At 38.4% G+C, this 144,179-nt stretch overlaps 1 pseudogene; it reads right to left on the bottom strand.

Annotated features, from left to right (window-relative positions):
• Positions 1-12,615: 12,615 nt before the first annotated feature.
• Positions 12,616-105,169, bottom strand: LOC132495488 (coiled-coil domain-containing protein 150-like; annotated as a pseudogene).
• Positions 105,170-144,179: the final 39,010 nt, after the last annotated feature.

Consider the following 144,179-nt stretch of genomic DNA (forward strand, 5'->3'; position numbering starts at 1 on the left):
CAGTATATTCAGATTTTCTATTTTTCATGATTCAGTCTCAAGGGTTGTATATTTCTAAGAATTTATTTCTTCTAGGTTGTCAAATTGGTTGGTGTGTAATTCTTCATAGTAGTCTGTTATGATCTTTTGTATTTCTGTGGTATCTCTCTTTTTTTCTTGGTGGGTCTAGCTTAAAATTTGTCAGTGTTGTTTATCTTTTCAAAGAACCATCTCTTAGTTTCATTAATCTTTTATGCTGTCTTTTTAGTCTCTATTTCATTCATTTCTGCTCTATTCTTTATTTCTTTCCTTCTACTAACTTGGGCTTCATTTTTTTCTTTTCCTAATTTCTTGAGGTGTAGTGTTAGGTTGTTTGTTTGTGATTTTTCTCATGTCTTGAGGTAGGTGTTTATTGCTATAAACTTCCTTCTTAGAACTGCTTTTGCTGTATTCCATAAATTTTGGTGTGTTTTATTCCCATTTTCATTTGTCTTAGGTATTTTTTATTTCTCTTGTGATTCCTTCTTTGACCCACTGGTTGTTCCATAGCATGTTGTTTATTCTCCACATATATGTGAGCTTTCCAGTTTTCTTCTTGTAATTAATTTCTACTTTTATACCATTGTTGTTAGAAAAGATGCGTGATATGATTTCAGTCTTCTTAAATTTATTAAGACTTGTTTTTGGCCTAACATATGATCTATCCTAGAGAGTATTCCAAGCGCACTTGAGAAGAATGTGTATTCTGCTGCTTTTGGATGGAATGTTTTGTGTGTATCTGTTAAGTCTGTTTGATCTAATGTGTCATTTAAGGTCTATGTTTCCTTATTGATTTTTTGTCTGGATGATCTATACATTGATGTAAGTGAAGTATTGTAGTCCCCTACTATTATTGTATTGCTGTCTATTTCTCCTTCTTTTTAGCCTGTTAATATTTGCTGTATATATTTAGGTGGCTGTTATGTTGGGAACGTAAATATTTACACCTGGTATATCCTTTTGCTGGACTGACCCCTTTATCATTATCTCCTTCTTTGTCTCTTATTACAGTCTTTGTTTTAAAGACTATAATATTTTGTCTGATAAGTATAGGTAACTCAGCTTTCTTTTCGTTTCTGTTGCATGGAATATCTTTTTTTATCCCTTCACTTTCAGTCTGTGTTCTTACAGATGGAGTGTCTTGTGAACAGCATAGATGGGTCTTAGTTTTTATGTGTGTTTTTTAATGCATTTAGCCACTCTTTGTCTTTTGATTGGAAAATTTAGTTCATTTACATTTAAAGTAATTATTGATAGGTATGTATTTATTGCCATTTTGTTAATTGTTTTCTGGCTGTTTTGTACTTCTTCTCTGTTCCTTTCTTCTCTTGATCTCTTCCTTTGTGGATTGGTGACTTCCTTTAGTGGTATACTTAGATTCCTTTCTCATTATCTTTTGTGTATCTACCATAGGTTTTTGCTTTGTGGCTACCATGAGGCTTATATATAACAACTTATAACAGTCAATAAGTTGATAATAAGTTTGAACATATTTTGAAGTTCTACCTTTTTATGCACCCCCAACATTTTATATTTTTGATGTCACATTTTACATCTTTTAATCTTATGTATCCCTTAACTAATTATTATAGTTATTTTTACTACTTTTTTCTTTTTAGTTTTATAAGTGAATGATCCACTATATTTACCAGTGAGATTTATACTTTCATATGTTTTTCTGTTACTAATTAGTGCCCTTCCTTTTCAGCTTAAAGAAATCCCTTTAACATTTCTTTTAAGGCTGGCTTCATGGTAATGTTTCCCTTTAGTTTTTGCTTGCTTGGAAAACTCTTCATCTCTCCTTCAATTCTGAATAATAATTTTTCCAGGTAGAGTATTCTTGGTTGGAACATTTTTTTTCTTTTAGCACTTTAAATATATTGTGTCACTACCTTCTAGCCTGTGAAGTTCCTGCTGAAAAATCTGTTCAGAGTCTTATGGGAGGGTTCCCTTGTATGTAACAAACTATTTTTCTCTTGCTGTTTTTAAGATTTTTTCATTGTCTTTCAGTTTTGAAATTTTAATTGTAATGTGTTTCAGTGTGGATCTCTTTGGGTTCATCTTTTTTGGAACTCCCTAGACTTTCTGGATCTGGATGTCTATTTCCTTTCCCATGTTAGGGAAGTTTTAAGCCATTATTTCTGCAAATAAGTTTCCTGCCCTTTTCTCTCTCTCTTCTCCTTCTGGGACCCCTTTAATGTGAATGTTAATATGCTTGATGTCCCATAGTCACTTAGGGCATCTTAACTTTTTTCATTCTTTTTCTTTTTGCTGCTCTGATTGGGTGAGTTCCACTGCCTGGCCTTTGAGTTGATTGATCCTTTCTTCTGCTTCATCTACTCTGCTGTTGAAACCCTTTAGTATATTTTTCATTTCTGTTACTGTGTTCTTCAGTTCTGTGACTTCTATTTGGTACTTTCTTATATTTTTCATCTCTTTATTAAAGTTCTCACTAGGTTCATCCATTGTTCTCCCCAGTTTGGTGAGCATTTTTATGACCATTATTGAACTCTTTATCAGCTAAATTACTTATCTCTGTTTCATAGGTTTTATCTTCTTCCTTTATTTGGAACATATTCCTCAATTTCTTCATTTTACATGACTCTTTGTTGGTTTCTATATAGTAGACGAAACAACTACCTCTCTGTCTTGAAGGAGTGACCTTGTGTAGGAGATGAACCTTATCATTCAGCCCTGCCCCAGCTCTTCGTTGTCTCTCAATCCTTTGTGACTGTCCACACGGCCTATTTTATTTTTAATAGTTCCCAGTAGTTGAGGGTGTGCCAAGACCTGTCAGTGTTCCACAGAGGGGTATTTCAGTCAGCACCTTGATTCAGGCAGATTTAGAAGCCAGACCTTCAGGCAGCAGCTTTTAAAGCATGCAAATATATACAGTCCTATGGAACTGCAGGCATAAGTCCTGCTGGCCCCTAGAGCCAGGTGATCTGGAGGTGTTCCCTGGGCAACAGCTGCAAAAATCAAGGCTCCAGAGGAGTGTATAAGTTGCTTTTCTGGGAGTAAGGCAGAGGGAGAGAGTGTAGATGGTGTCCTCTTGCCCATATTTCTTGAGAGCACCTCCACATGCCTCTAAATGCATGCTATACCTGAATCCTGTCCCTTAGGCCAAAGCTCCAGGATAAGTAAATACCTCTTTCACAGAAAGACCAAAGGTGTGTTTCAGGCTTCTGTCTGTGCAGTGCCCTGGGGGTGGCAGTCTGCCAAGAATTCTCTCTTCTATTGTTACAGTCCTGTGGAACCCAGGAAGGTGAGCCCCTGTGGCTACCAGAGCCAGGTGATAAAGGGATGTTTCCTGGGTGGCAGCCACAGAAACCAGGGCACCAGAGGTAAAAACTGGGGCGCTAGACATGTGTAAGAGCTCCCGCCCAAGCAATACTGGCATTCTGGAGTGCCAGTACCTGCTCTGGAGGGAGAGCATGAAGGCTGTGCCTGCCCTCTGCAGTCTCTAGAAAGGTTTACAGTCAGCCCTTGGTGTGTTTTTAATTAGAAGCCTTGCCCCTATGCTGCATCAGTGATGCTAAACTTTTAGGCCTCTTTCATAAGAAGACTGAGCTCCTGGCTCTCCTGAGCTCCTTGCCTCTTGCTGTGCCCTAAGGGTGGTAGCTGTTTAAGAATTCTTTCTCCTGGCTATAGTTCTGTGGGACCCATAGTGTAAGCCACCAGAGCCAGAAAATGTAGAGGTGTTCCCTGGTGGCAGCTGCAAAAATTGGGGCACCAAACAAGTATATAAGCTCCTTTCTGGAATATACCAGCAAGCTGGAGTGAAGCAGGGGGAGAGCACAAAGATTGTGCCCACCAGCCTCTCTTACCCAAGATCACCTCCTAGAAGCGTGCCAGACCAGTAAAGCCTGCCGCTCAGGTCAGAGCTCCTGGACGAGCAAATAGGCCTCTTTCTCAGAAACTCTGTGATACGTATGTTTTAGTAGGCTATCTTTGCAGTGCCCTGGGGGTAGTAGTCTGCCAAGAACTGTCTCTGATTGTGACAGTCCTCTGGCACCCAGGAATGTAAGCCCCCAGGCCTCCAGAGCCAAGTGATCAAGGGGCATCCTGTGGCCGGCACCCACAAAAACCAGGCACCAGATGCATATAAAACCTCCCCTCTGGGAGATGCTGACACTCTGGAGCACAGTAGAGAGAGAGCACAAAGATGGAGCCCACCCCAAGCAGAGAAAACAAAGGTCTAGAGTGGGGAAAAGAGATGGCAACTCTAGGTTTAGCAAAATTAAAGTTTTAGTGAGGATGGCACTCCCTGGTTGGAGGGTGGAGATGACACCTGCCAAGGGGTGAGAATAAAAGGCACCCACTGGCTTTAGCAATGCAGAGGGAGAGTGTGAAAATGGTGCCCACCATCCTCCGTCCCTGGAGAGTATTGCAGCGCATCCCACCCTTCTGGTGGATGCTTTAAGATTAGCAGTTGAATCTCTTTCTTGTAAAGTCGAAGTGCTTTTCTAATGGCTGCTTCTGTGCTGGGCCCCATGGTGAGTTCATGCAAGCCCTTCAAGGGCCATTTCTCAGATTGCTGCAGCCCTTTGGGTCTCATGGACATGAGCCCTGTTGGATTTCAAAGCCAGATGTTTTGGAGGCTTGTCTCTCATGTGCAAATCTTAAAAGTTGGGGTGCCTTTTTTGGGGTACAAACCCTTCACTCCTCAGGGAGCAGCTCTGTGTTTATGTTTCCTCCTGATTGTGGGTTGCCATGCCAGGGATGGGGTTTGTGATGAAATTGGATCTCAGCCTCTCCTACCACTTTGATGTGGCCTTTTGCTCATTTTCCCCATGTAGAGATGCTCAGCTAGTTTTCAGAGGAAATTGTCCCATATATAGCTGTAGATTCAGTGTGTCCGTAGGAGGAGGTGGGTCCAGAATCTTCCTACATCATCGTCTTGAACTGCCTCCCTTGCTTGTACTTTTTAAAAAGCTGTTAGTCCAGTTTCCTTATTTAACCTTTGGCTATCTGGTTTATCAAGGTTTTTTTTATCCTTTAATGCCCTCCTGTGGCCTATATAACATTATTCTATTTTTGTATTTCCTTCTTCTTTTTGCCATTTTTGTAGTTGCATTTCTGCTTTGTCATAATATGTAACATTTGTACATCAGTTTTCCATTGTCATTCTGACCTTTGCTTCATATATTGCTTTATATATTTTTAAATGCTCACACCATCAGTCCTTTGCCTGAAATTTTCCCAGTTATCACTTGGTTGGATGAGGCTCATCCTTAATACAGAGGTTGTTCAAATAAGGCCCACAGGCAAATATGGCCCATAGCCCATTTTTATATGGCTTGTGAGCTAAGAATTTTTCTCCTTATTTTTAAAGGATTGTATAAAACACACACACACAAACCAAAAAATAATGAGTGACAGAAACCATATATGACCCTCAAAGCCCATAATATCTACCATCAGGCCCTTTACAGAGAAAGTTTGCTGACCTCTGCTATTGCAAATTCCTTAAGAAGGGCTGATGGGTACAGAATTCTCTAAGTTTTTATATGTTTCTAACCAATTTTCTTAGTCTTGCTATTTGAAGGACAATGTATCTGGATATAAAATCCTTGGTTCACACACATTCTTTGAGTTTTTTTTTTTAACACATTCTTAGAGTTTTAAAAAAATGCTACTTGTATTAACTTCTTTATTGCTGCTACCTTAAACCCTTAAAATAATACACACTTATTATTTCATAGTTTCTGTGCATCAGGAATACAGACACAGCGAGGCTAGAGTCTCACTCAGGGTTTCATAGGCTGAAAGCAAGGTATCAGCAAGGCTGTGCTTCTCTCTGGAGGTCTAGGGAAGAATTTGCTTTGAAGCTCAACCTGGTTGTTGGCAGAATTTTTTTTTTTTTGCAGTTTTAGGACTGAGGTCAACATTTCCTTGCTGGTTTTCAACCGGGGGCTGTTCTCAGCTCCTAGAGGACACCTGCATTCTTTGCCATGTGGCCTTCTCCATCTTCAAGGCAGCAAGGGCACGTGAAATCTTGTGCTTCAAATCTCTGACTTCCCCTTCTGTAACCAGGTGGGGAAAACAGTTTTTAAAAGACTCACGTGATTAGACCAGGATACTCTTCCTTTCTTAAAGTCAGTTGTAACATATAATTGAATCATGAGTAAAATCACCATTTTCACAGTCCCAGGGATGGTGTAGGCATGCATATCAGAGTGTAGGGAATCTCAGGGCCTTAGAATTCTGCCTACCACACTGCTGCGCTGTTGCTTTGCTTGGTGTGTTGGTTTTTAAATGTCTATTGCCAGTTTCTTTTGCCTTTTAAGTTATTTGATCTTTTTGCCTGTAGACTTTGATAACGTTTTGTCTTTGAAATCTAATAGTTTTATTAGAATATGTCTCAAAGTTGATCAGTTTTCCCAGGGTACCCACAGCATCCTTATAATGTAGATTCAGATATACATATTTTTTTCTAGTTTTGGAAAGTGTGCTTGGGCTGTAGGTTAAAATATTACTTCTATTCTACTGTTTTTTCTTCCTCAGGGCCTCCAATAACACAATTATTATTCCTTCTTTGCCTATTTTCCATTCCATTTACATTTTCTCTGAACTTCTTTATACAATTTTCATTTTCTTGGTTGTTTTCCTGCCTTTCTTCAATGACTGTTATTTTCATCTGAATCTGTTCTCCCTTGAGCATCTTGTAACTTATTCCTCATTTCTGAGACAATTTTGTCTTTTCCTTCCATTTCTTTCCTGAGTTTAAACAACTCTCCTTTTACTTCTGATTTTTGTCCATTTCTGGTCTCAGTTTTTGAATTTGTTTCCCAGTGGTTTATCGTGTCCTCAAAAGTTTGTCTGAAATACATTTGTTTGGAATGTTCACTTTTCGTGTCCTCCTCCATGAATGCCTATTGGAAATTTTCCTCAGTTGAAATGTAGGGAATTTCACTTCCTGACTTTCTGCAGTAGCTCTGTACGGACTTAACTTTCCTCTTGTTCACAGGTGTGATATTTTATGCTTGTCTTTTTTCTTACTGGCCCTAAAATTTTCCTTTTTTCTCTTTCCCCTTAACACTTTCGAAAGAGGGCTTCTCCCTTTTGCCTTTTTTACTCCTCCAGAATCTATGCATTTTGATGACTGCCCCCTTAAATCATGCCTGTACCTTTTAAATCATGTATGTACTTTGAAGTCCCTTTCCTGTAGTTCATGCTCTGATCTGCCTGGACACTTTTTAGTATTTCCAGATTTAGGGTGCATTTAGTCTTTGTGGTGGCAGTTCCAGATCAACCTTAGACTCCTTCCTTAGTTTCCTTTTTCTGTCTTCACTGCAGTTATTTTGGTCTACCTTTGTCTGCCACAGAGCCTTTTATTGAGGGAGGTGGGGCAGAAGTGGGAGAGAGCCATGCATGGGGATTTGGTGATTTTTTTTTTCTCCTCATTTTACTTAATTATTTTGAAGATTTGACATTATCTGCCTTCGAGTTACATAGAGTATGGTTTTGTGTAGAATTTACTTTTTCTTTCTTGTTTCATATTGCTTGTGAAGGGAATATTAGGAGGCAGACAGCTAAGTAGCTGCCATGTCTTTAGTTACCTGAAAGCCCCTATACATAGGTTACTAATGAAATAGTTTTAAAAGCTTCGGGAAGAACTTGACAGCTTGTGGCTGTCCATTAGTGCTCTGGAGGAAAACGAGTGTCAGTATGAGGACCCTATCCGCTACTCAAAGCTTTCTGGCTGCAGTGTAAATGAAGTTCACTAGTGACCTTGGTGTATTTTCTCCACTTACAAACTTTTGACATCTATGGTTTTGATCTGGTCCACCTCCATTTCCCCTTTCTTCTGGAAATATCACTTAGATTTCCTTTGGGGACCACCCTCAGTTTCAGAGATGGACACATCTCACATAGAGACCTAACCAGTCAGTATACAATTCATCTTTCAAGTCACAGTGATTCTTTGAGGGTGGCATTGGACCAATCCTTCCAATGAGACTCAATCCTGATCTCTTATTAGAATTATATAAGAAAAGAAAAGCACTCTGCTGGGGCTGGTAATCAGGAAATATTCCAGTCTGTTTTAGTCTTCTATGTATTGTTCATCGTTTCTGACCATTTAGAAAAGGGATTACATTAGCAAATGGTTTACAGAGTCCCTATTGCCCAAGGAAATCCAAGGTGGAGAAAACATTATAGTGTGGTGCCACCATAGAGCCATCTCACTCAATGAAGTGAGAGATCACCAGAGATAAAAGCCCAGAATAAACACTCTTGAGAAGAGAGATGTCAAATATTATCAAATAGTCAAATTTCTTAGAAAACCTCCTCTTTTTTCGAAAGTATTCTGGGGTAGACCCCACAGCTGAAGTAAAGGAGGACTAGTCCTCCCTTTTTTAAAACAGGCTCAAATATAAACTAGAGAACTTATTAAGAAAAAAATTGAAATGTGAAACTATTTTTAGAAAATATATAATATGTGGCCAGCTGTTTTTAGAGAGGCTTAGAGAGTAAACAAGCTATGGCTCTCTAGATAAAAATTGACCCCTGAGATAAAAACTAGACCAAAAGGTCTTCTGTTAAGAATTGGAAGCCTGTAGGTAAAGAAGCCAGGAGAATAGTGCAAGTGAAAGGAGCACTGAAATAACAATTGTTCAATTCTGGCTAAGAAGCTGAAGGACAATCCAAAATCTGTCTAATCATGGCCGCTCTGAGGGAGACCTGAGCCCACAACAGTTCCTTGTCCTTCCTCTAAACTACCAAGTGGAACAATATAGCATTCTTGTTGATATTAGTGTTCTCTACCCTTAATCCTGCTACTCTGGAACATCAGATCCTCAGAGGAGTTTTGAGGTTGTCTAAAAAGCAAAATGACTTACAGTGAGAGAGAGAGAGAGAATTTTGTCTTAATGTAAAAATGACTGACATGATAAAAGATGATGAAGAATTTGAAAATGTAATCATAGAAGCTTGAGAAGAAATAAACTTGATTTGATTTGGTCTACTAGAACCGCTCTGAAAACTGAGAATTTACAACAATTCTAAGTCTCAGCCCATACCTGATACTTTGGGATCTCTGCTGGAGAAATATTCCTTTCTTCTTTGTGGCACCTACAGAGTTAATAGGCAGGATCTACTTCCAGAGAAAATATACTGCAGCCCTTTCATATTATCAAATTATAGCTGATGTGACATTAGATTACCTACACTAGCCTAAAGAAATGACTCAAGGAATTACCAAAGATACTTACATGTGGAATCCCCCCAAAAAAGGTCAAACTCATAGAAACAGAGATTAGAAAAGTGATTTCCAGGGGTTGGGAGGTAGAGGAAATAGGAAGCAGTTGGGAAAAGGGTACAAACTTTCAGTTATAAGATAACGTATAACATGATGATTGTGGTTGAAAATACTGTCTTGTATAACTAAAATTTACTAACAGAGTAGAAATTAAATGCTGTCACCACATTTTTTTTAAGAAAGATGTGAGGTGATGGATGTGTTAATTAGCAAGTTGAGAAGAATCTTTCACAGTGAATATCAAATTATTACAATGTATACTTTAAATATCTTATAATTTAATGTCAGTTATACCTCAATAAAGCTGACCAAAAAATTACCAAAGAAATAGCTATGGTCTCAGAATCCCCAAGGGTAAAAGACTTTACAGACAGGCTAACTGGAACAAAGTCAATTAGAGTTCAGATTGATTCTTCCTAGATTTTCATAAATCTCTTTTTGTACTGACATGAAATGGTTAGGCCGTGCTCTAGGGGTGTTAGAAACATGGCACTGCCTGTCCCTTAAATCAGTAGAAGCCATGGCTTAGTCTCCTTGCTTCAGAACAATTACAGTCTTCAAGAAATTAGTCAAAGCATCTTCAGGTCTTGTGTTAGTCTCACCTTTAAATCTGATGTTACCACAGGCAGTAAATCTCTATTGCTAAAGGAAATCTCTCATCATTTTTCTACTAGTTAACTAAATAATTATAAACTATTGCCACTTTCTTTTTCTCATATTACCATCTACTGATATAATATTCTTTGAATATATAGAATAGTTACAATAATTGTTTTAATGTCCTTGTCTGTCAACTCTAATGTTTGTGTTAGTTCTGGGTCAATTTTGATTTTCTCATTATGGGCCCTATTTTCCTGCTTCTTTGCATGCCTGATAATTTTGCCAGAAATCGTGATTCTACCTTGATGGGTACCATATTTTTTTGTATCCTTCTAAATATTCTTAAGCTCTGTTTTGGAACACAGTTACTTGGAAATGGGTCACTTGGGGCCATGCTGTTAGGCCGTGTTAGGAGCAGAGCTGTGTTGACTCCAGGGCTCACTATCCACTACCACTGAGGCCAGGCCCTGTTGGATACTACCCAGTGCCCGGAAATCACCAGGTTGCCAATTCTGGCTGGTGAGAACTGGTACTGCATGCACGCACGTGTGCGTGCACGTGCATGCTGGGCACTGTCACTTCTAACCCTTTTGGATGGCCTTTTCTCCAGCCTTAGGTAGATTCCCCAAAGGCATGTGCTGCCCAGTACTCAGCTCAGTACTCAGAGAGGACCTTGTGGGCGTCTCTGACGTGCTCCCTCTGTGCGGCTCTCTCCTCTCCCATCCTCTGTCCTGGAACGCTTGCAGCCTGTGTCTCCCCGGACTCTCAATTCTCATTCCTTAACCCAGGGAACCCATCCTGATTTCCACTCCTTGCATCACAGCCTGAACTCCCTCAAGGCTGTAAGTCGTGGAGGCAACAATAGGGCTCACCTCACTTGTTCCCTTTCTTTCAGGGATGAGAGTGCTTTGTTGCTTGATGTCCAGTCTCTTAAAAACCATTGTTTCATATTTTGTCTGTTTTTTTGTTATTTCAAATGAAAGTAGAGGGTCACAATAGAAGCTAGTATATATGATAGATACTCTAAACGTACTATAGAAACACTTCTAAAGTATCATAGAAATGCTTTAACAAATCATCACACTAATTAGGCTGTTTTAACTATCATCTTGACTAGAAATGATCACCAGTCTAACTCTGTAATTCTCCTCTTGTTCTGGATGAGGATATTAATATTCTTGGCATGTGACTCACGACAACACTCATTTGCAACCCATTAAGATTGATCATCTCTCCTGTGCAGCAATTGGGATCTTTGTTCCTATGCATATTTCAGGACCAAGGTTTTCAGTGCCACCCCAGGACCAGGTTAATTGTTCTCTGGGGCTCTTAGTTAGGCTGTTTCAAGATTCTGACTCCCCAATACCATCAAATTGGCAATACCTCCTTACCTCCAAAGGGATAAATACTATAGGAGTTAGACAACTTAAGGAGGCTTTTACCAGCCTGCCAATCAGTGAGTCCCTCACTCTTGAAAGTCAGACACAGAAATGGATGCCCTCCAGGAAACTTGCCTCTGAATGTCAATTAATCAACAATAGTCTCACTCAAGTACTACACATCTGCAGATGATGCCAACCCACTTAAACCTCTGAAACTCTTCCAGTGCTTGAACTCCATGCTTCCTCAAAACCCTATATAAGATCAGCAGTTTGCTCTGATCAGGGAGGCCACTGTCTGACTAACTTATCTCTCCCCTACCACAGGTAAGCAATAAATTCAGCTGTGTTTTTTTATTTTTTAGTATTTTGTTCTATTTTTATTTATTTATTTATTTGGGGCTGCCTTGGGTATTCGTTGCTGCACGTGGCTTTCTCTAGTTGCAGAGAGCAGGGGCTACTCTTTGTTGCAGTGCGTGGGCTTCTCATTGTGGTGACTTCTCTTGTTGCGGAGCATGGGCTCGTGGGCTTCTCATTGTGGTGACTTCTCTTGTTGCGGAGCATGGGCTCTAGGTGCGCGGGCTGCAGTAGTTGCAGCATGCGGGCTCAGTAGTTGCAGCACGCAGGCCCTAGAGTGCAGGCTTCAGTAGTTGTGGCACATGGGCTTAGTTGCTCTGCGGCATGTGGGATCTTCCTGGACCAGGGATTGAACCTATGTCTCCTGCATTGGCAGGTGGATTCTTAAACACTGCACCACCAGGGAAGTCCCCAGCTGTGTTTTTTTTTTATATTAGATATTGAGTGGTGGGCTCATCAACCTCTGAGTCTTATATTTGATATTCTAATTTTATAATTGCTCATTTGATTTAGGTCCTAATACTATTATCAGCAGCTACCATTACTTGAGCATCAATTAAGCCAGGTATTATGCCAGCTGTTTACATACTTTAAATCTGGATTACTTAATCTGAAATGAGAAGATAAAGCTGAATTTATTGCTTACTATAGTAAGGGAGAGCTACATTGGTCAGGCATAATCTCCTGGAACAGAGTTGAATAAACTTCTTTGTAAATGTCCAAGGAACCTGCAAATACAACCTCTGAGATATCTTATATACGAACAGAGATATGGTCTTATAAAAGGTGTGCTAGTAATTACCCAGCATAGAAGGGTATATGTTTACTAGACAGTGGGAGAGTTTTTACCACTTTTCAGGTGATCGTATTTCCAGGGAGTATCTACTAGATGTTAGACCAGGACATTTCACTGAAATAAAGTATCATATCATTTAGTTGCCAAATCATCCAGTACCTCATTAAATGCTTTTTGATAAAATTTACTTAAAACAATAGCCAACAGCATCTCCTATCATACAACACATTAATATAAACTTACTGGGTGGAAAATGGGGAAAGGGACAAAAAAGATGGGGTGGTTCTGTATTGATATCAAAGAGTTCATAAAAGGATAAACTCAGGTCCAAAATCTTCAGTCCGCATCAAAGACTTCATGTCCTGATGACGGTGGAAACAGCCCAGCCCTAGTTGCTGGGCTCAGGGAATCAGGGTGATGTAGCTGTTCTAAGTGAAGAAGCTCCTCTGTCAAGGACACCACCTTCTCTTTACTTCAGAATCTCACTTCTTGGGCACAAGTCTAAGATTCTGTTTATTCTCCCATCAATGTAGAGCAGACTGATCGGATATGCTGCTGTGCCTTTTATCTTGGTCCTATTGGAAAGAAAACACACCCCAAAACTGTTAGAAACTAAATGCAGAGCTGAGGGCCTATTTTGTCTTTATGGATGTCATTTTTTTTTCAAGATAGGTGGTTCTAAACTAGACAGCTTGGGAGAGGTAGAACTTTTAAGAAAGAAATTCAGTTCATTGGTTTTCCAAACAGTAGTTTAAAGAAATCTACAGATTAGTGGAGAGTAGCTGGATGAAGAGAGAATTTGTGTAATTAGAAATCTGAGAAGGAACAAATCCAGAATTGCTTAAGACACACAAATATTCCACCTCTTTCCGCCACCTGTCTTCCCTCTGCAACGGGTTTTTGATCAGCTCAAGTTGTGGGCCATCGCATTTGCACTTAAACCAGAGCCAAGCTTCTTGCACTTTAGCTGTTACCTGCACATACAAATGTTCTCATTAAAATTTACAACAAAGGAACACTTAATCTTTTTGTGTATTAGTTCAAGAGACTCTTTTTTTTTTTTTTTTTTTTTTTGCGGTACACGAGCCTCTCACTGTTGTGGCCTCTCCCGTTGCGGAGCACAGGCTCCGGACGCGCAGGCTCAGCGGCCATGGCTCACGGGCCCAGCTGCTCCGCAGCGTGTGGGATCTTCCCGGACCAGGGCACGAACCCGTGTCCCCTGCATCAGCAGGCGGACTCTCAACCACTGCGCCACCAGGGAAGCCCGAGACTCTTTCCTTTTACACTGTATAATTTAAAAGCTTTATTTCCCCCCACAATTAGCAAATGGGCTTCATATTAGTTAAACTGGAAGTTTTCTTCCCATAGTTGCCAGTTCAAGAGACTTTACCTAGATATTAAAAGACTCAAATTCTAACTGCATGGTCTTTGCAACCTGTTTGCATAATACATATCCTCCTATAGATGAGAGAATAATTTCTGAATATGGAGTTAAACAATGAATGCAAACCTGCTGATTTTCATGCATTTGTTAATATTTCCTGGATGTGAACTGAGGTGAGAGGGCTTGGGAGAAAGTTAAGATAGGAGTGAAAGTACAAGATGGCACTGAACATTCATGTGGTAGTTCAAACCACACTTTGAGTTCTGTTCTCTAAGACTAAACACTTCTCCAAAGTCCCTGAACTGTAAAGCCTAGATTTTCCTGCTGTGCTTTATAAAGGTAATAGAATGAATTAGTAAAAACACTGGGCCAGCTTAGTGTAAATGGTATTTTTTATTTCCTTTATCAAAATATTTTATACTTTAGTTCCTAAGCACAAACTTCCAAATGATCTGTTAGACTTGAAAACAGTCCCTCTAATAGTCTGCCTTTGAAGATTATCTAGAATCAGTATTCATTTACTTGACAAATATTTATTGAGTGCCTATATGTGCCTAGCACTTTTCTATGTATTTGGGATATTTTGTGATTTTGAAGGTAGAGCCAACAGGTTTTTATTATATATAAAGGTTGCTTCAAAATAGCTGTAGAACATATCCTCTAGAATAAAAAGTAAAATGACTGGTTTTCCCCCTTTGATTATTTATGGTTCATGGACAGCATTTTCATGTTTTGACGCTGAGGTCTCAGAGACGAGTGTATTTCTCTCTTGCTTGGGAGAAGGCAAGCTTGATGAGAGCAGGGGCTTCTTCTGGCTTCTTCACCCTGTAGCTCCATCACCTAGCACGGCACCAGCCATATAATAGGTCCTTTATAAATTTGTGCTACTATGTACTTGTCCTGTATTAACCAGGTCACAGTGTGAGTACAAAATAGTGAGATAAGAAAATAGAGCTCTGCTTGTCATTTAACTTTTAGAAAGCTACAAAGCTGAAGTATTTTCCAGGTCTGTTTGTGCATCCTGACGACAGACACACTCCCATCCACCCCCAAACCAAACCCCACTTTTCTCTTTATCGGAAGTGGAGGGAAAGATGCTTGAAATGACATTCATTGTACATCATGTCTCCTCTTGTATGGTGAATGAGAATGGAGCCAACGTTTATTGAAACTTACTCCAAGCCATCTATCAGAGTAACAGTGGTAGGTAATAACTTCCTGACTATTATAGAAGTGGTAACTGATGAGTCACAGAAAGTAAATGTAACTTCCTTAAGGGCCCAGTAAGTGTCACTGTTGGCAAACTCACAAGAGACGAGTCCATATTCCTTTTAATTAATTAATTAATTATTTAAAACATCTTTATTGGAGTATAATTGCTTTACAATGGTGTGTTAGGTTCTGCTTTATAACAAAGTGAATCCGTTATACATATACATATGTTCCCGTATCTCTTCCCTCTTACGTCTCCCTCCCTGCCACCCTCCCTATCCCACCCCTCTAGGTGGTCGCAAAGCACCGAGCTGATCTCCCTGTGCTATGCGGCTGCTTCCCACTAGCTATCTAGTTTACGTTTGGTAGTGTGTATATGTCCATGCCGCTCTCTCACTTCGTCCCAGCTTACCCTTCCCCCTCCCTTTATCCTCAAGTCCATTCTCTAGTAGGTCTGTGTCTTTATTCCCGTCTTGCCCTTAGGTTCTTCATGACCTTTTTTGTTCTTTTTTTTTTTTTAGATTCCATATATATGTTAGCATACGGTATCTGATTTTCTCTTTCTGACTTACTTCACTCTTTATGACAGACTCTAGGTCCATTCACCTCAGTACAAATAACTCAATTTCGTTTACTTTTATGGCGAGTAATATTCCATTGTATATGTGTGCCACATCTTTGTCCATTCATCTGTTGATGGACACTTAGGTTGCTACATGTCCTGGCTATTGTAAATAGAGCTGCAGTGAACATTGTGGTACATGACTCTTTTTGAATTACGGTTTTCTCAGGGTGTATGCCCAATAGTGGGATTGCTGGGTCGTATGCTAGTTCTATTTTTAGTTTTTTAAGGAAACTCCATACTGTTCTCTATAGTGGCTGTATCAATTTACATTCCCACCAACAGTGCAAGAGGGTTCCCTTTTCTCCACACACTCTCCAGCATTTATTGTTTGTAGATTTTTTTTTTTTTTTTTTTTTTTTTGCAGTACGCAGGCCTCTCACTGTTGTGGCCTCTCCCGTTGCGGAGCACAGGCTCTGGACGTGCAGGCTCAGTGGCCATGGCTCACGGGCCCAGATGCTCCGCGGCATGTGGGGTCTTCCCGGACCGGGGCATGAACCCGTGTCCCCTGTATCGGCAGGTGGACTCTCAACCACTGCGCCACCAGGGAAGCCCAGTTGTTTGTAGATTTTTTGATGATGGCCATTCAGACTGGTGTGAGGTGATACCTCATTGTAGTTTTGACTTGCATTTCTCTAATGATTAGTGATGTTGAGCATCTTTTCATGTGTTTGTTCGCCATCTGTATCTCCTTAGGAGAAATGTCTCTTTAGGTCTTCTGCCCATTTTTGGATTGGGTTTTCTGTTTTTTGATATTGAGCTGCATGAGCTGCTTGTGTATTTTGGAGATTAATCCTTTGTCAGTTGCTTCATTTGCAAATATTTTCTCCCATTCTGAGGGTGGTCTTTTCATCTTGTTTATGGTTTCCTTTGTTGTGCAAAAGATTTTAAGTTTCATTAGGTCCCATTTGTTTTTGTTTCTATTTCCATTTCTCTAGGAGGTGGGTCAAAAAGGATCTTGCTGTGATTTATGTCATAGAGTGTTCTGCCTATGTTTTCCTCTAAGAGTTTGGTAGTGTCTGGCCTTACATTTAGATCTTTAATCCATTTTGAGTTTATTTTTGTGTATGGTGTTAGGGAGTGTTCTAATTTCATTCTTTTACATGAAGCTCTCCAGTTTTCCCAGCACCACTTATTGAAGAGGCTGTCTTTTATCCATTGTATATTCTTGCCTCCTTTATCAAAGATAAGGTGACCATATGTGAGTGGATTTATCTCTGGGCCTCCTATCCTGTTCCATTGATCTATATTTCTGTTTTTGTGCCAGTACCATACTGTCTTGATAACTGTAGCTTTAAGTATAGTCTGAAGTCTGGGAGCCTGATTCCTCCAGCTCTGTCTTTCTTTCTAAAGATTGCTTTGGTTATTCGGGGTCTTTTGTGTTTCCATACAAATTGTGAAATTTGTAAGTTGCTTTGGGTAGTATAGTCATATTCACAAATGTTGATTCTTCCAATCCAAGAACATGGTATACCTCTCCATCCGTTTGTATCATCTTTAACTTCTTTCATCAGTGTCTTACAGTTTTCTGCATACAGGTCTTTTTTCTCCTTAGGTAGGTTTCTTCCTAGGTATTTTATTCTTTTTGTTGCAATGGTAAATGGGAGTGTTTCCTTAATTTCACTTTCAGATTTTTCATCATTAGTGTATAGGAATGCAAGAGATTTCTGTGCATTAATTTTGTATCCTGCTACACTACCAAATTCATTGATTAGCTCTAATAGTTTTCTGGTAGCATCTTTAGGATTCTCTATGTATAGTATCATGTCATCTGCAAACAGTGAAAGTTTTACTTCTTTTTTTTTCTGATTTGCATTCCCTTTATTTCTTTTTCTTCTCTGATAGCTGTGGCTAAAACTTCCAAAACTATGCTGAATAATAGTGGTAAGAGTGGGCAACCTTGTCTTCTTCCTGATCTTAGAGGAAATGGTTTCAGTTTTTCATCATTGAGGACAATATGCCTACTTTCTGGAAGGTTTTTATCATAAATGGGTTTTGAATTTTGTCAAAAGCTTTCTCTGCATCTATTGAGATGGTCATATGGTTTTTCTCCTTCAGTTTGTTAATATGTTGTATCACATGATTGATTTGTGTATATTGAAGAATCCTTGCATTCCTGGGATAAACCCCACTTGATCATGGTGTATGATCCTTTTAATGTGCTGTAGGGATTCTGTTTGCTAGTATTTTGTTGAGGATTTTTGCATCTATGTTCATGAGCAATATTGGCCTGTAGTTTTCTTTCTTTGTGACATCTTTGTCTGGTTTTGATATCAGGGTGATGGTGGCCTCATAGAATGAGTTTGGGCGTGTTCCTCCCTCTGCTATATTTTGGAAGAATTTCAGAAGGATAGGTGTTAGCTCTTCTCTAAATGTTTGATAGAATTCACCTGTGAATCCATCTGGTCCTGGGCTTTTGTTTGTTGGAAGATTTTTATCACAGTTTCAATTTCAGTGCTTGTGATCGGACTGTTCATATTTTCTCTTTCTTCCTGGTTCAGTCTCGGAAGGTTGTACATTTCTAATAATTTGTCCATTTCTTCCAGGTTGTCCATTTCATTGGCATAGAGTTGCTTGTAGTAATCTCTCATGATCCTTTGTATTTCTGCAGTGTCAGTTGTTACTTCTCCTTTTTCATTTCTAATTCTATTGATTTGAGGCTTCTTTTTTTTTTCTTGATGAGTCTGGCTAATGGTTTATCAATTTTGTTTATCTTCTCAAAGAACCAGCTTTTAGTTTTATTGATCTTTGCTATTGTTTCCTTCATTTCTTTTTCATTTATTTCTGATCTTTATGATTTCTTTCCTTCTGCTAACTTTGGGGTTATTTTGTTCTTCCTTCTCTAATTGCTTTAGGTGTAAGGTTAAGTCGTTTATTTGAGATGTTTCTTGTTTCTTGAGGTAGGATTTTTTTGCTATAAACTTCACTCTTAGCACTGCTTCTGCTGCATCCCATAGGTTTTGTGTCGCCGTTTTCATTGTCATTTGTTTCTAGGTATTTTTTTGATTTACTCTTTGATTTCTTCAGTGATCTCTTGGTTATTTAGCTGTGTACTGTTTAGCCTCCATGTATTTGTATTTCCTACAGATATTTTCCTGTAGTTAATCGATATCCAGTCTCATAGCGTTGTGGTCAGAAAAGATACTTGATACGATTTCAATTTTCTTAAATTTACTGAGGATTGATTTGTGACCCAAGGTATGATCTATTCTGAGTGTTCCATGAGCACCTGAGAAGAAAGTATATTCTGTTGTTTTTGGATGGAATGTTCTATAAATGTCAATTAAGTCCATCTTGTTTAATGTATCATTTGAAGCTTGTGTTTCCTTATTTCTTTCCAGTTTGGATGATCTGTTCATTGGTGAAAGTGGGGTGTTAAAGTCCCCTGCTGTGATTGTGTTGCTGTTGATTTCCCCCTTTTATGGCTGTTAGCATTTGCCTTATGTTTTGAGGTGCTCCTATGTTGGGTGCATAAATATTTACAATTGTTATATCTTCTTCTTGGATCAATCCCTTGATCATTATGTAGTGTCTTGTCTCTTGTAATAGTCTTGATTTTAAAGTCTATTTTGTCTGATATGAGAATTGCTACTCCAGCTTTCTTTTGCTTTCCAGTTGCATGCAATATCTTTTTCTATCCCCTCACTTTCAGTCTGTATGTGTCCCTAGGTCTGAAGTGGGTCTCTTGTAGATAGCATATATATGGGTCTTGTTTTTGTATCCATTCAGCCAGTCTGTGTCTTTTGGTTGGAGCACTTAATCCATTTACATTTAAGGTAATTATTGATATGTATGCTACTATTACCATTTTCTTAATTGTTTGGGGTTTGTTATTGTAGGTCTTTTCCTTCTCTTGTGTTTCCTGCCTAGAGAAGTTCCTTTAGCATTTGTTGTAAAGCTGGTTTGGTGGTGCTGAGTTCTCTTAGCTTTTGCTTATCTGTAAAGGTTTTAATTTCTCTGTTGAATCTGAATGAGATCCTTGCTGGGTAGAGTAATATTGGTTGTAGGTTTTTCCCTTTCATCACTTTAAATATGTTCTGCCACTCCCTTTTGGGTTGCAGAGTTTCTGCTGAAAAATCAGCTGTTAACCTTATGGGGATTCCCCTTGTATGTTATTTGTGCTTTTCCTTTGCTGCTTTTAACATTTTTTCCTTGTATTTAATTTTTGATAGTTTGATTAATGTGTCTCGGCGCGTTTCTCTTTGGGTTTATCCTGTGTGGTACTCTCTGTGCTTCCTGGGCTTGATTGACTATTTCATTTCCCATGTTAGGGAAGTTTTCAACTATAATCTCTTCAAATCTTTTCTGAGTCCCTTTCTTTTTCTCTTCTTCTTCTGGGACCCCTATATTTCGAATGTTGGTGTGTTTAATGTTGTCCCAGAAGTCTCTGAGACTGCCCTCAATTCTTTTCATTCTTTTATTCTGCTCCCTGGCAGTTATTTCCACCATCTTATCTTCCAGCTCACTTATCCATTCTTTTGCCTCAGTTATTCTTCTACTGATTTCTTCTAGAGTATTTCTAATTTCAGTAACTGTTTGTTTGTTTGCTCTTTAATTCTTCTAGATCCTTGTTAAATGTTTCTTGTAATTTCTCCATTCTGTTTCTGAGATTTTGGATCACCTTTACTATCATTACTCTGAATTCTTTTTCAGGTAGCTTGCCTATTTCGTCTTCAATTATTTGTGTTTTAGGTTTTCACCTTGTTCCTTCATCTGTAACATTTTTTTTTTTGGTCGTTTCATTTTTTTTTTTTTTTGATGGGTGGTGCTGTATTCCTATCTATCATCTTACTGGTTGTCTGGCCTGAGACGTCCAGCACTGGAGTTTGCAGGAAGTTGGATAGAGCCGGGTCTTGGTGCTGAGATGAGGACCTCCAGGATGCCTCACTCCCATTAATATTCCCTGGGGTTTGAGGTTCTCTGTTAGTGCAGCAGACTTGGAGCCCCCACCACAGGAGCTCGGGCCTGACCTCTGTCCTGGGAACCAAGATCTTGCAAGTTTTGTGGCATTGTAAAAAATAAAAAGAAAAAGGAAAAAAAGGACCAGAGCAGCACAATATCAAAGAATAGAAAAGAAAATAAAATTAGAAAGATAAAAAATATATTAGGAAATATAAAACTATAATTGAAACAACTGCAACAAGGTAAAATAAAACCACAACAGATAAAAGAAAAAGAAAAGGGGGGGTACAAGCCAAAAGGAGAGAATGATAACAAAGTATAAAGAATAAAATAAAATTAGAAAAATAAAAGATTAGGAAATATAAAAATATAAGAGAATCAACAATTAGTCAACAAGGTAAAACAGAACCCCAATCTAAGAGAGGAAAAAAAAAAAAAGCCTTAGCTATGGGGGGGGTGGGGTTTAGGCAGGGGTGGAACTTAGGCAGGGGTGGGGTTTAAGGTGGGGCAGGGCCTCTGCTTAGGACCTGGGTGGAAGGAAGGGAGGGCCTCTGCAGTGTGGAGTTCTGGAGTTTGGAGGTAAGGCCCTGAATGAGGGTGTGTGGGTAGGGTTTAGGCCCAGTGCCTTGGAGGGGGTCTCTGAGTGTAGAGGTGGGGCCCTGGGTGGGGGGTGTAGGGGCAGGGCTTGGGCTCTGCGTAGTAGGGGGGAGGCTCCGAGGATTAGGCCCAGGAGCCCAACAGGGAAAGCGCTGGCCCTGTTTCCTTCCATTCCTCTGTGCCCTCCCCCACTGTCTCCTCCAGGGTCTCCCCCCGTTGCTGCTGGACCCCTAACCGTGGGTGGGTCCCGCTGGGTGTAGGAACTCCTCCCCTCCCCCAGCCACCCCTCAGGGGTGCCAGTCCCACAGGTCCAGCCTTTACTTTTGTTCCCCCTTCCCTCCCACTCCCTCAGGACCCACACAGCTGGAGGGGGCCTCAGTGGGCAGAGGGTCAGGCCCGGGATCTCAGCAGGCTCCCAGGGGCCCAAGTGGGCAGGGGAAACCTGGCCCTGCTCCCTTTTGATCCTCTGCCCTCCCAGTGGTACCCAAATTTCCCCCTTCAGGCATGGAATCCCTTCCCCTCCCCTAGCTGCCCGTCAGGTGCCAGTCCTGTCCCACCTCAGCTTCTCCTCCCCCCTCACTCCCCCCCACACCCCAGGTCCTACCTGGTCTCTGGGGGTTCCTCCCGTCCCCTTAGGTGTCCGTGGTCCCCCAGGTGCCCTCGTTGTGAGCAGACGCGGATTCCGCATCCTCCTAGTGCCCCGTCTTCACCCCGCCCCCCCATATTCCTTTTAATATACCATTCTGACAGTCATATTATCATGTAACTTAATGGCTACAAAAGGGATAAACTGGCAGCAATGTCACTGTGATACCTTTAGCTTAAGAATCTCTTCTTCTTTGAATTTTATTTATTTATTATACAGCAGGTTCTTATTGGTTATCTATTTTATACATATTAGTGTAGATATGTCAATCCCAATTCCAGGGATTTCTGGAATTTCAGGGGCTTGGACGACCAAGTTAATATTAGTCAATGTCAATCAATCTTTTAGCATTCTATGATGTCTCATCAAGACACAGAATCTTAATCTAAAACTATTCTTTATAACGGAGGCTATACTAAGGTATTGGTTCTTGCCTTTTGCACTCCTGACAACTGTGTTACTGAAGGATATTACACGGACTTGTGTTTCAGGGTCATCGTGTCTGAGGAAGCTTGTCTAAGTCTTCATGTCTGTGGGTCTCGCTTACCTGTTCTGATTCCACACTAGCTTCTTTCAGTTTATCCTCTGTTGCCTCTTTACATTTCTTCAGGTGTCTAACTGTTTCTTCCAATTCCTGAAAACGTGATACAAAGATTTTTGACAAACTCCCAATGTACTATATATGGAAGAAAAAGCTTCAATATTGTAATAAATGAGCAACCAAATTATGAAAGTATGATGGGGTACTTTCTAACTCCGAGTGCTACCAGACTATAAGATAAAAACTATTATTTTCAGTTTAACCTACAGTATACATTTGTGTATATGATTATAGATTTTGATTTACAGATTCTCCTGAGAAAAGATGATTAACATCTCTTTCCAGAATTGGGGAATACTTTTCATAGCAGATAATCTCTGTTGGAAGGCAAGAGCTTGATGGTCTCTTGAAGTCCCTTTTCGGTAATAAAATGTGCTTTTCATTAGGTTGGGAGTAGATAAAAGTCCTGTAACGGCAACAGATGTATCTGAGCTATGGGGAAGAACCAAGGGGTGTAAAGTTCCTGAAAGACTATGAAGTTCACAAGTTTTGCTTAGTAACTAGTACTTTGCATATGTGAGCTTTAGCCGTTCTTTAAAAATGAGTATCATTTTTATTAAGTTGAACATGAAGACGAGGTGCCATAGTCAAAGCTCCAGGCTTCATTCCTACATATGATTCTAAGGACTTAGCTAAGATGAACGACTTGTAAGTTTGTCTTCTTCTATAGAGCCTAGAAAAGCCAGGTGCCCTCATGCTGGGTTTTGCACATGGCCTTTGCTGGTAATCTCTGAGATGAATCTTAGGAACCCTTTTACCTGGCACCGATGCTCCAGCTCCCACCTCCTCTTCTGCTCTGCCTCGAGTTGCAGCTCTTGCTGTTTATTCTGAGCTGACAGATCATGTTGGCTCTTGGCCAACAGCTGCATCTCCTGCTGTAGGTTAGTCATTTCAGATACACATTTCTGGATACTCAGTGCCTGGTAGGGCACAAAGAGGGAGACGGTCGGTGAACCTGTCCAAGTTTGGGACTTCATGTGAATGGTAAACAGAGTGTGTGGAAATCATCTACCTGTTCATAGCTTTTTTTCAGATACTGATCCTTAATTAGCTCCACTTGCCTCAATTCTGTTTCTGTTTGCTGAAAGTAAATGTGGAAATAACATAGAAAGATGATCAGTGGAAAAACTGGCTTGCTCTTTTTGCCTATAGGCTGACAGAAAGAATCCCACATGAGATCCACAGTTACCAGTTCCTGCTGGGCTCTCCTTCCCATCCAGCCCCCTGACCCCGAAAGAGCTAAGTCTTGTACAATCACTGTGGAAGAGACAGCTGGGGAGCCAGAATGTGACACTGGCAGCTAATGAGAAACCAAACACTGATGCAGCAGTATCTCTGCGGGACAAAGAGTCTCCCCCCACCTCCCCCCAGGCAATCTGCCCACTTCCCAGGTGTAGCTGTAATTCCCAGAGAACACATGGTGGTGGGGGGGCTCTGAAACCATCTTCCCCAGACACCACTGCCTGCCTGGATCCTCATCAGATACTAAGGAGGAGAGGAGAGTCAGGGTTTCTCATACAACCTTCCTCCTCTCTATGTTCTGAGCATTATTCGCCCTAGCTGACAAGTGGAACTTAATTTGGGCCTTTTGATCCTTTATTTTCTCCTTGCTGCTGTTCAGTATCTTTTCCAACTCTGTCAGTTTCTGCCGCAGCTCCTGGTTGGTCCGGGATACTTCCACTGATCTGAAGTTGCTTTCATCAAGGGCTTTCTTCAGCTGTGGGATACAAAGGGAAAATTAGAACATTTTAACCTTCCATTCAGTAAGAGAAGCTTATGTTTAGCTGTGTCCCTATATTTTGTTCTCTTTGGACCTTTCTTTTAAAAAGGAGGTTAAGTGATGGGACTTCCCTGGTGGTCCAGTGGCTAAGACTCTGTGCTCCCAATGCATGGGGGCCGGGTTTGATCCCTGGTCAGGGAACGAGATCCTGTGTGCCACAACTAAAGATCCTGTGTGCTGCAACTAAGACCTGGCACAGCCAAATAAATAGATATTTAAAAAAGGAGGGTAAGTGAGGCAATAATAATAAGTAGATTTGTGGAGAAACACTCTCAGTGATTTTCATAATTTTTAACACTAAAGAACACAGTTTTTCTTAGAACAGATAATGTAAATGTATGTTCGTCATTTGCTTTCTAAGAGCATGGCTTTGGAATCAGACAGAAGTTAAAATCTCAGCTTCACCACACACTAGTCAAGTAATTTCAGATAATTAACTTCCCTAAGCTTCAGGTTCATCATTGGAAAAGTATGTGAATAGCCTACTTCATAGGATTCATGTAACAGTTAAACAAGAGGAGGCAGAGAAGGAATATAGAGCCTGGCACACACTAATTGCTCAGTGCTCATTGCTGTGCTTTAAAGGTTTTTTTTTTTTTTTTTTTTTTTTTAAAGCTTAAGCTCGTCTCTTTCTGTCACTTGTGACCTCATGTATGGAGAAGTGAAAATAAATTATATGGAGTTTATGTAAATACACCTATCGGTTATTGACTATCCTTGCATGTATTTTTATAATATTGCTTTTTTTCTATTGAGGTATAGTTGATTTATGATATTATATTAGTTTTAGGTGTATGACATAGTGATTAAAAATTTTTATAGATTATACTCCAGTTATTATAAAATACTGGCTATATTCCCTGTGCTGTACAATATATCCTTGTAGCTTATTTACATAGTAGTTTATACTTCTTATGAATACTGCTTTTTGTTTAGAAATTTTAATAAACTTGTCTAGTGGAAAAATAACATAGTGATTACTATTAAAAACAAGACAACAGGCCCACAATGAAGTCACTTATGCTAAACCTTATGTCACCAAACTGAGACTTAATTACAGTTTTGGCTCTCCCAGAAAAGGACTCTTAAACCAGTCAATCAGGAATGGCCTGATCAGCATTAGGTGAGTAATCTGCCTGACAGACCCCTGCCATCCCTTAAAGGAAGTAACTCTGCTACTACTAACTAATCTACTTTTTTGCCTAGTATAACTTCCTTGTTCCTGCTCCCCTCTGCCTATAAAAGTCTTTCATTTTATACAACTCCTCAGAGCGCCTGTCTATTGCAATCAGTTGCATACTGCCTGATTCAAATTGATTTTTGTTCAAATAAACTTAATTTTATTATTCCTCAATTTATCTTTTAACATTACTTAAATCATTTTACAGAGTTCCCTCCTATGCCCTTAAATGAGTACCACTGGATTTTTAGGAAGAAGAGACGGCAGCTGAGGAGGGAGACGATAGGAGGGTGGTATTCTCTGTGGCTGGTATTTAACATGTCAAAGAAAAAAGTCAAAATTATTTGTTACCTTTTCTCTTTATACTAGCTCATTCCCTCAGATCCTAACCTCACACTACAGTGTTAGTCTTTTATTATCACCCAACTAAATTTCTGTTAGATATTCCACCATTACCTCAATCACAGCTTTGTCAAAACTGGGTAAGCCCTAAAAACTAACCCTCAAAACCACCCTGGAAAGCAGTTGTGATGATTTCCATTTTGATTGAGGAAACTGAGACTCAAAAGTGAAGTCATCTGCACAGATAGTAAATTTACACATTGCTAATAAGAGGCAGCGCTGGGAGTCTTAAACAGTGCACCCTGAGCCCACCCCTGCCACTGACTGCTCAAGACATCACACTCATACTGTTCCTTGGTCTCTCCTGCACAAGTTCACCATCTTTACTGATCCCTGTTAAAAGGATTTAAACTTTTAAATATTCTGAACAACTCTCTCTGAATAAAGGTACTTTTAATTTCAGTGCCCATTTTTGTTTCCCACAGAAATTATTTCTGTAATATTTTTAACACTTATACAGTGCTTTGTCAATTTACAAAGCATCATATAAACGGTTGAATCTGATTTTGTGACTGTGCGCTGTCAAGTGCAATTGCTAAATACGCTAAATTTGGCAAAATACAGACTGGCCACCCCAACCAAGTCTTGGAATTATTTTAATTACTCCCTCCCCTTTGCTTATGATACATTTAGTGTCTGATTTTTCTATTAATTAAAATGGATTTTTGATTTGATTGTTCTCTATTTTCAACAGAAACACTTTGCTTGGCTCTAATCATCTGAAGCCCAGAGTAAATGCTCTAGTTCCCCTTAGCCTCCATGTTTCCAGTTTCTCTTCATTCTTACCTACTCTCCACTGCTAACAGACTAACTGACCTAACATTGTGCTCACAGCCTTCTCAGAAACCTACAGTGCTCTACTGTTACCTAATACTTTCCATCCAACATTCTGGGAGTCAAGGCCATCTACCAGCTGGTCTCATCTAAGCTAACCCCCTTTTCTCAGAAATTTCCTAAAGTCTCTGCTCTGACCAAGAGAGGCAAATCCTTTTTCTTTGCTCACATGTCCTATTTATTTCTGTAACTAAGCTTTGTTCATCCTCTTACATAGAGTGTCACAGCCCTGTCAGCTCTGCCAGTCTCAACCCTGTAGAATTGCGTCAAGCTTCCCCTCTTCTTCGATCACCCAACCAGCCTAAAGCAAACTTTCCCTTACTTCTGAATTCCTTTAAAATTGTACACAGCTTCTAGCTATCCAGGAAACATCTTCTGATGTCTTCCTAGTTGTCTCATGTAAAGAGTGGAGATGACAATTAAATAAGGGGTAATTTAGCACGGACCACATCTTCTGCTGTTTTTACTTGTGCCTCTTAGGAGGAGATAGGTGCATGATGGATGCTAGTTAAGTGAATTGAGGAGACAGGTGATTTGCCATCTGTCTAGCAGATGGCGGTCTCCTCCTTCCCACTCAGTTATTATTCTCCAATGGGAAGGCTGTCACCAAGGCATTCCTTCATTGGGCAGATAACTGTATATCAGAAACTTTTTGTGTGTTAATTTACAAACAGCATAGAGACGTATCTGGCTTGCTGGCAAAAGGGGGATTAGAAGGACCAAAGAACAACTGTAGCCATTCTCGGAACTCCTGTAGCTGGTTCTCCTCTTCAAAGGCATTCACCTAGAGGGAGACTTTTCTCGCTTGCCTCCATACCTCAGTCACTTCCCGTTGTGCTGCTTTGTTTGCAGTTTCTCTCTCAATTTGAAACTGCTTTCTTAGAGCATTTAGGCGTTGAGCATGCAACTCTGCTTCTATTTTGGATTCTTCACTCATCCGTTCTCTGTTTTGAAAAAGAGACATGATAAATCACCTTTAGAAAACATCTTAGTAGGCGTCATTTACCAATGAGAAGCAGATCAGCCACCAGGTAAAAATCACTGATCTGGAACTCATTAACAGAAAGAAGAAGAAATAAGCATTTACCTACAGCATTAAAAAACAAAAAGTTATTCAATATAAAGAGATCCACCCAAAAGAGTGAAACACATGCTCTTGTTTTAACCAATACTGAGTAGTCTTGAGCCAGCAACATTTCACCAGAATATAAAATTTGTACAGATTACAAATATGAAAAATACCTTCTTTGCTTTAGCTTATACTTGTCTGCTATATCAGTATGTTCACTACGTGAAAGGAATAAAGATCCACGTGCACAATGCATTTCCCTTGGGTATAAATTTTCATGGGATGTTATTAATATCTAAATCCTTTGCCTAGATAAAGTTTAACCAAAAACTTTAGTGGCTTGACCTGAACTTGATGGGTTTGACCTAACTAATCTCAGGAAAAAAATGGAAAACAATGAATGGTTTAGCAGCTGCTTAAATGGAATTATCCCACTCCTGGAGGGGTTATTCCCATCCATGCTTCTGTTCCTCCTTTTCCAAATCATGCTTTTAAAGGACACATAAGCTTCTGATAGAAAAGGTTTGGCAGAAACATGTAAGTATCCCTTCCAACTTGGTTTAAACCTTCATGTACAGAAGAAGACCGACACTATATGAGGGAAGAGCTGAAAAGGAGCGTACCCCAGCCAGCTAATATCTGCTCTGCTCAACTATGCCTGCTTCCTTCACATGGCTCTGCTGGGAGTACTAGCTCAAAGTAGGGAAAAAGGGTTTAACGGGTTTATGTGAATTAGCCAAACTTTCTCTCCCAGAGGCTCTTCCCTAATTCCACTGTGACTATACTGCCCTTACATGAAGGTTTCCAAATTCCGTCGCTCACGTTCTTTGCTTTCCAATTTCTCCTGAACAGGATAAAGCTTTGTTTGCAGCTGATGATTTGTCTGGAGAGCTTGCTCCAGGCTCTTAGCCAGTTTCCTGTGTTCTTCTCTAGCTACATCTAGAGCTTTTTGTAGAGCCTCTATCTGAAAGAGAGAAGAAAGAAGATTGTTTTTAATTCCACTGTAAGAGATACAAGAAGTCCATAACACTGTATATTCACTCTTTAAACTCTGAAACAATAATTATTTGGAACCAGAACCAAAGACTCCAGATGCCTGGAATATATATATGTGAGAACTTATTACAGACAGTCCTTAGGAGACTCTTAGAAGGTGGTGGGAAGGGTATGCTCCACTGGTCACTAGAGAGTTTTGGAAAATAGAGCCAACTTATTTATCCTAATTTCTAAGGTTTTAAACCAGTTAAACTCCCCTTCCTGATCCTATGACCCTCTGGTCTCACTGCCTAGAGAGATAAGAAGTGGCAACTGTTCCTTGTATATCCTTCTAGAAAAAGCTTTTTATAGGAAATATCTCTATTTTATATGTGTGCATACGTGTAGATACATATTCATGTGTGTATACACCTATAAACATGTGAGTGTGCCTCCTTATTAAGTGGGATCACTCTAGCTACTTCTGACTAAAGTTATGTTGTTTTCTAAGCCCTTTAACTTCACTTATGCATTAATACATGAAAAGAATGCAGACCATATAAGATAGAGAGTTAGGCATAATTATGGTCCTGGTTTGCCAATAAATGGTTCACTGTAAGATCACAGACCCATTCCCCATTTGGAAATATGTCACTGTACAAAACTCAGACTTGAATGGAAAGGAAATTTACCCGATTGTTTTACTCCATTTTTCCAAAATAGCAATATCCCAATAAAATAAAAAATATCAACATTATCATCTATAAAAACCTGGCTTCTACCTTAGTGTTGTGCTGGAAATCCATGACAAGGATTCTGGCCTGCCACTGGTCCACTTCTGCTTCCAGCTTCTGTACCTGCTCTTGATTTAGAGCCCTGTAAATGAAGGGCACAGGGAGAGTGACCATAGAAAAGTACCATCTAGGAATGATACCACTGGGAGTTACAGGGCACCTTCCAGGAAGCCCAAATGGCATATGCAGTGGGCTACAGATGCTCAGAATATCTGAGAGTTGGCAGGTGACAATTAGTAGCCTCAGCTTCAGGTTAAGAAACTAATTTTCCTATGGATTAAAAACTTGTCCCATTTATGATTCAGTTTGGCTTTATATATTAAAGTATCAGTACATGTTAATGACTAACATGGGCTGGTAACTTTATACTATATATATTACTAGTACAAAAATATATCACCTCTGTATGGACTGGCTTGCTGTTGAGATTTCTGCTTTTTACCCAGAATTTTATTGTGAATAGTAAACTATTTTTAATACCATCCCCTTGACTTTTTTTAAGTTCAGAGGTAATACAGATTCATAATATGTAAAAAAACAAGCACAATGAAGAATATGAAACTCACTTGTTCTCCCACAACACAGAGGCAATATGCACCACTACTGTATTAAAATATGTCTTAGAGGTCTGATTAAACTCAAACCATTTGTTCATTAACCTAAAAGGGAAACTTTTATGTAATTTTTGAAACATTTAAAGGAGTTCACTTATAAAACATGGCTAAAAGTAGTTCTCAGAATGATTCATCTAAAATAAATAGGATACTAATAAATGGATAATTAATTCAAACAGAAGTAGACACTTGGCTTTAATCTTGACAATTACCATTCTGTAGACCCAAGGGCAGGTATAAATGGTGTAGGAAACAGCAAGGATAAAACAGCATATATCACATGAATTTCTAGAATACATACTTATTTACATCACTACAAAATATGAGAATTTTTGGATATCATTTTTATTTATAATTCCAGATTTTCCTGAATTTGCTAGTTCTTTAAATACGATTTTACTACTTTATTTTCACAAGGGAATCAATAGAAAATGACTGTTTCTTGACTGCACTCTGTTCTTTACTACAAGGCAGCAGAAAAATACAAGTACAAAGACAGAAAAATAATCTCTGGTACCTTTCTTTCTTGAGGCCTGCAATCTCTGCATCCCTCTGCCCAAGCTCTATTTGCACTTTTTCCAGAGCGCCTCGCATCTTACTGTGAGAAGCCAACACATTCTCCAACATGATTGTAACTTTGCAGTTGTCTTCTTTAGCTTCTGCCAGTTGTTGCTGAAATTTTCCCACCTAATGGAAAATGAAATAAGACAAAGATATTTGATCCTTTCTGGTTATTCTTCTGCTGAGTCCCATGACTTCTAGAAGAGTATGGAAACCAGGTCTGGTAGAATGCTAAGAGGAATAATTAAATTATATTTTATATTTATTTTGTTTCTTAAGTTATTCTGACTTTGAGAAAAAGAAAACTAGACCCTAGATCATATGGATCCTATGAAGAACTCTGCAGTGCATCCTAACTATTGTCGTGTCACAGCACATATATTAACTAGAGACATAAGGACCAACAGCTTCTTGGGTCTAGAGGTGGTTCCAGACTGGCCTGTGCTAGCCCTCCTCAGCTATCTTACCATGGGGTCAGAAGAAGATAACACATTTGAAGCCCATCAGAATTATCTGAGGAAAGAGGACCATAAGTGGAAGCTGCTGAAGAATGATGTGACTCACAGCCCTCTTCAGAGGGGCAAAATCTAGCACCTGCTGTCAAGAAGTTTGGGATGTTACCTCTCTTCCCACTAAGTACACACACTGTTAAGCAGAAAGCATTTGGTAATTTGACTTAACATAAAATCTTAACAGTGTTATATCACATTAATAATACATAAGTAGGTGGTTATTATTACCAAGGTCAGATGTGTTTCAACAGAAAAAAATAGGACTTTTGATTATTTTAAGACAGGAAGAAAAAAAAACATTGGGAGCTAAATCATGTATTTTTAAAGGAAATATTTTAGAGCTCTTCTAAAGTTATCCTTTCTTTAGGGAAAAAAAAATCCTCCTCTGATCAATCCTCATTCTTTTTTACTAAAGGTAACAAGAAAAGAAAGAATATGGCTCATGAAAGATTTCAGAAGCGCTTCATTTCAGTAACAGACTTCAGGAAGGACTGATGTCTTGCCTTCTTGTTCTCCCTGCCCTCCAAAGCTTCGAGGTCACGTTTCAACTTCTGACTCTCTTTCAGGGCTGCAGCCCGACCCTTCACAACTCGTGAGAGCTCCCCTTCTTTCTTTTCAAGAATGGATTTCACCTTAGTAGAAAAAAAGAAATGATAAATGATTCTCCCAAAGCACAGTCAAATCAGCAATTAGAATAAGACACAGCAATTTAGAAACCAAATTTAAAATGTTTAATTAAATATGCTTATATACTATTGTAAATAAAAACTAGCTTTAGTAGCTGTTTTTCCCCTTAAAACTACAAAGCAAAAAAAAATCTGTTAATAAACATGGGCAAATCTCTAATATATGTCAATCTCTATGAAAGCGCAGAATGAAGGTAAGGGAGATAAGACAATGATGCTAAGATGAAAAACGGGGGAGAAACTGATTATCACAGAATTTGAAAATACAACGTAAATTAATATCATAAAAGCAAAGGTGAATAAGTACTAAATAGTGTCAAGAAAACAGTGTTACAGAAGTGTTCTAAATAGTGTCCTAATCCTAGTTAGAAGTATTAGAATTTTACATCTCTGAAACACTTTTAGTATATCTACACAGTTGTTTCAGATTCATCATACTATTCTAAATACCACTCTTTTAAAAAATACTTTATCTTGAAATACAGACTCACAGGAGTTTATAAAATTAGTGCAGAGTCCCCATGCACTCTTTTCCCTGCTTCTAATGATGACATCTTATATTGTAGTTCAACATTAAAACCAGGAAATTGACTTTAATGAGATTAACTAGACTACAAAACTTACAATTTTCACTTTTTTTTTTTTTTTTGCAGTATGCGGGCCTCTCACTGTTGTGGCCTCTCCCGTTGCGGAGCACAGGCTCCGGACGCGCAGGCTCAGTGGCCATGGCTCTCGGGCCCAGCCGCTCTGCGGCATGTGGGATCTTCCCGGACCGGGGCACAAACCCGTGTCCCCTGCATCGGCAGGCGGACTCTTAGCCACTGCGCCACCAGGGAAGCCCTTCACCATTTTTTTTAACCTGCATTCATCTGTGTATGCACACATGCACATAGCTCTATGTAATTTGACCCCATGCACATATTCCTGTCATCACGACAATCAAGATACAGAACTGCTCCACTGCCGCAAAGAACTCACTTGTGCTACTTCTCTGTGTTCACACCCTCCCCCAAACTCATCCCATGTCCCCTGGCAACCAGTAATTTGTTCTCTATCGCTACAGTTTTTGTCATTTCAAGAATGTTATTTTAAACATTTAAAAATAATTAATTTTAGTATAATACATTCACATTTTTAAAAACAGCCTTACTGAGATATAGCTGAAATACAATAAGCTATGTATATTTAAAGTGTACAATTTTGATATATGTATAAACCATAATCATGATAATGAACACTTCCATTATCCCAAAAGTTCCCTTATGCCTTTTTGTAATTTCCCCCACTTCTATCTCTCCCTGTTCCTACACATCCACCCAAGGCTACCACTGACCTGTTTTCTGTCACAATCAATTCACTTTTATTTCCTAGAATTTTATATAAATGAAATCATATTTTATGTACTCATTTTTGAATGATTTTCCACTCAGCACAATTATTTTGAGATTCACTCACTCTTCTTTATATATCAATACTTCTTCCTTTCTGTTGCTGAATAGTGTTCTGCTGAACACTTGAGTTGTTCCAGTTTTAAGCTGTTACAAGTAGAGCTGCTCTGGGCAGTTGTATACAGATCTTTGTGTAGATATATGCTTTCATTTATCTTTGGTGAATGCATAGGAGTGGACTGGCTGGGTTGTATGGTAGTAGTATGTCTCACTTTTAAAGAAAATACCAAACTATTTTCCAGAGTGGCTGAGTGATTTTACATTCCCTTCAGCAATGTATGAGAGTTCCTCCACATCTTCACTAACACTTGGGGTAATCAGTTTTTCAATTTTAGACATTCTAATAGTGTGTGGTAGTATCTCACTGCAGTTTTAATTTGCATTTCCCTAATGACTGATGTTTAACATCTTTTCAGGTGCTTATTTATCATCCGTATATCTTTTTTGGTGAAACGTGTGTTCACCAAATAAATAAAATACTTTGCGCCTTTTTTTTTCGGGTTGTTTTTCCTTCTTAGTGAGTTTTGAGAGTTTTTAATAAACTGTGGAGACAAGACCTTTATCAGATATGTGATTTGCAAATGTTTTTTTCCCCCAGCCTGTAGCTTTTCATTTTCTTAACAATGTCTTTGAAGAGCATACATTGTCAATGTTACATTTTTTCTTTATGGATCATGCTTTTGATGTCAAATCTAAGAAATCTTTGTGTAATCCAAGGTCACAATGGTTTCATCCTATGTTTCAGAAGTTTTACAGTTTTAGGTTTTACCTTTAGGGCTTTCATCCATTTTGAGTTAATTTTTATATATGGTAAGAGGTATGGATCAAAGGTATTTTGTTTTTTTGTTTCTGCATATGATACCCAATTGCTTTAGCACATTTGTTGAAAAGACCATCCTTTCTCTACTTTTACTTCTGTTGAAAATAAAATGTTCATAAAATTATTCTGGAAGGGTAGCACATTCACATTACTCTTAAGGTACAAAAGGATAAAGTGAAAAATCTCCCAGCCACTCAGTTTCCTTCCTCGAAAATAATGTTGCCAATTTATTACGATTCATTTTAGAGAGACTCTATTCAAAAGTGAATACATATGTATACTTCATCGCCCCAACCCTTTTGCACACAAATAGTAAAATACTCTGTATACTCTTCTGAACCTTGACTGTTTTAACCTAATAGTAGATATGTTATGATTAAGATAAATATATCTTCAAACAGTATTCCAAACTATGGATATACCATGATTTATTTAGCCAGCCTCTTACTGATGGAATTTTGGTTGTTTCTAGTCTTTTGCTAATAACAAACAATACTTCAGAAAGTAACCTTGTAAACATGTCTTATGTACAAGCTAGTGTATCTGTAGGAAAAAGTACAACTGTGGGTGTAGAGTGATAAAGCCAAATTGTCCTCCACAGGAAAAGGGCACTCCAAACAGCAGCAAAGAAGAATGCCTTTTCCCCACATCTTCCTCAATATTATACTTCCTTAAAACTTTTAACCTGTAACATTAAAAATACTTTAACATCTTCTGTAAGGATTCAAGAATAGTACCAAAGATGCTAACTTATAAGGTTTTGAAAACCTATTGGACTTTGTTCTAGAAAAGTACATTAGGAAGCATATAGTTTTTTATAATTTTACCAGTGTTTATAAAATATTTATAAAAATGAAAAGGCCACTAGCAAAAGTGCTTACAGAAAGGGTCTAAATTGTAGTTAACTCTAGAAGACAAGCTATAGTACTTCCTATTTTTAAATACCAAACAAAGATGGATGCTCTAGTAAGTTTTCTTTGGAAAGTATTTTCCAGTGTTCAAGTTCTCAGGGCTTCTATTTATGTATTTCTACTTTAAAATCAGGCTTTACCCATTTTACGGTAAATGTTAAGACTATTAGCATTAATTTTTAAAGTGAAAATTAGATTAAAAATCTCAATGGTTACTCTTAAGCCAAATATGACATTTCTGTGTCCAAAACAAAAACTAAGTATGCAATAGCCAGAATGATGGTTTTGATCTACGTCATCAGTTTTTCCTGTTTGTGAAGAAGTTCTTTCCATGTTGTTACTCACACCTCCAAACGTTATCTTTCTAGATGTTACTACTTTTCTTCACTGTTGTATAAATCTGAAATTTCCTTATGATTTAATTTGTGGCCTTCACTTACCGAATCCCGGTGAAGAAAATTTGGTGACTCATCATTTTCTAATGGTCTTGAGGCAAGAATGTCTATTTTACCTTCCAGTCTTCCCTCCATGGTTTTAATGGCATTCAAAAGAGTCTTTAGAGAGATCTCAGAGTCTCCGATCTCCTGAGAAGACCTCACAGAAGTCAGGGTAGGTGCAAAGGTCACATGGTGTGTAGGGTTTGGCCTAACCCTGGGCAAAACAACTGATAAACTTCGTTTCTTTACATTGTTGACACGGGGCCTATGGCTTTCAAGTAATTTTGAAGATGCAGGTCTCTCTGGAAACTTCCTTCTTCTTGGAGGCATCACCAATTTAAAAAGACAAAATCCACTAAACCTAGAATTATTTTTCAGTGAGTGCCCCCTTTACTATGAGAAACAACACAATATTCTAAATGAAGCTGGGATGGAAAATATACTTAAAAATGTGTTCCTTTGCTTTCAGAATGAAGAAAATACTAGTGTAAAGTATGTCCTCATGAAGAAACAAAGCTTGTCTAATGAGGTCCCCTTTACCAGTATAGTCAGACTGTTAGAACCCTAGCAGCATTCCATTTGAAGACACATTCTAGTTGCTTGGTTACCAAGGGTATACATACACAAACGTTATAGTTAAAGAAGTTACACATGCTTACACTGTTAAAAATTAAAATTAAATAATGTGATAAATTTGTAAGTCATTGAAATGAATCACTTTCTTTTAGTAACATATTCCTGGATTATTTTCTTCACTAAATGTTTTAGATATCTTCTTTGTCTAATTTTCTCTGTTCATGTTAAATTGTTATGTGACCTATGAACAGTTTTAATAGTCTCAATAGTCTCAGTCTCAATAGCCACCATGCTAACAAGTAAGCACCTTCACTACTAATACCTCTTTCAAGTGCGCTATTGCAGGTATATCTTGTTGGCAATGAGTTCTGCGTTCGCCTGTAATTAAAAACCCAAAGATACTTGTTCCTCACGTCTGCCGAAAGTTTTAAGGCTCAAATTGAAAAACCACTTCCTCTATGATAGAGATTCTCGATGCTTTCATCATGATGATGTTCCCTATGCATGCTCACAATACAATCTATTTTGTTTCTGAAAGGCATAACCTTCTATTCTATAATAAAGTCTGCCGAGTACATTACTAATCCTGCAATTAGAGCATGCAAGTTGAATGTCCCAATACTGCTTCAGGCATCTTTATGAATTCTTCTGTGGATGAGTGGAACCTTGTACATCGAGGGTGTTTAAAATATTTTTGATAAATTGAGTCAAGTGAGAGAATATTCATCTTTCTGGGATCATATGGTGAGGTGGGGAGAAAGTCACCAATTTCTTAAAAGCTAATTAAAACAACATAGAAGCAATCTGTTTTATAGCTATTAATCACACCTGAGCATATTTGCCCTCTAGTGCCTTATTCAACTTGCGTAGATGGTCGTTCTGTGAACTAGTTTCAGTAAAAGAACGTAGATGTTCTTCTAGCTGCTTAACTTTTATCTAGAGGAAAAACAGAAGAATAAAAAAACAAGTCTCATTAACGAAATATATATATATACTCCAAAACAGAAAAAAAAAAGATGTCACAAGCTTTGCAGAAAAAAAAAAAAAACCCTTAAAACTTGTAAAAAGCGATCCTGTTTTTCTAATGACGCTATTTCAACTAAAATTGCTATTTCAACAAATAAAATAGGCTATAGCCCTATAGATGTACTGAGTAATTCATTTGGTTTATAGCATTTATGGAAACTCCAAATTAACATGACTCATGAATATAACAGTGAGACTTTGTGGGTAAAATATTTCAATTTTAAAGAAATTGTGGTATCTAGTATTCAAAACCCTTTCTGAGTACGGATAATTAGAATTGTCAATATGTAAGGAGACAAGAGTCTTGTGTTTACCCACAGAGAATTACGAAAGTTGAATTAACAGAATTCTTATAGGCTGAATTATTATTTGAAAACTAACTCATAAAGCTGACTACTCACATCTTTCACTTTAAAGAAAAGATGATTTGGGGGAATAAAATCATTAATATTTACTCACAAATCTCCAAATTGTGTGTTTTTCTACATTTTCTTCCTCTTATTCCCAACCCTCTCAATACAAATAGACAATTAACATTACTGAACCTATCTCTGAATCAGAAAAAATTTCATCCAAAATTTTTAATTTAAATCAACTTTTTCCTCTCTCAGTATCTTTTCTTGTTTCCCACCTCTGAAGGGCAAACTCCTCTTGGTGGTAGCCACTAATTGTTTTCAAGAACTGTTAAAATTTGAGTGCTAATACTTAGTTTTTTTTAGAAACACATGAAAACACATTTTGTCTTAGGAAATCTCTCTTGTTCCATCAGCAGAATCCTTTTTCTCATCTTTGCCTGTTTCTGGTGCTCTTTTCCACAGTGTACAGTATAAAACATGTTCCATGGCTCCCCCTTAAGTGTATTCACTTAAGGTTCAGAATTAGAATGGCTTCCTCTAAAGAGAGGTATTGATGCAACACTTATTCTCATTTTAAACGTAAGCAAACTGCTGTTAACCTTAGAACTCAGTGGAAAATACTGATGAACACTCAAGAATTTTAGATTTGCCTCTCTTCAAACAAAACACAGAATATCCTTATTCCACAATATTTCTCAGGTAACTTATGCTACCCCCAGCCTCAGAGTACTCAATAAAATGCCCTGAAACTTGTCAGATGGCATGTTCTCATCTATAAAGCACTTTACTTTTTATACTGGGTTTCTTTTTTGGAAGAATTTCTAATTCAGGACACTGAAATGGGGAAGAACACAGAAGCAAATAAATCCTGCTGCCCTCAGAGATCTGATGTTTCTGTGTCATTAAAATCCAAGTAGCTTCCAAAGCTAGCTTACCAGGCAGTCTCGGAAATACCAGTATTTAGGTCAAGGTCATATCCTCCTATTGTTTCAAATGATCTAAATATATAGAGATACATATTTTTAAAAATTGAGGTATAGTTGATTTATAATATTATGTAAGTTTCAACTATACAACATAGGGATTCACAATTTTTAAAGATTATACTCCATTTATAGTTATTATAAAATATTGGCTATATTCCATGTAATGTACAATATATCCTTGTAGCTTATTTTATACACAGTAGTACTTCTTAATCTCCTACCCTAATATTGCCCCTTACATATATTTTCTAATATAAAACTATAAAAACATAACACTATAGAAACTGTGAGACACCTAAGAAATGGATGAAAAGGAAATTTTTTTTTTTTTTTTTTGTGGTACGCGGGCCTCTCACTGTTGTGGCCTCTCCCGTTGCGGAGCACAGACTCCGGACGCGCAGGCTCAGCGGCCATGGCTCACGGTCCCAACCACTCCGCAGCATGTGGGATCTTCCCGGACCGGGGCACGAACCCGCGTCCCCTGCATCAGCAGGCGGACTCTCAACCACTGCGCCACCAGGGAAGCCCTTATTTTTATGTGTTTTATAATGCAAGTATTCTAAATTAATGCTATTAATAAATTTCCTAAGTTTTTTCTTCTTCGATACATATGATAAGTTGGAAATAAAGTAGGACAAGCCTACAACGTTACCCCGAAGTTTGAAATGAGCTACAGAGTTGAAACAACCTAAACTGCCAGAGTTATGTATTTTGACTAGAAGTATGAAAATACATTCATAAAACTGATCATTTCAGCACAGCACCCTTAATAATAGTCATATAATTCCATGAAGCAATTCAAATCAAAGAAGTACAACAACAATCAACATGGATGGATCTCTCAATTATAATGCTGGGTGAAAGAAACAAGACACAAAAACTATATACTGTATTATTATATAAAGTTCAAAAATTAATCTGGGGTATTAGAAGTCAGGATGATGGATAGTAACATCATGGGGGATAGTGACTGAAAAAGGCTATGAAATGGGTTCTGGGTGCTGGGAATATTCTGTGTGCCGGTCACATGGTTACCTCTACTTTGTGAAAATCCATTAACTGTATCCTGTGTACTTTTCTGTATAATATGTTATAGTTCAATAAAAATTTATTAAAACAAAACAAACAAAACCTTTAAATAATCTCTAAATTAAGATCACAAATGCAGCTGCTCCTAAGGGGCTAGGCAGCTAACATAATATTTGAATCTAGTTGGTATAAGAGTGATGGGGCCAGTGGTAGATTAAAGTGAGCATAAAGCACTAACGTATGTTTAAAGACAAGAAAAAGGTGTGGGGCTTCCCTGGTGGTGCAGTGGTTAAGAATCCTCCTGCCAATGCAGGGGACATGGGTTCGATCCCTGGTCCAGGAAGATCCCCTATGCTGCAGAGCAACTAAGCCTGTGCGCCACAACTACTGAGCCTGCGCTCTAGAACCTGTGAGCCACAACTACTGAAGCCCGCGGGCCTACAGCCCGTGCTCTGCAACGAGAAGCCACCGCAGTGAAAAGCCCATGCACCGCAACGAAGAGTAGCCCCAGCTCACAGCAACTAGAGACAGCCCTGCATGCAGCAATGAAGACCCAATGCAGCCAAAAATAAATAAAATAAATTTATTTTTAAAAAATGTTGGAAATCTTTCAGGCATATATAGCAACATCCCTTCTATTCATCACTCAACTTAAAAAGAATAAAACATTACTAATATAGTTGAAACCCTCTGTGTAGCCTAATCCAACTAAATCTCTTCCATCCCGGAGTTAACTACTATCCTGAATTCGGTGTTTTATCATCCCTATTCCTTTTAAATAATTTTACTATAAATGTATCCCTCAACAGTATGTAGTATTATTTTATGAGATTCATCCATGTTAACACATGTCACTCTACATCCTCTTATATAGACTGCTTTCTAAACTGGTATAATTACTTTTCGGAGAAATTTGAAAAACTCCAGTAAATTTCAATTTATGTACATCATGCAACCCAGCAATTCTCCTAAGAATTATACCTAGAATAGAGAATATTTTGGATGAGTACAAAGACATGTGCAAGAATTAATCATATCAGCATTATTTGCAAACAACTGAAAACTGCCTAAATTTCCATCGACATAAGAAAGGATAGATACATTTGGGCATATTTAGATAATGCAATAGTATACAGCACCATATATGAAACTGAAATCATGTTTGAGTGTGAGGTGACAGTTTCTGACAGTCTGCATTAACACGTAAAACCCGGTATTTACATCATTAAGTCAATTTTGACAATACAATATTTTATCTAATATGGTTCATATGTAATATTTTAATCGATTATAATCCAATTGAGAGAACACACAGCAGACTATTGTTTTGATTACATTTAATATGTAGCTCTTCTTTTAGATTATCTTGTGAGAGTAATATGCTATACATTTACAATAGCCAAGACATAGAAGCAACCAAGATATGCATCGATAGAGGAATGGATAAAGAAGATGAGTGTGTGTGTATATGTATGTGTGTGTGTGTGTGTGTGTATATATATATATATATATATATATATATATATATACACACACACACAATGGTCTATTACTCAGCCATAAAAAAGAATGAACTAATGCCATTTGCAGCAACATGGATGGCCCTAGAGATTATCATACTAAGTGAAGTAAGTCAGAGAAAGAAAAATACCATATGATATCACTTATATGTGGACTCTAAAATATGATACAAATGAACTTATTTACAAAACAGAAACAGACTCACAGGCATAAAAAACAAACTTATGGTTGCCAAAGGAGAAAGTGGGGGGGGGGGGGGAGATAAATTAGGAGTTTGGGAGTGGCAGATGCAAGCTACTGTGTATAAAATAAACAACAAGGTCCTACTATGTAGCACAGGGAGCTATATTTAATATTTTTAAATAAAGTATAATGGAAAAGAATATGAAAAAGAACATATATACACACACACACATATATATAAAACTGAACCACTTTGCTGTACACCAGCAACTAACACAAGATTGTCAATTAAAAAAGAAAATAATGTGCTATATAAGAGCACTTTCCCTTGGGCTGATGAGGTCAGTGCCTTTTGGAATGTGCCAACCCAAGGCATGACATAAAAACACCAGTGAATCAATAGTTTCAAAAGTGTTTCACCTTTCAAAGGCTATCAAAAAGGTTCAGCCCTTATTACAGGAATATGGACAGAAAAAAAGGCATGTATTTTCCTTAAGATTATAAGGATGATCTCTAACATGTAATCAAGGTTTAAAAGGTTAGATAGGTAACACCAGACTCACTAATAAATCTTAAAATGTATTCAACTCCCAGCTAAAGTTTGGCATCAAGGGTTTAAGATTTGGCTATGAGTATTTAAGAGTTTTCTCACCCACTTAAAAATATACTTCATTTCTCTTGGGAAAGCTAAAAGCAGGTCAAAATCATGGGCCACAGCTTCTACGAGATGATTAGTTTCACAAAGGAGAAAGTATATACCCAGCCTATTACACTGATCACTTTTCCCAGTGAGAAGTAAATAAGAGAGGTGTACTTCCCCAGCTCATTTCATAGGTGAATAAGATGAAACAAGAAAATTAAGACTTGTGCAAGGTTACACAAGTATAGATGATTATATTTAAGTGCATCGCTGCCTCTGGAAAATATTAATTAAAAGCACACAAATAGTGGCCAAATAGCTTTATCTTTTTTTTTTTTTTTTTGCGGTACGCGGGCCTCTCACTGTTGTGGCCTCTCCCATTGCGGAGCACAGGCTCTGGACACGCAGGCTCAGCGGCCATGGCTCACGGGCACAGCCGCTCTGAGGCATGTGGGATCTTCCCGGACCGGGGCACGAACCCGTGTCCCCTGCATCGGCAGGCGGACTCTCAACCACTGCACCACCAGGGAAGCCCAGCTTTATCTTTTTACTGGACAACATACTGTTTCACAACCATGGTTTATCAACTGCCTTTCAGATCACCTGCCATTTCTGGGCTGGATCTTGTCTGCTAACCCTATGGTAAGTCCTTTGGGAAGATGAGATAAGATTAACACTGAGGTGTTTGGCAAATCTCTAGGGAGATTACTTATTCAGTCAGCTCTATAGCTGCCAAGGCTAACCAGACTTCACTTCATACCATTCAGTCCAGTGGTGCTCAACTATGGGTGCACATTGGAATCACCGGGGATTTAAAAAGTATTGAAGCCTATGACTTATTTCCTGAGATTCTGATTTAATTGCTCTGGGGTGCAAGCCCAGTCATGGGGAGTTTTCCCTTTATATTTTATTATGAAAAAATTTATATATACAGAAAAATTGAAATGTGCATACACCTGCCATTCAAATTCAACCATTAACATTTTTATACTTACTTATCATATATCCATCCATCATTTCCTGTATCAATCTACCAAACTATTTTCTTTTTTCTTTTTTTGATGATTCATTTCAAAGTAAATGGCAGACATCATATACTTCCTAGCATGAAGAGTTTTTAAAATTCCCCAGGGGAGCCTACTGTGTAGGTAAGGCTGAGAACCACTAATTTAGACTTCAGTGTTTCTACTGAAGTTGGTTTAAGGCAGGTCTACCCTTATTAGTGGCAAGCTTCCTGCTCTGAGGATACTTTAGGGACAAAACTCACATGGAGTGAAAGAACAGTATCATCTCATGCACAAGTCAATTCTATTGCCTTGCCTCTCAATTTCCAGGGTTATTTCTTTTTAGGAATGTTATAAAAATTCTGCAAAAAGGAAAACATATGCGATGGAGGGAATCAAGATGGTGGAGTAGGATGATGCTGAGCTCACCTACCCCTACAAACAAATCAAAAACACATCTATATGTGTAGCAGCTCTCAGTGAAAACAAACTGGAGACTGGCAGGAAGATGTCTACAACCAAGGCTGCAAAGAAAGATCCACAGAGTTTGGTAGGAAGGGAGAAGTGATCAGGTCAGGACCTATGTCCCTAGTAGGGATACAGAAGAGGAGGGGATATCACAGGTTCAGAGATCCTCCCTGGGGATTTTGGGGCTTGAACCACATATTAGGAACCCCAGTCCTGGGGACCAACAATGGAAAGATGAATCCCACTAGCTGGTTTGAAAATCAGTGGGACATACCAGAGAGCTGTAAGAACCTGAGACTCTGCTCCTGAAGAGTGCACACACGCTTGCTTACTCCCAGGAACAAGGTAGAGGAAACAGATTAAAAATGGCCTGGGGCTCTGGCCGGTTTCCCAAGACCACCCCAACAGCTGCCCTAGCCTGCACGGATGCCAGCTCCAGCCCCTCTTGCTGTGGAGCAGCTCCCCACTAGGTAAAGGCTGCCATTGTCAAGGAGGATAAGCACTTGGGAGAGATGGAGCAGTTCAGACTGGGCCCTACATCTGAATAGGGTGAGGGCAATCATTACCAGTGTGTGCAGAAGTGGTGGGGCAGGAGCTACCTGGAACTCCTACTGACGTGCTGGGACCATCCCAGTGCATACCCCAGCCCATGCCAGGCACCTACTCTGGACCCTTTTGCTCTGATGCAGCTGCCCACTAGGGCAAAGGCTGCCATTGCTGGAGGGGAGAGGGAGTGCACACTTAAGAGGGAACAAAACCAGCCTGGACCTGACCCTTAGGGCTTCTGCTCCAGCACCCTGATACCTGGCCCTACACCTGATAGGGTGGCTACAGCCATTGAGCAGAGGAGAAATGCCAGCTCACACCTGGCTCTGGCTCTAGCCCCTCCGTCTCTGGCCCTACCTCCCACTAAGGTGGTAACTGCCAGCACACCCTGGGGGAAGATGTAACCTGTGCTCACTTCAGATTCAGCTCTCCCAACAAAGCCACTGGACACGAGCAGACTGCACAGGGACACTCCCACACAAGGACACCCCTTTAAGTTTGGGATAAGTAACTTTTACCTAGAGATACAGAAAGTAAAACAAAATGAGAAGATAAAAGAATTTATTTCAAACAAAAGAACAAAAAAACCCCTGAAAAAACAACTAATGAAATAGAGATAAATAATTTACCAGATATAGAGGTCAAAGCATTAGTAATAAGAATGCTAACTGAACTTGGGAAAAGAATAGATGAACAGAGTAAGAATTTTAACAAGGGACTAGAAAATATAAAAAAGAACCAGTTGGAGCTGAAGATCATAATAACTGAAATGAAAAGTACACTAAAAGGAATTAATAACAGACTAGGAGATACAGAAGAATGCATAAGTAATCAGGAAGATACAATATTGGAAATCACCAATTCAGAAGAGCAAAAAGGAAAACAAATTTTAAAAAATGAGGATAGTTGAAGGAACCTCTGGGACAACATTCCCATTTTAGGGGTCCTAGAAGGAGAAGAGCAAGAGAAGAAGGTTAAAAATGTATTTGATGAAATTATGGCTGAAAAAAATTATTCCTGAGGATGAAGAAAGAAACAGATTTCTAGGTATAGGAAGTACAAAGAGTTCCAAAAAAGATGAACCTAAAAAGACCCACACCAAGACATATAATTAAAACGGCAAAAGTTAACAAGAGCATTTTAAAGGCAGCAAGAAAAAAAAATAAAGAGTAACACACAAAGGAACCTCCGTAAGGCTATCAGCTGATTTTTCCATAGAAACTTGGCAGGTCAGAAGGGAGTGGCATGATATATTTAAAGTATTGAAAGGGAAAAACCTACAAGCCAGAATACTCTACCCAGCAAAATTATTATTCAGAATTGAAAGAGAGTTGAAGAACTTCTCAGAGAAGCAAAAACTAAGAGAGCTCATCTAACTGATGTTACAAGTGTTAAAGGGTCTTCTCTAAGTGGAAAAGGCTACAAGAAGAATTTATAGGAAAGGAAAATCCCACTAGTAAAGGCAAATATAAGATAAAGGTTGTGGATCAACTACTTAAATAAGCTAGTACAAGATTAAGAGACAAAAATTATAAAATCAACCATAACTACAATAAATAGTTAAGGGATAGACATGAATATGTAAAATATGACATTGAAAACACAAAATGTGGGGGGGGGGATAAAAAATGTAGCTTTTAAAAAGTGTATAAATGTATCTGAACTTAAATGACTACCAGTTTAAAATAAGCACATAAAGTTCTAGGTCAACATATATGAACTCCACAGTAACCACAAATAAAAAACCTACAATAGATACACAGAAACTAGAGAAAAGAATACAAGCACACCACTAAAGAAAATCATCAAACCACAAGGGAAGGAAGTAAAAGAAGAAGATAACAGAGAAGAACTATAAAAACAACCAGAAAACTAGTGACAAAATGGCAATAAGTACACACTTATCAATAATCACTTTAAATATCAATGGGCTAAATGCTCCAGTCAAAAGACATAGGGTGGCTGACTGGATAAAAATGAAGACCCATCTATATGCTGCCTGCAAGAGACTCATCTCAGAGACACACACACAGCCTGAAAGTGAGGGGATGGAAAAAGATAGTTCATGTAAATGGAAGAAGAAAAAAATGCTGAGGTAGCAATACTCATATCAGACAAAGTAGACTTTAAAATAAAGTCTATAACAAAAGACAACAAATAGCATTATATAATAATAAAGGGATCTGTACAAGAATAGGATTAACTTTCATTAACATATATGTACATAAAACAGGTGAACCTAATCAGGAGCATCTAAACATATAGAGCAAATATTAACAGACATAAAGGGAGAAAATGACAACAATACAATAATAGTACGGGACTTTAACACTCCACTTGTATCAATGGACAGAAAATCAATAAGGAAACAGTGGTCTTAAATGGCACATTAGACCAGTTGGACTTAATAGATATCTACTGGACTTTCGTCCAAAAACAAGAATACACATTCTTTTTAAATGCATATGGGGGTTTCCCTGGTGGCACAGTGGTTGGGAGTCCACCTGCCAATGCAGGGGACACAGGTTCGAGCCCTGGCCTGGGAAGATCCCACATGCCACGGAGCAAATAAGCCCATGTGCCACAACTGCTGAGCCTGCGCTCTGGAGCTCGCATGCCACAACTACTGAAGGCCGTGCACCTAGAGCCCGTGCTCCACAACAAGAGAAGCCACTGCAATGAGAAGCCTGCGCACCGCAATGAAGAACAGCCCCTGCGTGCCACAACCAGAGAAAGCCTGCACACAGCAATGAAGACCCAATGCAGCCAAAAATTTTAAAAAATAAAAAATAAAATTTAAATGCACATGGAATGTTTTCCAGGATAGATCACATGCTAGGCCATAAAACAAGTCTCAACAAATTTAAGAGAACAGAAATTATATCAAGCATTTTTTTATGAACACAATGGTATGTAACTAGAAATCAACTACAGGAAGAAAAATGGGAAAACCACAAGCATGTGGAGACTACACAACATGCTATTAAAACCTATGGGTAGGTAAAGAAATCAAAGAGGAAATCAGAAAATACCTTGAAACAAACGAAAATAAAAACACAACTTTCCAAAATCTACAAGATGCAGCAAAAACAGTCCTAAGAGGGAAGTTTATGGCGACACAGGACTACCTCAAGAAAAAAGAAAAATTTCAAATGAACAACCTAACATACCATCTAAAGGAATTAGAAAAAGAACAAAGCCCAAAGTCAGCAAAAGGAAGGAAATAATAAAGATCAGAGAGGAAATAAATGAAAAGGAGACTAAAAAAAAAAACACCAATAGAAAAGATCAATGAAACTAAGAGCTGTTTTTTTTTAAAAGATAAATAAAATCAATAAGCCTTTAGCCAGGCACTTTAAGAAAAAAAGACAGAGGACACAAATGAACAAAATAATAACTGAAAGAGGAGAAATTACAACTGATATCACAGAGGTACAAAAAAACATCAGAAGAGAATACTATGAATAGCTATATGCCAACAAATTGGAAAACCTAGAAGAAATGGATAAATTTCTAGAAACATACAATCTTCCAAGACTGAATGAGGAAGAAAGAGATAATCTGAACAGACTGATCACTAGTAGTGGAATTGAATTAGTAATCAAAAAACTCCCAGCAAACAAAAGTCCAGGACCTGACAGCTTCACAGGGAAATTCTATCAATAACAAACATATAAAGAAGAGCTGATACCTATCCTTCTCAAACTACTCCAAAAAACTGAAGAGGAGGGAACACTCCCAAATTCATTCTATGAGCCTACGATTATCCTGATACCAAAATCAGACAAAGACACCACACAAAAAGAGAAAATTACAGGCCAACATCTCTGATTAATATAGTTGCAAAAATCCTCAACAAAATATTAGAAAACTGAATTCAACAATTATAAAAAGGATTATATACCGTGATCAAGCGGGATTTATTCCAGGGATGCAAGGATGGTTTAATACCTACAAATTAATCAATGTGATACACCACATTAACAAAACAAAGGATAAAAATCACATGATCATCTCAACAGATGTAGAAAAAGCATTTGACAAACTTCAACAAACATTCATGATACAAACTTTCATCAAAGTTGGCATAGATGAGGGCCTCCCTGGTGGCGCAAGTGGTTGAGAGTCCGCCTGCCGATGCAGGGGATACGGGTTCGTGCCCCGGTCTGGGAGGATCCCATGTGCCGCGGAGCGGCTGGGCCCGTGAGCCATGGCCGCTGAGCCTGCGCGTCCGGAGCCTGCGCGTCCGGAGCCTGTGCTCCGCAACGGGGGAGGCCACAACAGTGAGAGGCCCGCATACCGCAAAAAAAAAAAAAAAAAATTTGGCATAGATGAAACATATCTCAACATAAATAAAGGCCATTTATGACAAACCGACAGCTAACATCATACGCAATGTTGGAAAGCTGAAAGCTTTTCCTCTAAAATCAGAAACAAGACAAGGATGCCTACTCTTCCCATTTATATTTTACACAGTATTGGAAACCCTAGACACAGGAATCAGACAAGAAAAAGAAATAAAAGGCATCAAACTGGAAGGGAAAAGGTAAATCTGTCACTATTTGCAGATGACATTATACTTATATATAAAACCCTAAAGTCTCCACCAAAAAACTATTAGAATAAATTAATTCAGTAAAGTTGCAGGATACAAGATTAATATACAGAAATCTGTTGCTTTTCTATACTCTTACAATGAACAATCACAAAGAGAAAGCAAAACAATCCTGTTTAAAATCACACCAAAAGAATAAAATACCTAGGAATGATCTTAACCAAGAAGGTGAAAGACCTATACTCTCCAAAACTATAAAACACTGGTGAAGGAAATTAAAGATGATATAAGGAAATGGAAAGATATCCCATGTTCACAGAAATTTTGGTAAAATGTCCATACTACACAAAGCAATCTACAGATTTAATACAATCCCTATCAAAAACGCATGACATTTTTCACAAAACTAGAATAATCATAAAATTTATATTGAACCACAAAAGATCCTGAATAGCCAAAGCAATCTTGAGAAAAATGAACAAAGTTGGAGTTCACATATGCTCCCTGACTTCAGACTATACTACAAAGCTACAGTAATCAAAATAGTATGGTACTGGAATAAAAAGAGACACATAGATCAATGGAACAAAACAGAGAGTCCAGAAAGAAACCCACACATATATGGTCAATTATTTTACAACAAAGGAACCAAGAATATACAATGGGAAAAAGGTAGTCTCTTCAATAAACTGTGTTGGGGAAATTGGACAGGCACTTGACAAAGAAAGAAAATGGACCACTAATTTATACCATTTACAAAAATTAACTTGAAATGGATTAAAGACTTGAATTAAGACCTGAAACCACAAAACTCCTAGAAGAAAACACAGAACACTCTTTGACATACATTGTAGCAATCTTTCTTTGGTTCTTTCTCCTAAGGCAAAGGAAACAAAAGCAAAAATAAAACAAATGGGACCTAATTAAGCTTAAAACCTTTTGCACAGCAAAGAAAACCACTGACAAAATGAAAAGACAACCTACTGAGTGGGAGAAAATGTTTGCAAATGGAATGACTGATAAGGGGTTAATATCTAAACTACATAAACAGCTAATACAACTCAATATCAAAAAACCCAAACACCCCAATTAAAAAAAATGGTCAGAAAACCTGAATAGACATTTCTTCAAAGAAGATGTACAGAGGGCCAACATGCACATGAAAAGATGCTCAACACTGCTTATCATCAGGGAAATGCAAATCAAAACCACAATGAGATATCACCTCACACCTGTCAGAATGGCTATCATCAAAAAGACCACAAATAACAAACATTGGCAAGGATGTGGAGAAAAGGGAACCCTAGTGCAATGTTGGTGGGAATGTAAATTGTTGCAGCCATATGGAAAACAGTATGGAGGTTCCTCAAAAAACTAAAAATAGAACTACCATATGATCCAGCAATTTCTCCCAAGTATATATCTGAAGAAAATGAAAATACTAATTCAAAAACCCCAATGTTCAATAATAGTGGGGGACTTTAACACCTCACTTACACCAATGGACAGATCATCCAAACAGAAAATTAATAAGGAAACACAAGCGTTAAATGACACAATAGACCAGATAGATTTAATTGATATTTAGAGGACATTCGATCCAAAAACAGCAGATTACACTTTCTTCTCAAGTGCGCATGGAACATTCTTCAGGATAGATCACATCTTGGTTCACAAATCAAGCCTCAGTAAATTTAAGAAAATTGCAAAGATCAATAAAACTAAAAAGCTGGTTCTTTGAAAAGATAAACAAAATTGATAAACCATTAGCCAGACTCATCAAGAAAAGGAGGGAGAGGACTCAAATCAATAAGATTAGAAATGACAAAGGAGAAGTTAGTTACAACAGACACCGCAGAAATACAAAGTATCCTAAGAGACTACTACAAGCAACTCTATGCCAATAAAATGGACAACCTGGAAGAAATGGACAAATTCTTCAAAAGGTATAACCTTCCAAGTCTGAACCAGGAAGAAATAGAAAATATGAACAGACCAATCACAAGTAATGAAATTGAAACTGTGATTAAAAATCTTCCAACAAACTAAAGTCCAGGACCAGATGGCATCACAGGTGAATTCTATCAAACATGTAGAGAAGAGCTAACACACATCCTTCTCAAACTCTTCCAAAAATTGCAGAGGAAGGAACACTCCCAAACTCATTCTATGAGGCCACTATCACCCTGATAACAAAACCAGACAAAGATACTACCAAAAAAAGAAAATTTCAGACCAATATCACTGATGAATATAGATGCAAAAATCCTCAACAAAATACTAGCAAACAGAATCCAACAACACATTAAAAGGATCATACACCACAATCAAGTTGGATTTATCCCAGGGATGAAAGGATTCTTCAATATATGCAAATCAATCAATGTGATACACCATATTAAAAATCTGAAGAATAAAAACCATATGATCATCTCAATAGATGCAGAAAAAGCTTCTGACAAAATTCAACGCACATTTAAGATAAAAACTCTCCAGAAAGTGGGCAGAGAGGGAAATTTCCTCAACGTAATAAAAGCCATATATGACAAACCCACAGCAAACATCATTCTCAGTGGTGAAAAACTGAAAGCATTTCCTCTAAGATCAGGAACAAGGATGTCCACTCTCACCACTATTATTCAACATTGTTTTGGAAGTCCTAGCCACAGCAATCAGAGAAGAAAAAGAAATAAAAGGAATACAAATTGGAAAAGAAGTAAAACTGTCACTGTTTGCAGATGACATGATACTATATAGAGAAAATCCTAAAGATGCCACCAGAAAACTACTACAGCTAATCAATGAATTTGGTAAAGTTGCAGGATACAAAATTAATGCACAGAAATCTCTTGCATTCCTATACACTAATGATGAAAAATCTGAAAGAGAAATTAAGGAAACACTCCTATTTACCACTGCAACAAAAAGAATAAAATACCTAGGAATAAATCTACCTAGGGAGACAAAAGACCTGTATGCAGAAAACTATTAAGACACTGATGAAAGAAATTAAAGATGATACAAACAGATGGAGAGATATACCATGTTCTTGGATTGGAAGAATCAATATTGTGAAAATGACTGCAACACAAAGCAATCTACAGATTCAATGCTATCGCTATCAAATTACCAATGGCGTTTTTTACAGAACTAGAACAAAAAATCTTAAAATTTGTATGGAGACACAAAAGACCCTGAATAGCCAAAGCAGTCTTGGGGGAAAAAAACGGAGCTGGAGGAATAGACTCCCTGACTTCAGACTATACTACAAAGCTATAGTAATCAAGACAATATGGTACTGGCACAAAAACAGAAATATAGATCAATGGAACAAGATAGAAAGCCCAGAGATAAACCCATGCACCTATGGTCAACTAATCTATCACAAAGGAGGCATGGATATACAATGGAGAAAAGACAGTCTCTTCAATAAGTGTTGCTGGTAAAACTGGACAGCTACATGTAAAAGAATGAACTTAGAACACTCCCTAACACAAAAATAAACTCAAAATGGATTCGAGACCTAAATGTAAGACCAGACACTATAAAACTCTTAGAGGAAAACCTAGGCAGAACACTCTGACATAAATCACAGCAAGCTGTTTTTTGATCCACCTCCTAGAGTAATGGAAATAAAAACAAAAATTAACAAATGGGACCTAATGAAACTTAAAAGCTTTTGCACAGCAAAGGAAACCATAAACAAGAAGAAAAGACAACCCTCAAAACGGGAGAACAAATCAACAGACAAAAGATTAATCTCCAAAATATATAAATAGCTCATGCAGTTCAATATTAAAAAAAACAAACAAACAACCCAATCCAAAAATGGGCAGAAGACCTAAATAGACATTTCTCCAAAGAAGACATACAGATGGCCAAGAAGCACATGAAAAGCTGCTCAACATCACTAATTATTAGAGAAATGCAAGTCAAAACTACAATGACAGGGCTTCCCTGGTGACGCAGTGGTTGAGAGTCTGCCTGCCGATGCAGGGGACACAGGTTCTTGCCCCAGTCCGGGAAGATCCCACATACCACAGAGCAGCTGGGATCGTGAGCCATGGCTGCTGAGCCTGCACGTCTGGAGCCTGTGCTCCACAATGGGAGAGGCCACAACAGTGAGAGGCCCGCGTACCACAAAAAAAAAAAAAAAAAAAAAACTACAATGACATATCACCTCACACCAGTTAGAATGGGCATCATCAGAAAATCTACGAACAACAAATGCTGGAGAGGGTGTGGAGAAAAGGGAACCCTCTTGCACTGTTGGTGGGAATGCAAATTGATACAGCCACTATGGAGAACAGTATGGAGGTTCCTTAAAAAACTAAAAATAGAATTACCATATGATCCAGCAATCCCACTACTGGGCATATACCCAGAGAAAACCATAATTCAAAAAGACACATGCACCCCAATTTCATTGCAGCACTATTTACCATAGCCAGGTCATGGAAGCAACCTAAATGCCCATTGAGAGACGAATGGATAAAGATGTGGCATGTTTAAACAATGGAATATTACTCAGCCATAAAAATGAACGAAATTGGGTCATTTGTAGAGACGTGGATGGACTTGGAGACTGTCATACAGAGTGAAGTTAAGTCAGAAGGAGAAAAGCAAATACCGTATATTAACACATATATGTGGAACCTAGAAAAATGGTACAGATGAACCAGTTTGCAGGGTAGAAATAGAGACACAGATGTAGAGAACAAACGTATGGACACCAAGGGGGGAAAGCAGCTGGGGGGGGTGGTAAAAAAAAACAGAAAAAAAAAGAATTCTTTTTTACACTTCAAAAAAGTTAAACATGGTCCCAAATAGGAATATCTATAGAAACAGAGAGTAAATTAGTGGTTGCCAGAGGCTAGGGAAGGGGAGAATGGGGAATGACTGCTAGTGGGTACAGGGCTTCTTTTTGTCACGATGAAAATGTTCTGGAATTAGACAGTGGTAATGATTCCACAACTTTGTGAATGTACTATAAACCACTAAATTTTACACTTTAAACGTGAATTATATCTCAATAAACCCATTATTTTAGGGGGAAAAAAACCCCAACCTTCATAGCAGCATTATTTACAATAGCCAAGATATGGAATCAACCTAAGGGTCTATCAACAGATGACTGGATAAAGAAGATGTGAGAATATATATATATATTCTCTCTCTTTCTCTCTCTCTATATATACATATACATACGTGTACGTATATATACACAGACACACACACATATATATAGAGAGAGAGAATATTAGTCAGCCATAAAAAGGAATGAAATCTTGCCATTTGCAACAACATAGATAGACCTGAAAGGTATTATACTTAGTGAAATAAGTCAGACAAAGAAAGACAAATATTATATGTTAGCACTTATATGTGGAATCTAAAGAATAAAACAAAGCAATGAAAATAACAAAACAGAGACAGACTCACAGAAATAGAGAATAAACTAGGGGTTATCAGTGGGGGAAAGGAAGGTGGGAGGGGCAAAACAGGGGTAGGGGATTAAGAGGTACAAACTACTATGTATAAAATAAACAAGCTACAAGGACTGATTGTTCAGTACAGGGAATATAGCCAATATTTTATAATAACTTTAAATGGAATATGATCTATAAAAGTATTGAGTCACTCTGTTGTACACCTGAAACTAATGTAAAACTGTAAATCAACTATACTTCGATAAAGAAAGAGAGAACATAGGCTTTCTACATTGGCAGCAAATGACCATGCATAAAATAATTATAATAAAGTTTTATACTGTCACAGAATGAGCCTTGGCTTCACAATTTTAGGTTTCAGTATTATATTATAGGTGTGTAAATAGAAGTCACCTGGATTTGAATGAGGGACCAAACTTAGGGAGGCTTAAAAACTTGTCCAAAGTTATAGAATTAGTAAATGACAGAGCTAAGTCCTCTCAAAATCCAGCAAAATTTAGCTTGACAACTGGCATTAAGAAATTAGAAAACAAAAATCAAAAAACAAAATCTCATACCTGTAGTCTTCCCTTTTCATAGGCCAGTTTATTTTTACTCTCAGTAATTTTTCCCAAGACATTTTCCACCTGCTGTTGGGCAAGCTGATAAAGCAAACACAGGTATCAGTACCTCTAGGCATAGAATGAATAATCATTTTCTTTCTTAAGTATTTATACCCTTACTAATTCTAAAGTTATGAATCCAGGATTCATATTTATTTGCTACTGCTATCTCTTAGTCTGTCTTTAGACAGCTGATCATAGTGTAATATGAAACATGTAGAGAGACTGCTAATGAAAATATGAGTGCTTTAGGACTCACTGTTGTTCTTTGTTTCCTAATTCTGTTTTTGTTATGTCAAGTATTCCTTTGTAGTTGCAACCTAACCCAGATGTGGGGTGGTTTTATCAGTGGTTGCAGGTATGCAGTTTGAGGATTATATGCAGTCGGCCCTCTGTATCCACAGGTTCCACATCCACTGGTTAAACCAACTGTGGATCAAAAATATTCAGGAAAAATTAATTTTCAGTAAGTTCCAAAAGGCAAAACTTGAATTTGCCACACACGGGCAACTGACAACTATTTAAATAGCATTACATTGTGTTAGGTATTATAAGTAATCTAGAGATGATTTAAAGTATATGGAAGAATGTGCATAGATTATATGCAAATATCACACCATTTTATATAAGGGACTTGAGCATCCACAGATTTTGGTATCTGGGGGGTCCTGGAACCAATCCCCCACAGATACTGAGGGATGACTGTAGTTATTTAAGACAATGGGAGCTACAAATGATCACAACCATTTGGTCAATAACAGACACCTCAGTTACCATAGTAAAAGGCAGTAAAAAAAGAAAAAAAAACTGAAAAAAAAACAAAAGAAATGTTTGTCAGAAACTCCAACATTGTTTGATCAAGTACTCAACATAATGTTATCTAGGACAAACATTACTGAAGTCTCTATATTTCATGAAATTACATATTTAATCATTCAAACAGCCTTTAATAATGAGAGGTCTTTGTTTTTTTGTTTTTGGCGGTACGCAGGCCTCTCACTGTTGTGGCCTCTCCCGTTGTGGAGCACAGGCTCCGGATGCTCAGGCTCAGCAGCCATGGCTCACGGGCCCAGCCGCTCCACGGCATGTGGGATCTTCCTGGACCGGGGCACAAACCCGTATCCCCTGCATCGGCAGGCGGACTCTCAACCACTGCACCACCAGGGAAGCCCTGGGATTATGTTTTGATCAAGTCTTCAGCAGAAAATATATGACAAGGATGGCCAATAATGCTACAAAAACAAAGCTACACCATAACCATAAAAGCTGAATTATTTAAAACTTAAAATTCAGTTCCAAGTCCTATAAATCAAGGTGCCCAATGTGCTGCAAAATGTAGGTATAGCTTATAAAAAGTCAAGAGCCAGATTTAACCAAAAATATGCTAGCTATTACAAATAAAAACACTCAAAAATAACTTTGCTTGCCTTCTTGGAATGTGGAAGGCTTTTTATTTTTTTAAATAACTTGGATAGTCTGGGTCTCTTATAAAATGTGTCCAAGAATTTTTAAAATAATGGCACTTTTTTCCTCAATAACATTCCCTCTTTTAGGCAAAGGCATAAAGAATTCTATTACTCTTTCAAATACACTTTTAAAATAATTTCCTTTTTGCCACCCAAGAGAACACTAATGCACTGATAAGTGAAAACTAAGAAAAATCAAAATGTGATACTGTTTGACACAAAGTCACTTATTTAAATTTATGACAAACAAAAATAAATTGTTCCAGTTGCTAAAGGAAAGTAGATGTTAAGGCAGTAACTTAAATTACCGTTTTCAGATTATTTAAATAGGCCCTGTACTTAAGAAAATTGGCGGAACACCAAAAATTAGAGAGAGACCACTTAAATGAGTGAATATCTCAGATTCTGAGTTGTGGAATGCAGAACTCAATGTAACCTTTGCTTAAATAATCTTGGCAATATACTATAAAAATTATTAATATACAGAGCAAAACAGAAACTGGAGAATCACCTGAGAAACAGCATACAAAGAAAAATGCTAATGGTTAGAATATACATTTTAACTCAAGCACAAAAACATCACTCCTTGGAAAAGCAGGAAGCTAACACAGAAAGAATTATCTTAAGATATGAAAGGTAGGTTGACAAGGATCAACAGTAAGCCACAAAGTGATTTCTAAAATAATTTTTAAAATCTGGGTAAACTCTAAAAGCTAGCAGAAGCTGTTAGAAGGATACATAAAACCAAGAGATGGTAGCATCTTGGTAAAGCTGTTTTATAAGTAGATTGTTAAGTACGAATTTTATTCAAAATGTTTAACAACCAGTATGACATAGCCCCCCCCCGGAAATGGAACCAATTGTCACCCTCACAAGTATACACTGACTGAATGTCACCCTAGTTTTAAGAAATACTACATTTAATACATTGTTTAATTTCAAGTCATTATAATCCTAGTTGTGTATGCAACTAATTCTACTTCTGTCTGGTGCTACCATTTGAAAATGTATGTTTAAAATACAAATGAGAAGTGGGGCAGATAGTCAGTTAACTTGAATCCAGGAATAGTAACCTTCTCACATTTGGATCTTTTCTCATTGTGTTTCCCTCCATGACTGCCTGTGGTAACGGACTTAAATTACACCATTATTCATAGCAAACAGACTTGTGGTTGCCAAGGGGGAGGGGAGAATGGGGGAGGGAGGGAGTGGGAGTTTGGGGTTAGCAGATGCAAACTATTATATATAGAATATATAAACAACAAGGTCCTACTGTATAGCACAGGGAACTATATTCAATATCCTGTGATAAACCACATGGAAAAGAATATTTAAAAATATAAAAGTATAACCGAGTCACTTTGCTGTACAGCAGAAATTAACACAACATTGTAAATCAACTATATTTCAATAAAAATTTAAAAATCACACAGTCATTAAAGGCTGAAATGGCAAACATAAACCTAAAATTAGGAAGTGTGAGAAAAAGAAGAAATTATATTTATACAAGTATACTGTATATGTTGGCCCTGTGAGGGGCACTTTACTCGCAGTATGACATTTAATCCTCACAGCCTGGTAAGACACACATGACCCTCTTTGTGCTCTACCCAATCAACATTTCTTAAACACCTATTATGTATTAGGCGTTACGGTAGGCAAGGGAGTATACAGATGAATAACTACTCTTCTTGCATTAGAAGAGAGTGAAGGCAGATGCATAAGCAGGTCAATTTCTAACTTAGCAGTTAGAAATGTAGTAACTATTTTGATATGGGTTTGCACAGTAGAACCCCACAGTTAGGGCAGATCCCCTTGGTGCTGAAGGCCATAGAGGTTAAGAACTTGCCCAGGTCACACAGTAAATGGAGCTGAGTATTGTAACCAGGTCTGAATTTAAATCTGTGGTGTGGCATACACAACACACATTCATATGTATATCTCTAAAAATCAGTAAGAGGTTATACTAGAGGGTAGTTTTTATTGAGAATTTCAAGTGTTAATTCTCAACGAACAATAGGTTTAATGACATTGCTCGGATTGAAAAAAAAAAGTTCTTAACCTCTTTCCTCAAGACTCATACAGCCAAGTGAAGCACTTCCAGGCAGGTTTGGTCAGAGAAGATGCTATGCATAGACATATAAGCTGGAATTGAGGTATGGGATATCACTGGGAGACCTTAATCAAGAGATGCTGTGGACAGGCAAGAATCAACATTGAGCAAATCACTCGCAAGACCCGTCAAAGTCACTAATAGGATAAGGCCACAGGCCTGCTCACTGGCAGCAGAGGCATGAAAGAATCATGCAGACTGAGATATGGTCTTCCAGAGAGACCCAAACCAGGTGGGTGGATAAGCCCAGCTGAGGCCTGGCCAACAGGAAAGGACATGGATGAATCTTTAATCTTGGGGGAGGGAGGCGTGGTTTGAGACAATACCAGGAATTAGAGCTAATGCACCTTGTTGCTCTGATAGGAACTTACAGGCTTTCTTCTGAGACAGTTGAGATACTAAGAATTCAATAAATGTTAGAATGCTCTACATGCTTTACATGTATTAACTTACTTAACCTCAACAACCTCCTAATAATAGTATGATTATCCCCATTTTCAGAGATTAAGAAACTCAGGCTCCGAGAGGTTAAAGATCACACCCAAGGTCACAGCCAAAATTGAAACATAGATAGTCTGGATCTAAAGCCATGAAAATGTAAGAGTATTTATACATATATTTTTAATTTTTATTTATTTATTTATTTTTGGCTGTATGGGGTCTTCATTGCTGCGCACGGGCCTTCTCTAGTTGCAGTGAGCGGGGGCTACTCTTCATTGGGGTGTATGAGCTTCTCACTGCAGTGGCTTCTCTTTGTTGCAGAGCATAGTCTCTAGGCATGCGAGCTTCCGTAGTTGTGGCACGAGGGCTCAGCAGTTGTGGCTCGTGGGCCCTAGAGCGCAGGCTCAGTAGTTGTGGCACATGGGCTTAGTTGCTCCGTGGCATGTGGGATCTTACTGGACCAGGGCTTGAACCCGTGTCTCCTGCATTGGCAGGCAGATTCTTAACCACTGCACCACCAGGGAAGTCCCAGGATTTAGATTTAGTCTCTGTAATTTTTTATAGTTGAAGTAATGAGCAGCTTATGACAGAGTTTGAAAGAATTTAGTTCAGATTAAGGCAGACTTCACAACAGGGCCTTCTTTGGAATTTTGAAAGATGATTTGCATGTTATAGAAGCAATGGCTAATTCTTTCTCAAGTATTCAGAAGCACATGGAAAACTTATTAGCTGTTTAACATAACAATCATCTCTTTAAATCTCCTTCATCCGGAGATGTTTTAAGAATTCTACCATTTATTTGTAATGGATTGACCTTGTCAAGTAGCTTTTAGGAATCAAACTTACTATTGATTTCCTAATGGATGGAACTGTCAGAAAGAGAAAAAAAATACAAGTTTGTTCCTCACAATTTATGGAAAAGAAAATATTTTAAAACGTTAGAAATATTGGTGCTTTTCAGCATTATAGATCATCTGTGTAGGCAGACATTTAAAGGCTGTCTTAAACTCTTGTTTTCCTAAATCCTGTATTGTCTGAATACCATAGGGCTCTCTGACATATTTAGCCTGCATTATTCAGACTTGTGATAATTATCAAAAAAAAAAAAATGAAGGAAACCCATCTCCTGATTTCTGATTGTTTTTCAAACTCATAGTCATTAGTTGCTACTTTAGACTGACTTTTTATACCCCCAATGGTAATCAGAAGTTGCTTGCTCAAGTTCTAGGAAAGCAATTTGATCTGCCAGTTGCTTATTCTTTTCCTCTAGAGTCTGCAGGTTGCGGGTTAATGCATTTATGCCTACCTTTAGAAGAAAAAAGAGAAAAGAATTCTGTGCCAGATCCAAAAATATTATCTTGTTTTTTTTTTTGTTGTTTTTTGTTTGTTTGTTTGTTTTGCCGTACGCAGGCCTCTCACTGTTGTGGCCTCTCCCATTGCGGAGCACAGGCTCCGGGCGTGCAGGCTCAGTGGCCATGGCTCACGGGCCTAGCCGCTCCACGGCATGTGGGATCTTCCCGGACCGGGGCACGAACCCGTGTCCCCTGCATCAGCAGGCGGACTCTCAACCACTGCGCCGCCAGAGAAGCCCTTATCTTGTTTTTAAAATGACATTTTTAACTGTAAAATAAATGGTATCTTATGAATATGTTTCCCTGCTTTGTAGTTGTCTTTAGCAGGAGAGTTATTACAAATTGCATAGTGTACATTTACTAGAAGTGAAAGTCCTTCTGGTACTTGGTACCTATTTATATATTAACTCGAGCATATAAATATAGAGGCAAAAATACTCCAAAAAATATTAGCAAAATGAATCCAGCAATATATAAAAGGATAACAAATCAGGACTAAGTGTAGTTTATTCCAGTAATACAAGGCTTGTTCAACATTCAAAATTAATTACTATAATTCACCACATCAATAGACTATAGAAGAAAAACCATATGACCATCTCAATAGACACAGAAAAAGCATTTCACAAAATTCAAATTAATTTATGATAAAACCCCAGTAACCTAGAAATGAAAGGGAACCATCTCTATGTGATCAATTCTGTCTGTAAAAACCTACAACTAATATCAGTATTGGTGGAAGACTCAATGTTTTCCCCTAAGACTGGGAAAAAGGCAAGGATATCTGCTCTTGCCATTCCTATTCAGTATCATATGGGAGGCCTTAGCTGGTGCAACAAGGTTAAGAAAAAGTAATAAAAAGCATAGAAATTGGCAAGGGAGAAATAAAACTGTCTCTACTTACAACAGACATGATAGTCTACATAGGAAATCCCAAAGAATCTACAAAAGAAATCCTAGAATAAGTGAGTTTAGTAAGGTTGAAGGATACAAGGTCAAATCAATTGTATTTCTATATATTAGCAACAAACAATTGGAAATTGATATTTCCTAAAAGTTCCATTTATAACAGCACCAAAATCCATGAAACCCTTAGGTACAAATCTAAGACAAAATATGTCCAATATTTGACATGCTGAAAATTACAGTATGCTGACAAGACAAATCAAAAGCCTAAATAAAATGGAGAGACATACTGTGTCCCTGTATTAGGAAGATACAATATTGCTAAGATGTCAATTCTCTCTAATCCCAATTTAAATTGTGTGGGATAATTTACCAGTGTCCACCCTTTGGTGGGGTCTAGACTGTGAGGCTAGAAAAAAATGCCCTGTAAGAAATGCTAAAGGGAGCTCTTCAGGCTGAAATAAAAGGGGATTAGATAATAACTGGAATCCACATAAAGAAATAAAGGGTACCAGAAAATATAGCAACATAGGTACATGTAGAAGACATATAAATATGTAGTTTTTGTTTGTAACTCAGTTATCTATAAATCAAAAATATATAGTAAAAGAAAGGTTAAGGGAATTAAAATAGTGCACCAGAAATATCTACTTAACACAAAGGAAGGCAATACTGGAGAAACAGAGGAACAAATATCACATAAAACATATAAAAAAATAGTAAAGTGGCAGATGTAAATCCTACCTTATGGGTAATTATGTTAAATATTAATGGATTAAACACTCCAACTAAGAAGCAGAGACAGGCAGAATAAATTTGTAAAAGACCCAACTGTATGCTGTTTATAAGAGACACACTTTAGATCCAAAGACACAAATGGGTTGAAAATAAAAGGATGGGAAAAGATGTATGATGTAAACAGTAATCTGAAAAGAGCTGGAGTGGCTACACTAACATGAGACAAAGTAGATATTAAGACAAAAATCTGTGAGATAAAGAAGGACATTATTGGGTTTCCCTGGTGGCGCAGTGGTTGAGAGGCCGCCTGCCGATGCAGGGGACACGGGTTCGTGCCCCAGTTCGGGAAGATCCCACATGCTGCGGAGCAGCTAGGCCCGTGAGCCATGGCCGCTGAGCCTGCGCATCTGGAGCCTGTGCTCCACAATGGGAGAGGCCACAACAGTGAGAGGCCCACAAACCAAAAAAAAAAAAAAAAAAAAAAGAAGGATATTATATATTGAAAAAAGGATCAACCCATTAAGAAGATAACATTTATAAATGCATTTGCATCTAACAACACAACCCCAATGAAGCAAAAACAATACAGCAAAAACTGACAGAATTGAAGGGAGAAATAACAATTCAACACTAACAGTTGAAGACTTCAATATCCCTCTTTCAATAATAGGTGGAACAGTTAGATGATCAATGAAGAAACAGCTGATGACTTGAACAACACTATAAAGCAACTGGACCTAACAGACATCTTTAGAACACTCCGCCAAACAATAATAGAATACACGTTTTTCTCAAGTGCACATGAAGCATGCTCTAGGATATACCACATGTTAAACCATAAAACAACTCTCAAATCTGAAAGGACTGAAATTATATAAAGTATGTTCTCCAACAACAATGAAATAAAATTAAATGAATAAAAGAAGGAAATTTGGAAAATTCACATATATGGGGAAATCAACAACATATTTCTAAATAATCAATGGGTCAAAGAGGAAATTACAAAGGAAATTAAAGAATATTTTGAGATGAATGAAAATGAAAATATAACATGATAAACAAAATGTATCGTATGCAGCTTAAGTGGTGCTTAGAGGGAAATCTGTAGCTGTATAAACTTATATTTTAAAAAAGAGAAATATCTCATATCAATAACCTAAGCATCCATTTTAAGAACCTAGAAAAAGAAAATTAAACTCAAAGCAAGAAAAAGGAAGAAAATAATAAGGATTATAGCAGAAATAAAACAGAGGCTAGAAAAACAATAGAGGAAATCAGTAAAACCAGAAGTTGGTTCTTTGACAAGATCAACAAAATTGACAAACCGCTGTGGTATTAACCAAGAAAAAAATATAAAGAATACACAAATTGCTAAAATTAGAAATGAAAGAAGAGACATTGTATTGAACTCCCAGAAGTTAAAAAGGGGCTACTATGAACAACTGTATGCCAATAAATTACATAGGCTAGATGAAATGGACAAATTCCTAGAAAGACCCAAATGACTAAAACTCAAAAACAAAGTAGAAATATGAATTGAACTATAACAAATAAAGAGACTGGATCAATAATAATAATAATTAAAAACAAAACACTCCCCACAAAGAAAAACCTAGAACCAGATGGCTTCACTGTTGAATTCTACAAAACACTGAAAGAATTAACACCAATCCCTCACAAAGTCTTCTTAAAATAGGAGAGGGAACACTATCAAATCATTTTAAGAGGCCAATATTATTGAATACCTTGATACCAAAACCAAAGATGTCACAAGAAAAAAAAAACAACTATGGGATAACCCTTATTAATATAGATTTTTAAATCCTCAACAAAATAATAGCAAGCCAAATCAAACAACATATGAAAAGGATTATATACCATGATCAAGTGAAATTTATCCCCCAAAGGAAAACTTGGTTCAACATTTGAAATCAATCAATGTAATACACCTTAGTAATAGAATAAAGGACAAAATCCACAAGATTATTCCAACAGATATAGAAAAAGCAACTGAACAAGTTCAACATATTTTCATGATAAAAATTCCCAACAAACTAGGAATAGAAGGGAATTTCTTCATCCTGATCATGGGCATTTAGGAAAAGCACACAGCTAACATCATACTTAATGGTGCCAAACTGAAAGCTAACCCTCTAAACTCAGGAACAAAACAAGGATGTCTACTCTCATCACTTCTATTCAACCTCTCATGGCTGGAGGTTCTAGCCAAAGCAATTACACAAGAAAAAGAAACAAACAGCAACAAATTGGAAAGGAAAAAATAAAACTATCTCCATTTGCAGATGGCACAATCTTATATAGAGAAAATATATACTCTATTGTTAAGATCACAATACTCTCCAAATTGATCTACAGGATCATACAAACCCTATCAAAATCCCAGCTCCTCTTTTTTTTGCAGAAATGGAAAATCTGATCCTGAAATTCATATAGACATGCAAGGATCCAGAATAGCCAGAACAATCTCAAAAAAAATAAAGTTGGAGGGCTCACACATCTCAATTTTAAAACTTATTACAAAGCTACAGTAATCAACACCATGTGGTACTGGCATACGTATAGTCATATATATCAATGCAATGGAATTGAGAGTCTAGAAATAAGCCCATGCATCTATGGTTAACTAGATTTTGACAAGGGAGCCAAGATCATTCAATAGAAAGAACAGTCTTCCAACAAATCGTCCTGGGATAACTGGATATCCACAGGCAAAATAATGAAGTTAAACCTCTACCTCATACCACATATAAAATTTAACACAAAATGGATCAAAGACCAAAATGTAATCTGTAAAACTATAAAATTTTTAGAATAAAAAATGGGTGCAGGATGACAGTTGCAAGATGGGGGAGTAGAAGGACATGAGCTCACTCCTTCATACAAAAACGCCAAAATCACAACTAACTGCTGAACAACCATAGAAAATAAAACACTAGAACCTACCTAAAGAGATACCCTACATCCAAAGACAAAGAGGAAGCCACAACGAGATGGTAGGAGGGGCACAACTGCAATAAAATCAAATCCCATACCCACTGGGTGGGCGACCCACAAACTAGAAAGTAATTATGCCTGAAAAGGTCTCCCACAGGACTGAAAGTTCAGAGCCCCACGTCAGCCTTCCCAGCGTGGGGGCCTGGTAAGAGGAGGAAGAGCCCCCAGAGAATCTGCTTTTGAAGGCCAGCGGGGTTTGATCGCAGGAATTCCACAGGACTGGGGAAACAGAAACTCCACTCTTGGAGGGCACAGACAAGGTCTCATGTGCACCAGGACCCAGGGAAAAAAAGCAGTGACCTCTTATATAAGAGACTGGGCCAGACCTACCTGCTAGTATTGGAGGGTCTCCTGGAGAGGCAGGGGAGGTGCTATGGCTCACTGCAGGTACAAAGACACTGGCAGCAGTAGTTGTGGGGAGTAATCATTAGCATGAGCACTCCTGGAGGCTGCCATTTCCTCCCAATGACCTAGCCCCACCCAACAGCCTGTAGGCTCCAGTGCGGGGACGCCTCAAGCCAAACAACCAACAGGGCGGGAATACAGTCATACCCATCAGCAGACAGGCTGCTTAAAGTCTTCCTGAGCATGGCCCTGCCCAGAGGGACAAGAACCAGCTCTACCCACCAGTGGGCAGGAACCAGGAAGCCTGCACAAGCCTCTTAGACAGCCTCATCCACCAGAGGGCAGACAGCAGAAGCAAGAAGAACTACAATCCCGCAGCTTGCGGAATGGAAACCACAATCACAGAAAGTCAGACAAAACGAGACGGCAAAGGAATATATCCCAGATGAAAGAAAAAGATAAAACACCAGAAGAACAACTAAGTGAAGTGGAGATAGGCCATCTACCGGAAAAAGAATTCAGAGTAATGATATTGAAGATGTTCCAAGATCTCAGGAAAAGAATGGAGGCACAGACTGAGAAGATACAAGAAACGTTTAAAAAAGACATAGAAGAACTAAAGACCAAACAAACAGAGATGTACAATACAATAACTGAAATGAAAAATACACTAGAAGGAATCAATAGCAGAATAACTGAGGCAGAAGAATGGATAAATGAGCTGGAAGACAGAATGGTGGAAATCACTGCTATGGAGCAGAATAAAGAAAAAAGAATGAAAAGAAATGAAGACAGTCTAAGAGACTTCGGGACAACATTAAATGCACCAACATTCACATTATAGGCCTCCCAGAAGAAGAATAGAGAGAGAAAGGACCTTTGAAAATATTTGAAGAGATAATAGCTGAAAACTTCCCTAACATGGAAAAGGAAACAGTAACCCAAGTCCAGAAAGCAGAGAGACTCCCAGGTAGGATGAACCCAAGGAGGAATATGCCAGGACACACAGTAATCAAACTGACAAAAACTAAAGACAAAGAAAAGATATTAAAAGCAACAAGGGAAAAGCAACAAATAACATACAAAGGAATTCCCGTAAGGTTATCAAGTGATTTCTCAGCAGAAACTCTGCAGGCCAGAAGGGAGTGGCAAGATATATTTAAAGTGATTAAAGGCAAGAACCTAAAACCAGGAATACTCTACCCACCAAGGCTCTCATTCAGATTTGAAGGAGAAATCAAAAGCTTTATAGACGAGCAAAAGCCAAGAGAATTCAGCACCACCAGACCAGCTTTGCAACAAATGCTAAAGGAACTTCTCTAGGTGGAAAAGAAAAGGCCACAACTAGAAACAAGAAAATTATGAATGGAAAGCTCAGCAGTAAAGGTAAACATGCAGTTAATGTAGGAAATCATCTGCACACAAATATGATATCAAAACCAGTAACTGTGAGATAGGAGAGCACAAATGCAGGATATTGGAATTGCATTTGAAATTAAAAGACTAGCAACTTAAAGCAATCTTCTTTATATATAGACTGCTATATCAAAAGCTCATGGGAACCATAAACCGAAAATCTGCAATAGATACACACAAAAAAGAAAAAGGAATCAAAACACAACATTAAAGGTAGTCATCAAATCACAAGATAGGAGAACAAAAGAGGAAGGAAAGAAGAAAGACCTACAAAAACAAATCCAGGGAATTCCCTGGTGGTCCAGTGGTTAGGACTTGGCACTTTCACTGCCATGTCCCAAGTTCAATCCCTGGTCAGGGTACTAAGATTTCAGAAAACAAGGGGTGCAGCCAAAAAAACCCACAAAAAACCCCAAATCCAAAACAATTATGAAAATGGCAAGAGGAACACACATATTGATAATTACCTTAAATGTAAATGGATTAAATGCTCCAACCAAAAGACCCAGACTGGCTGAATGGATACAAAAACAAGATCCGTATATATGTTGTCTATAAGAGACTCACCACAGATCTAGGGACACATACAGACTGAAATTGAGAGGATGGAAAAAGATATTCCATGCAAATAGAAATCAAAAGAAAGCTGAAGTAGCCATACTCATATCAGACGAAATAGACTTTAAAATAAAGACTATTACAAGAGATAAAGAAGGACACTACATAATGATCAAGAGATCGATCTAAGAAGAAGCTATAACGATCGAAAACATATATGTACCCAACACAGGAGCACTCCAATATATAAGGCAAATACTAACAGCCATAAAAGGAGAAATTGACAGTAATACAATAATAGTGGGGGACTTTAACACCCCACTTTCATCCAAAACAGATCATCCAGAAAGAAAATCAATAAGGAAACAAAGGCCTTAAATTAGACCAGATGGACCTAACTGATATTTATAGAGCATTTCAGGGCCTCCCTGGTGACGCAGTGGTTGAGAGTCCGCCTGCCGATGCAGGGGATACGGGTTCGTGCCCCGGTCTGGGAGGATCCCATGTGCCGCGGAGCGGCTGGGCCCGTGAGCCATGGCCGCTGGGCCTGCGCGTCCGGAGCCTGTGCTCCGCAGCGGGGGAGGCCACAGCAGTGAGAGGCCCGCATACCACAAAAGAAAAAAAAAAAAAAAAAAGAAAATCAATAAGGAAACAAAGGCCTTAAATGACACATTAGACCAGATGGACCTAACTGATATTTATAGAGCATTTCATTCAAAAGCAGCAGAGTAAACATTCTTCTGAAGTGCACATGGAACATTCTCCAGGACTGATCACAAAGCAAGTCTTGGTAACTTTAAGGAAATTGAAATCATATCAAGCATCTTTTCCAACCACAATGCTATGAGATTAGAAATAAACTACAAGAAAAAGCTGTAAAAAACACAAACATGTGGAGGCTAAACAATATGTTACTAAACAACCGATGGACCACTGAAGAAATCAAAGAGGAAATAAAACAATACTAACAGACAAATGAAAACCAAACCACAATGATCCAAAATCTATGGGATGCAGCAAAAGCAGTTCTAACAGGGAAGTTTCTAGCAATAAAATCTTACCTTGGGAAACAAGAAAAATCACATATAAACAACCTAACCTTACACCTAAAGCAACTAGAGAAAGAAGAACAAACAAAACCCAAAGTTAGTAGAAGGGAAAAAATTATAACGATCAGTGTGGAAAGAAATGAAATTGAGACAAAGAAAACAACAGAAAAGATCAATGAAACGAAAAGCTGGTTCTTTGAGAAGATAAACAAAATTGATAAACCTTTAGCCAGACTCATCGAGAAAAAGAGGGAGAGGGCTCAAATCAGTAAAATTAGATATGGCAAAGGAGAAGTTACAACAATCACCATAGAAATACAAAGGATCATAAGAGACTGCTAAAAGCAACTATATGCCAATAAAACAGACAACCTAGAAGAACAAGTTCTTAGAAAAATATAATCTCCTAAGACTGAACCAGAAAGAAATAGAAAATATGAACATACCAACCACAAGCCCTGAAATTAAAACTGTGCTTTAAAAACTCCCAACAAACAAAAGTCCAGGACCAGATGGCTTCACAGGTGACTTCTTTCAAACATTTAGAGAAGTGTTAACACTTATCCTTCTGAAACTATTCCAAAACACTGCAGAGGAGGGAAGACTCGCAAACTCATTCTATGAGGCCACCATCACCCTGTTACCAAAACCAGACAAAGATACCACAAAAAAGGTAAATTATAGGCCATTATCACTGATGAACACAGATGCAAAAATCCTCAACAAAATACTAGCAAACCAAATCCAACAATACATTAAAAGGATCATACACCATGATCAAGTGGAATTTATCCCAGGGATGCAAGGATTTTTCAGTCTCTAGAAATTAATCAGTGTGATACACCACATCAACAAATTGAAGAATAAAAACCATATGATCCTCTCAATAGATGCAGAAAAAGCTTTTGACAAAATTCAACACCCATTTATGATAAAAACTCTACAGAAAGTGGGCATAGAGAGAACCTACCTCAACATAATAAAGACTGTATATGACAAACCTAAAGCTAACGTCATACTCAACTGTGAATAGCTGAAAACACCTCCCCTAAGATCAGGAACAAGACAAGGATGTCCACTCTCCCCACTTTCATTCAACACAGTTTTGGAAGTCCTAGTCACGGTAATCAGAGAAGAAAAAGAAATAAAGGAATCAAAACTGGAAAAGAAGAAGTAAAACTGTCACTGTTTGCAGGTGTTTGCAGATACTATACATAGAAAATCCTAAAGATGCTACCAGAAAACTACTAGAGGTCATCAATGAATTCAGTCAAGTTTCAGGATACAAAATTAATACACAGAAATCTGTTGCATTTCTATACACTAACAATGAGAGATCAGAAGGAGAAATTAGGGAAACAATCCCAGTTACCATCATATTAAAAAGAATAAAACACCTAGGAATAAACTTACCTAAGGAGGCAAAAGACCATTATTCTGAAAACTGTAAGATGCTGATGAAAGAAATCAAAGATGACACAGATGGAAAGATATACCATGTTCTTGGATTGGAAGAAGCAATATTCTCAAAGTGACCATACTACCCAAGACAATCTACAGATTCGATGAAATCCCTACCAAATTACCAATGGCATTTTTCACAGAACTAGAACAAAAAATCTTAAAATCTGTATTGAGATACAAAAGACCCTGAATATCCAAAGCACTCTTGAGAAAGAAAAACGAAGCTGGAGGAATCAGGCTCTGAGTTCAGACCATACTACAAAGCTACAGTAAACAAAACAGTATCATACTGGCACAAAAACAGAAATATAATTCAATGGAACAGGATAGAAAGCCCAGAAATAAACCACCCACCTATCATCAATTAATCTACAACAAAGGAGGTAAAACTATACAATGGAGGAAAGATAGCCTCTTCAATAAGTGATGCTGGGAAAACTGTATAGCTACATGTAAAAGAATGAAATCAGAACACTCCCTAACACCAGACAGAAAAATAAACTCAAAATGGATTAAAGACCTAAATATAATACTGGACACTATAAAACTCTTAGAGGAAAACATAGGAAAAACACTCTTTGACATAAACCACAGCAAGATCTTTTTTGACCCACCTACTAGAGTAATGAAAATAAAAACAAAAATAAACAAATGGGACCAAATTAAACTCAAAAGCTTTTGAACAGCAAAAGAAACCATAAACAATATGAAGACAACCCACAGAATGGGAGAAAATATTTGTAAACAAAGCAACCGACAAGGGATTAGTCTTCAAAACATACAAACAGCTCATGTGGCTCAATACCAAAAAAACGACCCAATCAAAAAATGGGCAGAAGACCTAAATAGACATTCCTCCAAAGAAGACATACAGATGGCCAAGAGGTACACGAAAAGATGCTCAACACTGATAATTATTAGAGAAATGCAACTCAAAACTACAATGAGATATCTCCTCACACCAGTCAGAATGGCCATCATCAAAAAATCTAGAAACAATAAATGCTGGAGAGGGTGTGGAGAAAAGGGAACACTTTTGCACTGCTGGTGGGAAAGTGAATTGGTACAGCAACTATGGAGAACAGTATGGAGGTTCCTTAAAAAACTACAAATAGAACTACCATATGACCCAGCAATCCCACTACTGGGCATATACCCTGAGAAAACCATAATTCAAAAAGAGACATGTACCAAAATGTTCATTGCAGCTCTATTTACAATAGCCCAGACATGGAAACAACCTAAGTGTCCATAATCGGATAAATGAATAAAGATGTGGCACATATATACAATGGAATATTACTCAGCCATAAAAAGAAACAAAATTGAGCTATTTGTAATGAGGTGGATAGACCTAGAGTCTGTCATACAGAGTGAAGTAAGTCAGAAAGAGAAAGACAAATACCATATGCTAACACATATATATGGAATTTAAGAAAAAAATACGAAGAACCTAGGGGTAAAACAGGAATAAAGACACAGACCTATTTGAGAATGGACTTGAGGATATGGGGAGGGGGAAGGGTAAGCTGTGACAAAGCGAGAGAGAGGCATGGATATATATACACTACCAAACGTAAGGTAGATAGCTGGCGGGAGGCAGCCGCATAGCACAGGGAGATCAGCTCGGTGCTTTGTGGCCGCCTGGAGGGGTGGGATAGGGAGGGTGGGAGGGAGGGAGACACAGGAGGGAAGGGATGTGGGGACAGATGTATATGTGTGACTGATTCACTTTGTTGTAAAGCAGAAACTAAAAAAAAAAAAAGGAATAAATGCATTCTTCTGATATTTAGGCTTCTTGGGAGTGAGAAATAGATATTAGACTTAATTTTTAGCAAAATTACATTAGACTGCTTAAACTAATGTATCATAATTTTCCCTTAAATTGCACATTCCTTTTAATCCAGTAAGAAGGTAGATGAAAGACTTTTGTAAGTTTTAGTATGGAAAGATCTATGGTGCCATTAAAGCGAAAACCTTGGGGGAAAAAAAAAAAGAGTCATGTACCAAAATGTTCGTTGCAGCTCTGTTTACAATAGCCAGGAGATGGAAACAACCTAAGTGTCCATCATCGGATGAATGGATAAAGAAGAAGTGGCATATATATACAATGGAATACTACTCAGCCATAAAAAGAAACGAAATTGAGCTATTTGTAATGAGGTCGATGGACCTAGAGTGTGTCATACAGAGTGAAGTAAGTCAGAAAGAGAAAGACAAATACTGTATGCTAACATATATATATGGAATTTTAAAAAAATGTCATGAAGAACCTAGGGGTAAGACAGGAATAAAGACACAGACCTACTAGAGAATGGACTTGAGGATATGGGGAAGCAGAAGGGTAAGCTGTGACAAAGTGAGAGAGTGGCATGGACATATATACACTACCAAATGTAAGGTAGATAGATAGTGGGAAGCAGCCTCATAGCACAGGGAGATCATCAGCTCGGTGCTTTGTGACCGCCTGGAGGGGTGGGATGGGGAGGGTGGGAGGGAGGGAGATGCATGAGGGAAGGGATGTGGGAACAGATGTATATGTATGACTGATTCACTTTGTTATAAAGCAGAAACTAACAAAAAAAAAAAAAAAAAAAGAATCTGCCTGCTGATGCAGGGGACATGGGTTCAAGCCCTGGTCCAGGAAGATCTCACATGCTGTGGAGCAACTGGGCCCGTGTGCCACAACTACTGAGCCTGCGCTCTAGATCCCACGTGCCACAACTACTGAAGCCCGCAACCCTAGAGCCTGCGCTCCACAACAAGGGAGGCCACTGCAATGAGAAGCCCGCGCACTGCAAGGAAGGGTAGCCCCCATTCGATGCAACTAGAGAGAGTCCACGTGCAGCAACAAAGACCCAACACAGCCAAAAGTAAAATAAATTAAATAAATAAATAAATAACGTGTTGGTGAGGATGTGGAGCAACTGGAGCCCTTGTACACTGCTGGTGGGAAGAAAAAGTGGTTCAGCACTGTGGAAAACAGTCTGGTGGTTCTTCAGAAAGTTAAACATAAAATTACCATATGACCCTGCAATTCCACTCATAGGTATATATCTCAAAGATATGAAAACAGGTACTTACAAATACACATACAAGTGTTTATAGCAGCACTAATCACAACAGCCAAAAGGCAGAAACAATGCAAACATCCATCAACAGATAAACAGATAAAGAAATTGTGGGGTGTGTGTGTACATATATATACGTGTGTGTGTGTGTGCGTGTATACACACACACATACATATATTGGGTTGGCCAAGAAATTCGTTTGGGTTTTCTGTAAAATCTTATAAAAAACCCAAACGAACTTTTTAGCCAACTCAACACACACACACACACACACACACACACACACAAAATGAATATTACTCAACCATAAAAAGGAATGAAGTACTGATACATACTGATACAAAAACATGGATGACCCTCAAAAACATTATGCTAAGTGAAAGAAGCCACATACAAAAGATCTCATATTGTATGATTATATTCATATGAAATATCCATAATAGGTAAATCCATAGAGACAGAATGCAGAGTAGTGGTTGTCAGGGGCTGGGGGAAGGAGGGAATAAGGAGTGATTGCTTAATGGGTATGGGGTTTCCTTTCGGGGTATTGAAATGTTTTGGAACTAGACAGAGGTGGTGGTTGCACAATATTGTGAATATTGTACTAAATGCCACTGAATTGTTCACTTTTAAATGGCTGATTTTATAGTATGTGAATTGCACCTCAGTTAAAAAAAAGAACCGCAATGAGATACTTCACACCTACTAGGATGGGTGTAATTTTTTTTTAAGTTTTTTTAAACAAGTTTAGGTGAGGACGTAGATAGTGGAATGCTCATACATTGCTAGTGGGATTGTAAAATGGTGCAACTACCTTACTTGTGAAACAGTTTGGCAGTTTCTCAAAATGATAAACAGAGTTATCACATGACCCAGTAGTTTTGCTCCTGGAGAACTGAAAACATATGCTCACAAAAAGAACTGTACACAAATGTTCATAGCATTATTCTTTTTTTTTTTTTTTTTTTTTTGCGGTACGCGGGCCTCTCACTGTTGTGGCCTCTCCCATTGCGGAGCACAGGCTCCAGACGCGCAGGCTCAGCGGCCATGGCTCACGGGCCCAGCCGCTCCACGGCATGTGGCATTCTCCCGGATCGGGGTACGAACCCGTGTCCCCTGCATCGGCAGGCAGACTCTCAACCACTGCGCCACCAGGGAAGCCCCATAGCATTATTCTTAATAGCCAAAAAATGGAAACGGCTTAAATGCCTATCAACTGATGAATGGATAAATGAAGTGTGTTATATTCATGCAATATTATTCAGCCATAAAAGAAACGAAGTACTTATATACACTACGAAATGGACAAACTTTGAAATCATCATGCTAGGAAGCCAGACCCAAAAGGCCACATACTATTTGATTCTATTTACATGACATGTCCAGAACAGACAAATCCATTGAGGTAGAAAGTAGAATAGTAGTTGCCAGAGGTGGGCAGGGGTAAATAGGGAGTGACTCCTAATGGGTACTAGGTTTCTTTTTAGGATGATAAAAAAGGTTCTAGAATAAGATAGTGGTGGTATTTGTGCAAACTTGTGAATATACTAAGAAATCACTAACTTGTATATTTTAAGAAGGTGAATTTATGGTATATTAATTATATCTCAATAATAAAAGGTACTAAAACAATCAGATGATCCACCTAAGAATAAATGAACCTTGGACTACATCTTGCATGATATACAAAAATTAACTTGAAGTGGATCATACACCTAATATTGAACAAAAAAGTTCTAGAGAACAAAGGAGAAAATCTATGTAATCTTAGATTAGGCAAAAATTTCTTAGCTACAACACAAAAAGTATCATCCATAAAATTTGAAGAATTGATAAACTGGACTTAATCAAAATATAAAACTTCTGCTCTTTAAAAGAGCATGAAAAGGCATAATACAGAAGAAAGGTAGGTAAAGCACATATAAAATTTGTTTATATACAAATAGTAATAACTATTACATGAGGATTAATATGACACTATTTTTAAAGCTCTGAAATATAAATTATAAGAAAACAAACAACTGAATTAAAAATGGTTAAAAGATTTGAAGAGACACTTTAAGTTGTTGATGGCAAATAAGCAGATGAAAAGGTACTCAATGTTACAAGTCACTGGAGAAAAGCAAAGTACACCACAATGACATACCCCTACACACCAATCAGAATGGCTGAAACTGAAAGAACTGACAATGCCAAGTGCTGGTGAGAGTGTAGAGAAACTGGAACTCATATATTCCTGGTAGGAATGCAAGAAGGCACACATCTTTTGGAAGACAGTTGAACATATATTTACTGTAGGATCTAGAAGTCCAATTCCTGATATGTATCCAAGAGAAATAAAAATACATGTTCACATATGAATATTTATACAGGTTTTTTCATAACTGCCAAAATCTGGAAGCAATCCAAATGTTCTTCAATTGGCAAATAGGTAAAGAAACTGTGATATAACAGAACATAAACTACTGATACATACAGTAACATGCATGAATCTCAAATCTCAAATGCTTTACGCTAAATAAAAGAAGCCAGACTTATAATGCTACATATTGTATGATACAATTTATACGATATTCTGGAAAAGATATAACTACAGGGATAGAAGAACAGATCAGTGGTTGCCAGGGGATGGGGATGGAGGAAGAGGCTGACTACTAAAAGGCACAAGGGAACCTTCCGGGGTGATAGAAATGTTCTATATTTTGATTGTTGTGGTGGTGGTTACATGATTGTGTTTATCAAAGCTCACAGAACTGTACAGTAAAAAAAAGGGTGAACTTCACTCTAAATTATAACTCAATAAGCCTGACTTTAAGAAAACATAGCTTTACAATGAGTACACATGTAAAAAATATCAAGTTAGACCAAAAAACGGAACTCTGTAGAAGCACTGTCATTTGGCTTAATAGAACCTCTCTAACGAGCAAGTATCTTTCAGCCCCATGAACATACACTTAGTCTACATTAAAACAAATGAAATCAGACAAGCAAAATAATAATACCATGTTTTAATCACAAATAGCATTTGCCTTAGCCATGAAATATTCACTAGCATTTTAAAGCAAAAAGTATTAATGAATTGAATAGTATCCACCAAATTCCCAAATTTTAAAAAACATATTTGAGGCCACATTGACACCAGCAAAGTCCTTGCCACAGGAAGTCAGCTTTATTTAAAAGATTTTTGGGGTGGACTGTTTTCAAGTCACTAGATATGAGTGACTAAACCACAGAAGGGACCTGCCAGCTTAGTGAACTGTCTTTGAGCTCCAGCTCAGAATTTAGCTTTTCTTCTCTCCCCAGTTCTTAAGCTAAAAGTTCACATATATGGTACTAAGAATGCTATTTACTTGAGCCAAGAAACAGTCAAGGCTTGATGACTATATCTGACACCTGTTGCTGGGTTTATTGCATGCGGATGGGCTGAGAGTCCTTGATGCTCCAGATATATTCTCTAGATGATAGTGAGACATAATCTTTACCCTGTTCAAATTTTGAAATGCAAACAGCAATGTCTTAAAGTTTTTTTTTTGATTGAATAAGGATTGTATTTGTTTCTCTGGCCATTCTACCTTCATAGAACCCAGAAAGGGGTATCTCACAAATAAAGTGGCAAGTGCTAACAAGTTAGGAAGCTTAGTTTTTTTTAAAAAAAACCAAAAAACAAACAAACAAAAACACCAGCATCGTCAGCAATCATCCCTTTGCAGCCCACAGGCCCATTAGCTCACTCTCAGGGGACTCCGTGGCTAAACTCCTCGGTGAACACTAGGGTCCGAGGCAGTGAGGACTCACTGGCAAACACGAGATGCTCAACGAGCAAACATTCCCCAGACGCAGCCTTATGCTGAAGTGACTGGGGCGCTCCAAGTGCATCCAGCTTCACGGCTTCTCTATTTCCCCCATGTTTTGGTATTCAACAAAATAACCCATCTCCTCATTCAGATAAGCTGATACAGGAGGCAGCAATACAGAAGGAATTAAATATAATGACATAACAACAAATAAAATGTGGAATACCTTGCTTTTAGCTAATTCCTCTTCCAAGTTGCATTTTTCTTCTGCTATTTCTTTCTCGGTTTTATTAACCTGCCCAAGAGAAGGGGGAAAAAAAGAAATGGGTCATTTTAAAAACAGCTGACAGGCTCTACTATAGCAGATACACTCTGCATGTCAATTAATACCTACACTGCAGAGATAGCACATCCTCTCAGAAAAGGGGCCACTCGGGGAGTCTCTGAGGCAGAGCAGACTTCACAAATAGCCCTGAAATTAGAAAGACACGTCTGCATGTCAGACTCTGCCGGTTCTTTCCTAACTAGGAAGACAGGGCTGTTTCCCCTTACATTGTTTCCACTACACTGTCCCACTTCTACTGGGAAAATCGAGTTTTAAATCTGACTCCTTAACTAACATGAGGATGTGTGAATGGTTAACATTCACTCACGCTATATAAGGGCAACTATTTGGCACAGTGCACTCACATGCTAAAAGACACAGATTAGCCACCCAAAGGTTTCTTTCATGGGCAACTCAGACAAACTGCCTCTGGGTTGTATTTCTTGTCTTTTGCACTTACAAGAAAATTTTAAAACAAGATCACCACCACAACCAGGAGGTAACATAAATCTGCCTCTACCTACCTCTCCCTGAAGTCCTTCTTTCTCCTCTAGCAGAGAGGTCTTCTCTTGCATTGATGCTTCCAGTTCACTTTGCAATCTTGCAATAGTTGTTTCTAGCAGCTCTTTTTGCACAGCTGCCCTCTTCTCAGCATCCTGTGCTTTCTGGATACACTGGTTATGCTCAAGGACTAAATGGTCCCTGCAGGAAGAGAACAAGGAGAAATGAAAGCTCAACGAGAGTTCTTCTTTAACAGAAAGACTAAATGTTCTTACAGAACATATCTCCTGCCTGAGAGCAGTTACTGAAATGTTCTAAAACTAGTTCCTTGAGGCCAGAGTCTTTATTTTTGTGACTGGCCCAGCAAATGCAGAATTAAACATTTTCATTAAAGATAAGAAATACAAATGCGAAAAGTTGCCCACAGTTTACTTATAGATGCATTTGGAGTTGTGTTTTCTCATTCTGAACAGTCTGTAGCTCACTTGTGATACTGGCATGGGCTGCATCCAGCAGTAAGTTTTGTTCTTGAAATGTCTGTGTCATCATTTTCTGTTCTTCCTGAGTGTTAGAAGCAATATTAAAAGTTGAGATGCCAGAAGTCATTTGATAGGGTATCACTCTAAACAACTGATCAAAGATACTGATACTTACAAAAGACAAATTTAATTTATATAAATAAAACCTCTTTTTAAAAGAATTTATCTTAATGTCCAGCTTGCTCTTTGTACCTACCCTGACCTGACCACAATTCTATCATTTTATAGCTCTTCTAGCCAATAATCAAGAGGCATTATTTATCCAGCTTGCTGCAAAATTTATAAAACTCCTAACATGAACAAATTTTTAGATATCATGCATAAAATAGACAACTGATAGGAACATACTGTATAGCACAGGGAACTCTACCTAATGCACTGTGGTAACCTAAATGGAAGGGAAGTCCAAGAGGGAGGGGATATCTGTATGTGTACGGCTGATTCATTTTGTTGTGCAGTGGAGGCTAACATAACATTGTAAAGCAACCATACTCCAAAAAAGATTAAAAAAAAACTATATTAAGTATATTTTGGTACTTCAAAATTTCAACATACTATATTTTAAAAAGTAAAACAATATCAACGTATATAAAGTGAAATGATCGCTCCACCTCTATCTCCCCCACATCTCTTCCAAATAATTCCATTCTCCAGGGACAATCATGTTTCATAGTTTAGTGTAAATTCTTTTGACAGTATCTGAAATTGCACTCATATATTGCTACAGCAGATGTCTAAGACTGTTCTGCACAATTTCCTCTGGCTTTACTATTTTCAATTATCAAAACAGCATGTTTATGCACACCTCCTCTACCTACAAGTTATAAAGCTTCTGTAAATAGAGTATATATTAATAACTATAGTTGTAAACATATTTTAAAACACTTCTTTTTGAACAATATTTGATTGCAAGGTAAACCTTTACACCTTCATACTTGGTAAAATGGGATCTCACTTGTGTCATATTCCAAAGTTTTAAAATGTTTGTGAAAGTGTTGCATACATAAGTCACATTATTCAGTCTACTAAATTGTAAGTTCCATGAAAGTAGGGACTTGTCTTGTTCACTGCCATAATTCTATCTAGATCTAGCAACATACTTGCATGAGGTAAGCACTAAATGCTTGCTGAATAAAAAATACTTATTGAGTACCTGTTATGTGCAAAACACGCTTAGCCCTATAGGTAATAACAAAGGTATGTAAGACAATGTCCTAGGAATGTAGTACAGGACATGAGCCATGCACATAAACTACTACTATAGAATGCAGAACAAGAGAAGCAACATAACATAAATGATTAAAAACACTGAGTCTGGAGTCAAGTCTAGATTTAAATCTGGCTCCACCCTACACTAGCTGGGTGATTTTGGGCAAGTTGATTAACTTCTCTAAATCTTATTTTTATTATCTGTAAAACAAGGATGACAAATATCCCTTTACGTAACTGGTAGGAGTAAAGGAGGTAATATATGTAAAATCCTTAGCACAATGCTTGGTATATAGTAAGTATGCTCAAAAAAAAAAAAAAAAAAAAAAGAGAGAGAGAGCCTTATTATTACAGCCTGTTCAGTGTCCTAGAAGGAGAAATTAAAAGACAAAACTGATTTTTTCTGATTGGAGTGATCAAGCTTCTGGGTGAAAGTGAGTCTTAAAGAATGAACACAATCTCAAACAGTTGAAAATGAAGTAAAGACCATTCTCAGCAGAGGGAATGGCATAAGCAAAATGGGAAAGCACAGGTCTTTGGGAAAAAGATAAATACTTTAGGGTCAGTCAGAAGTATTCTCCATAATTCTATCAATACTGGGACAGGTAATTACTTTTCCTAAAGTAATGATATTTGAGAAGAAACCATTAAGAAAGCTCTGAGTGTAAGGCCAAATGACCCCTCTGATGAAAACAGAAAACAACTAATTAAAAAATAAAATAGTTCAGAAAAACCCTTGAAATTAATGGCTAAAATATTTTATGTATCCAGTTGGCTATTTGTATTTCCTGATCTCTTAGCCAAGGAGGCTTCCTGATGACTCTACCAGAAATTGACTAGTGTTAAAAATGAATACCTGCAGAATGGCTTGGTGGTCAGCAATGATTCTGGCATTTTCCATTCTAACAGTCTGAAGCATTCTGTTCAGCTCTGAACACTTTCTAGTCAGTTGGTCATTCAAAATCTAAGACAACATATATAGCAAATCACAGATCTCTCCAATAAATAAGTCTTTTTACTTACGTATCATCATTTTTAACAACGGCATAGTATTTCACAATACATGTGAACCTAATTTATTTAACCTAATCCCAATTGATATTTCATTAGATTATAAAATACTTTCAAACATTTGGAGTCATCATCCTAAACAACTGTAAATTAAAAGGGGAAATTTGGTGATACAGTGGAACAACTGAAGCATTTGGCAGTTTACCAATCTTCCATTCTTCATAATTTTGAATGCTGGTCAATTACAGCAAGACATCTACAGAATGGAATTTACAATGTAGATGCATGGCCAATGTTATAGAAATCCATTCTCAAAACTGGATGATGAGCTTTCAGAATTGTTTAGCTGATAACAAAATACCTAAGCTCCTTCATCACCAACTACAGTATTCAAAAAAGCAAAATACAGATCACTGTGCCATTTCACAAGATTAACCTTCCAAAATAAAACAAAAATCTTTTCTGCAACATACATGTAGTTAGTTTATAATTCTCTTGTCCTTTTGGTATTTTGAAAATTTGTATTCCTGTGGAAAATATTTATCTTAATTCTCAGTTATTTTTGCAAAGTATATTTGGTAAGGATCTTATGTTTTAATGTATAAACTCTTTAAGGATGGGGCAAATAACTCTGAAGGGTTAATAGAAAAAACACTCAAAAAAACAGTAACAAGAAAGGAGAGATAAAGATTATCTGGACAGCATCGTAAGTGGGACAGCATCATAAGACAGGAATACATTCATGGGCATCTTAAAGGTATAACCAGATGCACAAACTACTTATCAAGGAATACTTGGGGATAAGACAGAGGAGAACTCTTGCTCCTTGAAAAGAAATAGCTAATTTTCTTTACAGCTAGATTGCTGGGCTCAAATTCCAACTGGGTCACTTACTAGCTATATATATATATATTTTTTTAACTTATTTTTGGCTGCGTTGGGTCTTCATTGTTGCACGCTGGTTTTCTCTAGTTGCGGTGAGCAGGGGCTACTCTTCATTGCAGTGCGTGGGCCTCTCATTGCGGTGGCTTCTCTTGTTGCAGAGCACGGGCTCTAGGCTCGAGGGCTTCAGTAGTTGTGGCATGCAGGCTCAGTAGTTGTGGCTCGCAGGCTCTAGAGAGCAGGCTCAGTAGTTGTGGCACATGGGCTTAGCTGCTCTGCAGCATGTGGGATCCTCCCGGACCAGGGCTTGAACCCTGTTCCTTGCATTGGCAGGCGGATTCTTAACCACTGTGCCACCAGGGAAGCCCTAGCTATATTATTAAACTTCTCTGTATATCAACTTTCTTATTTTTAAAATGGTAATAATAATAGTTCTAAAGAAGTCCTATTGAGAGGATTACAATTTGTTAGTAACATGAAGTGCTTAGAATTGTGCCATGACTGTAGTATGGATTCAGTAAATGTTAACTATCATTTATAGTAAGAGTAGTAGTAGTTACTGTTATCATTATTTTATGAAAGATCACATTTTGTATTTTTTTTATCATAAAGAGAGCATAACAACACTATGATCCTAACACTGAAATAATCAAATTGTACTAACAAAAAGTTATTTTAAACGATCAATACTATTTCTTTGGGCCCTATGAGAAATAACTCGGTTGCTTGCGTATGTGGTGACTCCTCTCCATATACATGCATATACAGAAAACATCAGCTGAATTTGGGAACCACCATCCCACATAAAATGATTACACATAACTCCAAAATCAGCAAGTATTTATTAGGTTCCTACTGTGCTTTGACATAGAAGATACAAAGAAAATATAAGATAGCCCTTGGCATTGAACTGCTTAGAGTTTCACTGGGGGAAATAAAAGGTATACATTTAGTGAGTAAATTAGAAAGCAAACAAGGCAAAGTTTAAACTAGTGCATGGTTTAGCAGTATATCTCAAATACCTACGTATCACAGGAATTTAGAGGGTGAAATGGGAAATGTAGTTAATTTGATGATGTTTCACAAATGAAGTAAATCTTACGGAAATAAAAATTTTGGATGATGGCAATGGTATGAATTCATGTAACCAGAATTAATCTTGGTTCTTGGTTCTTTAACTGAACAAAATTAACATCTAAACACTAGAGAAACGGGAAGATTTACCTGTGCTTTTTCTGAGGCTTCATGAAGGGATATTATTTCAGACCTCAAATATGCATTTTCTTCATGTTCCTTATTGAAAGACATCTGTATATTCTACAGGAAAAAAAAAGAATTTCTCTTTTTCTACATGTAAGAGCTATTACATGTATCCCTATCAAAATACCTGTTCTGTATTGTGGCTAGTACCAATTCAAGTTCTAATATACATAGATGAGTGTCTTATAAAGGATTTTTTAAAATCTTGATATATCCAACTCCAATAATTTATAAATTATTTATCAAAAGTATTTATTAAAAATATTCTCATACTGGGACTCCAATTAGAAAGAATTTGCCTAAAAACAAACCTTGTTATTTACCTAGTATCCTTACATCAAAAAAATTCTACTAGGATGAAATATTTTTAGTTTATGTTACATACACATTTCTTCCTATTAGCAGTATGAGCTTATTATTTCAAAGAAACACACGCAAGGATCTTTTAAAATTATTAGTAGGGGAAGAGATTTTCATCAAGGAATACCTGAGGGTGGAGCAGAAGAAAGCACCTTTGTTCTGTGAAAAAAAATGTTCTCTTTGAGATGAGGGAAAGGTGATGGGGATGTGAGTTTTGGGCTGGGTTTTACCTAATAGGTACTTAGTCAAATGGGGAAGAACAAAGTCTAAGTCCTCTTCCTTCAGAGACAGAACCACTTTTCTAGCTTTCCAAAAGAAGCATCTCAAGAAAAGTTAACATCATATAACATCTACACCATGAGACTGATTTAGAAATGTCTTGATATAAAAGTAGTAACATTTATTCTATTTTTTATTTTTTATTGTGGTAAAATACACATAACAAAATTTATCATTTTAACCATTTTTAAGTCTTTTTAATGAAATGTCTTTTTTACTGAAGTATAGTTGATTTACAATATTGTGTTAGTTTCAGGTGTACAGCACAGTGATTCAGTTATATATAATAATAATAATATTAATATTATATACAAATATACATTATATTATTATATAATTACATATAACAATATGCATTCTTTTTCAGATTCTTTTCCCCTGTAGGGGAAAGGGGTGGGGAAGGATAAATTAGGAGGTTGGGATTAACATATACACACTACTATATATAAAATAGATAACCAGCAAGGGCCTACTGTATAGCACTATACTCATTTTAACTATTTCTAAGAGTACAGTTCACTTAAAACTATTTTTAAGTGTTAAGTGTTAAATTCAGTGGTAGTAAGTACATACATTCATGTTGTTGATAAACCATCACCAAAAATAGTTAATATTTCTTACATTTCATAGAAAAAGCTTCACAGCAATTCATTTGCAATAGGTATAAAATGCAAATAAGTCTCATTAGGTTTGCCAACTCACCTTTTTTCAAACTATAATAACCTGCATGAAATGATTTATTTCCTAATACCCAGTTGACAACAGTTCTGGATATACACTCATTTACACTGAAACTTTTTTTAATAAAGATTTTAGGAGAATCAGAAGGACTGTAAACCAACATGAGTGAGGAAATACTATTTAGTGAAGATATGAAAGAAAACCTCTGTACTCAAAACCTCAAAACCTACCTTATTTTCTTCAACCAACTTGGAAATGAGGTCATCTCTAGAAACTAAAAACAAAAAAAGTCCACATAACTATGATGATAGTAACTTACAAGTACATCGAAATCACATGGTATTTTCCCTGAGAAACTTTGATTAAAAAAAAAATTTGTTTTAGTCTGTATTTTGCAGAAATAAGGAGACCGCAAGTATTTCTATCATATTTTTATAGACTGGAAACTAAATCCTGAAATTATCAAGAAACTAGTCCACAGTCACGTACAATGGCAAATGAGGTCACATTTTACTCAGTGCACAGATGATAATGAGTCCGAGGGATTTCAAGACAGAGAGGCACACAATCAAAAAGATCAAAAAGCCTTTTGTTAGATTACCCTGACAAAGGCTCAATAAAGACAGGGAGATCAGTTTAGTAGCTGTTGCAGTAACCCAAGTGTAAAACAATGAGAGCTGGCTGAGGTAATGATGCAGAAGGAAAAGACTTGTGAAAAGCAAGCAGGGAGAATTATCAGGACTTGGTGACTGACTGGTGGGGTAAAGGCAATAGATGAGTCAAGGAAAATACCTAGTGTACAGACCTGGACAGTGGGGGTGGTTGGTGGATTCTAACAGGGAATTCAGGGCAAGGAGCAGGTTTGGGGGATATAATGAGTAAAAATGACTGCAAGACTTAAGCTTTCATCATGTGTTTTGAGGTATCTGCAAAGCATCTAAATATAGATGATTAGTTGGCAGTAAGATACCATCTGAAGCTCAGGAGGATGATTTGGTGTAGGAAAAAAAAAAGATTTGAAACCACTCAGAGTATGTATATACAGTGAAAATAAAACCAAAGGCAGAAATAGGAGAACAGTTTGGCACTGTATACTAGTAGCCAAGAGATATAAACTTTTCTGAGGTTAATGTTTGGCTTCATAGAAAATTCATAAGGATCTATTAGTTTTGTTTCACTTAAAAATTCTAAAGCCAGAAAATTATAAAACACATAAAAACTCATTTTATTTATGATATACTCAGAAAAACTGTACTTCTTGAAAATGAGTCCAAGACTCATTTTAAATAAATTCTAATTTAACATATGTGAAGGATCAAAAAGATAAACTACATGATCTACTTTGAAAATTCCACTAATCAAAGAAAGACTAAAAGGGGAATGTTTATCCTACTTTGGAGAACAATTTAATCACTTTAATTAATTAATTAATTAATTAATACACAAACATATACACACACATATATACATATAATGTTTATTGCTAATAAATAATTATTAATAAGTACATTTTAAAATTCATTGAAGCAAGTATCTAAAGGCATTCCTTTTATTAATATAGTTAGAATAACTATTTGTACCTTAAAGTAATAAAATTGCATGCATGTAAAGCATCTATTATTCAATATGAAGCATATAGCTGGTATTCAGACAGGCTTCCTTTTTTATGTTAATTTGAATTACTGTTATTCTAATCTCAATGTTTTTAATGGTCTTCCATATATTCTTACAAAATTCAAAAAGCATTAATCCTTTAAGAAAGTAACATTTTAAAAAATCACTTAATCAGAAGGACAACTAATATAATAGAAAGATCTGTGTTTAGTCCCAGCTATTCTATTTACTGTGGGTCCTTCACTATAGATCTTTTCATCCTTTTGTAGAATGGGGTATATTTTCTTATCTTTCTCACTAGTTTGCTGTAAGGCTCAAATGGGATAATGTGGTAGTACAATAAAATGTAACATGTATTTTTGTAGGCATGCGGTCACAGGAAGACAGAAAACTATTTAGGGACATTATCAGTGAGAACTTCACAGAATAATTCATTACTCAACAACTATATGGAAAAAGAATACTTTCTGCTAAAAGCAGTAAGTAAAAGCATTGAATGGGTTACCCTTTATGGTTTCTTTTTTCTAATTTTCATTCCCCTTTTGGTATTCCCTGTCCTCATGACAGCCACAGAGCAGGGAGGCCACAGTGGCAAGAACACTGGGTTTGCAGTTAGAAGATCCAGGTTGAGGCCTCACTTCACCATTTACTCATTTTGTAACTTTAGGAATTACAGATAGTTTTGTGTATGACATGAGATAATGTATGTGAAAGCCCTGTGTAAACCATGAAGTGTTATTCATGCGTAAAGCACTGCACTGGAGCTCTGTGTGATCTCTATAGTGAGATCTACCTGAAAACTGCTGTTACAATTATATATTAACAAACAGTCGTCTGATAAGGGCTGTTGGGTTGGAAGAAGCATGTCTCTGAGCAACCTGGGATCAAGTCTAGACACTTCCGTTTCCTAGCTCTGTCACCTTTTAGGACTCTTTTTTAAAACAGATGTTTTTTCCTCCTCAAACGAGTAGTTAATCTAACTTCTCTCTATGGTACCTTACAACTATCCATTTCTACAAATACAAGTTGACCAAAACAGGTCGATAACCTGAAGAATGGAGAGTCTGACATGATAAATCGTTAGAATCAGTAGGATAGCAAGGATTAATGACCTCATTTCCTTATTAGCATTCTATTATCCAATATTCAATCTAGATTTATAGAACCCAAATATTCCCAAGTCCACAGTTAAATAAACCTGAAAAAAATCCACATAAGTTGACAATTAAGAGGGTCAAATTCTATTTTATTACCAACATTCTCTGTCTTTCTCAGTGCCACAGATAAAAAGGAAATCAGCAACTTTTTACATTCAGGTCTGTGGGAAATACCAGTAACACTGGCCACTTCGAGAATTTGGAATCTTAAGAGTTTTCGCATGAAATCTCAAAAAACTAACAAGAGTGTAATTTCTAGCATCTGTTTTCGTACCTAGATCAGACTTGAGCTGTGAGGTAGCGGTCTCCAACTCTCCTTTCTGTTGTCGCTCCTGTGCCAGTAGTTCTTGGGTGGTCTGAAAACAACAATGCAGTTTTGCTGCAAAATTTGCACCTGAAATCGTATAAGAAAAACTCCTTTTCTGTAAGGTAAAGATTTCTACTAAGCTAACTTATAGCACAGGTATAAGGTAGATTTTTCTGATCTTAATGTTCCTGGAGGAAGAAGCGGTGTTTATGTGTTACAGTTAAAAGATCTCAACAGAGTGCAGTGTCTTACAGCAGTGCTGTCCAGGAGAACTTTCTGTGCACTCTTCAACAGCACTCAAAATGTGGCCAGAGTGAATGAGGAACTGAATCGTTAATTTTGTGTAATTTTAACAAATAAAATTAATTTTCATTTAAATAGCCACATGTGGCTAGTGCCTACTATATTGGCAGTATAAAGTATAGCAATAAAGGATCATTTGCAAATTCTTTAAGTAGAATCCTCTTTATTCTACTTAAGGACATTGTAGAAGGACAGCACTCATTAAAGTAATAAAAATTATGTAATCTAATAATAGGTATTATGATTTGAAACTACTAATTGCCTTGGTACTTAGAATTTAAAATATTCTAAATTACATATAGATATTTCAAATAACAACTCTGATGAAAGCAAAAACATTATGCTAAAATAAATAATGAGACTTGAAAACAGCAGTGTAAACACATTCCTGATTATTTGACTTATTCCTTGCTTCAAATGTCAGCTCAGTTTAAATCTTTCTTTTCTATGCACATCATATACAATACATATAACATGAGACTAGGTCAGTGCCTTCCAAAATCAATTCTTGTAACAGAGATTATATGGTGTAGAGGGAAGGATTCCCTCCCAGGAACTAAGAGTTCACTTCTGTAAAGCCCGAGACAAAATAACCTCTCTGTCCTTAGCTCCCTTATTCATAAATTAAGAGCGCTGGACTAAATGGCATCAGAGTCTTTTCTTATTTTGCACTAAAATTTTTAAAATTGTAGTAAGAATGTTAATAGAGGAATACTAAAGAAAAGAATTTAATAAATCTAGAGGAAATAAGCAAAACTATAGGTTTGTAGGTAAAACATTAGCTTTTCCCTTTTGGTTTCACTTTCCCAACATAAACAAGGAGAGAAAATCTCTCTACCTGTTTCCGTTCCACCTCCACTGTTGATCCCATTTCTTGAATTTTGAGTAGCATGGCTGGTCCAGATTTCTCAAGAGATTCCCTTAGGTGCTTCTCTTGAGACAGTTGTCTCCTTAGCTATAGAGCAACACTGCAGTTAGGCAAGACCAAGGGAACTTCATAGCAGTTTAACAAAGATCAAAGTCACCATGAAAAGTTTACCAGACACGCCATCTCACCCCCATTCTTTGTTCATTTATGACTACTCAGAAACATGCTTTTGTTTCTCCCTAACGGATAACCTTCTAGGAAATGCAGAGACAAATTTGTTACCCTCATCTTCCTACTGTGTAAGTCTGTTTTCCAAACTGTGGGTCAAGACGCATTAGTAAGTTGCAAGCACTTGAAAAAGGGGGGAGAAAAAAGTAGAAAATATCAGAGCACATAGCAAGTAGTAAGGAAGGGTAAGTACTGCTTCATGAAATGTTTGTGTATATGCATGTATGTATGGTGTTGTACTGTAAAATATGTCTTACAATGTATTGCTGTCAAAAGAAGTTTGAAAAACACTAATATGTCTTAGTATATGTATTTTCTGTATTTCTCTATTTTCTAACTTTATTTTTAACTCTTTATTTTCCTGTAGTTTGATTTCTTCACCTATATATATATATATATATATATATATATATATACATATTATCCCATAGTATTATAAACATGCCTCTGAAAGCTGTTTCAATTATGTACTGGAATTTTTTTTTTTTCATGTATTGGAACTTAAAGATCAAAACAAATAATGAGGGCTTCCATGGTGGCGCAGTGGTTGAGAGTCCGCCTGCCGATGCAGGGGACACGGGTTCGTGCCCCGATCCCGGAAGATCCCACATGCCGCGGAGCGGCTGGGCCCGCGAGCCATGGCCGCGGAGCCTGTGTGTCCGGAGCCTGTGCTCCGCAACGGGAGAGGCCACAGCAGTGAGAGGCCCGCGTACAGCAAAAAAAAAAAAAAAAACAAAAAAAAAAAACAAATAATGAAGTAGTTGTTAAGCAGCAGACAAAAACAACACTCAAAAATTTGGGTACACTGACCTTATCTCCATCAATAAATGACTATAAAATGAGTCAGATAAAGATACAAAGAAGGTTAAGAGTCTCCTTTATCATGAAGTAAAATAATCCTTTCTAATTTAAATGGGAACTGAAAAATGCTGTTCCTTTTATGAAGTGACGTTAAATTGAAAGAATTTCCTTTTTAATTTATTTACTTATTTATTTATTTTTGGCTGCGTTGGGTCTTCGTTGCTGCACGTGGGCTTTTCCTAGTTGCGGTGAGTGGGGGCTATTCTTCGTTGTGGTGCACGGGTTTCCTGTTGTGGTGGCTTCTCTTGTTGTGGAGCACAGGCTCTAGGTGAGTGGGCTTCAGTAGTTGTGGCGCACGGGCTTAGTTGCTCCGCAGCATGTGGGATCTTCTCAGACCAGGGCTTGAACCCATGACCCCTGCATTGGCAGGCGGATTCTTAACCACTGCGCCACAAGGGAAGTTCCAGAAATTCTATTTTTAAACCCCAGTAAACATGACGTAAGAGTACACTTTATAACTCTTCTCTACATTGTACATATGCACTTTATATGTGTTTTCTTGAAGGATGATATATTTAACAATTTAAGAAGTTTTTAAAAAGTGAAATGAGATGAAAAATATGTTGACATGAAATAGTTACAAGATAGCCCGTTTTGGAAATGTTCTATGATTTTCTTAACCATACACCTAATATTGAACATTTGGATATTTCCAGTGTTTTGTTATTCTAAATACTGTTCTGCTGAACATGCTTGTGAATAAATCTTTCATTGAATTTCTGATTATTTCCTTGGGATAAATCCTACAAAAGGAATCACTAGGTTAAAGGTATAAACATTTTTTAGAATTTTGATACATTTTGTAATTCTCCTTCCAATTTTATCTTATCAGTAGTATTTGAATAAATCTCATCAGCACTACAGATTATCATTTTCTTAAATCTTTGCTAATAAATGAAAAACAACACCTTAATATTTTTGCATTTCTTTGGTTCCTAGTGAGATTAAACATTTTCTAATATGGCTATTAGTTCTTTATATATTTTCTGAACCGTTCTTATCCTTTGTCCTCTGTTTTTTTTAAGTCATTTAAGTTCTTTAAAAGGGACGATTATTAACTGTCTAGTTTTGTTATTTTTGTTATTTTATTAGTTTTGCTTTTTTTATACAATATAAGATTTTAATTTTTATATGGTCAAATTTATCGAGCTTTTTATAATCCTGTTCCTTCTTTTCAAGCTTAGAAATTCCTTCCTTATCCAATAATCAGTTAAATATTAATATTAGAATCTTATTTAAGAATGAGTTATAGTTTCTGTTTTGGGCTATATTTTTCAGGTTTTATTTTAGTATCAGATTATAATCACTTTATAATTTAGAGTAGCATAATATACTTTTCTAAGCTCTACATCGAATTATATAGTATAATTTGCTCAAGATATAATTTAAGTGCCTTATAAAGGGAATCTTTATTTGATAATTATACTACTATGATATTCATCCCTAAAGCATTATGAAGGGCTATCAGTTAATCTATTTCATGTTCATCAGAACCAGATTTCATATATATATATGTATTTCTTATCTCTTAGAAAGATATATACTGCATTTACTTTACCTTTGTATAGTCCTTTGTTATGGGCTGAACTGCATCCCTCTGAAATCCATATGTTGAAGCCCTAAACCCCAGTATCTCAAAATATGACTGTGTTTGGAGATAGAGCCTTTAAAGAGTTGTTTAAGTTATGAGGCCGCTGGGGTGGGCCCTAATCCAACATGACTGTTGTCCTTATAAGAAGAGGAAATTTGTACGCAAAGAGACACCAGGGATGTGTACACAGAGAAAAGACCATGTGAGGACACAGAAAAAAAGGCAGCCATCTGCAAGCCAAGGAGAAAGGACTCAGGAAAAAACCAAACCTGCTGATGATATCTTGATTTTGAACTTTTCACCTCCAGAATGGTGAGACATCAATTTCTGTTGTTAAAGCCACCAGTCTGTGGTACTTTGTTATGGCAGCCCCAGCAGACTAATACATCCTTCCTGCCTCACATACCCTCAAAATGTCCCTATTTGACTAGCACAGTCCTTCTTCAGGTCCTTGACAAGTTCAATGAAAATTCAACATTTTACTACAGCACCAAGAATTAAGACTTCCCCAATAAAAAAATAATGTTAAGTGGCAATCCAAAGGATAGTCTTTTCAACAAATGGTGCTGGAACAACTAGACATACACATACACAAACTCACCCAAAGAATCTAGATACAGACCTCACACCTTTCACAAAAAATAATTCAAAACCTAAATGTAAAATGCAAAGCTATAAAACTTCTAAAAGATAACATAGAAAAATCTAGGTGACCTTGGGTTTGGCAATGATATTTTATTAATAGATATAATACCAAAAGTACAATCCATGAAAAAAAATGGGTAAGTTATACTTCATTAAAATTAAAAGCATCTGGGGCTTCCCTGGTGGCGCAGTGGTTGAGAGTCCGCCTGCCGATGCAGGGGACACAGGTTCATGCCCCGGTCCGGGAAGATCCCACATGCCGCGGAGCGGCTGGGCCCGTAAGCCATGGCCGCTGAGCCTGCGTGTCCAGAGCCTGTGCTCCACAACGGGAGAGGCCCTAACAGTGAGAGGCCCACGTACCGCAAAAAAAAAAAAAAAAAATTAAAAGCGTCTGCTCTGCAAAAGACACTGTTAAGAGAATGAAAAGATAAGCTAAAGATTGGGAGAAAATATTTGTAAAACATATACTGGATAAAGGATTGGTATCCAAAATATAAAAAGAACTCTGAAAAACTCAACAATAAGAAAAAAAACCCAGCTGCAAAGTGGGCAAATGATCTAAGATACCTCACCAAAGAAGATAGACAGATGGCAAATAAGCATATAAAAAGATGCTCAATATCATGTCTGTAGAAAACTGCAAATTAAAACAAGATACTATACATATGCCTATAAAATTGGCAAAAATTCAAAACACTGACAACACAAAATGCTGGTGAGGATGTGGAACAACAGGAACTCTCATTCACTGCTGGTGGGAACACAACATGGCATAGCCACTGCAACAGGTTGGCAATTTCTTTTTTTTTTTTTTTTTTTTTTTTTTTTTGCGGTATGCGGGCCTCTCACTGTTGTGGCCTCCCCCGTTGCGGAGCACAGGCTCCGGACGCGCAGGCTCAGCGGCCATGGCTCACGGGCCCAGCCACTCCGCGGCATATGGGATCCTCCCAGACCGGGGCACGAACCCGTATCCCCTGCATCGGCAGGCGGACTCTCAACCACTTGCGCCACCAGGGAGGCCCTAATTTCTTAGAAAGCTAAACATAAGCTTATCATATGATAAGTATGAATCGTACTCCTAGGTATTTATCCAAAGGAGTTGAAAACTTATGTCCATACAAAAAACTGCATATGAATGCTTACAGCAGCTTTATTCATAACTGCCAAACTTGGAAGCAACTAAGATGTCCTTCAGTAGGTGAACGGATAAACTACGGTACATCCAGACAATGGATTATTGTTCACTGATAAAAAGAAAGGAGCTATCAAACCATGAAAAGACATGGCGGATTAAATGCATATGCTAAGCGAAAGAAGCCAGTCCAAAAAGGCTACATGCTGTATGATTCCAACTAGAGTGACAGTGAAAAGATCAGTGGTTGCCAGGGGCTTGGGGAAAGACAGGGGTCGGGGAGGGAGGTGCGGGGTGATGTGTATGTAAAGCACAGGGCATTTTTAGGGCCGTGAAGCTATTCTGTATACTGTGATGACCAAAAAGTAAAACTTAATCTAAACTGTGAATTTAGTAATCATGTATCAAAACTGGTTCATCACAGACTAATACAGAATGTGAATAACAGAGGAGGCTCTGGGGGTGGGGAGAAAGGATATATGGGAACTCTGTTTCTGTACAATTTTTCTAAAAACTTAAAACTGCTCTAAAAAGAATCTATTAAAATAGCCAAAATATTTTTTTAAAGCATGAAACAATATACTCCAACTAACAATGAACAATCATGCTTTTATAAGTAACTATTGGCAAAAAAAAATACTCTACATGAGAGAATGTCCCAGATAGCTACACTTACCACCCTAAACACACTGAAATTCATAATTTTTAAAATAGTATATCTATTTCTGTTTTGTATAACAGAATATTTTAAATATAACTTGATCCTTTGATTTGGACTAATGTCAACTATTATTCTGTCAGGGAATATTGAGGTTTTTAGGCCACTGTCAAGGTGTATTGAATTGGTAATTCTTCTGACTCTTCCACTGCTTTCAGCTGCAAATTTTTAGTCCAACAACTTTTAGCAGCCACCTACTCCATAATTCCAATCTGTTATCTACTTAAATTTAGACTGAAATGAAAGTTTTAAGGTAAAATTAGATGAGCAGACTTATTAAAAGCTTTTTATTTTAAACACAGCTTTAGTGTAAAAGGTCTTTTTATGTCCACTTAACTCTAGTATATGGGCAACTGCATGAGTTTCACGGTAACTGTTTCCCTCCCGGCTCAGAGAGCATTTATTTTTTATTTCTGGTTTTGTGGCAGTATTGAGGTGAAAGGAAGTCTTAATGTCACATACGGGCAGGTATAACTTCATGTGGCATATTTTTTAAATCTTCCTAATAAACAGCCACATATTTTCTTCTTCAATGGTTTCTTTTCATTCTATCCACTACCTTGACTTCCCCCTCTGCAATTCCAACGCCCCCTTCACCTTCCAGCTTCCTTTTTATCTTACCTCCTGAATTGTAAGGTTCATTTTACGTTTTGTGGTCTTCAGTTCCTCTTCAATAATGGCTGCATTCTTCTAAAAATAGAAGGAGAAAAGGTTCTAAATAATCTGAAATGACAGGAAGAAACTGTCTATGGTATATCACAGTTCAAATCTAGACTTTTTTGGGGCAACCTATAAATGCTATTCTGAATACAGTTATAAACACTTCTTATTGAGTCTAAAGTAATTATTACAATGAGATATTTAAAGTTATTTTATTACTTTCATTCATGACTTCTATCATTTTCCCTTTCAGATAATTAAAAAATGATTAGTCACATGTACCTCCTATGTAAAATTCAATAATCAGAGGAAAACCTGGTAATTGCTAGACATTTTTCTTACAGGGTATAGTCCTATTTTTTTAAGTACTCCATTTTTTCTAGCCTCAAATATTATCTATGCTTAGGAGTTGAGGATGAAAAACACAGCTTTCACTATTCATTCTCTCTTTTTTTTTTTTTTTTTTTGGATTCTGTGTTGTTTATTACCATCCAAATACATGAAGTTCTGATGAAATAAAATCATAAGGTACAGATAAAAACAGGCCATGAAAGCCCAGAGTCGTTTTAGGGCCAAACTGCAGACCACCCAATAGTTCACATTTTAGGAATTTGAAATGCCTAAAAATAGATAAGGTGGTTTCTGAAAAAGAGAGAGAGAGAAGAAAAGAAGAAAGAAAAAAAGAAAAAAAAGGAGAGGAAAAGGAGGGAGGGAGGAGACAAGACAAGAAACCATTCAGGAAATGTTAGCTCCCAAGAACGCCCGACTTAGAAAGAAGGGACAAACGCATAAAAAATGCATAAACTTTGCGCAGGTTAATGCAATAGTAAACAGTAGAATACATAGGCCTCATAATACTTTTGTAATGGCATACATATAATGTCTCTAGCACTTTTGAAAACTATGCAGACACTAATTAAGGATGATTCTAGGTAAAACTACATATTTCTTTAAAGGGGCGGGGTGGGAGGAGGGGAAGTATGGTCTCAGGGCGGATCCCCACAGACACAAAGATGAAACTATGTTTTTTGGTAATTCTAGTGGATATGGCAGCAAAAATTTGTCGTAAGGATGTTGGCTGGTTTTAAGAGGGTTATTTTCAAATATAACCATACAGCTCTATTTGTAAAAAAATCTTTGTGAAAAGTTAATTTTATTAACCCTGAAAAATGCCTATATTGACATCTCTTTCTAAGATAAACTAAAAGTAGCAGAGTTGTGAACAGGTAAGGGCTATATGCTTTAAAGCAAATGTGAACCCTCTTTGGGTTCCTCTCACACAAAGGATACAGAGTCTTAAATACAATAAACTTCCTTAAAAATCTGCCACCTAACAATTGTTTACATCATAGAAAAATAGCATTTTTGTAAAAAGAAAGTTACTTTGTTAAAATGGTCTATTTTAAACCAGCAATTATTTTTCATATAAAGAATTTCTAAACATCCATACAGGAAATAAAAATAGATAATACTGAGTGCAAAGCAGACAACATCATGTTTGCAAACGATCAAAGTATCTCATTGCCAGATAAATAACATTTTCACTATTCATTCTCTTTTATATTATTATTAATGGCACTACAATCTAAGATGTAAAAACTCAAAGCTGTCCTTGCCTTCTTCTCTACCTTCAGCCCCTATCCAATACCACATTCTAACATATCTTTCCCCTCAAAATGCCACAACCGTAGTTCAGACCTAATAAGGTCTGTGTCTCAAATAAGGCAATGGATTCCTAATGGGTTTTCCTATCTCCAATCTCTTCTCCTATAATTGATACTCTACACTACTGCTAGATTAGTTTTCTTCTTTTCATTATGTCACTTTCTTATCAAAAATTTAATCACTCCCCATAGGATCAAGCCCAACTACTTAATTATTCTTGATTTTGAGATCCTCTATGACGTTATCCCTTGCCAATTTCCAACTTCTTTTACACAAACAAATCCTCACTCCTGTCCAGCTAGTTTATGCATTGCCTCCTAACTGCACCCAAGGGAAAGATCTAGGTTCAAATCTGAGTTACAGGAAGAAAACAGGCAAGTGTGATCTCAGAGAGGTGACTTCTCTCTGAGCCCCAGTACACTTATCATTAAAATAGAGACAATAGGGTTTCCCTGGTGGCGCAGTGGTTGAGAGTCCGCCTGCCGATGCAGGGGACACGGGTTCGTGCCCCGGTCCGGGAAGATCCCACATGCCGTGGAGTGGATGGGCCTGTGAGCCATGGCCGCTGAGCCTGCGTGTCTGGAGCCTGTGCTCTGCGACGGGAGAGGCTGCAACAGTGAGAGGCCCGCGTACCGCAAACAAAAAAAAAAAAAAAAAAAAAGACAACAATATCCTACATCTTGAGGTTTTGCAGAGATTAAACAAAACATGTTTTAAACAAAATAACATCTGTTACACTGCCTGGCCTGTGGAGGGAAAACAAAATCATTAGTTTTTTTTCCCTAGTCTTATCTTTTGCTGCCTCTGTGTGTGGTCTTTTAAATGTCCTCACTTCACTGCTTTGCCTTCTAAGGGCTCATCTCAAGTCCCGTCTTCTCCTTGAAGCCTAGCCTAATCTATTCTAGACAGGACGTGCGCACCTTCTCAAACCCACCTGCATACAGAACACTTAGTTGGCAATATCTGCTTATTGTCCTACACTGTCCTTTAATATTTCTTATACCCTTCTTTTCTCTCTTTAGTTTCTCCTGCTGTGCCTTGTTCTCCCAGCTAGCATACAAGCTCTCGAAGAGCACAGACTCCCTCATATCTCTGGATCCGCACAGTCACAGGTAGAGGGTAGGAATCTATAAATACTCAGTTACTGACAGCACACAATGTTATAGGCTATCGATGTAGATAAATTTCAGATGTCAAGAATCCTCACACCAACATCACCTATTTTTAAAAGTCAGCTTTATGGGTCTGTTGCCTCCTCCAGCTAACACATTAACAGTGAGTTTGTTTTCCAGAACTCTGGACTCAAACCTTTGTCTCTGAGGCAAGCTGCAGAGTCACAGTCAACCTTTGCACCTCATCTTGTGCTGTGCCTTCTTTCTCTTTTACATCTCTTAGTTGCTGGCACAAATTCGTCACTTCCAGTTGCAATAGCTTCAGATCCTTGGAATGCTCCTCCTGTATTGTATTCAGTCTTTCCTTCAGAAAATCTATCAGACAGGACAGGAGGGTCATCAAGCAGTTTAAAGAAGGTCAGGAAAGGAAAAGAATCATGAACTCATCAAGCACCCACACAGGACCAAATTTCTGATGACCCTCTTCTCTCTATACCTGTTTTCTGTGGGTTCAAATCTTTTTCAGTTTGCAGACGAAGATGTTCATCTTCAAGGACTGGATGAGGCTTTCCAGACGGCACATTCAATTTACCAGAAACTCACAGTTCTTCCATAAAATATCTGTTTTTCCTAAACAAATTATTTCATTCTGGATAGGGCTAATGATGTCCTGGCTCACAGGCTCTTCTAAACATTTTGGAGTTTCCAAGTGGCCTCTGGACAAAGATCCCAATATAACAATATTATAGGGTAATCCCAACCATCGAATCAATGTAACACTTCTACTGAGTATAAAAACTATAGTCTTTAGTTAACCAGTATCTGATAGCCCCTGCAAATTTAAACACAGAGAGCACGATTAGGTAAAGAGGATGAGACCAATGTGGGATGGGTAAAAACCACTGATTTTTTCTTTATTTACTTATTTTTGCAGTACGCGGGCCTCTCACTGTTGTGGCCTCTCCCGTTGCGGAGCACAGGCTCCGGACACGCAGGCTCAGCGGCCATGGCTCACGGGCGCAGCTGCTCCACGGCATGTGGTATCTTCCCGGACCAGGGCACGAACCCGTGTCCCCTGCATCGGCAGGCGGACTCTCAACCACTGCGCCACCAGGGAAGCCCAAGACCACTGATTTTTTAGTGGTTATTTTCATCGGAATTTTTTGTAAACTTATTTTGTATGTAAAAGCAAGTGATATATAAAACATGTTAAATGCTAATTCTATAATGGTAAACTAAGAATTAAAGTTAGTATGGAGGCAGTATTTCACATCCTTTTTAGAAAACTTTTAAACAAAGTGATAATAAACATTCCCATTTTGTTCTAACATACTCAACACTGGTACAAATTTAATCTTTGCTGAAGAGTTATTTTTCTACGTGTGCTATAATACCAACTATACCAATTTTAGGCCTTTGTAAGAGACATTCAGGAAATATATACATAATTTTAAAGAAAATCACACCAGGAAATTCAACATTGGCCACTTAAGCACCCAGATTCCTCAAGGCCTTTTGACAATCTAACTTTTAATGGCAATAACTTCTTCAGGAGCACAAAGGAAAAACACAGTTCTTTTTTTGAGTACTTCATTCTAAACTATGAATTTTTTTTAAGACTTATAACCTCTCTTTTAATTTACAATAAATCTGGAGAAAGAAAATACAGACCATATTAATGGCATGAATCAAGTTGTAGATGTTCACCTTAACTAATATCAAAGTCTATTTTTAATTTTAAAAAAGGCCCCCAAATTTTTTTCTAATTATGTAAAAAATTACATTTGTTTTTAATCAAGTATTGAAGGAGAATAGGATATTAAAGTTTGTGCACCTAATTAACACACTTTAAAAATCTGTTTAGAATAGTGGTAGTAGCTCCATTACAGGAGGACAACTCTTTATCTTGCAAATATTTTCTAATTAATATTCTAATGTTATTTCTCAATTCTTTTCTAAGTACCTATTTCACCTGCCAAACCACCCACACTGTGACTCCTTATTAGTAACCAGTGAGGCAAAATTCTTCAACCTACAAAGATATTGTAACACAATTTTTCAATTTGTTACCTTTTTTCACCAAAGTCCAACATTATTAGGTCATCCCTCAGAGAACTGGTCTGTTCCTCAACTATTCTCATCCTTTGCTGAAGTACCGTGAATGTTTCAGAAGCTGTAGCATTGATGCAGGCTGGAGAGAGGACTGGTCTGGACATTGTAGTTTCCATATGCACCTGAGATTAAAGTCACAATATTAGTGTAGTCGGTTCTATTATTGTTCAGAATAGCCACTGCCCCTTCCTGTGGAGGATTATACATCCCTGTCCTGTTGAGCTTGGAAATGGCCATGTGTCCTGCTTTGGTCAATTAAATGGGGGTAGAAGCTTTAAGAGCCAACTTGTCATTCATCATCTCTTTTCCCTTCTCCATGCGAAGAGCAACATCCCAGATAGGGCCTGCTCCATGTGCCAAGATCCCAGAGTAAAGATTACGTGAGCAGAGCCATGGCCCATCCTTGACATACAGTGTGAGTGAGCAAGAAACTAATGTTGTTATAAGCCGCAGATTGTTAGGTAGTTTGTTACTGCAGCACAGTCTAGTCTAACCTGTCTGCTACTATTAGACATACACTAGGACCTATGACTTGGCTGAAGGAGTTATTACCTCTTTTCATTGCCAGCCATTTTCATTTTAACGTATTCCCATCCAACCTTTCTGAAAACAAAACAAAACAACACTCTACAGTACTTGGATCTCCGAGCAGTTGTCATAAAATAGGTTTACCAACTACCTTGAAGCAATGACTTTTAAAAAGAACTTGCAAACATAACTTCATAGCAAAGACTCTTTTACACTTACTGACATCAAATTTCCAGACTCCTCCCGCAAGACCGCATGAGAGTAAATGGGAGTAGTGAGACTACTCTTTCAGGTATTAGTGACAGAAGCAGAATCAGCTTATAAGAAGTCCCAACATTTAAATGAATCATGTGCTCAAAGTTCAATGACAAGATCATTGGTGGAAACTTTAAGGACATTTTCCTGCAACTCTATCCTGTACAGACAGTTCTATACTAATCAAACTATAAACCTTAAGCATCACTAGCAATAGTGTATCTGTGGGAATGTGTTCACAAAGGCCCCACCTGGGATATTCGTAATACAACTTTCTCTCCCACTTGCTGTGTGATTAGATGCCTCCCCGAGGTATCCCAGGCAATGGAAGTGGGGACTCCCTTAGGTTCAAGTCACTAAAGGTGGTCCCCAGGACCCAGGGAAGGAATTAAAGAAGCCTTAAAACTGGTGGCAGGATTTAAGGGGGCACCAGCGGAAAGGCTGAGCTTCTTGCCAGTGTAACACTGTTACAGCCACTGAGGACAGCTCTCTAACCACCTTCTGTCTTTCCCCCACTGGTTCCAGAGAACGGCCTGTTTCTCTCTTTTTACTTAAAACAAAACAAAACAAACTCCAAACAAACAAACAAATACTTTACTGAGGAATAGTTGACAAATATAATTGTATACATTTAAAGTGTACAACATGATGATTATATATACATATACCTTGCAGAATGGTTACCAAGATCAAAATAATTAATACATCCACATAATTAACAACCTCACATAGTTAATGTAAGTAACTTTTTTTCTTTGTGGTAAGAATACTTAAAGATCTACTCTCAGCAACTTTCAAGTATACAATACCGTATTATTAACTATAGTCACCATGTTATACATTTGATCCTCAGAATGTCTTATTTGAAAAGGCAACCTGCAGAATGGGAGAAAATATTCGCAAACCATATATCTGATAAAGGGTTAATATCCAAAATATATAAAGAACTCATACAACTCAGTAGCAAAGGAAGAAATAATCCAATTAAAAAATGGGCAGAGGGCCTAAATAGACATTTTTCTAAAGAAAATATACAGGTGGCCAACAGGTACATGAAACAATGCTCAACATCACCAATCATCAGGGAAATGCAAATCGAAATCACAAGATAGTAGCTCACACCTGTTAGAATGGCTAGTTTTAAAAAGACAGATAACAAACGTTGGCAAGGATGTGGAGGAAAGGGAACCTTATGTACTGTTGGTGGGAATGTAAACTGGTACAGCCATAATGGAAAACAGTATGGAGGTTCCTCAAAAAATTAAAACTTGAACTACCATATGATCCAGCAACCCCACTCCTGGGTATATATCTGAAGGAACTAAAATCAATATCTTGAGATATCCACATATCCATGTTCACTGCACCACTGTTCACAATAGCCAAGAGATGGAAACAACCTAAACGTCCTTCAGTGGATGAACAGATAAAGATGTGATTTATATATATATATATATATATATATATATATATATATATATATATATATCTGGAATGTTATTCAGCCACATGAGAGGAAATCCTGCCATTTGCAGGATGAATCTGGAGGGCATTATGCTAAGTGAAATAAGCTGGACAGAGAAAAAACAGTGTGTGGTTATCACTTATATATGGACTCTAAAAACCAAACAAACAAAAAAATCTGATTTCATAGAAACAGAGAATAGAATGGCGGTTGCCAGGGGCTGGAAGATAGGGGAAATGGAATGATGTAGGTCAAAGGGTACAAATTTTCTTTTTATTCTTATTTTATGCTCCTGACCAAGATTTCTCTCCTTTGTGCTCCTCTATAAAACAGAATGCATTTCTGACACATATAACCTTTTTGAATTCTTTAGATTTTCTGTTAACAATCAGCTTAAGGACAGGGGGTAAAGAAGTTCTCTTCTATTAACTGCTTTTCATGCTTTCAATTCGTTCTTGAAGGGAATGACAAAAGTAGACCCAGATATTAATAGAGTCTCTGGATACACAAAGATGTGAAGTAAGGTTCATCTACATTTCTGAAAAAAGCCAGGTTTGGAGTTTCCTGCTCAGGTTACCACATGGGCCTGGATAGTGTCCCTCAGGTAACAGAGAAGAGCCTCGAAGACAAACCTTAGGGCTGGTTCTACTGCCATGAAACCAGGGCTAGGGTTGGGGGAACCACCAATAGTTTGGGGTGGGAAGAAAAGAGAGAGGTAACAGTGAAGAAACACCAGATGGGTTTACCCTCCATTCCATTTTCTGTCACCTGCTGTCTGGCTACTGCCAACATAGAAATAAACCAGGCCTGGGGTTGGGAGAAAAAGTACGGAAAGGGTGTTTAATGGGGTTTGTGACAGGCAGTTGGCTCCTTTGCCCTCCCTCCAAAAGCAGTTGAAAAGTTCATGTCTCCACCCTCCCTTATAGCTGGCACATCCATGTGACATATCCTGGCCAGTGAGACTTTAGGCAGAAGTTTGCAAGAAGCTTCTGGGAAGACTTTTTTTTTTTTTCTGATAAAAAGAACAGAAATGATGGCACCTGTCCTTTCCTTCCCCTGTATGGTGCCCGGAGCTCTGAGGGCTCTCTTTAAGTCAGCCATGCAGTACCTCACCGTTAAATGTAAACAAAGGGTCGGGGATCACCAGCATCTGAGAAACAAGGAAAAGGCCAGAGAAGCTCAGATTAACCTGACTTTTTGAAATAAAACTAGTAACCTCCAAACTTTGCTTATGTGAGAAATATAAACTTCTGTTTAGTCACACTTCCCTGTTGCTTGCAACAAGAGCAGTCCTGGAATACATAGTCGTCCCAGATAATAGTTGGTAGAGAAATGGGAAGAAGGAGGAGGTAAAGAAAATGACAAGCGGTGCCGGGGGTGGGAGGGGAGGGCAATTTCTGTGGCAACTTGTTAGGCCCAGGGAGCTGGTTATAATATAAAGGACTGTCTAATTAATTTATGTCAGAAGTCAGATCCATAATACTAACACAAATATAAGTTCATTTTTGGAAAAAAAATACAGAAAATGGAGTACAAGTTTCCCACATATTTTTAATAAGATGCAGATTCCCACCTAAAATTCTTTTGTGTAATTGTTGAAATGTCATAGTTTTGCTGTTATTTCCCCAACGTACCCAAAATAGATATAAAATGCTTACATAACCTTACAGGGTATGTGTGCGCATTCAGCCATAAAAACAAGATGGAAAACAACACAAATTAAATGGCTTCATTTTCTCAGAAAAGAGAAAGTAAGTCTAGATATGTTTAGGTAAGAATTTGATTGGCATCATCACTCACACCCACCTGAACCTGATCTATACTGGAGCGTCTCAGGCTTCTGGAGAGAAAAAATACTCTCAAACAAAAAAGAAGAAACTTGGCCCCCAGCCTTTGAGGGAGAGGAGGTTTATAGAAAATTCATCCTACGGAGGGAGAGATCGAGGTGCCTGGGACACTGACTGACAGTGGGCAGAGGATAAAGCTTTTGAGTGAAATACATGGTGTTGTCCTTGAAATATCCTCTTAGTCAGTCACTGAGGTTCAGGTCATCAAAGTGGATTCAAAAACAAAACAAGACAATCTACCCTTTGAGGATTTATTACAAACAGGTCTCAGGGTTAGTTGAAAATTCTTCCCTACCCCCTCACCACATGGGGAGAAAAGCAATGTCAAGGTCAGGAGAGCCCTCAGAAACAAAAATGGAAGCAATGGTGGCCCAGTAGCAAGAGCAGGACAGCCTTAATATCCACCAGGAAGTCCCTGAGTACCTGCGAGCCTGCTAAAGGAAGAGTAAAGTAAGAACTTGGGATCCAGTGAATCCGTTGATTTGAGGTTTAGAGTCAGGAGAGATTCTCATTTTCGCTGCAGTTGCTCATACCCCTGCCTCTCCTCCCTTATCTGGCAGGTCCAAGAAAGGGTAACAGAAACACCATGCCTCCACACACAATCCGCAGGCCACCTGGAGGCCAGTGGCCGTAACTCTATGACTTCCATGCTCAGCAGACTTATAACTCTATATGTTATTAAGAAGTTACAGACTTTCAACTCTATCTATAACTTATGGGGATAGAAGCCATAACTCTTCTTACAAGAAGAGAACTTAGCTCTAATTGCTAATATTCCAGCAAAGAGACTATAGCTTGAACATATCTGTGCTTTGCTGTTTTTGAAAAGGAGTAAATATCATTGAATGCAGTCTTGAACCTAAGTCCTGATGCTTGATAGCAACGAGAATAAAAATAGGAAGATATAAGCTTTTATTTTTAAAAAAGTTAATTCACAATTACTTTCCTAAATATATCATTATCAAATTAATACAGTGCTGTCTCTATGTTTAGGGCAAGTATTTCCAGAGAGCTCAGGTTACCTCACTGAAAGCATGGCATGAATAAGACAAATGTCCTAAGTAATATACTAGTAAAAGCCAGGTGGCTTTGAAAAGGCAACACTTGCTTCTGTAGGCACAGGCTCCATTCTTATATCTGGCAATAGCTACAACTATATGCTGTTGGTTCCAAAGTAACAGGCCAGGAACTCAGTGTTGCTTACCACAGCCACTGGAAAATAATTTGGTAATATTTTCTTCATTCACTCATATGTCCAATAAACGTTTCCTGAATGCCTACCATGAGCCAGAAACTGTTTTGACACCAGGGAATACAGCAATGATCGAAAGAGACTAACTCCCTGCCCTCCTGGAGCTTATATTCCAGTTGAAGAAATAAGTAAAATATATAGTTTGTTCACCAGTGATAAGTACAATGGAGAAAAAGTAGGAAAGAGGATGGGAGGGAGGCTATGGTGCAGGCTTCCAATTTAAACAGAGCGGTCAAAGGAAACCTCCCTGAGATGATATTTAAGCAAAGACCTGGGAAGGAGGTACAGGAGTGACATAAGGATGGGACAGAAAGGTCCAGAAAGAGTGAACAGAGAGTGCAAAGGCCCTAAGTCAGAAGGCCTGATGGGTCCACAAACAGTAAGGAGGTCAGTTTGACTGGGAAGCACGAAGTGAAGGAGAGAATAGTGGGAGATAAGGTCAGAGAGTAATAACAGGACAGGTTACATAGAGCCTTAAAGGCTATTGTAAAGGTCTGCCTTTACTTTCAGAGCTATTGGAGGGTTTAGAGTGGAGAAGTGTTGTGATCTACCTTAATTTTTAACTGGATCGGTCTGCCTAGATGGTAGCCAGGCAGAGATGGTAGAAAGACAACAGCAAAGTAGGAAGACCAGTTGTAAAGCTGCTACAATAACCCAGGGGAGATGCCGCTGGCTAGGACCAGGGTGCTAGCAACGGAACAGTAAGAAGTGTCAGAGTCCAGACATATTTTAAAGATAGGTTTGGTTGATAGATTAGATGAGAAAGGATGCATTGGAAGCACGGTGCTGCCATTAACTGAGACAATGAAAGCCTTTAGGAAGAACAAGTTTCAGGGGGAAAGATCAAGAGTTGTTTTGGAAATGTTAAATTTAAAACACGAAAGATGCCCAATACCTGACTGAACTTGTAGATTTGGAGTCAGGGGAGAAAGGTGGACCTTTCTCCCCTGACTCCAAATAAGGGATATAAATTCTGAAGTTGTCCATATATACATGGCTTTTAAAGCCGCGGAGACTGGATAACAGAGAACAGAAAAGATTCAAGGACCTAGTCCTGGGCGCTCCAAGATCAGTGTGGAGCATTCAAGCCAGACTAACCCGAGCTTCACCTCAGTAAGCTCAGATTCTTAATCATTTTCTATCTTCAGAGCCCAGACAGTACATGGGACATTGTGGGTGGCAAACAGCGGTATAGTTCAACAAAAATTTAACTTTGTTCCAGCCTAATTGGTAGGAGCTGGGGAAACAGCAATGAACGAATGTAAATTCCTGACACCTGCGTTCTAACGAGTGGGCCAGGGAAGATAACCGGTGGCAAAACCAGAAAATTAACGAAATAGCTTTCCCAGGAACCTATAACGCCAACCTAACATATAAATAAAGAAAAGTCGGACTGGGGCTTATGCGCGACCCTCTCTGGTGGCTATCCTTCCCCCGCTGGAGCCAGGTCAATGCAAACCTCGCTCCTAAACGGTTTTCACCGGCATCCAGCGCAGACGCGCCATTAATCAGGGTCCTGAGGTCCAGGGGGCAAGAGTAAACTCCGCCAGCTAGGGGAGAGGGCGGCAGGGAGAGATGACTGGGACCTTATCTGAACTGCCGACCCGCCCCCGCGGACGCCGGACCTCCCAGGGCCCCGTAGCCTCACCCCACAGTCCATCTGTCCGCCTGTGGCTCTATCCGGCAGCAGGTGGGCTGGTTTCTATAGAACTAAGACAGCGCTTAAACCTACCCGCTCTCCCGCGCGGTAGCTCCCGTACGCAGGCGCACCCGTGGCAGGGCATGCCGGGAATCACAGTTTTCCCGGCCCTGGAGGGCCCTCCGCCCCGGGCGGGACCCAGGCCGCCACCCGGGGGCGCGCACGGAGCGCGCAGCCCCGTGACCCGCACGACTACAGATCTTCGTTGTGCTCGCGAGCGGGGCATGCCGGGATAGGTAGTTTCAGCCCACTCACGTCCCGGACGTCCTGCGGCGTCCGCTTTGCGGAATTACCCATCCCATGCCGGTGAGCGTGCGGCGTTTGGGTCATTTGACACATACCCTGCATCCGGTCAGAGTCCAAGAGAAGAAAATGCTTTTAGTTTTAGAAGGATGAAAGTATCAAGTAACTTACGAACGACAGGAAAATAAGATTTTGTTAATGAGCATAAAAAGTGGTAAAAATACCGAGCTCAAACATTCTCATTGAAGAAAAAAACAAGCCCCTCTTCATCCTCATTCATCATGGCCAGACCGAGAGTAAAACACATGTCTGCTCCCTGGTTTTTTGTCTCTTCAGCATAATTTATTTCTTGCTTTGTCTACAGGTGAGTAGGTATTTCTGTTTGACTGTAAGTAGCTGCGAAACGAGAGAGAGCACCGAGAATAAAACTGCAGTCGTTTCTGAGTTTGGCTGTAAGACTGGGAATTCACACTTACCGGGAAGTCTTCTACAGTGAAAAGGCAACACGGCTTTGCTTTAGGTAGCTGGACAGAACACCTTTTACCAGCACCAGGGCAATTAATGTATTCTTCTCGTCTCTCTGGGGTTGCAGCTGAGAATAACTTTAGCCCTCAAGTGAATGCAGTCAGATCCGAGATGAGTCCTCCTTTGCTTAGCGAGTGGCTGGCTGAACTGATCTGGCAATTCTTATTCTGATAGACGAGACTCACGTGAGATGGAGAGAATGTCCAAACCACAGCTGTAAGGCATATTCATCAAACTGTGGGGCCATTCGGTGAAGGAGAAACGAGCACCGCAAACGTTATTCAGGTGAAGGGGCCAAATAAAGCTTTTAATATGAAAAGTGGGAGAGTATTTTAGAGCGTCAATACAAAGAGCCAATTACTCGTAAGTTTTCGCTTGCAGTGACCTCTGATTTATGGATGAAGATGGGGGATATATGTATGCACCCGGTAGATAATCTGCACACTTCAGTGTAATGAGAGTTTTCACCTTCTCCTTGACTGTCCATGTTAAACAGCAGTCAGGGAGCCAAACTGATTAAATTTAGTGTTTTTAATTTATTTTTCTCTGTCTACCATTTGGTAAACCACATTAGAACTTAAGTCAGGCAATTACAGAGTTAAAGAATCTGAAGTCGTCAATAAACTAATTCATCTGTTAGAGAAGGGGTTTCTGGACACCTGAGAATTTACTATATTAAAAGTCTGGGGGTTTTTTGTTTTGCGGTACGTGGGCCTCCCACTGTCATGGCCTCTCCCGTCTCGGACCACAGGCTCCGGACACGCAGGCTCAGCGGCCACGGCTCACGGGCCCAGCCGCTCCGCGGCACGTGGGCTCCTCCCGGACCGGGGCACGAAACCCCGTCCCCTGCATCGGCAGACGGACCCTCAACCACTGCGCCACCAGGGAAGCCCTAAAAGTCTGTTTTTATTCTAAGTGCCTGAACGTATTGATTTTTTTTTCTATTTCCCTCTTGATTTTCAATTAATAAATAGTTTCACACTTGTTGACCCCACTCAAAAACAAGGTCTTTTCAACCATGGAAATCCTAGGGATTCCATGAGGACCATCCTCTCTCATGACTACTATGATAGCCTTCTAACTGGTTTTCTGATCACTCTTCCCAAAGCATCCTTCATATAGCTACTAAAATGATCTTTTGAGAAAGTAAATCTGATTATCTTATTCCTTTGCTTAAAAACATTTACTAGTTCCCCACTTGAACTCTTAGTTTCCCATTGAACAGTATGAAGCCCAAATTTCTAATGGCTTCAGCCTAATCCACCAGCCTCATCTGCATCTGGCCCCCCAAGGGAAGGGAACCTTGAATTCAAGCCTACAGGCACGTCCTTGTGCTTGCAGGCTCTGCGCCCTCCGCCAGGCATGCCCTGCCTCTTATCAGTGTGGTGAATTCAACAGAAATGTAACCTCTTCTGTAGAGCCATTCTGTTCCCTCCCAAAGTGTTTATTGTACAGCGTTAATTGTCAGTGTGCCTCACCTCCCCTTGATTAGGCTGTAAGCTACTTGAGGACAGGACCTTTGTTCTCTTTATTTTGATTTTTAAATTTTCAACAGCAAGCACAATGCCTGGCAGACAGTAGAGGCTTGGTAAGTCCTTGTTTAGTGAATGAATTAATGAATAAATTTTGAATGCTTCTACAGAGGCTATGTCTCAGTCTCCTGACTAATCTTATATAATCATGGTACAGTGATCAAAACTAAGAAATTAGTACTGGTATGATACAGTTAATGAAACAACAAACTGCATTTGGATTTCATCAGTTTACCCACTAATGTCTTTTTTCTGTTTCAGGATGCAGTCCAGGAGCCTACATTGCATTTACTTGTCCTGTCTCCTTCCTCAGCCTTTGTCTTTCATGACCTTAGGATCTTTGAAGACTACTGGTCAGTTATTTTGTAAAATGTCCCTCAATTTGGGTTTGTCACGATTTCTCATGACTAGATCGAGGTTATGCAATTTGGGAAAAATACCACAGAAGTGATATTGTGTACTTCTTGGTGCCTCATATTCGGGGGGACATGATATGCCTGCCTTATTACTGTTTAAGTTAATATTCATCCCTTGCTTAGGGTGATGCCTGTTAGATTTCTCCAGCAATCTTACTGTGTTCTTCTCTGTAACTAATAAGTATTTGGGGAGAGACACTTCAAGCCTGTGCAAATATCCTGTTTCTCCTTAAACTTTCACCCACTAGATTTAGCTGGTTTTTCTTGCTAACAGCTTTTATGGTGTGTTAATGGTGGCTTTCTATTTTCCTCATTTACTAGTTTGAGTTCTTTTGTAGAGACGAGTTGTATGTTTTCTCCCATTTATTTATTTATTCAGTTATTTACATCAGTATGAGCTTATGGATATTTATTTTATTATTTGGGTTATAATTCAATACCATTATTCTTTTATTTCTGAAATTGTTCCAGCTTTGGCCATTCAGAGACCATTAAGGAGCCACTGTGTCTCTTTTTTTTTTTTCTTTAAGCACTACCCTACTTTCTATCATTGCACGATTTCCAGGCTCATCTTGTATTTTCCTGGCCCAGCCCTAGATTCAACCACTTCTCCAAGGAGCCCTGTTTCTTTTTATTAAAGAATGGTATTTAAAATCTGAATGCTAGGCTATCACTGCTTCTAGTTCCTCTCAGAAGACAGAGATAGGAAATATATGTATAAATACCACCCCATGCATACACATTAATATATCTATATTTCTGTATCTATCTGTGTATATATATATATATGTTTTACATGTATGTAAATGTGTGGATATATAAATAAGACCTGAGTTCATACTGATATTCCCACTCAAATCCAGCACCACAGTTTATTCTAACTTTTGCCCTTTCTTTTAACTTCCTTCTGTGACTGTGGGAAACCTGGCTCTCAATATCCACAATACATCTACTTGCATGTTCAACCCTAGTACACATATAAAGCAGTTTTTAAAATTGCTAATCCATACCAGATAAGAAACACATTTAAAACTAGAGCATGTTGCTTGGGCACAGATCTTTTTGTCTTTAGCCTTATAGCACCCAGTCCAAACACCATTTTCCAAAGTTACTTGGGTCACTCCTTTCTTCTCCACCTGCTTCAGGGTGGCTATTTGATTTATTTGTAATACAGTTAGATTTATATGTCCCAGTCTGCATTCCAGCTTGTGTTCAGTCCAAATCCTGGTTGGTTTTATCTAATTTCCATATGGCAAAATGTACCATTTGTGGTACATTTTGAGTACCACGGTCCAACGAGTTTCAACAAATTATTAGAGTTTTCTATCTCCCACCACAGTTGTATACAGAAGTTTCCTCACCCTCAAAATTCCATCATTCTACCCCTTAATAGTCAATGCCCCCCCAACCTCCCAGCCTCTGACAACTACTGATATGTTTTCCATACCCATAATTTTGCTTTTCCAAAATGTCATGTTAATGCAGTCATACCCTTTGGGTCTGACCTCTTTCATTTAGCAAATGCATTTAAGATTTATCCATGTTGTTGCATGAATCAATAATTAATTTTGGGTCTTCCCTGGTGGCGCAGTGTTTGAGAGTCCACCTGCCGATGCAGGGGACACGGGTTCATGCCCCGGTCCGGGAAGATCCCACATGCCGCAGAGCGGCTGGGCCCGTGAGCCATGGCCTCTGATCCTGTGCGTCCAGAGCCTGTGCTCCACAACGGGAGAGGCCACAACAGTGAGAGGCCCGTGTACCGCAAAAAATAATAATAATAATAATAATAATAATAATAATAATTTTTATAGCTGACTAGCATTCCACTGTATTGATATATCAGTTTGCTTATTCATTCACTGGTTGAAGGACATCTCAGTTGTTTCCAGTTTGGGGGGGGGATTGTTAATAAAGCTTCTATAAATATTTGCATAGAAGTTTTTGTGTAAAAATAAATTTTTCATTTCTCTTGGATTAGACACTTAGGAGTGGGATTGCTGGATTATATAGTAGGTATATGTTTAAATTTGTAAGACACTGCCAAACTGCTTTCCACAGTGGCTCTACCATCTTGCATATACATCAACAATGTATGGCATTCCCAGTTGCTTCTCATCCTTGTCCACACTTGATAGTGTCATTATTTTTTTTTCTTTAGCCATTCTAGTAAGTGTGTAGTGGTATCTTGTGGCTTAATTCACATCTCCTCAGTGACTAATGATGTTGAACATATTTTCATAAGCTTATTTGACATGAATGTATCTTTTATAATAATTTGTCTGTTCATACCTTTTGCCCATTTTAAAAATGGGGTAGTTTTTTTCTGATAAATTTTTTGAGATACAAGTCCTTTATCAAAATGTGATTTGACAACATTTTCTCTTAGTCTGTGGCTTGTCTTTTCATTCTCTGAATGGTGTTTTGCAGAGCAAAAGTTTTTAATTTTGATAGAACCAACTTACCAGTTTTTTTTCTTTTATGTATTGCTCTTTAGGTGTCATACCTAAAAATTCCTTGCCTAACCCTAGGTCATGCAGATTTTTTCTTATGATTTCTTCTGGAAGTTGTACCATTTTGTGTTTTACTTTTAGGTCTATGATCTAGAGTTATTTTTTAAAATTAGGTATGAGGTATAAGTTGTTTTGTTTTTGGTTATGGACATCCAATTATACTAGCACTATTGTTGGGAAGATTATCCATCCTTTCTTCTAGTGCAACACTGTCTTTGGTTAGTGTAGTTTACAATATTTCTTGAAATCAGAAAGTGTAGTCTTCCAACTTTGTTCTTCTTTTTCAACTTTATTTTGGCTATTCTAATTCTTTTGCTTTTCTCTAGAAATTTAAAAATCAACTTGTTGATACCAACAAAAAATTCTGCTAAGGTTTTTTGTTTGTTTGTTTGTTTGTTTTTCTTTTTGCGGTATGCGGGCCTCTCACTGTTGTGGCCTCTCCCGTTGCGGAGCACAGGCTCCGGATGCGCAGGCCCAGCGGCCATGGCTCACGGGCCCAGCCGCTCCGCGGCATATGGGATCCTCCCAGACCGGGGCACGAACCCGTATCCCCTGCATCGGCAGGCGGACTCTTAACCACTGCGCCACCAGGGAGGCCCTCTGCTAAGGTTTTGATGGGGAATATGCTGAATCTGTATATCAAGTTGGAGAGAATTTAGGATTAATATTATTGAGTCTCAATCCACGAACATGATATATCTCTCTACTTATTTAAATCTTCTTTGATTTATTTTATCAGTATTTTATAGTTTTCAGCATATAGATCCTATTCATAGTTTGATTTATATCTATGTTTTCTTTTTTTTGGTGCTATTGTAAATATTGTTTAAAAAATTTTAAAATCCAAGTTAGTTTATAGAAATGTAATTGACTTTTGTATTTATCTCTTATCCTGTGACTTTGGTAAATTCACTTACTAGTTTTAGGAACTGTTTTTGCTATAATTGGGGGGATTTTCTATGTAAAAATCCTGTCATCTGTATATAAAGTATTTTCCCCCCTTACAATCTGAAATGACTTTATTTTTCTCACCTTGTTGCACTGGCTAGGACTTTCACTGTGGTGTTGAGTAGGAGTGGTGAAAGGAGATTATCTTTACCATGTTCCCATTAAGTTTGATATTAATTGTAAGTTTTTTATGGTTATCCTTTATCAGGTTAAGGAATTTTCCTTCCATTTCTAGTTTGTTGAGAGTTTTTATTATGAAGCGATGTTGAATTTTGTCAAGTGCTATTGAGATAATCATGTTTTGTTTTGTTTTTTTTCTTCTTTAGTCTGGTAATCTGGTGAATTACACTGCCTTTTCAGAAGTTGAACCAACCTTGTATTCCTAGGTTCTGTCCGACTTCGTCATTCTGTATTATTTTTGTTATATATGCCTAGATTTGATTTGCTAATAGTTTTTCTTTTAATTTTTATTTTATATTGGACTATAGTTGATTTACAATGTTGTGTTACTTTCAGGTGTACACAAAGTGATTCAGTTATACATATATGTATATTTATTCTTTTTCAGATTCTTTTCCCATATAGGTTATTACAGAATATTGAGTAGAGTTCCCTGTGCTATACAGTAGGTCCTTAGTGATTATCTATTTTTTTGTTTTGTTTTGTTTTGTTTTGCTTTTTTTGTGGTACGCGGGCCTCTCACTGTTGTGGCCTCTCCCACTGCGGAGCACCGTCTCTGGACGCTCAGGCCCAGCGGCCATGGCCCACGGGCCCAGCCGCTCCACAGCATGTGGGATCTTCCTGGACCGGGGCACAAACCCGTATCTCCTGCATCGGCAGGCGGACTCTCAACCACTGCGCCACCAGGGAAGCCCTGATTATCTATTTTATATTTAGTAGTGTGTATATGTTAATCCCAACCTCCTAATTTATCCCTTCCTGCAACCTTTTCCCTTTGGTAACCATAAGTTTGTTTTCTAAGTCTGTGAGTGCTTCTGTTTTGTAAATAAGTTCATTTGTATCATCTTTTCAGATTCCACATATAAGTGACATCATATGATGTTTGTCTTTCTCTATCTGACTTACTTCACTTAGTATGATAATCTTTAGGCCCATGCAGGTTGCTGCAAATGGCATTATTTCATTCATTTTTATGGCTGAGTTATATTCCATTTATATATGTACCATATCTTATTGCTAATAGTTTATTGAGGATTTTTGTATCTATGTTTTTGGGGGGATACTGGTATTTATTTTCAGTTTATTATAATGTGTTTGGTTGTGATATTAGGATAATCCTAGCAGTATAAAATACATGAGAACTGTTTCCTCTTCTTATATTTTCTGAAAGGGATTATTTAGAATTGATATTATTTCTTCCTTAAGTGTTTTTTAGAATTTGCCAGTGAACATTTGGGCCTGGTGTTTTCTCTGTTGAAAGGTTTTGAACTACAAATTCAGTTTCTTTAATAGCTATAGGACTAGGTTTTTTTCTCTTTTTTTTTGGTATTGCAGTGTTTTTTAGTGAGTTTAAGTAATTTTTGTCTTTTAATAATTGGTCTCTTTTATCTGAGTTGATTTTTAGGCATAGAGTTGTTTGCAGTCTTTTTTTATTATCCTTTTATTCTCTGTGGGATCTGTTGTGATACTTCCTCTTTCATTCCTAATATTGGCAGTTTTTGTCTTCTGTCTATTTTCTTGGTCAGTATGGCTAGAGGTTTATCAATTTTATTGATTTCTTTTCAAAGAACAAGCTTTTGGTTTCATTGATTCTCTCTATTGATTTTCTCTTTTTAAATTTATTGATTTTCTTCTCTCATGTTTATTATTTAAACCAGAACATTTTCAAGAATAAAAAGCGGGTACTATTAATAATTAAACCAAGATAAAAAGCACAAACTGGAAATGATCCAGGAAAACCAGGGTGTATGGTCACTCAACCTATAGGATATGTGGGATGCGGAAAATGGTAGCTGGGAACCTCTGTGGGAATAAAACTTTACAGTGTATACCTTTTAGTATTATTTTCATTTTTAATCATTTGAATGTATAACCTATTAAAAATAAAATAAATGTACTTCTTTAAATATCTGGCATAAGGTAAGATTTCAATGTATGCTGTTGAATAAATGAATAAATCAGTCGATTAGTTAGCATTGGTGATTACCTGAGTTTCATTGGAGAAAATGGGATAATCATTATATATCCAACTCTGAAATTCTACAACATATGTATCAGAATTGAATGATTAGTTTGCTCTGTATTCCTAACCTGCAGGTTTGGTGACATGAATATTATTATCTCAGACTTGGTTATATTGTTCTCATTATTTATATCTTTCTTTGCCTGTTTTTTGATTTATTTGAAGCATCTTACATATGAAGAAAGAGTAAACTGCAACTTACTGTAGAAAATCGGGAGAAAAGAAAGGGGCATCATTGAGGTCCTGCAGAGGGCATCATTGAGGGTTTCCTCAGCACTGTTCCTTTTCCTCAGAACCTGTGCCTCATCTCCATGGTTACTGTGGGGATTTCCATTTTCATACTTTGCTCTGTATATATGTCTCCAGCACAGCCAGAGTCTTTTCCACATAATTTTTGGCCAAGAGAAGCTGCACAGTAATGGGAAAATTGATGAGAAATAAAATTTATAAAGTGGTTGTTTAGAATTCAATGGGTGAAATGTTATAACTGCAGCAAGGACCTTAGTTCAGTTGTTTCTGAAATTTAGCTGCATTATTGTATATTCAGTACCTCCTTGAGTTCCATGAGTCAATAAATCATATGAATAGAATAAAATTTTATTTATGGAATGAAAAAAGTTTCTTAAAGAATGATCTGATAAGTTAAATGTAAGTAATGAATTCAGATAAGTGTTCCTATAAATAATAAGAATGCTCCTATTTTTAATAATCAAAGATTAACTCAGCCCTTCAAAACACAAGGCTCTGGAATAAGCTACAGGTCAGTATTACAACAGGAATGTGTCTCATCTAAAATATAGGAAATTTCAGGTGGGTGAAAAAGGTGGAAATCAAAATAATGTTTTACCCAGACATTGAATTCTAAACAGCCAATTTATAGATCTTATTTCTTAGAATATGTTCCATTATTGCTAAGGTTCTATGATTCCTTTATAGACCTCTCATAATTATATTTGGACAGACATGACACCTTGTTACAATAGCGATAATCCCTACAGAATATAAATATATGTATTCCACTAAAAACATTCAAATCGAGATCAAGGTCTCACTTGGATATCTCGGTGAAACAATGATCAAATGGTAAAAGGTTAAATCTTTATAAAACATTATTTATTAAGATTATATGACAAAGTAGAACTGTTTCTCCTCTGGCACTCAACAAATAGAAAAATCCATATTCCCATTGCTTTCTTCTTTGTTTCCTCCATAACAATCAGTACTGAAAACCCACAAAGATAATACATTCAGTCAAGCATATTGATGATAAAATCAAGCTTCTATATTAGCTCTGAAGTGCATACTGTCTCTTGAAACCTTTGACAACTTGGCTGGTTTCATTTTCTACCCCCGTGTATTCTCTTCCTGGAAAGTGTCCTGGCTTCTTAAAATAACTGTTCATGGAAAACATTCTTTCTAGATACAGCGCTATGAAGATATAATATTCTTCCTTATATAAGCTCAACAGCTTAATAAAGTCAAAAGGACTACTATTTAATATGATAATAAAGAAATTGAGTTCATATATTCCTTATTCTAGAATTACAGTATTAAAGATTTTTCTTAAACAGAAATCTATCTTTGTTCTAGAAATATTAACCAATATGCCTGACTCTTTAGCTGTATGATCTTGGGAAAGTTACTAGACTCTCCATATTTTAGTTTCCATATTTGTAAAGTAGAGAGGATTAAGTAAGTTAAAAATACCACCAGGAGGGCTTCCCTGGTGGCGCAGTGGTTGAGAGTCCGCCTGCCGATGCAGGGGACACGGGTTCGTGCCCCTATCCCGGAAGATCCCACATGCCGCGGAGCGGCTGGGCCCGCGAGCCATGGCCGCGGAGCCTGTGTGTCCGGAGCCTGTGCTCCGCAACGGGAGAGGCCACAGCAGTGAGAGGCCCGCGTACAGCAAAAAAAAATAATAATAATAATAATAATAATAATAATAATACCACCAGGATACAATTGTTTATAGGTCTCTCACATTTCTCTATGACTTGTGAAGAAAGGCACTGATTTCCCTTTCTCTGGACTCTCTTTTCGAGAATTTTTTTTTTTTTTTTTTTTTTTTTTTTTTTTTTTTTTTTTTGCAGTATGCGGGCCTTTCACTGTTGTGGCCTCTCCCGTTGCGGAGCACAGGCTCCGGACGCGCAGGCTCAGCGGCCATGGCTCACGGGCCCAGCCGCTCCGCGGCACGTGGGATCTTCCCAGACCGGGGCACGAACCCGTATCCCCTGCATCGGCAGGCGGACTCTCAACCACTGCGCCACCAGGGAAGCCCAAGAATATTTTTAGAGGGAAAATAGAGATAGAGTCTGCCTCTGGAGCAAAGGGAAGGCTTGCTTACCATCCATTATAAAAGATTTGGATTCCCAAAGCTCAGGGATCCCTTCTTGTAACACCATCCACTTCATATGCAATGAGGCCCCTCTGGTAATTTGAGGAAAAGGGAACTAATGCAAACATGCTGATCCTTATGCTGCTTGCTGTGTCCAGAGTAACAAAGTCCTTTGTCTCTTACCCAGGAGTCTCGTGTCTCTGTCAGCATCCATGAAACTGTGGCAGGATAACTTGTTAGCTTGAAAGTAGGGTAAAATCTGAGACCCTTTACAGTTTTTGGCACATATGACCGTCTTGGAGTCTGGAATGTAGAAAATGTTCAACAAATCTTAATATTTATCACCATCAACATTATTTAGCATCAAAAATACTAAGATTTGACCTAGCAATTATACTTCTGGGAATTTGTCAGGCTGAAGGTTGTGAGATATGTGTAAAGTGCTAGATATTCATTGTAAATTTTTAATAAAAATTGGAATAAACATAAATGACCATCCTATAAAAATGCTATCACCACAGTAATACCATCAAACACAGCCATTCTAAAACTCAGTGTCATAAAGCCAAGCATTTATTTTCACACTTGTGATGTCTGTAAGTTGGCTGGGAAAACTCTGCTCCATGTGTCCCCTTCTGGGGCCCAGGCAAAAGGGGACAGTGACTATCTGGGGCATACTCTTCTTGGGAATGACGGAAGAACAAGAGGGCAAGCCCAATTGCATGAGCACGTTTCAAGCCTCTGCTTGTGTCACATCTGATAATATCCTAATGGTCAAAGCAAGTAACACAGCCAAGCCCGAAGTCAAGACATGGGAAATTATACCAAGACCACCACAAAGCCATGGTAAGGATGTTCAATGTACTATAGAAGAGTGAAGGATTGGAATCCACAATTTACTCTACCATAATCAATAGGAAAGTGGCTAACTAAGTACAGTGTATTCATACTAAGCAGCCATCAGAAAGAATGAGTGAATCTGAATGTTCTAAAATGGAAAATGTATACAATACATTACTGAATGAAAAGAACAAATTGTGAGATATGCATATGATCTATTTTCATTTAAAGGAAAAACCTTTGAATACATGTATTTATTTTATATGGACAATAATGAGCTTGAATAGATATACAAACCGTTAGTATTTATCTTCAGGATTGGAATTGGGAGATGAGGGATAAATTCCTTCGACTTTATGCTTTATGCACTTTTGTATTATTAGAAAAAATGTTTTATAAATATGTTTTACTTTTGTAATAAAACACCTGATAAAGATAAGACAAAAAGTACTAAAAGAAAATGACAAAAATGTTTTTAGCTTCCAGGTATTTTTTAGTTGATGTCTCATTTTCCATTCCCTTTCCCCAGTATACATAAGAATAAAATAATTCTAATACCTAGAAGATTTTCGTCTCAGATCCTGCCCCTACAAAACTTCATTCTGCTTCAGAAATGATTTGTTTCATTCCACATAATCACCCTTAGACTTATGTGATACATTTTGATCCTGTTGGGTCTCTCGGTAGAGCAGAGAATTCCTAATAATATTTAAGGATTTTCTGAGTTTCTTGACATTTATTTCAGATATGTAGTTTTTCTGTTTTAAAATTCCCATTTGGTTCTTTTTTGTTATTACTATAGTTTCTATTTCTTTTTTAAAAAAATAAATTTCTTTATTTCTGGCTGTGGTGGGTCTTCGTTGCTGCGCCCGGGCTTTCTCTAGCTGTGGCGAGTGGGGGGCTACTCTTCGTTGCGGTGCACGGGCTTCTCGTTGCGGTGGCTTCTCTTGTTACGGAGCACGGGCTCTAGGCACACGTGCTTCAGTAGTTGTGGCACGTGGCCTCAGTGCTTGTGGCTCGTGGGCTCTAGAGCTCAGGCTCAGTAGCTGTGGCGCACGGACTTAGTTGCCCCACGGCATGTGGGATCTTCCCGGACCAGGGCCTGAACCCATGTCCCCTGCATTGGCAGGAGGATTCTTAACAACTGCGCCACCGGGGAAGCCCTAGTTTCTATTTCTTAGTTGAGAAGATATCTATCTTTTCATCCATTTCAAGTGTTTACCTTTACTTCATGGCGTATTGTTAAAATAGCTACTTTAGAATCTTTGTCTGATGTTTCCACCATCTGTATCAAGAGCCAGCAAACTAAAGCCTGTAAACCAAATCCAACCTATTGTCTGGTATTGTTTGGTTCATGAGCAAAGAATTTTCACACTACAGTTTTAACCAAAGCTAAACTTTTAAATGGTTGGGAAAAAAACTTTTTAAAGGCTAATATTTTGTGATGTGAAAGTTACACGAAATTAAAATTTCACTTTCCATAAATACAAATTTATTGGAACACAGCCATGCTTATTCATCAACATATTGTATGTGACTGCTTTTGTACCACAATGACAGAGCTGAGTTGTTGTGACACAGATCATATGGCCCAAATAACCGAAAATGTTCCTTCCATTTGGCTGTTTACATAAAAAGTTTGCACCTGATCTGGGTTATCTCAGGCTTTGCATCTGTTGAGTGTCTTTTCCATTGAGAATTGGCCACGTGTTCCTAGTTTTTTGTATGTTGAGTAATTTTGGATTGTATTCTGGACATTTTGAATAATATATAGTGAGACTCTGGGACCTGTTAAAGTCCTCTGGAGAATGCTGATTACTTTTTGATTTAACAGAAATCCACCTAGTTAGGTTCACACTTTAAGCTCTATCTCAACTTCTGTGGGAGTGGCTCCAATATCATTTCAATTTTTGAAGGCTTTTCTATGCTACTTTACATCTATTCCGTGTGTGTACAGCTCGGTGGTGAGCTTGTGACTTATGTTGGTTCATACACAGAACCAAAGATCTCCTTTAGCTCTCTCCTCTCTGATATTTCCATCATTTTCTCCAACTTTTTAGGGCCCCTTTTCGCAGTCTTCTGATTAGAAAGATGGTATTTCTCTCAGAGTTATAGTTGCCCATGGTACTGCACAGTTACACACAACTGGAGTTTTCTTTAGGTTAACACCAGCAGATAAAAGAGAAAAAGAAAAAAAGAAGAAAGGGAAATTAACCCCTGCACAGGCCATTCTTCAAATTTTGAGTCCTCTCCGTGGTCCACCTGTTATTTTTCTCCCTGAAGTCCCCAGGTAGTTGCTATTCATATACTGTCCATGGTTTATGTTTGTATAAGGTTTTAGCTCCTGCATGGAATTAAGGGGTTGAGATTTCCAAGGCATAAACACATCCTAAGCAACATCTTAATAATCCATATAGCACTATTCGGTAATAATTTTGCTCTAAAATTTTGGACTCCTTGGGATTCAGGATATGCAAAAGGCAATATCATGTTTGATTTACCCAAGACCATCAATCCTCATGAATCCTGAGAATTTATACTAGAATGTAACAGGTGAATGAATTCCCATGATGAATCCTCATTGACCTGGGTGAAGAGGTTTACAGACCATGATAAATCCAAGTGGACTCAAACGATTTATTCTGTAAGATTAAATATGAGGAGTTTTGTGGTCAGTCAGTGAGGCCAGGACTCTTATTTGCAAGTGACAAGAGGAAGAGAAGAAGAAAATAATTTTTACAAGTCCAGGGGGGATTTAGTGTGGTAGAAAGACCAATGGCCCCCAAAGATGTCCACATCCTAATCCCCAGCACCTGTGGGTATGTTACCTTGCATGGCAAAAGGGACTTCACAGATGAAGATCTTGTCATGGAGAGATTCTCCTGGATTTTCTGGGTCCAAGTAATCACAAGGGACTTTATAAGGGAAAGAGGAAGGCAGGAGTGTCAGAATTATAGAAGAAGATGACATAATGGAAGCAGGGGTCAGAGAGAGAGAGAGTGAGCTTTGAAAATGGAGGAAAGGGCCATGAGCCAAAGAATTCAGCTTCTAGAATCTGGAAAAAGCAAGGAACCAGATTCTCCTCTAGAGTCTCCAGAAGGAACAAGTCCTGTCAATAACTTGACTTTAGCCCAGTGAGACTGATTTTGGATTTCTGCCCTCCAGAACTGTAAGGTAATAAATTATATTGTTTTAAGCCACTAAATTTGTAGCAATTTGTTATGGCAGTAATAGGAAACAAATACAGTTAGCTCAGCCACAAAATGGATCCATTGACTTAAATTATTATTAGCAAGGCTAGGGCCCAACCCCTCCCTCTCTCTCCCTCCCTCCCCCCCAACTTCCACCAACTTACTCTTCCTTCTGTTTATCCCTACTTGACCTCATTTCTATTGCAGATACAGGCTTTTCCCACATGGTAAGGAACCTGGCTGTAAGCAGCACCAATTTCACCTCTTTCTAGCCCCGTGTCTTTGGAGTCAAGTGGGACTTTATGCCCTAGAGCCATTTAGAATCTCAGAAGAGGACTTTAATTGGCTTGGCTAGGGTCAGGCGCCCAACCATTGAACCAATTATCCCAATAAATGGAAGAGGGAATAATGATAAGTCAAAACTGCCTGAGTCACCTGCAGACCCCTCCCCCGCAACTATGTGGAAGGTAATGAAATGGCAGTCCCACTAGAAGCAAGTAGAAAAAGTAACAAATTCTCTGAAGGAGAAAGGGGTGCATTCAGACAAAGTGAACAAATGTCCACGACAACTAGTCATTTTACTAGCTAGACCCAGCAAGGATAATGTCAATACATAAACCTGAATTTCCACTGAGACTACCAACTAAGACCACAGTCCATCTCCTTTTCTATCAACGTGGCTGCACTCACTTGCTCAAATCCCCAGACGCTCAGTTAATGTTAGATTTTGTGTTAAGTGACAGTAAACTGAAAATAACAGTGGCTTAAATAAGATGGTGTAGGGGAGGGATTGTTTCTCGGTCATGTAAATGAAGTCAGGAGGTGGACACTTCAGGGCTGGAAGATGCTCCTTGGTGCCAGGGTTCTAGACATTTCTTGTCTACCATCCTTAAAAGGGACTTCCACGTTATGGTTCCAGATGGCTCCTCAGGCTCTAACCATCATTTTTGTACCACACAAGGCAGAAAAGAAGAAATAAAGAGGAGCACCTCTCCTTCCTAAAGATATTTCCTGGAAGTTAAACACATCCAGTTGATCAAAATATAGTCACATAGCCTGGTTCTCAAGCCACAGGCTTATTTCCTGAAAGCTACTGGAAAATATATTTTTTAACATCGTTATTGGAATATAATTGCTTTACAATGTTGTGTTAGTTTCTGCTGTATAACAAAGTGAATCAGTTACATGCATACATATATCCCCATATCCCCTCCCTCTTGCGCCTCCCTCCCACCCTCCCTATCCCACCCATCTAGGTGGTCAAAAAGCACTGAGCTGATCTCCCTGTGCTATGCAGCTGCTTCCCACTAACTATTTTACATTTGGTAGTGTATATACATCAATGCTACTCTTTCACTTCGTCCCAGCTTACCCTTCCCCCTCCCCGTGTCCTCAAGTCCATTCTTTATGTCTGTCTTTATTCCCGTCCTGCCCCTAGGTTCATCAGAACCATTTTCTTTTTTAGATTCCATATATATGTGTTAGCATATGGTATCTGTTTGGGTTTTTTTTAACAACTTTATTGGAGTACAATGGCCCCAAAATGGTACATTAGTTTCTGCTTTATAACAAAGTGAATCATCTATACATATACACGTATCCCCATATCTCCTCCCTCTTGCATCTCCCTCCCATTGTTTTTCTGTTTCTGACTTACTTTACTCTGTATGACAGACTCTAGGTCCATCCACCTCATTACAAATAACTCAACTTCGTTTCTTTTTATGGCTGAGTAATATTCCATTGTATATATGTGCCACATCTTCTTTATCCATTCATCTGTTGATGGACATTTAGATTGCTTCCATGTCCTGGTTATTGTAAATAGTGCTGCAATGAACATTGTGGTACATGTCTCTCTTTTTTTAAAAAAAAACATCTTTATTGGAGTATAATTGCTTTACATGTGGTGTTAGTTTCTGCTGTACAACAAAGTGCATCAGCTATATGCATAGGTATATCTCCATATTCCCTCCCTCTTGTATCTCCCTCCCACCCTCCTCATCCCGCCCCTCTAGGTGGTCGCAAAGCACCGAGCTGATCTCCCTGTTCTACACAGCTGCTTCCCACTACCTATCTAACTTACAGTTGGTAGTGTATATATGTCATTGTCACTCTCTCACTTTGGGTCAGCTTACCCTTCCCCCTCCCTGTATCCTCAAGTCCATACTCTAGTAGGTCTGTGTCTTTATTCCCGTCTTACCCCTAGGTTCTTCATGACCATTGTTTTTTTTTTTTTTTTTTTAAGATTCCATATGTATGTGTTAGCATACGGTATTTGTCTTTCTCTTTCTGACTTACTTCACTCTGTATACAGACTCTAGGTCCATCCACCTCACTACAAATAACTAAATTTTCTTTCTTTTTATGGGTGAGTAATATTCCATTGTATATATGTGCCACATCTTCTCTATCTATTCATCTGTTGATGGACACTTAGGTTGCTTCCATGTCCTGGTTCTTATAAATAGAGCTGCAATGAACATTGTGGTATTTGACTCTTTTTGAATTATGGTTTTCTCAGGGTATATGCGCAGTAGTGGGATTGCTGGGTCATATGGTAGTTCTATTTTTAGTTTTTTAAGGAACCTCCATACTGTTCTCCATAGTGGCTGTATCAATTTACATTCCCATCAACAGTGCAAGAGGGTTTCCTTTTCTCCACACCCTCTCCAGCATTTAGAGTTTGTAAATTTTTTGATGATGGACATTCTGACTGGTGTGAGGTGATACCTCATTGTAGTTTTGATTTGCATTTCTCTAATGATTAGTGTTGTTGAGCATCTTTTCATGTCCATCTGTATATCTTCTTTGGAGAAATGTCTACTTAGGTCTTCTGCCCACTTTTGGATTGGGTTGTTTTTTTTGTTTGTTTTTTGGGTTTTTTTGCGGTACGCGGGCCTCTCACTGTTGCGGCCTCTCCCGTCATGAACCACAGGCTCCGGACGCGCAGGCTCAGCGGCCATGGCTCACGGGCCCAGCCGCTCCGCAGCATGTGGGATCCTCCCGGACCGGGGCACGAACCCATGTCCCCTGAATCGGCAGGCAGACTCTCAACCACTGCGCCACCAGGGAAGCCCAGGTTGTTTGTTTTTTTGATATTGAGCTGCATGAGCTGCTTGTATATTTTGGAGGTTAATCCTTTTTCAGTTGCTTCATTTGCAAATATTTTCTCCTATTCTGAGGGTGGTCTTTTCCTCTTGTTTAAGGTTTCCTTTGCTGTGCAAAAGCTTTTAAGTTTCATTAGGTACCATTTGTTTATTTTTGTTTTTATTTCCATTTCCCTAGGAGGTCGGTCAAAAAGGATCTTACTGTGATGTGTGTCATAGAGTGTTCTGCCTATGTTTTCATCTAAGAGTTTGATAGTGTCTGGCCTTACATTTAGGTCTTTAATCCATTTTGAGTTTATTTTTGTGTATGGTGTTAGGGAGTGTTCTAATTTCATTCTTTTACATGTAGCTCTCCTGTTTTCCCAGCACCACTTATTTAAGAGGCTGTCTTTTATCCATTGTATACTCTTGTCTCCTTTATCAAAAATAAGGTGACCATATGTGCTTAAGTTTATCTCTGGACTTTCTATCCTGTTCCATTGATTTATATTTCTGTTTTTGTGCCAGTACCATAGTGTCTTGATGACTGTAGCTATTAAGTCCAGGAGCCTGATTCCTCCAGCTCCATTTTTCTTTTTCAAGATTGCTTTGGCTATTTGGAGTCTTTTGTGTTTCCATACAAATTGTGAAATTTTTTGTTCTAGTTCTCTGAAAAATGCCATTGGTAGTTTGATAGGGATTGCATTGAATCTGTAGATTGCTTTGGGTAGTAGAGTCATTTTCACAATGTTGATTCTTCCAATCCAAGAACATGGTATATCTCTCCATCTGTTTGTATCATCCTTAATTCCTGTCATCAATGTCTTATAGTTTTCTGCATACAGGTCTTTTGTCCCCTTAGGTACGTTGATTCCTAGGTATTTTATTCTTTTTGTTGCAGTGGTAAATGGGAGTGTTTCCTTAATTTCTCTTTTATAATTTTCATCGTTAGTGTATAGGAATGCACGAGATTTCTGTGCATTAATTTTGTATCCTGCTACTTTACCAAATTCACTGATTTGCTCTAGTAGTTTTCTGGTAGCATCTTTAGGATTCTGTATGTATAGTATCATGTCATCTGCAAACAGTGACAGTTTTACTTCTTCTTTTCTGATTTGCATTCCTTTTATTTATTTTTCTTCTCTGATTGCTGTGGTTAAAACTTTCAAAACTATGTTGAATAATAGTGGTGAGAGTGGGCAACCTTGTCTTGTTCCTGATCTTAGTGAAAATGGTTTTAGGAGGATGATGTTGGCTGTGGGTTTGTCATATATGGCCTTTATTATGTTGAGGTAAGTTCCCTCTATGCCTATTTTTGTGGAGGGTTTTTTATCATAAATGGGTGTTGAATTTTGTCGAAAGCTTTTTCTGCATCTATTAAGATGATCATATGGTTTTTCTGCTTCAGTTTGTTAATATGTTTTATCACATTGATTGATTTGCATATACTGAAGAAACCTTGCATTCCTTGGATAAACCCCACTTGATCATGGTGTATGATCCTTTTAATGTGCTGTTGGATTCTATTTCCTAGTATTTTGTTGAGGATTTTTCATCTATGTTCATCAGTGGTTTTGGCCTGTAGTTTTCTTTTTTTGTGACATCTTTGTCTGGTTTTGGTATCAGGGTGATGGTGGCCTCGTAGAATGAGTTTGGGAGTGTTCCTCCCTCTGCTGTATTTTGGAAGAGTTTGAGAAAGATAGGTGTTAGCTCTTCTGTTGCCTTGCCAGAGCACCAAGACCCTGACAGCCACATGGTTCAGAAGAAAAGGAAGGGACTTCTTAGTGTGTGGAAACTTTTTCCTCTTCACAGCTCCCTCCCAGAGGTACGGGTCCCATCCCTATTCTTTTGTCTCTGATTTTCATTTTTCTTTTGCCCTACCCAGGTACATGGGGATTTTCTTGCCTTTTGAGAAGTCTGAGGTCTTCTGCCAGCATTCAGTAGGTGTTCTATCAGAGTTGTTCCAAATGTAGATGTATTTTTGATGTATTTATGAGGAGGAAGGTGATCTCCACGTCTTACTCCTCTGTCATCTTGAAGGTCTCCAGCTGGAAAATAATTGAACTTGAGGGAGAAAAACTTTCTAGATTTGTAACTTTGGGAAGTCATAATCTAAGACTCAGTTTGAATTTGAGGGTGTGACAGTTAAAATAATTTTTAACTAAAAAAACACATTATTTCTCTTAGTTTATAATGGAAAGAATGTTCTGAACTGATTGTTTTCCATTTCTCTTATCTCTCTTTAGATATTGTAATTGGGTGACTAGCTTCAATACTTTCCTGTAATGGCCATTTGAAATGGCACTGTTGACCTCCATTTTGCAGAATCCCAATGGCTTTTATTTGCCACCATTCCTCCCGACCTCTCTGCAGATATGACCCCATTATCACCCTTATCCTTTTGGACATACTCTCTTCACTTGAATTTCAGAATAGAGCACTCCAAATCAATCACAAACTTAAATCCTCACAGCTGAGCTTGAAGCTAGACTCTATGCTGTAAAAAAAACTTCACTGAAGTCTCAGAGGATATGGAAGGGAAACCCAGTACAGACTACTGGCTACCTGTTGTGGCTGTTTTTGTAACCCTGGTTCATCCATACAGCTTCTCTTCTGCCTAGTTACCACATTGCTTCTGTGGCAAAGGCTGGTTTCCTTCACCTCTTATGAATAGCTTCATGTACTTGGAACCCAGGCCTGGAGAAGGGGAGAAAATTCCCTTCTCACCCTATTTAAGGTCTTTATCTTCCAAAGATGATTGACAGTGACAATAATCACACCCTTCATAACAGCTCGAGTACCCTCCCTGACATGGCATCTCAATGCACAGTATCGGATATGAGTACAGGAGATGCACTCCCAGCAGCAGAGAAATTACAACCTTAAATCCCCCACTTCCAAATAGCAGAGAGACAGATTTTTAAAACAGTTCTCAACCCTGTGTTATTATATTTTAAATAATATACGTGGGACAGCAGCAATTCAGTCTGAGATGAGCTTTGTCAAACCCAGTCTAGTTTCTTTTATGACCTCTTCTCCAGTGTGAGATGAAAATGTATGCATATGCTCCTGCCATTCTTAGGATTATGGGGTCTTATCTGTGATAACCATTCAAGTGAGAACACAGCCATCTCATCAGAACTCAGCAACATTCTATGGGCACAGTGCAGTTTAAGTCTACTCACAGTAAACTTTTCTCCAAAGAGGACACAGATTGCAGAGATTCAGTTCTGGCTCAAGCAAAGAGACAAATCCATGATCACAAATTCAGTTCAGCTTCTTAGAACACACAGAGCAGACACTTGGGTGCCCCATGTCATATCCCGTTAGCTCTTGTGATTCCAGCACAGAGGTGGTGGACAATTCCAAGCACAGTGCCAGTGTCTAGTCTCAATGTGGGCAGTGAAATCTCTCCACCTTTCTAGCTCATGGTTTTCTCTGAAGCCACAGAAGGCCACTCAGAACAAGCAGGCTCAGCTGGAAAGTTGGAGGAGGGGATAGTTAACAGCCCTGTGGGCAACCCTCAACCAATGGTGGAGGGAGGTGAGAGAATAACCAGCCCCCCTCCAGTTCTTTAGTAAAATGATTTTGGAGCACATTCTACATGGTTCTTCAGAGGCTTACCAGGGGGAATCAAACCCCAATTGCCCACAGGTCAATGAGGCACTCTTTGTTTGCTCTTCTCCTTTCTCTATTTCATTCTTTCCACCCTTTTATTTCAGCTTCCTGGGATCACCTCCTAAATAAACAACGTGTACCCAAGTCCTGATTCTGTTTCAGGTATTGGGAAGACCTGAACTAAAAATCACAGAACTCCAATTCTACACCGTTTTACATGGGCTCCAGTTTTCTTTTGCATATTTAAATGTTCTACTTGGGTGGCTTTTTTTTCAAATTAAAAATAACTCATATCAAAGCTGCATTCAATTCTCTATATCTTCCAATACTCAAAGACTGATTGTAGCTCTGAGATGACATTTTGCCCCATCCCCAGATTTCTACTATTTCCATCAGTGCCTCAAAGATCTTAGAAATGTGTTGAGCCAAGACTGAAGCTTAAAGAACCATGTTCAATACCCCTCCAGCTCTCTCTGCAAAGATGAAGTGCCTGTGAAGCACATGCCTTAGAAATGGGAACTTAACCTTGAGCTGAGGGCAGAGGAAAGGCTACTTTTCTCTCTCACATCTTGCTCCACGAGTCAATACCTTCTCACTGTGTAGTTAACTGCATTCTCTGCCAACTTCCATGTATCTTAAAAGTGCAAGCTTATTGATTCATTAATTAAACAACAATTTATTGCTTGGGTCAGACACAATGCTAACTACAGGGGGAACAGAAATTAATAAGACAAGAATCCAGAAGACAAGGGGATCACTATCTCATAAAAGAGACTGAAATGCAAACAACCCATCTGCTGTGATCAAGCCTAATAAGGCCCAGAGAGTACATAGGAAAGGCATCTCAAGAGGACATCTCACATGGATCCAGGTAGTGAGGTCTGAGAAAATTTTCTGGAGGAAATAATGCCAAGATTAAGTAAAAAGAGATGAGTAGGTGTTGTCCTGTTGACTTAAGGACAGAAAGGGAACTCCAGGATGGAAGAACAGTCTGTGCAAGTGTGTTTGTGGGGAAAAGTAAGATATATATGGGAACTGAAAGTGCAGTGTGAGTAGAGCAGAAATGGTGAGAAATGAAACTAGACAAGGGTAGTTGGATCAAAGTGAAACTAGACAAGGGTAGTTGGATCAAAGTTATGCTAAGGAATTTTGTCAGTAAATATGAAGTTATTTGCCTAGGGAGTGAAATGGTTAGATTTACACTTTAGGAAGATAGATTTGTAGTTCTATGAGAACAGATTGGAAACAGGAAAGGATAGATATAGAGAAACTGATTAAAAGGCTATAGCAATATCCAGGCAAACGATCCTGAAGATCTGAATTTATATATGGCATACTTGATATACCACTGAAAAATTTTTGTGTGTGCAGTATCTACTTACAGTCCATGGAACAGAGTCTTCGAATTGTTAAATTAAGAAGCTATTCAGGAGGCAGAAATGGTGGCCCACAGAGACTGGTTGAATGTAGAGGTGAAGAGGGAAGAATTCAGGATGGCTTGGTCAACAGGGTAGAACATATAGCCATAAGGAGACAGAGAAAAGCAGAAGTGGATGAGATTCTGGGGTATATTAGTTATCGCTGCTGTGGAACAAATTTCCACAAACTTAGTAGCTTAAAACAACACATTATCTCAAAGTTTCTGTGAGCCAGAAATCTGGGCATGATTTAATTGGGTCCTCTGCTTAATGTCTCACAATGCTGTAGTCAAGGTATTGGCCAAGTTTGCATTCTCATCTGGAGGGTCAACTGGGAATGTATATGTTTCTAAGCTCACTCAGATTGTTGGCAAAATTCATGTCCTGTGATTGTAGAACTGAGGGCCCCAGCTTATTGATGATGACAGCTGGAGGCTGCCCTCAGCTCCTTGAGGCCACTTGCAGTTTCTAGAGGCTGGCCACAGATCCTCGCCACTTGGACTCTCCCAACATGACTACTAACTTTGTTTAGCCAACAAAGAGTCCCTAGAGGAAGTCTGCTAGCAAGACAGAATCTAGTATAACTTAACGCCACAGGAGTGCCATCCCACCAACTTTGCCGTATTCTACTGGTTAGAAGCAAGTCTCAGGCCCCATCCACTGTCAGGGGGAAAGGGTTACACAAAGGTGTGAACACTATGAGGCTGGAATCAAGGGCCACAGAGGGGAAAGATGAGTTCAGTTTGGACATGTTGAGTTTCATGTAACATCTAAGTAAAGATGTCCAGTGGGATATGTGAGTCTAGAACCAAAAGAGAAGCTTAGGGCTGGAGCTATAAACCCACAATCCATGTTGAATATAAATGGCAGGTGAAATGATGGAAGTAGATGATGTTGTCCAGGAAGAGTGTATATGTAAGGGTCTGTGGAGATGGAGATGAATTAATATCCTCTCTGTAAACTTGAGGACAGCCAAGTTGTTCCTCAGCCTTCTTCTTTTCAGAATGAAACAATACTAAGCACCCATTTCTAATTTCTCCGTACCTACTCATTTTTATAATCCTTTATTTCCTTTGTTCCCTTCTGGACATTCACTTGTTTTTGTACGTTATGCTTAAATTAAGGAACTAAAATAAGAGGTGGTGCATTAATAAAGGTTATGATTAATCCCCAACAAAGCAGAACTACCTCCAAGGAATTTCAATGTCTTTTTTGTTTGTCCCCATTAATATAATTCAAAGATTTTAACTAATTTATTGTATCCTAAAAGGTATTTCACTTACCAAAGACAATACTGAAAGAAGCAAAAAATAATTGAAGTCTCCTCAAAGTAATTAAAAACCTCAGAGCGTATCTAATAGTAATTTAAAGAGTGAGAAGGAACATATAGTTATTGACAGGTTTGACGAATTAATTTGGGCATCTGTGTTGAAGGGTAATAAATAAGGGAAGAATGTTAACAATGTTTCTAGTACATTCAATAGGTTACTATAATATAGCTGGTCTAGTTCTTTAGATTTCTGGAGTCAGAATTTACAGGAAAATTATAGATTGTGTAAGTTAAGGAGTTGCATAAATTAGATAACAATAATACTTTCTGCAGTGTTACAGCAAGTGACCAAAGAGTTGAAAAAGAGAAAGTATTGGGGTGATGGCTAAGGGGTGTGGACTTTCTATTTGGGGTAATGAAAATGTTCTAAAACTGGTTGTGATGATGGATACACAACTCTATGAATATACAAAAATAATTGAATTGCACAATTTTAATGGGTGAATTGTATAGTATTTGTATTATATCTCAAAGTTTTTTGTTTGCTTGTTTGTTTTGTTTTTAAGATGGGACAATGGTGCTTATTTGCTTATGCATTTTTTCAGATGCTATATCTCTATTCTCCACTAGGGCAAGGTGAAGGGTGGAACCCGTAGTGATTCTGAAGATGCTCAGTTGACAGGAAATAAGAAACTTCTGTGCTCTTGCTGCTTCTCTAAGCCATCACAGAGGAAAAATAAATCTACCCCTTTCTTCAACGAACTCTGGAATCAACCAACCTCTCTGTGTCCCACCCCTGCTCCCCACCCCTCTCTCATCCCCTCTCTCTTCCCTCCCTCCACCTCAACCTCTTTTTCTCTTCTTTCTTTTTTTTTTTTGATTATCAAATGCATATTGATGAATAACTGTAGTGCTCAGAGATAAAACTTGTAGTTTAGTAACTTGGTTTCTTAACTTATGGTTGAAAGAAACAGTTTATATATCATTTTAAAATTAGATTTATGTACTTTATGATAGTCTTTATGTTAACTTTTAAAATACAGAACCATTGTGTTATCTGTTTGACTTTCCAGATCGCATTTTCACCCTTCTATTCCCTGTTCTGTGCCACAGGAAACTGACCTTTATGGAGAGCATCAGACAAGCTATCTTGGCTTTTAGTTGGTTGTGGCCAATGCAAGGCACAGGCAAGCGATCAGAGGAGGGAGGAAAGAGAGCCTGGTATTGATTTTCCCTAGAAGGCCTTGGTTTAGGCAACAACTGAGATCCTCTAATTCCTCTACTGCAGGTCAGAGCCCCATCAGACCCCTGTCCCAAACTACAGCTCACACCAGGTTCTGGAAACATGACTCCCTCCCCTTGCCCTTTCAAATGCACAGGTGGTCGGGACTTCCCACCGTTGCTACTTCCTGGCTGCTTCACCACATCTTGCTTTTCTTTATAACTGCCCATCTCTCCGTGAAAAGTCCCTTTTTGCCCTCCGTAACCTCTCTCTAATTACTCCTTTGAGTGTGCCATCTCCTTCTTGCTGGGATCGTAACTGATTTAACCATAGCATATCTTATTTCTGGACATATACACAGGGAGAAAAATGTTGCCAACCCCCTTAAAACAAAACAGAATGGGAATGATGTACATCAGCTTCAGGGTAGTGGTTATTTTTGAGGAAGAGAGGGAAGGAGGAAAGTGAGAGTTAGGGGTTTTATTTGTTTGTTTTTGTTTGTTTTTAAGCTATTTCTAAACTGTCTTAGTTCTGAAACTAATACTTAACAATAACAACAAAAAAGTAAAATAAATATGGCAATTAATTAATGCTTGTTTAATCTCAGTCATGGACACATGGATGTCTTTTTTCTGTATTTTTGAAAAATAAGAAATGAAGTAAAATTTACCTTATTTTAAATTTAACCTGTTTGTAAAAGAATCTACTCTGTATGACAGGTTGGATGTACACATGAATGCAGATTTGTGTTCATGGACTAAGGAAAGGGAAAACCATGCCTGAACATTTAAGGTCCTAGACTGGTTGAATTGCACACAAAAACTTAGCTGAGTCTATACACATAGTAACAAAGATAAGTTCCTATTGTTCCCAGGAGAAGTGATGACATTACCCATCTTAGAGTTCTCATGGAAACAGTATCTCAGGGCCACATAATCTCTTGAAAAATGTATATACAGATAAACTTGGAGCAGATTTAACCTTGAGGCTACTGCAAAGAGAAATCTTTACTGGCCCTGGCAGCTTCTGGTTTGGAGAGGAAAAGAGTCCATGAGCAATAGTATAAGCAGAATGGAAGACTGTGAGGATGGCCAGGGACTAGGAATTAAAGGTGTTTGCTGTAAATCCTCACTTTCTAACCTAGAAACATTTTTTGCTAATTATTATATGGCTCAACTTCTTCTTCTAAGGCCTTGGAGAAGCCTCTGATGAAACTGGTGGGCTGACACACTAAGTCTTCTAGACTGCCTCTGAATACTCATTGTCTCTATAACATACACCCTCCCTTGTTCTCAGCCATATTGTATGTGGGGGATGGACCCCACTCCCAGCCATAAGGGCAGGTCCTGATTGGTGTAAACCAATTCAATTAGATTATCCCAACCCTCAGTCCCCACAGCGACCGGCTCAGGAATATGCACATAATCTAAACAGAAGTAATGAGACCTAATAAGACCTTGAAGGGACTTCAAGAACAGAGAGGCTTTCGCTCTTCCTCTGGGTTTAAGGAATTAAGGATATGAGGAAGATGGGATTGCTGCAGCCATTGTACCATCAGGAGAGGAACCAGATTGATGATGAAGCCCTGAGGAGGCAAAGCCAACATGGATCCTAGGGTTCTGGTTTGGCCTGAAGTCAAGCTGTGCCTGGTGCCAGCCCTAACTGAAGTTATGGGGGCTGACACATTTTTCTTTCCTTCCCTTCCCTGCGCTTTCCTTCCTCCTTCCCTCCCTCCCTCCCTTCTTTCCTTCCCCCCCTCCTTCCTTCCTTCCTTCCTTCCTTCCTTTCTTTCTTTCTTTTTCTTCCTTCCTTCCTTCCTTTCTTTCTTTCTTTCTTTCTTTCTTTCTTTCTTTCTTTCTTTCTTTCTTTCTTTTCTTTCTTCCTTTCTTCATTTCTTCCTTTCTTTTCTTCCTTCCTTCCTTCCTTCCTTCTACATTTAGTTTGGAAGCCCTACTAATGTAGAGGCACATAGTGCAGTGTGACTCTTAACAAATACCCTCTGATCAACTGATAATGTAGATTTGCTGAATTATACAGGGAGTCAAATCAGGCAAGAATTGTATTTGGATGATAGTAACAGACACAAATAGTGACTTGTGTACCCAAGAGTTTATTATCTCATGGACAGTAAGTCCAGAGTTTGACATTTCAAGCTGGTACAGTGACCCTGCAAAGGCTCAGGCTTATTCTACCTTTTTTGCTTCACTGCCCTAGTCATGGATTCCACTTCCAGTGTTAACCCTGGAGTCCATAGAAGCTGCTGAACTCCAGCCAACATATCTGTATTTGAGGCAGAAGATAGGAAGAAAAGAGGAAGAACAAAAGGAACAGTACACCTTCCAGTTAAATCAACTTCTTTTAACCATTCTTTCTGGAAGGCCCACTTATTACATTTCATTGGCCAAATTTTAATCTTATAATTGTATCTGGAAAAGAAGCTGGTAAGTATAATATTTTATCTGGAGCTATAGGTTCCCATGGTAGACCGAATCATGGCCCCCTTAATCCCTCAAATCTGTGAACATGGCAAAAGGTACTTTGCTGATATGACTAAGTTAAGGATCTTGAGACAGGAGGATTATCCTGAATTTTCCAGGTGGGTCTTATGTATTCACAAGGATCCTTATAAGAGGGAGGCAAGAGGGTTCAAGGTAGAAGAAGGAGATGGGACAATGGAAGGAGAGGTTGGAGTGATGAGCCTTGAAAATGGACGAGGGAGTCACAAATCAGGGAGTACAGGCAGCCTCTAGAAGCTGGAAAAGGCAAGGACATAGATTTTTCCCGAGAGCCTCCAGAAGGTAGGCCTGATGATACCTTGACTTTTTGTCCAGTGAGGCTGATTCCAGACTTCTGACCTCCAGAACTGCAAAATAATACATTTGTATTTTTTAAGGCACTAAATTTGTGGTGATTTGTCATAGCAATGATAAGAAACGAATACACTACTCCAGATGAAGTCAGTGTTCTTTTACCAAGGAAATGTGCTCTATCAGTTTCTGCTGGAGTGGGAGGTAATATACATGTGGAGGGTTGTGCATCCCCAAACCTGTCGCTGCTTGGGTACAGCCAGTTTGCAAGACAATTACCATTGCATTCTTCTAATCATAAAAGCAGGCTCATCTAAAGAGAGTGCCTTAGTCGATGTACTTTAATTTGGAACCATAGTTAGCTGAAAAGAAGTCCCCACATTGTCATTTCATCAGGTCTTTAGTTCATAAAAAGTAAGGGATTTTTTTGTTTGGTTTTGGTTTTGGTTTTGGTGGTGGGACGGGGGTGGGGGAGTAATAACACCTATATTTGCCACAGCTTTAGTTAGCCAAAGGAAAAAGAGCATATTTGCAACTGGATTTCAAAAAGTGGATTAGAGCACTTTATAATTGTATTAGAAAACCTCCCACTGGAAGTCTGGCTGTCATGAGCCAGGGGCTTCTTATGAAGGCCATGAAGGTATCCTGTTTCTTTTGACAGCTAGGTGGGTGAGATAAATCTTGTTATAAACAAACTAAACCAAAATAATAATCAAATGCCTAAAGTAATAAACTATTATTGTTATTAGAAACAATTATATGACAGTGCTCAAAGAAAAATGATATATTTTTTAGAGGAGTCAAGGTAAAATGGAATGAAATTCTTTATTGCAGGGTTTCTTTAATGCTCATGAGTGACGTTTCTGAATGCTGTTTAAACAAAGTCCCTCTGGCATGGCAACCGTTGCCAGGTAGGGCTTAGCTTCCTAAGGAGTTCAATGAGATAAGAGGCTGCTTTTAATCAACAAGCCAGAGGAACCATATGTAGTCTGTAGGCTGAGCACCTAATGCTTCCTCCCACTAGTCAACGTCCAGATCAAATAAGCAAGAACAAACATGGCACCGTACAAATCTCTATCTACATGCAAGGCTTTGGGTCACCCTGACCTTCAAGTAGGGGGCTGCTGGTGCCATTAGATGGCCCTTAAGTTTGATTTTATTATTATCTTCCTCCAGTAGTGTGAACCCTTAGTTTGTTTTGGCATAAAATAAGTTAAATAAGCCTCCAGGAGAGTGGTTTTTTTTTTTGTTTTTTTTTGTTTTTGTTTTTTTTTTTGCGGTACGCGGGCCTCTCACTGTTGTGGCCTCTCCCGTTGCAGAGCACAGGCTCCGGACGCGCAGGCTCAGCGGCCATGGCTCACGGGCCCAGCCGCTCCGCGGCATGTGGGATCTTCCCGGGCCAGGGCACGAACCCGCGTCCCCTGCATCGGCAGGCGGACTCTCAACCACTGCGCCGCCAGGGAAGCCCGGGGAGAGTGTTTTTATTTGTGTGGTAAAATATATGTAACATAAAATTTACCATATTAACCATTTTTGAGTGTAGAGTTTAGTGGCATTAAATGCATTCACAGTGTTGTGCAACCATCACCACCAGTCATCTCCAGAACTTTTTCATCTTCCCAGACAAACTCTGTACCCATTAAACACTAACTGTCCATCCTGCCTCTCCCTAGTTCCTGGAAATCACCATTCCATTTTCTGTTTCTATGAATTTGACTACTCTAAGTACCTCATATAAATGGAATGATACAATATTTGTCCTTTGGTGTCTGACTTAGCATAATGTCTTCATCCATGTTGTAGCATGTGTCAGAATTTCATTCTTTTTTAAGTCTGAATAATATTTCATGGCATGTATACACCAGATTTTGTTTATCCAATCATCTGGTCACAGAAATTTGTTGTTTCTGCCTTTTCACTATTGTGAATAATGTAGCTATGAACATTGATGTAGCCAATATCTGTCCAAATAAGAGAGCGGTTTTAAAATAGAGAAGTGCATCTGATTCATCCAGGACACACTTTCAAAATACATATGACAAGAAAGTGGGAGACTATAGAGGCTTTGATTCAACAGGTGTGGGGTGAGATTCCAAGGCATACATCTGATTACAAATCACTGCTCTGGTGTATCAAGAAGGCACATAAAAATTGAGATTAAAGTTTTAAAAGAGGTCATTGGAGGGCTTCCCTAGTGGCGCAGTGGTTGAGAGTCTGCCTGCCGATGCAGGGACACGGGTTCGTGCCCCAGTCCGGGAAGATCCCACATGCCGCAGAGTGGCTGGGCCCGTGAGCCATGGCCGCTGAGCCTGTGCGTCCGGAGCCTGTGCTCCGCAATGGGAGATTGCCACAACAGTGAGAGGCCTGCATACTGTAAAAGAGGTCAATGGAACTCTCTCCAGAAATAGCCTAATCTAAGATATTATTTCCAAGAATGTTTTGTGACTAGAACCAAAGAGTTATCATTATGTTTCATCTGGAAGACATCCAGGAATTATGAGGTGCTAATGTCAAATAGTTGTGATGTTAGACATTATTATTTGAGATAATGTCATGATAGAAGCTTTAGTACTGACAATGACTACCCCATCCGAAAAGCAAAATTGATGGTCGTTGGTCAGTGGATCTACAGTATTGTCCAATAGAGGGCAAGCTCCATTTCTAGGAGTGGTACTGATAATTTTGAAAAACTTTATTGAAGTATAGTATAAATACAAAAAGGTGCACCCCTATTATAAATGTATAACTTGATAAATTTTCACAAACTGATCCCCTTGTGTCACTAGCACCCAGATTAAAAAAGAGAACATCGGGCCTCCCTGGTGGCGCAAGTGGTTCAGAGTCCGCCTGCTGATGCAGGGGATACGGGTTCGTGCCCCGGTCTGGGAGGATCCCATATGCCGCGGAGCGGCTGGGCCCGTGAGCCATGGCCGCTGAGCCTGTGCGTCCGGAGCCTGCGCGTCCGGAGCCTGTGCTCCGCAACGGGGGAGGCCACAACAGTGAGAGGCCCGCATACCGCAAAAAAAAAAAAAAAAAAAAAAAAAAAAAGAGAACATCACCAGCTTCCCAGAATCCCCCTCGAGGCTCTCTTCCTGTCAAAACCTCCCACCCCACCCCACGGTAACCACTGTCCTGACTTCTAAATGACATTAATTAATGTATTATACAATCTATGCTCTTTTGTGTCTGCCTTCTTTCACTCAACTTCATGTTTGTGAGAGTCACCCATATCGTTATTTGGTTGTAACTTGTTTATTCCCATTACTTTATAGTATTCCATGTGAATACTGTTTGTTTTTTGTTGTGCTCATGTAGGCAAATGCCTGAAGTGTATAAGAGCAATTCATTGTGTTGATGTAAATACATGGGAAAAGACCTTAAAAATATCTAATGCCTCTAATTCTAACTCTGTGCTCACCATGATGCAAACCTCTGATTTGTAATTTGAGACTCTACATGATATTATCCACCTAAAAGGAGAACCCTGAGCTGATGGTCTAACAGTTCTGGTGCCAGAGATTCCCTTCTGTAAGTTAATAAATGGAAGTCTAGAAATAGAACTCTGTGTCCTATGAGTTTATTTGGCATGAACAGATTCCCTATGGTTTTGTCTTCTCTAGGTGAGTTGATAAAATTGAAGTTTTTGAACCTTCAAAACTGAAGGCTACAACTCTCAATGAATCTAGGTCTGAAATAACCTGATGGCAGGACTTCTCTGGTGGCGCAGTGGTTAAGAATCTGCCTGCCAATGCAGGGGACACCGGTTTGATCCCTGGTCCAGGAAGATCCTACATGCTGCGGAGCAACTAAACCTGTGAGCCACAACTACTGAGCCTGCGTGCCACAACTACTGAAGCCCGTGTGCCTAGAGCCCGTGCTCCGCAACCAGAGAAGCCACCAGAGTGAGAAGCCCGTGCACCGCAATGAAGAGTAGCCCCCGCTCACTGCAACTAGAGAAAGCGCACACCCAGCAACAAAGACACAACACAACCAAAAATAAATAAATAAAATATTTTTTTAAACACTGAAAAAAAAAGTTCCTTATGAAATTACCTGATGGCAATTGATCTGAGCTCTATTGACCTGAACCCTATTGATCTGAACTGTAAAGACCATCTAATTTAAATGTACTTCTAACCATGTCTAAATCTATCATTTCTCAAAGTATAAATATCCTGGAAAAGGATGGCAGTTGAGAGCCCAGCAGAAAATAGAACACATGCTGAGTCGGACTGTAGTACAGAATGTCACAAAAACTCTGTTCACAGAGGCTTGGGCAGAGTTAAGAAACCTAGCAGGAATGTTGAGGTAGCTAGGGACCAGCAACAGTGGGAAGCTGCTCTCATCCATAGGCAGAAAGGGCAACGATGTCCCGTAGTCCAGTGAGGGCTGGAGGAGTAGAAAGGGAACTGCCTAATGGGGGACTCTGGAACTGCATCACCAAGTCCAGGAGGGAGCTGGGGAGAGAACACTCCAACCCCTCTGTTGTCCTACCATCCAATCTCCTCCAATGCCAGGGAGCAAGGGAGCCTGTTGTGCAGTCTGTATGGGTCAGTCTTCCAGGACACAAAGCGGGGTGGAAAAGGGTGGAGCATGGGTCTCCAGAGGACGTGGCTTGGCATACAAAGAAAACCAGTATAAATGGATAAGCTGTATGTGGTATATCACTGACTCCAGGACATGAGGAAAGAATAACACTAAAAAATGACACTATAATCAAACTTTTTATAAAATTTATATTATTTTTCTAGGACCTCACCCTTGATTTTAATTTCACAATGTATTTTCTATGTTTCTGTTTCACTTTAAGTCTTCTTTGATTAATTGCTGCATCACCTGCTACCTCTGCGTGACCTTGAACTAAATCACAATATAAGCTCCTTGGCACAAGTTTCAGTAATGTTACAGCTTCTGGGAAAGATGTATTTTCTTTGGCCAAAAGCTACAGCATCACTCATAGTCTTCTATCCCAACAGAATCATGTTTTGGGTTGGAATTTTGAGCCAAGTGGAAATGCTGGGTTTATCCGAGATAAATATTTGTTCGTCAACAAGAGAAATATGCCAACTATAGTATACATTTTGGATTTTTAAAGCATTCATCACATTTCTAACATAATCAAAATATCCTTGTAGGGGATAGATCTCTTTCTGTATCATTAAGTTCATTTTGGCCTCTCATCTCAAGAAATTGTGAAGATACATTCATTCAGAAAGCAAATTGGGGCTCTTCCTATATGAATATTATTAAAAATGCTATAAGGAGTTGTGGTATTAAGGAAGATGCTGAAAAGATGAAAACAATAAGAAAGTAAGAAACAAGGAAGGAGAAGTAAAAGAAAAATATCTCTTCCAGTGCCAGCAGGTCATAGAAAAAGAAGGCAGACAGAGATAAGAGCAACCCAGATGTGTCTCTCAAACTGTATGCCCTCTTCAGTCTCTGGCCTCAGGGGGTGAATATGTCAGGGCAAGGACTCTTGCTTTGATTTATTTTATTTTTTCATTTATTTGTGTATTTATTTTATTGGAGTAAAAGACACATAGCATAAAATTTACCATCTTAACCATTTTATGTATTAAATACATTCACATTGTTGTACCTTCATCACCAACACCCGTTACTATAATTCTTTTCACCCTGCAAACTGAAATTCTATACTCATTAAACAATAACTCCTCATTCTCCTCTCCCTTCAGCCCCTGGCAACCACCATTCTCCTTTCTGTCTTTATGATTTTGACTACTCTAAGTACTGCAAGTAAGTGAAATCATATAATATTTGCCTTTTTGTGACTAGCTTATTTCACTTAGCATAATGTCCTCTAGGTTCATCCATGTTGTAGCATATTGTAGAATTTCCTTCCCTTTTAAGGCTGAATAATATTCCATTGTATGTATATAGCACATGCCTTGAGACACAACTTTTAATTCTTTTGGGTATATATACAAAAGTGGAATTACTGGATCATATGGGAATTCTATTTTTAACTTTTTGAGGAACCACCATACTGCTCCACAGTGGCTGTATCATTTTAGATTCCCACCAACAGAGCACAGGGGTTCCAATATCTCCACATCCTCATCAACAATTGTTGTTTTCTGTTTTTTTAAATAGTCGCCATCCTAATGGGTGTGAGGTATCTCATTATAGTTTTTATTTGCATCTCCCTAATGTTTAGTGATCTTGAGCATCTTTTCATGTGCTGATTGGCCATTCAAATATCTTCTATGGAGAAATGTCTATTCAAGTCATTTGCCCATTTGTGAATTAGGGTTTTTTTTTTTCTGTTGTTGTTGTTGTTGAGTTTTAGGAGTTCTGTCTATATTCTGGATATTGGTCCCTTATCATAGGTATGACTTGCAAATATTTTCTCCCATTCTGTGTGTTGCCTTTTTACTCTCTTCATAGGGTATTTTGATGCATAAAAATTTAAAACTTTAATAACATAACAAAAACTCTGCTCCTTTACAGTTCTATTCCCACCACATTAGGTTGTTTATGTCATAGAATTACATCTTTATGCACTGTGTGCTCCAAAACATAAACTGATAGTTCTTTTAAATGCATTAGTCTCTTAAATTATATAGAAAACAAAGTTACAGTAATACTAGCTGTTTCATTAATTTTTTTCTTTAAATGTATTAGTCTCTTAAATCAAGTAGAAAACAAAAAGTGCAGTGTCAAACAATTGTTACAATAATACTAGCTTTTATAATTACTCATGTATTTACCTTTATTGAGATCTTATTTATCCGTATGGCTTCAAGTTACTGTTGAGTGTCCTTTCATTTCACTTGCAGGACAGGTCTAGTGGTCACCGACTACCTCAACTTTTGTTTATCTGAGAATGTTTTAATTTCTCCCTCACTTTTGAAGGACAGTTTTGCTGGATATAGAATTCTTAGCTGGCAGGTTTTTTTTTTTTTTCTTTTAGCATCTTGAATATATTAGTCCACTCTCTACTGGTCTCCAAAATTTCTGGTGAGGAATCTGTTGATAATCTTAGGATTAATCTGAGAATAGCTGATATGTGATGCTTTGCTTCTCTCTCTTGCTGCTTTCAAGATTTTCTCTTTGATTTTTGATAGTTTGATTATAACGTATCTTGGTGTAGGTCTCTTTTTGAGTTGATCTTGCTTGGACTTTGTTGGGCTTCTTGGATGTTTATCTTCATGTATTTCATCTTACTTGGGAGTTCTCAGCCATTATTTCTTCAGATATTTTCTCTGCCCCCTTTTCTCCCTCTTCTTCTTCTGGGACTCCCATGATGCATATTGGTTTGTTTGATGGTATCCTACTGATTCCTTAGGCTCTGTTTATGTTTCTTCAATCTTTTCTCTTTCTATTCCTCAGACTCAATAATTTTCACTGTCATATTTTCAAGTTTGCTAATTCTTTCTTCTGCCTGCTCCAATCTGCCTTTGAATCCCTCTAGCCAATTTTTCATTTTAGCTATTGTACTTTTCAGCTCCAGGATTTCTTTTTTTCCCCAGGTTTTCTATCTCTTTATTGATATTGATATTTCCATTTTGTTCGTAAATCATTTTCTTGACTTTCTCTACATCTTCCTTTAGTTCTTTGAGCATCTTTAAGAGAGTTGTTTTGAAAACTTTGTCTAGTATATTTGCCATTAGATCTTTTAAAGGAACAGTTTCTGTTGATTTATTTTTTCTTTTGAGTGGGCTATACATTCCTGTTTCTTTGTATGCCTTGTGATTTTTAGTTTAACCTTGAACATTTGAATCTAATAACGTGGTAGCTCTAGAAATCAGATTCTCTCCCTTTCCAGGGTTTGTTGTATTTATATTTATATTTATATTGTTGCAGGCTGTCTCTGTGCCAAGGATCAGACCGAGATGTAACTTAAGGTCTTTGCAGGTCTTTTCTGAGCCTTTCCCTGGGAGTACACAGTCAGCTTCTAATTTTCTCCATAAAGGCAGTAGTGTTTGAATGCCCTAGTCTTTAATATCTGCCTCCTAAAAGGGAAAAAAATGAAAAATGAAGGGGGAAAATGGTACCAGCTCTTTAAATCCCCTGGAAATCACTTCAGCTGGATGGGGAGGGGCTTGCATAAAGGAGAGAGTAGGTACAGCAACAATGGCTACCCACCTCTTTGTCTGCACCTCTGTGATCAGAAGCAGCAATCAGTGATCAGAGTACAGATCCCTGATATTTGGAGGACATAGTCTTTTTTGACCACCCTGTTTCCTGTAAGCTGTGTGCAAGCTGCTCTAAGAACATGTATATAGCTGCCAGACACATGGCTGGGTGTGGGAGTTGGGTAGCTGCTACTGTGCTAAGAGCTAAAATTGGCCAAAATTAACCACAATTTGCCATCCAAGTCTCCCCTGGAAGTTTCAAGCCTTCAACAGACTCCAGTGCTCTAAAATAGTTACATCAGACAGATTCTGATAGTGCAATCATTGTCTAGGTGGGGAGACAGATTCCTGGTCCTTCCTACTCCACTATCTTCCCAGAATCTTCTTCAATTTATATTTAAGGTTTAGTAAGGAGACTGCCTCACAGGTTGCTCTGGCACCAACCTGAGGGCAGCTGCATCAAAGTAAGTTCGGGGGGGCTTCCCTGGTGGCGCAGTGGTTGAGAGTCCGCCTACCGATGCAGGGGACACGTGTTCGTGCCCCAGTCCAGGAAGATCCCACATGCCGTGGAGCGGCTAGGCCCGTGAGCCATGGCCACTGTGCATCCGGAGCCTGTGCTCCTCAATGGGAGAGGCCACAACAGTGAGAGGCCCGCGTATGGCAAAAAAAAAAAAAAAAAAAAAAAGTAAGTTCAGGGGTACAGTGTGGTTAGACAGAGGGAAACCCTGAGTTTAACCTTACTGAGTCTACCTCAGTTTCCTTGTTGTGGATAGGCCTCAGAACTAACCACATGGTGATGAGAAACATGAAAGCAGCTGCACTGAGAATAGAGTGAGTGTCGTAGGGCCAGCAGTGATGAAAGATGAGGTGATTCCATGGTAGAGCCCAAGGGAGGCATAGCCTAGGCCGTGGAGTAGATAGCACATATGACAGATATTTAGAAGCGTCTATAGCAGCAGCTGCAACTGGGAGGAGGCCTAATCAGCCAGGGAGCAATGCTGGGCCTACCAGAACCTGAGAGATCAGATGATGAGTCACAGTAGGCACAGGCTTCAGCAGGCTCCATCAGCTGAATACCCAGAGGTGGGACCAGTTGGCTTTCCACAACCCAGGCAGTCCAGATGGCCGTTCCCCATGAGAGGCCAGCATAGATCCAGAGGATGCCATGGATCCAGCTCCCCAGCTGCTGACACATGATCACATAAGCCTCCACTGCCACCTCTTTTCACGGGCACTATCCTGGGTGTGGGGGGAGGAATCTGGGAAACTGAGCTTTTTTAAGTTAAAAAGACAGAATTAATCTAAAGAGACTCTTTAAACTTATCAGACTAATTTTACCAGGTAGGATTTCTTTCTTAAATCTAAAACAAGATTTTTGTTACCAAGAAGAAAAGACCAAACCAAGGACAAAATAAAGAAATGTAGAAGTATTAATGATAATAATATCTTTGCAATGGAATCACAAATTTACTCACATTTTACACTCACATTTTATATTAGTCCCTGAAACACTTAATTCTATGAATGAAGCTCATAAAAATAATATATTAAACAAAATAATTTTGGGATGGGGAAACACTACTGTAAAATATCTTAAAAACAAGGTGATTATCAACATAGCCTCTGACACAGTAAGATACTATTTATCCATCTCCCATTTCAGCACCTCTATACTTACTGTTCCTTCTTCCTGGAATGTTCTTCCCTGAAATGCCTGAGTGGCTGAGACTTTACTGCTATCAGATCCTTATTTAAGTCATTTTCTCAGGGAGGCTGTCTTCCTCCCCTATATAACATTCCACCTCCTTCAAACCTTCTGTACAAATAACTCCCAAATATGAGTGCCTTAACATGAGAAGTGTTTATTTCTTACTCCTGTCCTGGTCTGGGCATAGGTGCTATTCTCCTGGGTGGCTTATCTCTAAGCACTGCTCAGAAAGCCAGACTTCTTTTATGTTGTAATGCTGCCATCTTTCAACATGTAGCCTTCATGGTCTCGGGAAAGGAGAAGAGGTGATAAGGAAGGTACACTGTATAATTAATCATCTCAGTCTAGAAATGACCATCGTTAGTTCTGCTCACATTTCATTGGATAGAACTAGTCACATGGCCACTTAATCATAAGGCAGCCTGGAAAATATAGAAGCACATAGTGATTGGTAAAAACCAATATATTTGCCTTCTGGTCACCAAATATCTATTTGTTCTCCTTTTCCCTGTGGCAGACAATGAGCTAAGTCCCCTTGTAAAATATCTTTCCTTGAGTGTGGATGAGACCTGTGACTTGCTTCTAACCAATAGAATATGGCAAAAATGATAGAATGTTACTCAATTGATTAGGGTATACTGTATAAGACTCTGTCTTAGAAGACTGGAAAGGTAGATTCTCCTGCTAGCTTTGAAGGAACAAGATGCCATTAGTTCTAGAGCCATAAGGAAATGAATTTTGCCAACACATTGAGTGGGTAGATTTTTGCACAGTCAAGCCTTCAGATGAGAATGTAACCCAGCAGACACCTTGTGAGACCATGAGCAGACATCCCAATTAAGCTTTGTTCAGATTTTCAACCCACAGAAACTGCCAGGTAATAACTGTGTGCTGTGTTAAGCCACTAAGGTTGTGGTAATTTGTTATGCAACAATAAAAAACCAATACATTCCTATATTTTAAAAAAACATTCATTTTTTTCACTAAGGAAGAAAATACAGTCATTTGCCCTAGATCTTTGGGTGATGTGCAGTTCTCTCCATCAAGTCCAGATGTGGTGACTCCTGGT

Source organism: Mesoplodon densirostris, chromosome 8 (genome assembly GCF_025265405.1).
Source record: "Mesoplodon densirostris isolate mMesDen1 chromosome 8, mMesDen1 primary haplotype, whole genome shotgun sequence".
Classification (NCBI taxonomy): domain Eukaryota; kingdom Metazoa; phylum Chordata; class Mammalia; order Artiodactyla; family Ziphiidae; genus Mesoplodon; species Mesoplodon densirostris.